The sequence below is a fragment of the Periplaneta americana genome, chromosome 1, assembly GCF_040183065.1.
Source record: "Periplaneta americana isolate PAMFEO1 chromosome 1, P.americana_PAMFEO1_priV1, whole genome shotgun sequence".
Classification (NCBI taxonomy): domain Eukaryota; kingdom Metazoa; phylum Arthropoda; class Insecta; order Blattodea; family Blattidae; genus Periplaneta; species Periplaneta americana.
The window spans coordinates 125399855-125544033 of NC_091117.1; the positions used below are offsets into that span (position 1 = coordinate 125399855).

Here is a 144179-nt window from a genome sequence, read left to right on the forward strand (position 1 = left end):
TGTCGTCTTAGCTCCCTCTCCCCACACCACAACTTGGCACCTGCGCATCAAAGTCTAGGTCAATGGTCCTTTGTCTACTGATTGCTAATGTTATGTTTTGCTAGCTGCTATAACTGCATCAAATCTTATATGATTTTGTGTTGCTCAACTTTCCGGGATGGCCTCAGTACAGAACTTAACTTAAATATATTGTGGCTGTAGGCCGGAATACTCTGGCTGCATTGGCGAGTTTTGCGCGCGTCTGGCAGAGAGGGAGGTGTGGAGAAGCGGAACTCGGGCTTCAGTAGACTCTGTGGCGCGGAGCAGAGCAAAGGGGAAAGAAAACTACGAGACGCTAGCCGCAGTGCGGAGGGAGAGGGAAGAAAAGCGACTGAGCGGAAGAAGGAAACGTCTGGAAACCGATTTTTGTGGAGGTCTAGAAGCTACGCGATGCAGAACATTCTAGACAATCGTGGTAAATAAATAACACTGTGAGTGAGTCTTCGGGAGTCAGTCAGTCAGTCAGCTGTGAGAGAGAGCTAGTTAGTCTTCAAGTCTTGGATCAAGTGAACCTGAGTTCGACGTGCAGCAAACTTGAGTGAGTCTGTAACTGTGGCAGTATCCAGGCGAGTGCAACGTACCTGGAGGTCTTGGGTTCGACGTGCAAGAAACCGCATCTGGAGGATGGGGTTCGAAGTGCAGGAACCGCATCTGGAAGGCTTGGGTTCGATGCGTAGTGAACTGTATCTGGAATGCTTGGGTTCGAAGTGCAATGAACTGTATCTGGAAGGCTTGTGGTTCAATGTACCGTGAACTTTAGTGAGTGAGCTAGAAGAACTAGCCAAGGCGAATGAAATGTAAACTGACAGTTTTGTTTTGTACATAGTGCTTTCTGAACATTAGTTGAAATTAAGAGTACATTGTTGTTCTTCTCAATAATACACGTGAATTGTCATTGTCGTTCGGTGGAGTACAATAACGACTACTGTGTTACTGTGTTGAGTGGAATACCCATTGTTGACGGGTGTGTGGTTCAAGTTAGAAATAAAAGGCACATTATTGTTGAATAAAAGTTACAATATATTCACGTTAAAATTCAAAACAGATCAACAACCAAAATAGAATTGGAACCTATAGCTGAGCACAGTTTCAGAGCTAGTCCTACTCTCTACCAAGTGTGCCATTACATCCTTAATCACTCATCAATTAATTTTATTATTTAAAATATATAATGGAAATAATAAGAAATATGTGAAGGTTGGCCATTTCTTTATTGTCAATTGAATGAAAATTTATGCGTTCATTAAGAATGCTACAAATATTTCTCAGAAGTACCATTGATAATAATTATCTTTAAATAACCATTAATACTTTATTTAGAAGTCATTCATACCCATAAAATTGATTTCAATAATGAACAATCAAACATCATGCTGTTCCTATAACCAGGCTGCTAGCTGTTACCGGTGAGAAATTTTTGGGAGCCAATAATTTTCTGGATTTGTTTTTAAAAGGAAAAAGAATGAGAACTATTAATTGAGATTTTTTAAATAAAAGATTATCTATTGCAAGAATGGACAATATCAAGAAATTAAGAAAATTTTTCGAATGTATAAAGAACTACCAGTAATGGATTAGACACATCATTACTTATTTACAAATGACTTTTAAGGAACCCGGAGGTTCATTGCCGCCCTCACATAAGCCCACCATCAGTCCCTATCCTGAGCAAGATTAATCCAGTCTCTACCATCATATCCCCCCTCCCTCAAATTCATTTTTATATTATCCTCCCATCTAAGTTTAGGCCTCCACAAAGATCTTTTTCCCTCCGGCCTCCCAACTAACACAATATATGCATTTCTGGATTCGCCCATACATGCTACATACCCTGCCCATCTCAAACGTCTGGAGTTAATATTCCTAATTATGTCAGGTAAAGAATACAATGCATGCAGTGCTATCCCTCTTAGCCCCAAATATTTTTCTAAGCACCTTATTCTCGAACATTCTTAACCTCTATTCCTCTCTCAATGATAGTCCAAGTTTCACAACCATACAGAACAACCGGTAACTTTCAGGATTTTTGAGAGCAAACTGGATGACAAAATCTTCTCAACTGAATAATAACAGGCATTTCCCATATTTATTGTGTGTTTAATTTCCTCCTGAGAGTCATTTATATTTGTTACTGTTGCTCCAAGATATTTGAACTTTTCCACCTTTTCAAAGGATAAATTTCCAATTGTTATATTTCCATTTCGTACTATATTCTGGTCACAAGACATAATCATATATTTTTTTTTTTCGGAATTTACTTCCAAACCTATTTCTTTACTTGCTTCAAGTAAAATTCCCGTGTTTTACCTAATAGTTTGTGGATTTTTCCTAACATATTCACGTCATCAGCATAGACAAGCAGCTGATGTAGCCCGTTCAATTCCAAACCCCCTCTGTTATCCTGGACTTTCCTAATGGATATTCTAGAGTAACGTTAAAAAGGTGATAGCGCATCTCCTTGCTTTAGCCCACAGTGAATTGGAAAAGCATCAAATAGAAACTGGCCTATACGGACTCTGCTGTATGTTTCACTGAGACATATTTTAATTAATCGAATTAGTTTCTTGGGAATACTAAATTCAATAAGAAAATTATATAAAACTTCTCTCTTAACTGAGTCATATGCCATTTTGAAATCTATGAATAACTGATGTACTGTACTCCCATTTTTCTCCAATATCTGTCGAATACAAAAAAATTATACATCATTAAGGCATCAAAAGAAGGGCAGTATAGTAAATTCGACTACAAGGTTTGAGGATAAAAGCACAATAGGTTGAAGGAAATGTGTAAATATTGTCTCCAGAAAGTGGCTCATTTTTGATTGGGAAACAATGGGCGGCAATCACACAAACACAGATGTATCAGAAATCATGGACGATCTGATATGGAAAGAGGAATAAAACACTGAGAGTCAATATGAGAATTTTGTGAACTTTTCAATTGAGAAGGGGCGTAATGTAAAAGATTCATTAGCAAAGTCTGCAGGATGTAAGAGTGCACTCTTTGCTGCTAGTTTCCTGAAGGAAAATTCAAAGGAATAATGTGTCCATATCCGTTTTTATCATACTATATTGAGGATATTCTGCTGAAGTTAGAAAAAATAGAGGCGAATCCATTGTTGACAGTGCAATGATTTAAATCAGTTGATATTTCAAATTTAAATAATTTTTCTAATCATTACTTAATATTAATTCTTAATCTAACCACTTAAAAATCCATCAGCTTTGTTAACACTCAGGATACCGGTCCCATTGCTATTCAAGATCAATAATAATTCAGAGAGTAAATCAATATAGTTTGCTTGTAACTTTTTGTTGCCAAAAAACAAACAGGTGTTTGTATCTGATATATTGATTTTATCTAATTATTATTACTGACATTATTTTAAAGTGTCTAATGTAGGAAAAAAACTTGATCCAAAATGGGGTTTGGAAATGCATGGTTTGTTACCAGAATAAAGTTACGTTTTCAGAAATGTAACAGCACAAAAAAACCTTCAGAAAACAATGAGAATGTTCCAAAAATTGATCATTCAAGGTTAAAAACCATGGCTCAGTGACAATTCCAGTAGCTCACCTTCAGCACCAAAGCAAGAGAAATGGTTAGTTGTGGATCAGGAGGTGACTGAGAGAAAAATCTCTAAAAATTAAGCAAACCCAGCTGGGTTCTTTTGCCATCTGAACAAGTGAACAACAGATGGAGGATTTAGATAAAGAAGTTGCAAACTTCTGTTTTGCTACGAACAGATCCTTCCACAGCATAAAGCAACCTTGTCAGACTACAGTGCATGTCTAGGAAGTCACGAACACTATAATGTTACCATGGGTACCTAGCCTGGTGTAGGAGAGAAGAGCATCCAGCACAAAGGGAAGGGTTGTACATAACGTAAATATCACTACAAACTACGTAATATTTGAACTAAGAAGAATAATATTTATATATCCATGTAACTGGTAATATTGTCTCCTGGGGGGGGGAACATTTACTGACAACATAAACTTTAACTTTTTTTTTTAACGACGCTCACAACTGCAGAGGTTATATCAGCGTCGCCGGATGTGCCGGAATTTTGTCCCGCAGGAGTTCTTTTACATGCCAGTAAATCTAATGACATGAGCCTGTCGCATTTAAGCACACTTAAATGCCATCGACCTGGCCCGGAATCGAACCCGCAACCTTGGGCATAGAAGGCCAGCGCTATACCAACTCGCCAACCAGGTCGACTACAACATAAACAGATTTTGATCTTTGTGCAATAGTTCCAGAAATAAATCATTAGCTTTCCTTCTGAACAATAAAACGTTTTAATAAACTTGATGATAATGATACATGAACTGACCTATCTATAGTCATTACACAATTTTATCGTTATTTAAGGCATTAATTCTTATGCACTCTTCCTACTTAAACAAATCCATTTAGAGCACAAATTAAAGAAATTAACTTAGGAGTGCACTATTCAGTGCTATTTTTTTTACGTTAGGAAATTTCTAAGTAGAAATGAAGGACATTGTCAAACAATTTAAATTCGTGTTGCTTCAGAGAGTGGTGTTTGTTTGCGATAATGATGTCTGTCCTGGGTTTAATACTTTTAGCAAGTCTCAATATGGGCATGAGATGTTTGGCTGTCAAACGAGATGTCTGTTTAGTTTTTATTAAGATTCATTCTGAAAAAAAGAAACTGTTTGTACCTATGCTTCCAAATATTCAAATGATCTCTGGAGAAAACTTAGGGAAGCACAAGCGAATAAGTGATTGTTACTAGTAAATGGAAAATATATCATTCTCTTTGTATTGTTGTTTCAGTTTTCTGTCACACAAAAGACGAATGAGTCCTAACAGCATGTTTGGTTAGGCATCTTCTGGTTTGACATTGAAAGGCATGTGTAGCATACTCACCCCTGCTATACAATATCCTGTTACCCCTCTTACAGCCGTGGGAGGGAAAGCAAAGTATGTACCTATGAGTAAGGACTGGCTAGAGTGAGCAAATTCCTATAGCGAGTACACATTGACATGGCTGGCATCAAGCACCCAGATTTCAGTAGATTAGTGAGCATGTTGCGACCTGGCTACAGCCCCCCCTCCATCTGCTATAGCAGCTGGACTCTTATCTTAAAGTTTACGAAATTGAAAAAGATCAGTATTCTATGAATCTGAATAGAAAAACAGTTTGTATGAGATTAGATAGTTGATGAAATGTTCATAATAAACTTGCTGTGTTATAGTGATAGTGAAAATTGCAATGTGCATTTATTTAACATTGTTAAAATGCAGATATGCCTTGACATACTCACACATGAATATCTAATAAATTCATAAAAATTGAGCGAATTTAAGCTAGCTCTCACACCAGAGCAATTGATAACTAGCAATAAGCAATACTGCTGATTTTGGTCTGTTTACATTGTAATAGGTGCAGAGTCTCACACTGGAACAATGTGATATTGTCTTTGCAAAGAGGTTGCTGTCTTTGAGCAATACGTGTGGCCAGTGATACAGCATGCATGTTGAAAAGCGATATATATCACTCCATTAAAGCAACATCTCTAGTGGTGTTGACCTGTGAAAAGTTGAGCTTCAGACTCCGAAAACATCTGCTGCAACAATCGAGAAATGTCTTACGATTCTGCTAACAAGATGAAAATTTAAATTCTATAGAATTGGTATATATTTATGATAGATCTACATATTCCGAAACTGCAGTTGGGACTATCAGACAAGATAGGAAAGAGGAAGATGAAGCACCAACTAACTTTGTGAAAAAAGAAACCTTCGAAAAGCATGGGAAATGAAAGATATAAATGTATCATTGATTACAGAAAGGCTTCTACATTGCCCCCCCCCCCCAAAAAAAAAACATTCTATCCCAATTCCGATATTGATTCTTTAAAAAGTTTCAGACTATCAGACCTAGCAAAACTGAAAGACTATATATAAAAAAAAAAGGGCAATATTATTGATGTAATTTATTCCATTTTATGTGACAGTCCTTCACAAGATATCCATGTACATTAGCTCTATCTAGTCCTGATATGTCCAATTATTTCTTTAACTCAAACTTACTTACTGTTACATACTGCATATATTTAATATACAATATGCCTTAATACATGTTCAAATTGAGCCCCATTAACATTTTGGCAAGCATAACATTGGCACAACAAGTTCTCTCAAAGATTCCAGTACTAATCTGAATGATTTCTGCTGCAGCCATAATGCTGAATTAATGTTTCTTCATCACTGAATGGTCTGTTCCAAGGATCATTGAAATTACATCAAATTCAAATTCTGTTAATAATGTTTCTTATATACTGCAAGTTCCAATTAGAATGATGTTAATTGAATTTTTTACTGCAATATCAATCAATCAATCAATCAATCAATCAATCAATCAATCAATCAAAGGACAATATGGAGCATGTCGACTCCATGTCGATTTCACAAAATGCTTCCCCTCCATTCTGTCTTTTGCTAGTTCCTCCCAGTTGATAATTCCCATTTCCATGAATTCCTTCTGAATTTCATCTATCTACTTTGAAGTCTTCCTAGTGGCCTTGTGTTGTTAAAAGTGTTCAAATATATATTCGTTTTGCACTGCTGGAGTCATTCATATGTATAACATGTCCTGCCCAATTTAATCTTCTGGTCTGTATCACGTCTAAAATTGATGGTTGATTATAAAGTTTGTGAATATCATTATTATGTTGAATTTTCGATTTGTTTTCAAGTGGATCAAAAATTGGACTAAAAATTTTCCTCGACACTTTGTTTTCAAAAACCATTAATTTGTGTTTTTTCCTTTTTAGTTAAGCTCCATGTTTCCGATCCATATAATATTACAGATTAGATTAGTGTTTTGTACAAAATGATTTTTTTAATTTCTGGTTACTGCTGCAATATGAAGCTTTAAAATGCAGTTAGGTATCTGAAAACTGTGCATTTTGAGTTGTTTGCATTTGGAACTGGCCCATTGATTTTTCCTCACCATATTCTGTAAAAACTGATTCTGATCCTTCATAGAATTACAACTAGAACTCATTGACCTGCCGTGTGACAGTGAAATGAAAGACAAATTCAGAAGTACGTCACATCTGATGGACTTTTATTAGCACTTCCTTCATTTGAGATTTTCCCGACTTCAATATTATGCCGAAAAAATATTGGCTTCACGTACCTATGTGAACAATTATTCTCAGTAATGCAAATACTTAAGCATAATCATAGAAGTAGTGTATCAGACGTAAATTTAAAATGTGCTCTGCATTTACATTCAGCTCAAAACTTCACTCCAAATACAGACAACTTGATCCATGTAAAAATACAAAACTGCAAAAGATCAACATCAGATGAGCGAGATATTCAGAGGGCCACACCTGAACTGATATTATTAGTATTTCATGATAATGCAATAGATTACGATTTGCACAATATTCTGAAGAAGTGTACATTATAAATATCAATGACTTAATAGTAAAACCTGGTGATTCCTTTCTGATAATTTAAAATCAATCAATGTATCCAGCTGTTTGCCAACAACATAAAGTCCACTATAGTCCATTGTAGTCTATTCAGTTGTTGTTTTTCACGAGAAATGAGGGGTATTTTGATTGGTGTTCATTATAGATGCCTGTTGCTAGTAGCCAGAGTTGGGATGTAGTCAATATATACTGCAGGACTGTGTCTTCTGCAACTGGTACTGATGATTTTAATTTACTTCTTTTGTGGTTTATGGATGGACAGTATAGAAGAATGTGTTCCAGATCTTCATCATGGTTATTACACCACAGACAAGTAGGATTATCAGAAATGTGAAATTGGTGTAGGTACAACTGAGTGACAATGTGACCTGTTCTGGCTCTTGTTAAAAATGTTTGAACATGTCTGGGCAAGTTTTTGTACATGGATACCTAGTCATTGTGGTATACCTGGAAACGAGAAAGTCGATAATATTGCAAAACAGGCAACATACGAGGGGGATCCAGGAAATAACGACCGTTTGCGCATACCCGCCGCGCAGCTGACTATCCTTCCTTGTTTGAAGGTCAACTGGCTTCCTTAACATGTGTTCTCATAATGTTGTAGTACTGGTTGCAACAAGTCGCCATTGTGCATTTTGTGTTACTTCAAAATGAACGATGTGATTGATAATCCCGCTGACTGTGAGGAGTGTGATTCGATTTTTGAATGCCCGACATTTGAAACCTGCAGAAATTTACTGGCAATTGAAAAAAGTGTATGTAATGAATGAAAGAAATGTGAGAAAATGGTGCGAAATGTTCAACAATGGGCGAACAAATGTCCACGATGAAACTCGACCCGGATGCCCATCACTCATCACAGAAGACCTGAAGACTAAAGTGAACGACAGAATCTTGCAAGACAGGCGCACATCACTCAACGAATTGCATATTGCCTTTCCTGACATTTCTCGTTCTTTGCTTGGTGAAAATGTGTAGCAACATCTTGGCTACCACAAAATCTGTCACGATGGGTTCCACGGCAACTGAGTGACCAACACAAAACTCAGAATGGCCTCAGCATTGACATTCTTGATGCGATATCACACAGATGGAGATGCCTTTCTTGATCAAATTGTGACTGGTGATGAGACCTGGGTGTCTCACAACACCCCAGAGACCAAGCGCCAATCACGTCAGTGGCATCATCCCTCATCACCCAAGAAACCGAGAAAATTCAAACAGACTCTCTCAACACAAAAAGTCATGGCTACTGTCTTTTGGGATCACAAAGGTGTTCTTTTGCTGGATTTCATGCCAAAAGGCACTACGATCAATGCAAATCGTTATTGTGAGAATTTACGAAAACTACGGCGAGCCATCCAAAACAAGAGGCGAGGAATGCTTTCGAGAGGAGTTGTGCTTCTTCACGACAATGCCCGCCCGCACACTGCTGCTTCAACTCGAGAATTGCTGGATCAATTCGGCTGGGAAATCTTTGATCATCCGCCCTATAGTCCAGACCTTGCTCCTAGCGATTTTCACCTTTTCACTAAGCTGAAAGACTTTCTGGGTGGTACGCATTTTTGGAAGTGATGAAGAGTTGAAGAAGACAGTGAACACCTGGCTTAATGAACTGGCGGCAGAGGAGTATAACACAGGAATTCTAAAGCTAGTGAACAGATACGACAAATGTTTAAATGTAGGTGGTGATTATGTAGAGAAGTAAAGAAAGCTTCAGTTATGTAACAGACTTTGTTTTTTCAAATAAATATATATTTTTTTAATTATTACAACAAAACGGTCCTTATTTCCTGGATCCCCCTCATATATGCAGCCAAGACCTCTCCAAGTGATATTTCTATCCAGTGCTTTTGCTTCAGTAAAATCTCATTTTACAAACCTATGGATCAACAATTGGCTCTCTTCTGACAAAGGAAAAATTTTACAGTCTGTACAAAAGAAACCAAATGACCTGATAATTTAAAATAAAAACAAGAAAATATGTTATTTTTCATGTTTGCATATGTGAATATAGATGAATGATTATAGTTCAGAGAATTGTATTTGTTTATTTATATGTGATTTAAATAATGGAGTTACTTTATGCGATGTTCATTATTATTGGAGTCGCATGATTTTATTATTAAACTACCGATATGTATGTACTTTATAGTGCCGTTCGGTATTTGTTAAAACAATGTTAGTCATGAAATCCAGACTTATAGGAAATTTAAAAAAAACTTGTTTAAGCAAAATTAAAGTATTTTAGGTCTCGTAGATTCATTATGAATACATAAATCACATAATTTTAACACCAAACCAGATGTTGAACTATAAATATTGCGAAATAACGACAAACTTGAACATCACAAAAATTGTAATGTTGTTTTAAGAAATACCGACTCAGTTGTAATTATGAACAGCATAAACAATATATTTATATTAGAAAATAGAACAATTTAATATCACAGTCTGATTACTACAGTGGTAGCTTATATGCCTCTGATGCTGCATTCATGCCCTTCATTACTCAAGCGACCTTCATCACTTTTGCTTCGTCAGGAGCAAGAGTACGATTGTATGGGCAAAACCTGGTTTATTGAAAGAAAAATCGTTCTGCAATATGGCATAACTCTGCATGAAGAGTATAGAGAAGAATGAATGGGAATTTCTGTTCCATTTGCCACAGTTTGGATCTGTTTGGTTTTCTGAAGGTTAACTGCAATCTCTACATAGAGTACATATGCTGTGGAATTGAGTTTTACAAGGAAAATTGTATACTCCTGGAAAAAGGACAAAAAAATGCATTTTTCAGAATGACAATTTCGTGGAAAAGCAGAGAAAAATAAGATGTTTTATCACGAAAAAGTATGTTCCAAAGAACGTCTTTATTTATTCGTGACACTGGTATCATGAAATAATATTGTCCAGACCACTAATTACCAGGGCCCGAATTTTGATGATCTAATTAATAATATCTAAAAAGATTATCTATAAAATGATCCCAAAAAAAAATCAATAAAATGGTCTAAAAATTACTTAAACATTTTTGTCTTAATTTTAGGGTTTGGCAGTACAGCACAGTTCTTACGTTAGAACGTTCTGTAACATTAGAACTGAAATTAAAAACTAATATTAATTTAAACTTGCGAGTTTGTATGTTCCAGAAAGAGCACATATAAAAAATATTACTTTATTCAGAATTATTGCAGTAGGTAACCACCAGCATGCGCAGGTTCTCGAAAGTTAGGGAACACCTGTTGTCAGAAAGCAAGTTTTTGTACTGTGAGAAACTCCTTTCCACATCCGCTGATACAACTGAAGCATAACTGAAATGCGCTAAATCGCTGACAGTGAGATCTTCTTCAATGCAGAAAGTATCTAATGCTTCACAAAAGTCTCTGCAAAAATCTGATGATTTATTCTCCCTCATGGATACACTTTGTTGCAGTAAAATTGCGTGGATTTCTTCTTACTTGCGAGTTGCACTGCCCATATATGTTTATTGTGACTCACATGTTGTTGAACAGTGAATTTTCTTCCGGTTGATACCTTCGTTTTGCACAACTTACAAAATAATACTTCACCGACCGTAGAGAAAACATCTTCAAATTTAGATACAATCTGTTTTAAATGACAAGATTTAGATGGCTTTATTTTAGGCATGGCTGAATGAAACTGTGAAAACTGAACACCCAACATTTCTCTCTGAAAATCTGTAATTAACTAAATCTGTGATAGTGAAGTGACTTAAAAAAAAAAATTACGAAAAAATGCACAATAGAATTAATATTTTTATAACCAGAGGTTTGTGTTCAGGATTTTAATACTTGAGAGCAATGCATACTGCATGAGGAAAAAAAAAATGACATGTCATCAAAATCCGGGCTGTGCTAAATACTATTTTGAAGTAAAAGTGAAGTTTCATTTAAGAGACAATAGTATATTATGTAACGATGTACAAAGGTGGAGCTTTATTACCGAGTGCGTCAAGTTAGATCACAACCGGACAGAGTGATCAAAGACACATGAGTTACCGAAGCTACTTTTGTACGAGTTGTATACAATACTTTATATCTACATTGTTCGTTATTTACCAAAAATTAGAAGAAAATAAATCTATAAATTTTATTAGGCATATTAAATCTGTTATATCAATGAAGAATTTTATTCTTTATGATTCACGACGTCAGCTGTATTGTTGCTATGGTATAACTGTTATAAGATGCTTCATAAGTTCATAACATGTTGCTAAGTAAAATAACATAGTAACGTGTTTTCCATTTCAATTAACTATAAAGGCAAACTTTTGCAGTACAAAAGTGTCAACTAATGGGCTACTTTTGCAACGAAAGTAAATGAAGGAAATTTGTACTTTCATTAAGATACTGCAGTAAAAGGATCAATTTTTACAATCTCTCTATGTTTCAAAGCCATCTACCTTTTCAACTCTCCTGCAATGAATAAACTTTACAGCTGTTAATAAGATACTTAAAATTAATCTTGTTATAATAAATTTATTTTTTGCAATTCATTACTTTAATACATACAAATCAAGTCAATGTGCAGATAAGCCACTTTGTGGCTTTTTTTTTTTTCATTCTTCAATAAATGGGACTGCATGAATAAGGTGAATCAAAGAACTTGAAGATATGTTAGATATAAAATGTATTGCTTAATTATGCAACAAACCCAGTAAAAATAATACTCTGAAATTAATTTTGGAGTTCCACTATAAAACCCACAGAACAATGGATACATCTGATACATTCTGTTGTGACAATATTTTAATGTTCAATCAACATAAAATGTGATTACCAAGGATTGTATGAAAGTTAATGTATATATTGATACACATACTGCACACATGTCTTCTGCAGCTGCCTTAAGTTCATCTCCTTCTCCTGCTTTTCCTTGTTCTGAAATCATTAAAAATATTCTTTATTATTTATAAACATGGGATATAGTAGGAAGTTATGCTATTACAAGTAATTCAAATTTCTTTTACATTCTATTTTTACCACCATTAGGGTGGGATTTACCATTATTTACTAAATTTCTCTATACGTATATTATAAGTTCAATGCAATGTAGAAAAACTGTTCTCAAAGAAAAGGAATATAGTTAGTCCATCAGCTAAATCAATAAGTAAATCAAATTTCCCAAATATAAGAACAAAAATATATACATCCAAAACAAGAGCAATGACTATGTGTGAGTTTGTGTAAGAAAAAAACACAGAGAGTAAAAATTGAAATTGAAAAGAAAATAATAGATCAAGTGCACATTTTCACATATTTACGTACCTACCTTATTTTGAAAATATATTTCTAATACTGATGCAAAAAAGTACAACAAAATAAGTGGAATTATGAAATGTTAAAACAAATATCGACCAATACAAAATTATTATTTCATCTCCAGTAACTTCAAAATATAGGAAAGAATTAAATGTACTTCTTAGATCACCTTTAGGATTAACACGAACATGGGAAAAAATTGTAAACTGAAATATATCAGAAGATATACAAAACTCAAATCGTCGTATGATTCCCTCTGCCTTTCTTTTCCTGAAGACTTTACTAAAGCTATAATTCGAAATTTTCAAGAAGAATTGTGGTGTCGTGAATATGAATCTTGGAAGACCCTTTCAGGATGGGGAAAAGCTGTTGAGATGTACAGCGAAGTAACAGCCGCCAACAATTGGATTGCTAATAAGAAAGGGCTTTCAACTAGTGAATAGATATCCAACCTGAAAATGACAGCAAATTTAGCAGCTGTTCGGTCCGTTCATGACAGATCTCTTGATGGTACCCGGTGCAGACATGGCTGCTCAGAGATTGAAACTTTAGCACACGTCTTGGGATTCTGTGAATAGGGATTGCTCTTGAGGAACTCTAGACACCTTATAAGATTCAAAATTGCTGCCGCATTAAGAAATAAGGGCTGGATAGGAGAAGAAGAAATCTCGGAGAAACTGCAGTTAGTGTCCCGCAAGAAATTTTTCAAAGTCCAATGATGGGACACTGCGCATGCGCAAGACACAGACAAGTAAAGGAGCTACCACACCATAGATAAAGCTGGTGCTCCTACAGTAACATGTACTTAAACCGTTTTAGCAGGTACGTTTCACAATAGCTGAGACTCAACATAACAAATGGCGGCAGTTATATTGCATCGTTTAGGGCCGTTTTCTCCAAAGATAGTTAAACTTGGGATAAATTAAACCTGTTCAACTTTACTATTCAGTTTAAACATGCTTCCATTTTCTCCATAAATATCTGACAGCCCACCCGTTTAAATTAATGTTGGCACTAGATGCCCATGGCTTCTCATGTGTTGGCTACACTGAATAACTAGCCAATCAGAGCCAAGATTACTGATGGCACGTCAGATTTTCAATATGTCAGCCACAAGTCACGATGTCAGTTGTTTACAGAGAATTAATGCTATAATCAAATCAACGCGAATAAAGAAGGAATGCATCTACTAGTTTCACAAATAAATAAATCATTTATACCCATGTGAAGTGTTGTGTATCATTTAATCAGCTGTTTTCTTGAATTTATTGGAAAGTGTTCTCGATTCCACTTTTCTCTGATAGGCAAGATCGTACAATAATGTGTGTCTTGTGTTAATGTGCATTATCTGGTGGCATGTGTGGATCCATTTTAATATAAAAATTATTTTCCTTTAGTTTATTCCTTTCCCTCCGAAAATCACGATCTTAATTAATTTCAAGAAGACAACTTCCAGCTTTTTAAAGTGTTCGGTAACCCACTAAATTAGGCCTACCTAATGTACCCAGGATCTTGATAATTCTAAGGGAAATAGCTTTTATTTTTAACATTGTAGTATGTGACCTTATCTATTTATGTAATATTCACAGGCCCTAATTTATAATTGGCTAGAATGGGCAAATACCCAGAGCAAGGGAGCAAGAGAAAGTATTTTAAAGTAGGATGTTGAAATAATTGTTAAATACATGCTCAATAAAAATGAATATTTATAAATAGTGTAATAAAAGCAGCTTTTTGTTTGGTGAATTGGCACAATTATTGTTAAAATTTTTGTTTGGTAATGGAGGGATAAAGTTAAAGAAAGAGGTTAGGGTGCCAACATTTGCTCTGTCCTGTTTTCCAGTGACCTAAACCCAGGGCCTAAATATTCATAATAGGTGTCATCCTCTTGCATTATTTTTATTTCAGTAAACGGTTGGTTGTACTGTATGATTGCTCCATCGTCCATTATGAATTTTGATCAGATTATCATAAGCTGATTAACGTACACTGTAAGGTCCTGTGTTTAGACATGGAGAATTCAGGGAAAAAAGTAAGAATTTTAGTCCAGTAGAAATTGATTTACTGCTCTCTTTACTTAGTACAAAGAAAGATATATTAGTGTAAGAAAACCGATAGTGTATCTTTAAAAGACAAAGAAGAAGCTTGGCAAGAGCTAGCAGAAAGTTTCAATGAAATTAGTGGAACTGTAGTACTGGTAAGAGATTAAAGGGGAAGTGTGAAAACCTCAAAAAGACCTGTAAAAGGAGATTTTCCGAAGATAAAAAAATACACATCAGGTACAGGTGGAGGTCCGAATCAACCAAACTTAATAATAACTTATATTAAAATAAAAGAGATTATTGGCACAATACAACTTGAGGGGCTACCATCTGTATGTGACTCAGATTGTCCTGGCCAGTCATCACTATTCGCATCTGTGGAGCATCCATCTGCAAACATTGGAAAAGCACAATTTCCTCCTCAAATCCAATCAATTCAAAATTCCAATGTAATTCCCTTTTCATCTGTGAATCTGTACAAGTCTGTAGCTTCTGAATCCCAAGCATTTGTCGCAGGTGACGATTCAAATCCCACTGATCAGGTAATTGAAGATATATACCAATAGTATCTCAGGATAATATACAAATTAATGAAGTAGAAGCCATTCCATGTAGCAGTCAATTCAGTATTAGGGACCTGAGGAAACCTACTTCCACTCCACTCCTAGTAAAGAAGAAAAGACTATCACTAGACAGTTCATTGACAGGAAAGAAAGTTATGGCATTATGGCAAGAAAAACAAGTTCTGCAGTTACAAAAACAAGCAACAGAGGATCAAATTCAGTTCCAAAGGATGGAGCATGAATTTAAAGTACCGGTAACATAAATATGAAAGAAGAACATAGAGTGAAGATGAAACTCGCAGAACTTCATATAAAAAAATAAGGAGTTTGATCATGAGATGAAAAGAAGAATTCTTGAACTTGATGTTAGGAATAGGGAATTGGACCTTAAAACAAACAGCTAACTGAAATCACAAGATTTTGAAGTACTTATGGTGTTTATTTTGTTCAAGTCTATATGTTCTTTTTTATTTAAATTAAAAAAATTAATGTAACATATTAAATCACATTAGGTAACTTATATACTGATAACTTCAGTTTTGTAGTGGTTGTGATATGTTATGATGTCATTTTGATATTTTCATAATGTCATTCGGTTTATATCATTCACTGTATTAATAATACCATATTCAACATATCACATCAGGTTATCATGCTACTTAAAACAGAAGATATTTAAATTTATGTAGCTTCTTAAATAATTGAATAACAAGTTAATCAGTAGGTAGTGTAACTTAATTCCAATTGAAAAACGAAATTTATTGCATGTTATCACCTATCACATAATTTATATATGGCTTATTTATAATATAGTAATAATACATGAGAAAAAACTGTAGGCTAGGCCTAATTATAACATGACATCAAAATGTTCATAAATCAATTGTTAGTTTCATTTCTAATTATTTTAATAGACATGAACATAATATGACAGTATATTCCCTTCAGCTAATTTCTTATATGTTATAAAATAAACACACTGGATATTTCAAGTAATTAGTTACTTTCTTTCATTGAAATCCGACATTAATATAATTTTGATACAAATGCAGATTTATTTCAACTTGTAACATCACTGCGTAATTAAAATGAAGTGGGATTTTTACATAAATTGTGACTACACTATAATGTGTTAAAATATTTGTGTATCAGTAGTAATATTTTATACAACACAGTTACAGTTAAGTCATGTCATCATTAGATTCTATATTATGGCGGTTGTGTTGCATCTAAAGCTACACCACACAAGATAATATGTCAGATTTAAAAAAAATAACAATTTTAGGCTTAATAATTTATGGTGTAAGTTACTGGTACAGGGTACTGCTTAATTTTCAGTGAAGTAAAGTTATAATACTTTTGAAAATATCCAAGTTTAACATGAATAATAAACAATGTTACATGTACTACAGTGAATGAAACTTACTTTATGTTAATTTCGTCCCTTTGTTTCACTGATTCACAAACAAATTTTAGTCATGAACGTACTGATGGATAAGGTGCTGGTAATGCTTAATTTCCAGTGAAGTAAAGTTATAATATACTTTTGAAAATATGCAATTTTAACATGAATAATAAACAATGTTACATATACTGCAGTGAATGAAACTTATTTTATGTTAATTTAATCTCTTCCTTCACTGGTTCACCAACAAATCATGGAAGTACTGATGGATAAGATGGTTTCGCCTGACATTATTTTCTGTTACATTTGCGTGGTTGTTAGCTGCTTGAGGGAAGTTATGCACAGCGTTAATGGTATCCAGCTGGTCATCAGTAACAGGAGGTATATTTTTATTCTCATTGCAAGCTATATTGTGTAAAATAGCTGTTGCCACAATTACACTTTGAATTCTGTCCAATTTTAGTCTGATTCCAGTAGTTAAAACAGGAAATCTTTTCTATACCCCATAGCTCCTATCTACTCGACTTCCAGTCCTTATGATGGCCTCCTGAAAAAGTTGTTCCTCTGGCGTGTGTGTAATTGTCAGTGGTGTAATAAGATAATTTTGTACAGCATATCCACTATCTCCAACTAGAATGGCTGCACCAAATTCTCCATCTTCAAATCGCCTCTTAATTCTTGAAGAATTAAAAATATGTGAGTCATCAGATGAACCTGGCCACCTAGCCACAATGTCTCGAATCAACAAGGAAGAATCAGACAGTTTGCACATTAATTGAAACAAATTCCTTGCGATTTCTGAAGATTTCTGCATTTCCTCCACCTGGTGATTGTATTTTCACATGTGTTCAGTCAATTGCACTTATATAGTAAGGAAAACGCGAAATCGTATAAATTCCGTGCTTAACCCTTGCCGTTACTTTAGGTGTTGTTGGCATGTTGATACAACGCTGTGACAAATGTCCTATAGCTGTAGAAACTTTTGCAAAGACTGAGAGAACAGAGACTGGAATTAGAGTACAGAGAGTGGACTGAGAGGACAGAGAGGAGCCTGGGAGGATAGATAGAGCACTGAGGGATATGGAGTAAGCTAAGAGAACAGAGACTGAACTGAGTGGCAAGAAGGTGGAGAGCGAGGATGGTGAGTAGACTGAGAGACCAGAGAGTGGACGGAGGGGACAGAGAGTAGACTGAGAGGAAAGGAAATGGACAGAGATTACAGAGAGTGAATTGAGAGTACAGAGAGTAAACTGAGGGGCAGAGAATGGAATGAAGGGACAGAGTGGACTGAGACGACAGGGAGAGGACTCAGACAACAGTATGTAGCCTGAGAGGATAGGGAGTGGACTGAGAGGATAAGGAATGAGCAAGAGGAGTGGGAATGAGCTAAGAGAACAGCGAGTGAACTGAGAGAAAAGAGAGTGGACACAGAGAATGTTGAGTATATTGAGAGAACAGAGAGTGGACTGAGAGGACAGAGAAGGGGCAGAGATTACAGAGAGTGAATTGAGAGTACATTGTGTGGATTGAAAGGACGGAAAGTGATACAAAGAAAACTGAGAGGCTGGAGTGGGCTGAGGAGAAAAAGAGTGAACTGAGAAGACGCAGATTGAACTGAGAGGAGAGAGAGAGAGAGAGAGAGAGAGAGAGAGAGAGAGGACTGAGGTAGTAGAACAGGGAAAGGAAACAGAGTGGACCGATATCAAAGAGAGAGTACTGAAATTACAGTGAGTGAGCACAGAGAGGACTGAGAGGAAAGAATTCTGAATCGCAGTTTCCCCAGTTCACTCTCAGTCCACTCTCTATCCTCTCAGTTCACTCTCTGTACACTCAATCCACTCTCAGTTTTTCACCCCACTCTGTCCTCTCTGTCACCTGAGTCCATATTCTCTACTCTCTGTCCTCTCAGACTACTCTCTGTCCTCTCGATCCACACTGTCTCTCCTCTCTGTTCTCTCAGTCCACTTTCTGTCACCTCAGTCTACTCTCTGTCCCTTCCCTGTTGTCTCAGTCACTCTCTGTCCTATCAGTCCACTCTTTGCCTTCTCAGTCCACTCTCTGTCTTCACTCAGTCCTCTGAGTCCACACTCTGTCCTCTCAGTCAACTCTATCCTCTTTGTCCACTCTCTCTTCTCTCAATTCACCCTCTGGTCCCTCTCTATTCTTTTAGTTCCCTCGCTATCCCCACAGTGCTCCATCTATTCTCTCAGTCTACTCTCTGTCCTCTCAGTCCACTGCTTGTCCTTTCATTCCACTCTCTGTAGGCCTACTCACAGTCCACTCTCTGTATTTTAGTCCACTCTATGTACACTCAGTTCACTCTGTCACTTTTGTGCCTTCTCTGCCCTTTGCTTTCCCTCTGTCCACTCTCTCTCATCTCAAAGTTCAGTTCATGAAGGAAAGAGAAGACTGAGAATAAAACAATGACTGAGAAGACAGTGATGACTGAAATTTAGTGGAAGGGGTTCAATATGTAAGGTTTTTTTAGATTTAGATTTTCCAGCAAATCCTTCATACCCACATTAATGAATTTTAATTTTAAGGGGCTCGAACTAAGGAGATAACACGCTCACTAGGTTCAAACTACAGTCCGATATTTAACGGAGGGGATTCATTATGTATACAAGTTTAGGTTTTTCCTGCAATTCTTTATTCCTACAATAAGCAATTATACATTTTCAGGGCTCGAACTCAGGACCCATCATTGGGTTAAAACTACAGACTGTAATGAGGTGGAAGATTTGCATTGTGTATACCAGTTTTTAGTTTTTCCTGAAATGTTTTATTCCTTTAATAAAAAATTATAAATTTTCGAGGCTCGAACTCAGAGAATAATACTGTCATTGGGTTCAAACTACAGGCTGTAATTTGGCGGAAGATGTGCATTGTGTATACAAGTTTTAAATTTTTCCTGCAATTTTTATGTCTTTAATGAAGAATTATAAGTTTACGGGGCTCAAACCCAGGAAATAATGCTGTCACTGGATCCAAACTACAGACTGTAATTTGGCGGAAGTCGAGCAGTGTGTATACAAGTTTTTAGATTTTTCCTGGAAATTTTTATGCCTCTAATAAACAATTATAGCCTACACTTTCGGTATTCGAACTCAGAAAATATTGCCGTCACTTTGTCCAAACAAGAGACTGTAATTTGGCGGAAGATGTGCATTGTCTATACAAGTTTTCAGATTTTTCCTGAAATTTTTTATGTCTCTAATAAAGAATTATAAATTTTCGGAGCTCAAACCCAGGATATAATGCCGTCATTGAATCCAGACTACAGACTGTAATTTCGCGGAAGTGGAGCATTGCATGTACATGTTTTTGGACTTTTCCTGTAATTTTTAATATCTATAATGATGAATTATATATTTTCGGGGCTCGAATTCGGCCTTAATTGGTTCCTATGTTGGCGATTCCATAGATGAACTGTTCCTACCTACTACAAACATAATCTTTGTAATAAGACAACAGTATTTTACACTCTTTGCGCATCTTGTACTCTCTGCTCGACCTGCATTAGGTTTTTATCGGGAGGAAGATTGGCATAAGTAACAATTTTCGTTACAGTGGAGGCAGATGAGTTAAGGTTGGTAGCGCAAAAAGCGCTAGAAATATGTTGGCACTCCTTCAGATGTTACAGCATAGGGGGACAAATACTGCAGTAGAGCCGAAATCTCCTGTCTAGCTGAAAATGGGTCAACAAGACGAGTCAATATTTTAACGTACAATACTGACACTAAACAGGGCATCATTGTGGACTCCACGATACATTTTCAAATAGGATGTCATCAGTCAGCTGAGGTTCACCATGAGAAGAAGTCAATCTATGAGTCTACAGTCAACTATTTCAAGCTGAAATATGCCTTAATTCACGTTGAGGTATTCAGCTAGCTCATAGGTGCTTGAGATATTATACCACCTTTTTTTTTTAAATTTCGACGCCAATTTGCTGTGCTAGCATCTCTGAGGGATGACACTGTGATAACAGTGTTAAAAAAGTCCTGTCAAATCCTGATTAACATTAATAGTAACTGCAATTTTTCATGTCCTTTTCTTTGTTTCTTTTTTTTTTCTTTAATTTCATTATCTATGTTTATATATGTATATATATTTTTTGAGAATATATTGAGTCCGTAACGGGTACCCTCAATGGGGAGCAGTTTGTGTATGTGTGTGTGTGTGTGTGTGTATATATATATATATATATATATATATATATATATATATATATATATATATATGCTTAATGCAATTAGCTCCAGCATGCTGACAGAATGAACAATGAACAATTCTCCAAAATCGTTCTACACAACAGACCTAATGAATTACGAGATCAAAAGGCAATAGAAGGAACAAAAAACATTTGAGATGAGTCCTAAAACCACGTCTCATGACAACAATGTAGTAGGGGGTAGCAAGTTAAATGTCTTCAGCACCTCAAGAGAGAGGTGAAATTTATTACAAAGAGGGCAAATGAAGCAACAAACAAAGTTTAGTGTCATAAAGATGACCTCATTATCATCTATATCGTTCACAATTCATTTCTTTATACTGTTACTAATGATAATTTTGTTTGTAGGTATTTTTTTATACACTGCATTACAGACAATGGTCCGCAGAGAACTAGTAGCTTAATAACTGTCTTCAATAATCTTCCTACAATTTCAATTGAGGGCTCAGAATAATAACAGCACATCCCAACCAAAGTTCATTAAAAAAAAAAAAAAAAAAAAAAAAAAAAAAAAAAAAAAAAAAAAAAAAAAAAAAAAGCATTTTATGTTTGTTTTCACAGTTCTGCGAATTTTTAATATTAAGACTTTAATTTTTCAGGATTTGTTCAATACGATGTTTAAAGTTTACATGCAAATTTTTTTGCCTTTACATTAGTAGTTCGACTGTTTTTGTGCTGTTTAGTTAAACAAAATACATGGAAATTAAAAAAAAATGGGATAATGATGAGTTTTCCTTTATTTTTATATCAAATTAACTTAATTCTATTTTCATATTTCTCTGCAACAGTAACACCATAATGAACAAGAAATTTATAAAAATCATGATGGAAGGTATATATTTTTTTGATTTTCATCAGATCATTGAAATTAACTTTTTTCAGTCTTTCTTTGCTCACTGTACTTCACCTGCAACTTAAACAATGAAACATCCAAACTTTTACCTCTGTTCCTAAAATAAAAAATTTGATACATGTTAATGCTGGAATGATGTGAATGAATTTTACAATATCAGGATTATTATATTTTACAATGATATAAATAGCCTTACATAAAGGCAGAGGAACATAGTCAACATATGGTATTTCTTTTCTGAATACAAATTTGGAACTAATACTTCTTTTTAATATCAACAAAATCTTCTCTGTTCATTTTATAAAGTGTGAAAGGGGTTTTTACTCTTGCAGCTTTAATGACATCTCACCATTGGTCGGTACTGTACAGACAGTGCACCTTCCTTTTCTCTTCTGAATAGCTGCAATAGGTGCCATGGGTGAGTGTCCTAATACGAAAAATCTAGGTATGATTGAATAGAAAACTTTAATTTTTACTAAGTAAATCTAAAGAACAATAATATGAACATTTTTGTTTTGTCCAATAAAAGCGTTAGTGGGTGCCATCATATTGACTACAATGCCAAGAACTTGTGGATGCAAATGGATTAGCCATTTATTCACCGAGAAAGTTTTCCTTCCCACTAAGGACTAATTTTCAATGTGGAATATGAGAGCTTTGGCATATCCCAATTAATTTGATACTTCACCACATGAAAGCTAAATGGTAGAAGTATATAGTCATACACCTATCTCCAATGAAATCGGTTGGAATCTGTCATTATTATCTGAAACACCTCAATTCAGAATGATTCTTCTGGCTATTAAATTAATTACAGTGAGAAAAAAAAAACAGATTCTTGGAATGCACTTGCGACTTTGTCAACAGGAAAATAGTTTCCACAGAAAAATATTCCTTCTTTTTATTATTATCATATTTTGCTCTATTTCCACAATGAGTAGAATTATGTTAATTTGACAAAGTAATTCGTTTAGCTGTCTTTAAGCTCTAATATTTTCGTCTAAATAAGTTGTCAATTATGAGCATGATTCTGCAGAAAGTAACTGTAAAAGAAAAATGAAGTTTTTTTCAGTTTTATTTTTATAATGGTTAGAGTTACATTTATCTTCTAAAGTGATTTGTATAGGTATCTTTGAGCTCTAAAATTTTTATCTGAAGAAGTTTTACAGCACAAAGACAGACAGATGACATGCCAGAAAGCACTTTTGTGGTATTGGGGTATTAAAAAGGAATATTTCTAAGAAAATATCGAAACAAAATTGTTGCAGTATCATTTTTCCTGAATATAATTTGTATAATGAAACTAAAAACGATTGTCAATATCTGTCAGTTGAATCAATCACTAACAAATCATTTGAAATCAGGTCAGGTTACTTAAGATTATCCTAAAAACTGTCCCTGAGATTTCGACAAGTGAACTAAACAACACTTTCCCCCTACTTAGTGTGAATAAAAGCATGTTGTGATGGAAAGTGCAGGAAGTGACATTATTCTTCATACATATTATGCTGTTCCATATAATGTCAAAGAAACTCATTATGTATACATAAAATTTCGTTGTTGTCTAGTGCCTTGCATTTGGCAATGAAGCCATTAGCAGACATAAAATTTTGTTGAGAGTAGGAATTTCTTTTCTGAAATAGGAATGGTGATCTATAGATTGAATTTAGCTAGATCATTGGCTAAGAAGAAACTCCTTACTGAAGGATGCACTGGAAGGACTTGTGAATGAGACAAAAGTTCGAGACAGAAGAAGATATCATATGATAGACAACATTAAGATAATGGACTGTATGCGGAGACTAAGGCTGGTATTCATAGTCGACACTTTCGATTAAAGTGTCCTTTGGAAGACGCAAAATATCACTTTTCCGTTGCACAGTCGACACTTTGGTCCAAAGGAACACTTTGGATGAAAGTGTAGTTCCGACCACACTTTGAGCCGAAAGTGACACTTTGTAGAAAAATGGCCGACGTCTTGGAAGTTGTCGATTATTAGAACGTGCGGAAGAGATGGCACAATGTGGACAATGTACAAAAGCACTACATTAGAGATAGGCCTAAAGACAATCCCGTGGAATTTTATAATGATATACAATGTAAAAAAACGGCTCCAATCCGATAAAGAAACTTATTGAGATTGCTTATATTTTCGATGACTGGTTGACAAAAACGAATAATAGAGGTTTGCCAGTGCCTCCAATAATACAGTTATTGACTGCATTAAAATTCTATGCTACAGATATGTACCATACATTGATATATATAATCGTATAGTTCAGATATTAATGTAGTAACATTCGTATATTTATAACCTCACTTCGATGACGTGATATGTAGGTAGATATGCCTATATAACCTATTTTTTATTACTGAAACGAATTTTTTAACTTAAATAATATTAAACTAACTTCAATCTAATGTAGGCATAACAATCTTAAATTAGCATTGAGAGACCTCACGTGCCTGCCTTATAAGCAGATTCTATAATTATATTGGGTTTAAAATGATTTTGATTTTTGTTGACTACCTGTATTTTGAGATAAGATTTATCTTGATGTTGATATAATCATTACTGTTTTGATACCGGTAATATATATTTTCACGCCGGTAAGCAATACATCTACTGTCTCTAGTTCACGTGCAGTCATAACCTCACCATGAAAAGAGATCTCATACTATTAAACCTATTTTGTTATGCATTGTAGAAACATTTAGCATTCAAAATATTCCTGAAGAGCAGGCAGTAATGGAAACGAGAGAGAGAAAATATTAATAATAATAGTAATAATAATAATAATAATAATAATAATAATAATAATAATAATAATAATAATAATAGCAGTAGTAATATGTTTATTTCATTCTTTTTTTACTTGTATTCACTATTCACGAAAAAGATAAAAATGAAAATAAAGGAAATAACACGATATATCAATAAAGGAGATACGTATAAAATCACACAAACGCGCGCGCGCACGCACGCACGCACACACACACACACAAAACTTAACCTACTCAATCCAACTTAACCTAACTATATAAACTAATAGAAGAGATATGTACAAAATCTAACCGAACTATATAAATCAGTGGAACGGATACATACAAAATTAAACTTAGTGACATAAATCAATGAAAAAGATATGTACACCTTGGAGATTTAGTGAAGTGAATTTTTTAATGGCAGGCAGAGTAACTATCTCATGCCCCCATGTTTTAGATTGCTACCTGTGCACTTCATTAGAACCAGGTACCCAGCTTCGAAGCCGTTAGCCCTGTGCAGAACCTAATCTAACTATATAAATTAATGGATCAGTTATGTACTGTACAAAACCTAACCTAATTTCACCAGCAGTATCACTAACTATTTAATAAAATGTTATATATCTGAACTGACTGAAATAATCTAAACTATCGTCAACAAAAACTAGAAACTGAAATAAAACAACTTTAAATATATATTTTCTTTCTCGCGCGATCAATTAGGCTCCCAATTCAAATCACAAGCATTGTAATTTGTAGGTTATACGTCATTAATTTGTTATTGTTTGTTCACTTGTTTTGAAAGGCATTGTGGGACTTCTGTTACCAACCAAATTGTAACTCTACACTTTGCTGGCGTAAAGTGACACTTTGTGAAGTGCACTTCTTCAATCGTCTATGAATACCACTAATATGAAAGAGCCACTTTCGTCAAAAGTGTCACTTTGCAAAGTGGTGATATAAAGTGTCGATTATGAATACCAGCCTAAGATGAGGATGGAAAATAAGGAAGATTGGAAAATGCTGGATTTTCAGTGAAATACCTGCCCTATGCAGGAAACTATGAATGTAAATGAATGAGATCGAATTGCACATTTAATGATTAAATATTTAACCCATTATTTTGTGTGATACACTTTTTTGAAGTGGATAATACTTCATCCTTTCTTAGCTTAATCTGATTCTATAAGTTGTTTTTCTAACATACCTGTAGCTTCAATTGTAATCTTGGTTACTTCTTCTAGAATTATGTCTAGATTACTTGTTCCAATTATATATATATAAAAAAAAGATTGAGGATGGATGCAAATCTGCTTACACTTTGTATGGGTTTTCTTTCGACATTTCTTTGTATCATGCTGAACTACGATATTCTCGTACATTTCTGTATTATGGGAATATATTATGAATCATAACCTATTCAAGTCATATACTATTAATTACCTTATTTCATCACGTAATAGTCGCCATCGCAAAATGGTCGCATCCTTATTTATAGACAAACTGATCAGGATTTTAAAATTTCACTGCATAATTATCACATGGATATTTATGTTTATCACCATCAAGAATTATGTAATGTGCCGCCACTGCAATACAAAGTATCTCTATGCTCAAAGTTAAATGTGCGAGAAACAGTAGTGGCAGCTCACGAAAGTGAAGGGAGTGCAAGATGTTAGCCAATAGCCATAAATGCCTTTAGTTCAGAGCAATTCTTGATTCTGGGTGGTGGTTGTTTACGATTGTTAAAATACTTTTTTTTTTATGCTTAGACCAATCATCTTTTCGCAGACTGGTCCAGTAGTCAAATGATATTGACTTCAGTGTATCAGAGGTACCAATAAATGTGATTCAAAAATACTGTGAATGTTTTTAGTCAATAAAAAATTATTTAATTTAATAACACCACAGTAATATTAATTTTTTAAATATATTATTCAGGTTACAGTTCCAGTGTCACACACAAATAACAGTTCCCCTCCTTCGCCTCTTCTGCTATGAATCATGCAACTTGTCCTTGCTTGCTTGCACATGCCCTCGTTATATGGAAGCTAATCACTGAAAGTTTATGCAACCAGTTGTTACCATTTTAATTTATTCATCACATGATGGTCGCACCATATATTTTCACGCCAAAAAAAGTAATAAAAAATGCGACGATTATATGATGAAATAAGGTTGACGATTTACCTTATTAATACACAAAATAACTATAATTATTTAAAGAATTCTAAACACTTAGCAACAAATATTGCAATAATAAGTCATGTGTTGGTCATTCTTAATAGTATTAACACCTCCAACCTCCACTGATGTAAAGGAATGTATTATTACCCTTACTGGCAGGCATCATTAATAAAATTTATACTATATTTTAAAACACCAAATCCTGCCTTCTCTAAAATAAAGTCAACAGATTTATATATTCTTTGCTAATATAAAATTAATATTTTACTGAACGTGTAATCAAACATGATCCTCCTTCCTTTCTACTCACCTTACTTCTTTACCTATTTAAAACTCCTGCCAAAAACTTTAGGACAGAGTAAAGATTTATTTAGTACAGTTTAACTTAACTGGAAAATGTTTGTTCATGTTAATTTCAAATGAAACATTATAAATTCTGTGAAATTTTGCTGGTATATAACCAGCATTATATGACTGTTTGAAAAGCAGTTAATTACTTCTATTAAGTTACAGCAGTAAATCTATATGGTACTCACTTCTTTGGTCCCTTAACGAAACACCAGTCAACACCAATGGCCTGCCCCAAAACTTCAGCTCCATTTAAAGCTTCTCGTGCTTGCTGTGCTTCTTTGAATGTTTCATATTCCACTAAAGCATAGCCCTTTAGAAATCCAGTACGTCTATCAAGGTTCAGGTGAATATTTTTTATTTCACCATACTCTGAGAATTTCTCATGGATGTCGTCTTCCTGAGCTTCTTCATGAACAGATGTGACAAACAAAATCCATCCCTCAACAGCTAAAATTAACAGAAGAGAAGTTGGAATCAGTAATTGTATAATTTAAAGATTAAAGGAATTTTCTAAATCACTTCGGCCAGCATTTATTTTTAACCAGTAATCACTAATCACTGTTTTCTTTAATGACTTAGTTTGTAAAGTATAATTCTTATAGGTCTATACTGCATACCAAAACATGAAATATTCTTCGCTCCATGGCAAAAAAGCCTTTGTTTATTATAAATGTCCCCTTTCTATTGGTTTTTATAATCACTTTGCTTATTACTTCCAATAACAAATCCTTTTGCAGCTTTTGGGATGATACAGTCAAGGAATCTTTGTGATATGTTATTTGAAAAGTTTCTTTACCACTTCTGCTTTGTTCTGTATGTCTAACAGACCAGTCTTCAAAATACTGTGTATGGATAAGGTATAGTTCCTTATAAGCCTACATTGTAATAATTTTATTTTAATCACCTAAATTTATTGGCCTCATATACTTCAAGCATAAAATCAAAACGTGGCAATACTGGTTGTTATTGTGTTGAGACACGTGACAATAATTGTTATGTACTGTATAGGGAAAGGTGAGAGGTTGTCATTATGTTCCAAAAGTAAATTTTATATGAATTACTAATACATAATCATTGAGGCAGCTTATGAATTTAAGTTAAGTATAATCAATCTAGTACAGTAATTTTGTTTTTGTTTCTACTATTAATCCATTTGTTTTTTCATAGTTTATCTTGAGCAGTTACGTAATTTGAAAGTAGAGTTAAGGGGTAAATCCACGGATTAATCCATTGGGAGTTACTGAGTGTATGCTTGCATTCACATGGATAATGGAGGGCAGCCGACTTCAAGTATAACAACAGGAGCTAATTTAACGTTACTGACGACACAATGTCAATGTAACACTAGTATGAAAGTTTATACTCACATTACACCTAAACAAACACAAAACACTGAGTTTAAAAAGCAGAGAGAGCCAAGAAATTGTCCTTATGTAAAGATGCAGTCCTGCATTTTTGTATATTACCACAAAACGATGATCAACTACAGTGTATGCATCCCTTGAAACTAGGCAAATTATTGTTTGAATCTCATTTTGGGAATATCAATTTAGATAAGCCATTAGATAAAAATAAGTTTGAAATCCAACTTCACAACTATTTGAAGGCAAAGCCTTTCAGCAATCTAACTTTGAAGAATTACACAAATGCACCACTTATATTCCTTTTAGTCATATCTACTGGAAAGGAACTGTACATAATACAGACTCCGATATTAGTACAGAAGAAATAATACAGATAGGATCATGCATGGAATGCTGCAAGATTACAAAATACCGGTAATGCTTACAGATTTAATAAAAAAACAAAATCAAAACTGGGCAAATAAATGGATGCCCACAGATACAGTGCTTTTGACTTTTCGTGCTCAAAAGTTTGTAAAAAAATCAAACTACACTATACAATTCATAAGGTTCACAAATAAAATGCTAGACCTCTACAATGCAGAAACTGCCAAAAATTTGGACATCTGGCAAAGTTATGTAAAAATCACGTAACATGTTTAAATTGCACAGGACATCACCCAGGTAATGAATGCAAGCCAGAATCAATCAAACGTGCAAATTGCTCACTTAAACATGAAGCAAATCTGAATCAATGCTCAACATATTTGTGAGAAGTTAATATCTTGAATAAAATGGATGAACTCAAGGTTTCTAATACAATGTGATCACTATGATAAAGGGTAAAACCACTTATTATGCAGAAATTACAGCACAGTTACACGCTAAACAAAAAACCATAGGCGAACATTTTCCAGCATTAAAACAAAAACACATGGATACTGGGGTTAAGGAAAAAAGACAGTGGGTCATGAAAACAGGACAAATTGACATACCTTAAACTAGTAACAGGGTCAAGAAAAACAAATACAGAAGAATTATATCCAGATAACAATTTATCCAAAAGCAAGAAAGAACAGGTAATAAATCTATAACATACAAATCATACCAAAACTTGTTAGTCTCAAATTAAAAAAAGCAAGAACCTGTAATCTTTGGTAGACAACATAGGCCCAAATCTTCTGATACAATATTAGAATTTGAGTCCCAATATACGGAGAAAAACCCAAACACTAATATCCTATAAATTAATAGATGTGATTATGAAGAAAGTCTTGACATCACTAAATAGTTTAGCCAAGTGTCTGCCACCTCAAAATCAATCAGCTTTATTCCAAATTAATCAGACTTTAAAAAATCTTATTGATGGTAACTCTCAAGATTCTTCAATGGAATATTAGCAGCATTAACAATAAGTTAGAAGAATTAAAACAAATTGTGAACCAACATCAAGCAGATATCATTTTGTTATGTGGTGAAACATGGCTTAAGCTAACTCAAAAATTCAAATATAACCCGTACAAAATTATTCAGTTAGATCACATCCAAAATGGGGGGAGGGGGGGTGAACAATTAGCCATCAAAACACCGAACAACTTCATAACACAACTTATTGGCTAAACCATTTTGTTCTTGATCCTATGAAGATACCTAATTTGTGGAGATTTTAATTTGGATGTATCCCTAAACTCCTTCAACACCAACACTCAGTGTTTCCACTTTTCTAAATGTGGTATTTAAACCTGATATTTCTATGTTAAATGATAACTGTCCAACCCATTTAGGATATGCAGGACAAGATAATATCTCTCCCAATATTACTCGTACTATAATGTCAAACTGTTGTAAGTAACATGCAAGCTGGAACATATTATGGGATACACACGGAAGCAACCATTTCCCCATCTATATTACGTTAAATATGAATTAGCACCTTAGTTTTAGATAAGAAAGACTAGTTAGAAGAGGAACAATTCAATGGGAAAAATTCCAGGATTTTATGAATAAGCATAGTACAAAGCATAACGAATTGAAGATCTACAAGATGATATTCAATTATATCTGGATAGATATCACCTGATACATGCTATTCATTGCAATAAAACAAATAAGCAGCCTAAATGGTGAAAAACTGAAGTAAAATTAGCTACAGCAAGAAGAAGACTATACCTACATTAGAAAATTCAAATAAAACTCTACAATTAATAATTGCTTATTAAAAAACCAATATGCGACGGTGGTATATCTGATTAAAAGGAAGAAAAGATCGAGTTGGAGAAGTTATATATCTCAGATATCTTTTCACATACTCACTTCAAATATTTGGCAAAATATACATTGGTTCTCTGCAAAACAAAATATGAATTTCACACCTATGCAGTTTGACATTTCATTACAAGATGCCTTCCTAAAACCCCTCTCACCAGATGTACCTGAACCTGATCTACAGATGGATAACATTCCTATTATTCCTCATACTATCACAGGACCCATTTCAGTGGTTGAAGTAAAAAATGTGTTGAAAAAATGCAACTCCAAATCAGCACCTGGTCCAGACAGTATCTTATATGCTATGAACAAACATTTATCTCATCCTCAAGTACAAATCATAGAAATAGTTTTACCAACATCATATACTCTACTGATATCCTAAAAAGTTAGAACCACTTTTATGTAGTACGCATTCTTAAATCTGGTAAACAAGGGAAAGAGACTCAAGAATAGACTAATAGACCAATTGTACTTGGCAATGTTTGTAGAAAAATCTTTGAAAAATTTTAGCTACTAGACTGTCTTTTCACTTAGAAAGATACAGTGTGTGGTCAATGAATCAAAATGGTTTCAGAAAGGGATTTTGTGGGATGACTCACCTTAATAATTTAAGCACATGTAGCTATGTTACAAAAGAAGAAACTATCAGCACTTGTTATGGACCTCTCACAAGCACATGATGTTAACTTGCAATTACTAATAAATAAACTACAGCAGATGGCTATCCCATCTCTGTTTATCAACAAAGTATATAAATGATGTCTGAATTATATACAGTTATATATACGAGATTTAATAGTAGCAGCACTAGAATTACAAGAAAAGGCATTCTCCAAGGCTCCTGCTTAGTTTCCAACATACAGTAGACTCTTGATTTAATGGACTAATAGGGGCTAAGGGATGTCCATTAAATCCGAAAGTCCGTTAAATCGCAATTTTTTAAAGGATAATATTTTATAATATAACAATGAAATTTTAACACTTTTCAGTACAGTAGAATGTATTACTATTTCAATATAGTATTTGGATCCGATTATAAAGTACAGTACAATAATAAAAAAAAACCACTTTACAAACTGTTTTAGTCACTGATGGTTCAAAAGAATATGCAAGCACTTATTTACCGGTAGAAGGTTGCTGTGAACTAGTAGGCTGAATGAAGAAAGCATCAATCTTCAGTTGCTTTCCAATTGCATGCTGTTTCTTTATTACTAGAGATAGAAACTGCCTAAAATAGTCTAGAAATGGAGATTTTAAAATATATATCTGTTAAATCCGAAGTCTGTTAAATCGATGGTCTGCTGTATATATTTCCTCATTAAAGAAGCTAAATTACATACAGTCTAAAGTCTTAATGTTTACTGATGAAATTGTGATTTATGCAAAATATGCATCTCAACACTTTTTTTTTTTTTTAGTTTATAATCCAAAATACCTAAAAATTTTGCTTGAAGCTGTGTTGGAATAATCTTTCAACCAACATGAATTTGGTCCTACTCTAATGTCTATACAGACTATTAAATAATTTTTAACCAATGGCACTCCTTTTGTTATACAATATACGTATATAATACTATGATTAAGTCCATATCTGAATATGGTATTTTGGTATTGCGTATTCTACTGAAAAAGATACAACTCAGAATTTCATCTGTAATATATAACATATGTAAACAGATTCTTGGTACTCATGGAAAACTAATAAAACAAAAATTTTCCAAGAACTTCATCTTACAATGTACCAATCACAGAAAGTCAGAAGAGCACAAATTCATGATGCATCAACTAATGCTTAACACAAATACATATTTATTTCCTAAATTCACACTTCTGTCAGAAATTGTGAAGCAAATCCTGGCAACTCATGAAATATTCAGATACCTTTAGTGTCCACCTTTACTTCTTATATTAAAATGAAAAATTTAACCATATACCCAATTTTGTGGAAACCAACGAGAAGCTATCGCATTTATCTTCCCCCCCCCCAAAAAAAAAAAACATGGCATGACGAGTCTTTTCATGCTGGGTTTGCAGTGAAAGACCTGCCCTTGGGCAGAGAACTATGAATGAATACCTATTTACTGCACTGAATAGTCCATCCTCCTGCATCAGATTGACATGGATATATTGTACTCCGTGAAAGCTGATAACCACATCTGGCCTTAAAGGAATATTTAGAGATAACCAATAAACACGATCAACCTATTATAGTTTTGAATATTTTCCGGTAACATACATTTGTAGAATTAAAAACGTTTATGTCATTTATGTTTTCCTAGATTGAAGCTTATTTTATGTGACATGATATATCACAAGATTAGAGATTTACAACAATCTTTCATAACTTAAGAATCCATATCCTTTGATGTAACGTTTGTTACATTTTCTAAAATTGTAAGCACAAGAACATACACCATCATAAGATTTTATTTCTGGCACTACCTTCAAACTATCCTCTATTACCAGGTATGTTCCAAAGTACTGTTCTTGTGTGTAGCTGACTGCAGAAAAATTTCAAATGTTGAAAGCCGTGTAAGAATGTAACGTTTGTTACAATGGAATGACCCAGTTGTAGATATTGACTTTAACCCTCCAGAACTGCTATCACTTCTGCTGTAAATATTGAGCATGTTTGATGAAGATTAATAAGCATTGATTGTCCTGAGGATAGCCTATATTAACAAAAGCTGCCCCAGTTCCATTCTTGGTCTTAGAACTATATAGAACTGCCAGAGTTGAGCCATAAATTAAGAATTTCATGATTACATCTATTATTTTTTGTACAACAAATATTACCACATTAATATGTAACATTTGTTACTATATAATGTAACATTTGTCACAAAGAATTTACATAAAATTATTGCTTAGAAAAATCAGAATGTAGCTAGGTCACATTATGAAGTAAGATAATACAGTTTTATTTTAAGATAAAAAAACAGTTGTTTAATTATGAAACAAAATTAATATTTTCTGTAACAAATGTTACACCTAAGACTTCTTTTAAAAGTGGATAATTCTTTTAATAGATTATATCTGCAGTGCTCGCGAAAAGCGACATAAGTCAGTTTCCACAAACCTTTTTTGATAATTTATTGACAACTTACGGAACATCTGCTCGCTTGGAAAAAAATACATAAGTATTTCTCCCATTACAATAATTCACACAGAAAAAATCAAATCGACATAAACCAGTGTAGGTCGTCAATAAATTATCAAAAAAGGTTTGTGGAAACTGACTTATGTCACTTTTCCCAAGCACTGCAGATATTTCCATTCAAAGTTACTATATTCATTCATTTAGTTTTCTGCCCAGGGTAGGTCTTTCACTGAAAACCCAGCTTTCTGCAGGCTTTCCTATTTTCTGACTTCCTCAGTTACTATATAAAGGCACTAAAACAATTACTTTAAAATATAACTTAGTGCTAACTTCATGACATTTGATATTCTGATAACAATATCCTAAAATCAAATGATGTAGGCCTAATCTTACCAGAATGCCTCTGTAGCAGCCATGTTGACTTTTCGCTTGTTGGGAAAAACAGATTTTTAGCACCAAAATTAAAATTATATCTTGCTGTATAAAGTCAATGTACTGAAGAATTGTTTAGGCCTACTGCAAAAAAAAAAAGTTTCTTCGATTAAATATACAATTTTGTCTTTATGTCCCACATCTCGTTGAATGACCCAACTGGAAAAAGGAATATTTTTTTTATGGACTCATTGGAGGCACTAAACAGGATTGTGTCTTCAGACTTCCACACTAATACACCAGATTCAATTGTTAAATGCAAACAAAGAATGTATGAAATGAATAATTAATTCCAGAAAGTACATCTTGTATGGATATCTAGTCGTAGGCTATGGGAATAGAATTTAATGAACAGGTAGACAAATTAGCAATAGAAGTAGCGGCATTACCAGGGACTATAGAAGACATGATCACAGTGGAGAAAATGATACACCACAATATAGTCAGCATATCCAGACAGAAAATCCGAATAAATCCTAATAAAGATAACGCCAGTAGGGGAAGTTATCCCCATCTACATGAAATGTGCATTCGATACAACATTCACCTATCACATAGAATGTCTGGTGAGCTAAGTAGGGGAAAAGTGGATGGGGCGGTGGGCGGAACTTCTACGTTCTGCTTATTGCGATTTTCCCGAAAATCCACAGAGTTTCTTCATAATTCACCAAATAGTTCAGCATCTAGGCATGAAATCTCCTCATTTTACAAAATCAAGTTGTATGTGGCTCTTACGCCGAAATATCTGCACAGAATCAGAACAAAGGATAACCCCAACTGCCAATGTTGAGAATATGGGAATATAAACCATAAGCCTATAGTGCTTGAATGTAAACGACACCAACACTTCACTGATAGGTTCATGAAATAAAGGGCATAGACCCCATGGTAGGCCTATATAGACTCGATTATAACTAGCCAAGAATACATTATAGTAAGTTATGTAGAGATAACGTAAAGTTTGTAGATGTAAAATGAAAATGTAATTACTATACTCATAATCAAAACGTAAATACAGATTAAGAAAGTAGAAGCACGCAAACGTCAATATCCAGATGCTCGTCGTTGGATGGTGGGGTCTATAAATAAAGGAAACAAAAAACAACTTCACAATCTTGGAAGAATATGGACCTCTAGTCACGGGGGAGCCATATTCTATCACAAAACAGGTAAAATCACAAAAATCAATTAAACACGAAACAAAATTTTATTGACCACCAATTCTTAATTATAAATAAAAGCGTTCAAACCGATATTAACTTCGAAAACATGATTTTTATATTTTATTAGCGTTATCGTGACGGGCAACCTAATTACCGTAGCAATGTGCAATGGAGCTTAAAGAGGTTAGTAGGTTACATATTAATATTAAATAGCTTTACACAGACTCAGAATTCAAGACAATCTTGGAAAACTTAAAAAAAAAAAAAAACATAATAATTACATCGCTGTGGACCAGGTTCTTCATCACCATCAACCTCCATAGACTCATATTCTCTTATATCTTCACGAGCAGAATTTTCGGTTCCAAATCCTCTACCCTTCCTCTTCTTTGCCTTCTCCTTCAATCGGGCAATCCCTTCTGTAAAATAATGTTAACTGGGTTACTTTTCAGACGAAGGAATGAACTTGCAAATTCAAAAACAATAGTAAACAGAACCAACTACCATTTCGTCGCGTCTCTTAACCTTCGTTCAGACATATGTACTTACGATCGCCTTCTTCATCTACTTCAAATTCTTCTGCATTATCTATATCCAAAACATCAGCCATGTTCGGCTAATTATTTTCGAAAAATATAAAGAATGGGCTCCTAAACACTTGCCAATAATAAACACTATAATCCGCACCAGAATACGGATAAATATAACCCTTCTACTCCTCCACAAACGAAAGCGGGTAATTACACCGGTAATCAGTGTTGCCAAATAGACCAAGAATTTCCTTTAATGCGGTTGACGTTTCCTGTTCCTTCCTGTAATGATAGCTGTGTAGCGGATTTAACCCTGCGATGTTGGCAGGACTGGTTAGTGTGTAGGTACAGAGCGTACTTTATATGTTTAGTTACATCTGATGTAATGTTACTTTCTGTTTTGAAATGGTAAATATGTAACTGTTATTATATTAGTGTGTGTACTGAAAGTTTTAATGCACATTCTAGTAATAAGTCTTAATTGTGTCTCTCCCATAACCTAATAACCTAACCTTTTTGTCTTTCATTACAGCTATAGCAATAGTCTCCGTTTGACCGACTATCCTCCACATTATAGTGAATAAAAATAAATGTTAGAAAGAGAATAAGGTAATTTGCTAGGAGACGTCGTTGCATATAGACCACTTTTACACTAAACCTAAAATTTGTTTTTGCAAGATATACTAAAACCCTAAACTGACCTGACCTAACCTAACCTTTTCCTAAATCTGTGATAGGTTAGGTTAGTGTTTTAATATACGTTGTAGACACTAAGGTTAGGTTTAATGTAAAAGTGGTCTATATGCAACGACGTCTCTAGCAAATTACCGAATCTCTTACCAATGAAATTTTATTTTAACCATGCATTGACATTAAATTTATTTTTAATTACTATATAAGTACAGCCAAGAGGGCTGTTCTAGCCCTATTGAGTACAGCCCTCATATGTAGCCTATGCTAGAACTAGATATTTTTTCCTAATGGTCAGTTGTGAATTCATTGATTTTTGCAGGCTACACTAATGAAAGATGTTGTACTGACTGCAAGTCATCCTAAGGAATTAATGCTACAAAAACATGCCGATTATATTGCATCTTATGGAATCAATAAGGATGAATATGTAAGTTGGTTTTGTAAACTAAGTATGTAGCCTAGGCCTACTATTTAACGAAGTTACTAGGCCTATGTTTTAGGGCTACTTCATTTATGACATCAATAAGCTAAGCTTATGAAAAACGTAGCTCGAAAGCTACATGGTATGGGTAGTCCAATTATCTTAACATCTAAAAGCATGTAACCTAGGCCATGTTTATCTTTTGAATCTGGCCACTTGAATTTTAAATTTTCCTCCCACAGCTGGATGCATAGCATGTAGACTTCAATGTTCCATTCAAATATCTTGTTAGCTTTTTAATGCCGTTGTGGGATATTAAATCTCTTCTACCAGGGCAGATTGAGGAATTGCTATCATTTTCAAGAAACATAATAATCTTATTCTTCATTAATGCCACTTTGCCACTGCTTTTCCATTCATACAATAGTTCTCCATATTGTTTAAAATTGGATTAATATATAGATCTTGCAAAAAACGATTTAGTTTGTTTGAGCATCCTATTATCCTTACTGGGGTTGCCAGATTTTGAGATGGGCAATAAGGAACACTTTTCATCCACATTCGATTTCTTAGAAAAAAAAAAACATTGAGTGTATAAGAAGAGAATTCATTCATTCATTCATTCATAGTTTTCTGCCCAAATGCAGATCTTTGCTGCAAACCCAGCATTCTCCAATCTTTCCTATTTTCTGCTTTCCTCTTTGTCTCCTCATATGATCCATAGCCTATATCTTAATGTCGTCTATCATCTGATATCTTCTTCTGCACCGAACTCTTCTCCTGTTCACCATTCCTTCCAGTGCATCCTTCACATAATATATATATATATTTTTTTTCAAGTTTTAAAATACCTCCCTCCCACCTCTCCAATCGATTCTCCTTGGCTTAAAACTAATGTGGGTGAAATTCTGGTCCAATAGGTTAATATTTAAGGTATGCTCAAGCCAATTGAAATTTTCCCTTAATGAGCGGTTGTTTTGTGTATTACGTGAGATCTGTTGGGACCATGTTTTAATTACTAAATCAATTAATTAATCAATCGATGTATTATGCTTTTATTATTGTGGGTAACAACATGGAACAATTGGAACAGTGACATTTTTACATAGAAAGCTGGAGGTCTATATTGGAAGTATACAAGAACACTATGAGCTGTCGAGCCCGTTCATTAGTAACAGAAGAAACTGTAATATTGTTGTTAGAAAGGAAAACTATTTAGTCCACATTCCAGCACAATACATCTGGTGTTTATTCGATAACAGAGGGTGAAGAAAGACCCTGGAGGAGTGTAGACTTCTTTCAATCGGGATACCACTTCCAGTGTTGCTGGACGATGAACTGAGTCTGTACCTCGTCTTCTGTTAGCAAAGCATTGTATTCCTGCATGAGGGCGACCTCTCATTCCATGGTATGGTTGGCAACGCGAAGCTCTAGAATGACTTGTTCTGCTTGGGCTGTAAACCAAGTGTTATGATCCACTTCCAAAAATGAATATGGGATGGATAGAATTTGGAAGAACCTCCAGGTGTTCTTTGTTATAAAACCCAGAATCTGCTGTCAGGCATCATAGCCAATTCCAGATTAATTCTTTTTGGAGGATCGTCATCTGCCTCATGACAGTCTTTTCACCATCGCCCTCTTCTCTGATGAGTCAACGTCTCTGTCAAAGAATTTGACCTGCTACCAGCTTTTTGCTTAGAGCACCTTTGTCCAGAAAAGAATTTAAGTATTTAAATCAATTATTTCTCTCTTGGTCAACTATCACATACATAATTACGGAAATGGCTAAGGACGTTGAAGATCAGCACTGATACAAAAGACACTGCGCAATTAGACATTTTTTCAAGGGTATGGATTTCGAGATTTTCTTTATTTTGTACCTTTGTGAGGCAATACAAGGAGAAATGATATTTTCGAAGCTACCCCAGCAATGATAGAGATATAACGGCTTCGTAGCTATATTACAACGATTTCTAAAATCCATTAATGAATCATCAGATGAATTAGTTGCAATTCACTGCATAATACATAGAAAGGCATTATGTGCTAAAGCAGGATGCCTAGATAATGTCATGCAGATAGTCATAAAAACCGTAACAATGAGTATTATTTTATGTTTTGTAATAAGAGTATTATTTTTATGTTATGGCATAATAAAATAGTATTATTTTCATGTTCTGTAATAAAAGAATATTACTTTGGTTACATTTAATGAAATATAATATATTTATGTGTAGTTTTGCAGTACCTTATTGATTTGAATAATAATAGATCGAAATAGTTATAATCCGAACTGTGAAGTGAAAGTACAAAAGAATTCACAAGGTGAAAGAACGACCTTGCAGATACACTGAACTCAAAGACTCCCTCCTCTGCCCTGTACAAAGGATTACATGATTTTAGAAATTATATTACACGTAATTGGCAATGCAAAGAACACGTTTGCCTAAGAAAGAGTCCTTGAATTATTTATAGATTGACAATTCAGAGCACTCACCACAAAATCTGCACCTGGGACATCCATGCTAATGATGTTTTACATTTTATACAATATACAGCAAAACAAACGACACTGAAATGTTATTTAATTGCGTTGGTACAGTACTTATGTGTTCAAAACGTGTACCATAATGTGCCACACATTGTTCATAACGTTTTTGAAGATTATTGAACATGTTGATGAACAAAGGTTGCTGTAAGGATACAAAAAATGACGTTATCTTCTCGCGTAATTCGTAGGTGGGTCACCTTTCTTGAAAACTGATTCCTCCAAAAGAAGTCTTATTCACCTGAAAACTGAACACCTGTAGGAATCTGGAGCTGTGAGATTAGGGGAGCAGGAAGGATATGGGAATGGAGTTCCACGAGAAATTAGGCAATCTCCAAAATGTCGTTACAGAAGGGCAAGTGACTCCCTCGCAGTGTGGGCTGTACCTCTATCTTGCTGTATCCATTGTCGATGGAGGGTTAAGTTTCTGGCACGACAAAAACTGCGCAAGAATAGGGTAATAATGAGGTCTACATGTTTATTGTTTTTGGATTCTGTGCAGCATCCTCGACGAAATAAGGGCTCAGTATTTCATAACTTGACACGGCGTACCAAATCAGAACCTGCTCACCAAACCCTAAAAAATGAGTTGTTTGTTAGTTGATGTAGCCATCAAGGTGAATATGGCTTTCATCTGAAAACCATATATTGCAGAAGAAATCTGGATCCTGATACTTCATGCTTGGCCGCAATACTATAATCGGGCTTGGTCATCTCTTTCCGTCATACACTGAGCAACTTGAATGCTGTATGCAACTCAGCTCTTTAAATATCCGCCAAATAGACCTAGTGCTCAAACAAAGTTTTAGCGATGTTCGTCGTAGACTACGCTTTGGAGAATGTAACACCTTTTGGAGAAATTGTCCATGATTCTCGTCCTCCTCACATTTTTCTTCTTTTGAAAGTAAATACCAAATAAAATATATGCCTTGAACTTCGAGGAAGATTCGATAATTTTTAAGTTCACAGTTATAAGAAAAACCTTGGTTGATCAAGCTTTAAACGAGGAGACTAATAGGCCTATAGTTGCTTGGATTAGTCTTATCCTTCCGGGCTTTGGAAAGAGAACTACGTGAGCCTCTTTCCAGGGAATGGGATAGTGACTGGAAGCCAAGATGTTATTAATTATCTCCGACGCGCGCTCACATGCTGCTAGAAAACTGTGAGAAAGATGCGAGATTGTTTGTGTGGAGGAAAGTCAATCCATTTCTCCTTTACTGCAGTTAACAGACATAAACAGTGCACTAGCAGCCAGAGAAAGAAGCAGAGTTTTAAAGCAAATAAATGAATGGATAGGGAGGAGATCATCATCATCATCCTCTGAATCAGCGCATGGGCGGGAAATAGAAACTGACTGGTCATGCAGCAAGCTTGCTACTGCTGCCATCTAATGTTGTTGCATTCAACCAGACTATAACACATCTAGGAGGAGGCACAATAAAAACAGTTTTAACGCAAAGCTGTGAAAGACACCATAAATATAAACTTTTTGAAAAATTATAAATCAAAATATATTATTTATTGCACTTTGTGTAGGCTACTATTCATGGTTTGAAACTTTCGAGGATGTCTTGAGAGTTGAAGTTGGGTTTATATAAGTTGGGTTTATATAAAACAAAGAGGAAGTAGTTCTACATTAGTATCACAGATTTGTTTGGCCCCTGAAATTCACTTCCATTCATTGTCTACTAGACAGGGAAACAGCCAAGTTGTCAGTTTTGTACTAATATATTTGAAATTGAAAGTACTCCAAACTACATTATTTTCAACATAAAAAAATTAATCGGCCACTGGCAGCTTTGAACAATAATGGTAGTATGACTTTACAAGAACTGACATTCTTCAAAAGCATGTGATACTGAACTTGTAAAATATACATTTGGCAATGTACATGTGGCAACAAAGACCACGTGGGTGGGTGCAGTGTTCTCGCCTTTCTAACAGATTATTTCCCATTTCCGTAAAATGGTTCCTGTTACGTATTAGTAGCTAGTCTCTTCTAACATGCGTGATGCTGTAGTGTGCGCGAAAAATGTTGCGAGGTTGTGAATTTCTTTGTAATTGTTAATTTGTGCAATTATTCAACAATGAATGGAAGTGAAAACATATTATATTTTGGACAATTTAGAAAACTTAGTTTACAGGAACAGATTATTGCTATAAAAAAAGGAAAGGCCAACCCCAACACTACCTGGTTTTACATACATGCATGTAAGCCAATTTGTAGCATGTTTCGTTCAAGAAGGTTCATTTTATGTCATAACTTCTTTCTTCCTCTTAAGAAATATGCAGGAGCCGCCACTGCTAAAAATGTATCAGTTTTGACAAACTCGCACTAAACAGCTGAAATGCTGGTCTGGCGTTCATTTGTTGGAAGGAATTATGGCCAATCTAACTAGACAATTTTGGACATTCAGGTGTGGAGTAATGACACATACATGGATACAAGCACACGATTAGCCAAGATGTTCTTCTGATTTTCGAGTGTCATGTCCAATTCTTTTTTTACTTGATTATTTAATGATGCTGTATCAACTACTGGGTTATTTAGCATCAATGGAATTTGTCATAGCCAGATATTTGGTAAGGGTACACTGTTATCAGAAAGGATTGATGTTCTCTTGGTTGGAGATTTTCTCTTTTCATTTTTTAAGGTGTCGAGGCAAGTTTGGGAAAATATGTGGTATGGCATCGGTTTTGGTCGCCAGTTCTTCCGTGGAAGTCCTACCTCTTTACCATAAATAATAAATTTATCGGCTCTTACTACCAAAACTGCAGAAAATTGGATATCACAGATATAAGAACAAGCATAAAGTTTTGCTGTTTTCTTGGAATTGCTCTACACCACTTCTGAAAAAATAGCCTAGTCTTAGGGTGGGAAAAAGAAACGTCTTATTCCTTACAGATTGTATTACCGGATTTACACCAAGAACAAAACAATTAGGCATATTACTACTCACTCACATAAATGGCACAATAAAAAATCACCTGAACACCACAAGAAATATCTCCTTAATTCCATAGTGGAGCTAGTTCTACCTGCTCTATCCACAGTATGAAGAGGAAAACTGCAGTCTTAAAATGATCGTAACACCAATGTATCGCTCAGTAGCTGTGGTGACACCAGGGGGTTTAAAAGTCCCATTAGACTCTTGCCGAGTTATCGCACTTTCTATTCTAAATCCTCTGATGTTACATTCACTTTGTTAAAAGTACCAATGCATGTTGCGGAAAAATGGTACGAGATAGAGAAAATCTGAGCTCAGTTTTGGAATTTTCGATTCAGCACCCCAAGAAACCATAAATGTAGCATAAATTATTAGGAACATTTTTATAACCCTTAATTTGGAGACCTATGTAATTTCAGTGTCGTTTGTTTTGCCGCATACCGTATAATAAAATAAAAATATTATTTGTAATAAAAAACTGTGTGTTTTTGGTATTATTATATGAAGACAGATGTAAATAAAAGCACATAAATAAATTGGAAGGATATACGAATTTGGTGCATGCTATTTGTGTAGCGACTTAAAAATGCAGCCTATTTTTAAAATCCTCCTTCTACATTATTTTTCTATGAGCTAAACTTTCAGGTTGAAATTGGAAACTTTCATGTTTAAATTTTTCCACTGAATGCTAAATTAATGTCAAGAAACCTTTCCAGGTCCATGATACTTTTTATAGTTTGCTGACTGTTTAGAGTTGGACTGTGTCATCCTAAATTTTAATTTCCAACTTCTTTTATGCTGAATGCAAACTGAAGATTTTTACAGCCAACTGGACACTGAATTTATGTTGAGAATGCATTAGTTGAATCGCTGTCGACCTCAAATACACAGCACTATAGTCAGGTCGTTGTTATTTCCAGCGTGACTACTCTTCTTTGCTTATGCCTTAGGAAGTAAAGGCTCTATAAAGTCTAGGTAGGCAGTATTGTTCGCCATTTTTATTCTTTCGTTGCAGAGCTACCAGATGAATCTATTTGCCACACCTTTAAACATTATGTTGTAGCTCCTATGATAATAAATCAAATGCACTGTAATTGAGCAAATAATTGAGTGGCAAATAACGTCCTCATGTGCTTTCTGTGAATGCCAATGAAAGAACCAAAATGGCAGGCGATTATATTAAGTATTTATCGAGCCTTAGGAAATACATAACGTCATCAGCAGCGAATGTCAAGACACACACATTTAAATGTAGCCAACCTGCAACGTGATTGGGTCCCGGAAATAAGAGCGAAGGATCATAACAGCAACAACAGTACTCACTTGTCATTGCTGCAAAGGTGGCAAATGAGCTGTCATCAGAATTTGCAATGCGGAACATAATGGCTCCACCTGTCTGATTGTCTGTTTGGTGACACAGGAATTGGCACACCTCACTGGAATGGATGCAAACGAAATTATATTGCTGTTGATTGCAGAAAGCTTTGAACAAATCACTGCTCAGAAAAGTAACAATTAAAAGAATATAATGAAGGATGTGTAATATCTTTGTTTGTGTCACTAGCAACTAGTTAAAACATACAAGAATATACAAGATATTCATCACAATTTCACTAGATGATACAGTACAATTTAAACATAGAATCCACCAGCTTGTTTATTGACTCACTAGGTTACTATAAGTACATAGCAACAGCACATAGCAACGTCATGAACAATATAATATACAATTCCTGCAACTTGGAAAAAAGCAATCATTGTACCAATTCACAAAAAAGGGAAACCTGCTCATGATGTTAATAGTTATCGACCAATAGCACTATTAAGCATGATAGCAAAAACCATGGAGTCCATGATCTCCAACAGATTAACTTGGTATTTAGAATCCCAAAATCTTTTATCACCAAGACAAGCCGGTTTTCGACAACTACACTCTACCAATGAACAAGTCATATGCCTCAGCCAAGCAATAAAAGACAGTTTTAACAAGAAAGAAGATACCTTGGCAATATTTATTGACTTTCAGTTAGCATATGACTCTGGAGAAATAAATTATTACTAAAGCTCAGAAATTAGGTATCTCCAGCAATATGTTCAGATGGATATCAGAATTCCTTAGTCAAAGGTTCATTGCCACTAAATTCAGTAACTCACTTCCTAGTTACAGACAAACATATCGAGGTCTACCTCAGGGTGCTGTCCTCATCACAACTTTATTCAATACCGTATTTTTATAAATGACTTACCCTCCCTATTAGAGGAATCAAACATGAAAACAGCACTATTTACAGATCATATAGTTTTGTGGACTTCCAGATCTTACAGACATAGAGACAAAATTCAAAAGTCTGCTCTTAAAGCTCTAAATCAACTACATGAATGGAATACATCAAATTTGATGACACTCAATTTAAGCAAACGTAACTACCAAATATTTTCACTTGGTAAAAAAGAAAAAGAATTCAATATCCAATACAATGGCCAACACCTTCCTAGGACTTATGAATCCAAATATCTTGGAGTTATTTTCGATAGTAAGTTAACATGGAGCAACCATTTGAAATACATTTCTGAAAAAGCTCGTAAAAGATTCTCCCTTCTAAAAAGACTAGCAGGAAAGAAATGGGGATGCTCTAGGAATACTTTGAACACTACATACAAAATATTTATACATCCAGTGCTGACATACTGCGGAGAAATTTTAATTACTTCACCTTTCATAAACGACATAAAATATTTTCAAAACCAAGCTCTCAGGCTCATTACTGGTGGAATCAAAACAACTCCAATGGATTCTATGAGATTCCTCACTAATATTAACAGCATCAAAATGACAATAGAAGAAAAAGCACTGATTCAATATGAAAAACTTATCAGATTACCAGGAAACAATTGGCATTCATACAGTCCTCTCTGTAGATTGAAAACTCAAAAAAGTTTCATATCCATGGTTCAAGAATTAAAACAGAAAATCAATATCCCGAATTTAAAAGAAAACTTACAAATTAAACCAACCCCTTTAACTCTATTAAATATAGAATATAATCTAAATTTAACAGAAGAAATACTGAAATCAGAAGGAAATACTGAAATCAGAAGGAAATACTGAAACAATTATCTTTACAAATGTAATTTTCATCTTACGATGTTTGGTGACGTATACACGTCCGTTGATATGACAGGAAGTCGCAGGTTCGATTCCCGCTCGAGGTTGTGAAATTTTTCTTTCATACCATGGCATGATTGTGACTATAATAGTATTTAAATTCAATTATCTTTAGAGACAATTAATATTAGGTACCCTCCACAAAACTGGGTTCATTTATACACCGACGGATCCTTGATCTCCAGAGAACAAGGTGCCGGTGCAGGTGTTACGTGCTGTCTCTTCTCACTTTATAGATCTCTTGAATATGGAACAACAAGTTTTGATGGAGAAATCATTGCAATAAGTGAAAGTCTCAGGAATTTTCTATGCCACATCAATAAATTTAAGAATGCAGTTATATTGTCAGACTCCAAAGCAGCTATTCTATCAATAGTCTCTAAACACACACCTTCATCTCAAACAGCAGAAATAACTAAAATGCTCTCTCAATTAATATCACTCAATAAAAAAATTGTATTCCAATGGATACCATCCCATTGTGGAATCCTGGGGAACGAGAATGCAGATGCTTTAGCAAAGAAGGGCAGCATTGCTACTTACAGACCTGTTACTAAATCTATGTATTACTCTGTGAAAAGATTTATTAAATTTACATACTTAGACTTCAACAAACAAAATTTGATAACACAATCTTAAGGAAAAAAATGGAATTCTGCATCATAATCCACAGTTAATTCCCGATTTACCACGAAAATCGTCTGTAGCTGCATTTAGATTGGCAACAGGCCAAGATTGTTTGGCCAACACCTGCATAGAATTTGAATATATCAGTCCCCTAACTGCCCATTGTGCAACTCAAACCAAGAAATGGATTCGGAACACCTCAAAATCTGTGCTTCAGTGGCTGACCATGATAATATCTTTGAAAAATATTGGTGTGTAAGAGGTCAAATGACTTTATTGTCAAACGCCTGGCATTAGGAAACAACAACATATAATATCATACTTATTATACAGAGGTCATGGTAAAAGTGGTGGTAACCAAATCAGAAATTGCCAGTGTTAATAACTATCGACGAACTATTAAATCATAATGACACAATGAATTATTTCATTTCAGCTGATTATTTTCATTATTTGGCCTATATTACATGTCTTCAGTTGACCAACCAGTGCATTAGGATTTCTCTTAAGTTTAAAATTTGTGGTTCCAACAGCTGTTTAGAGGAGGGGTTTCATTTGTGTAGTAGAAATACAGTAGAAACAGATATAGAGCAGAAAATTATGCCTGGTGACTCCAGTATGACTGTGTATCTCTTTAATGAGATGGGCAGAATTAATTCAACAGCCCTTGATCAGTTCCTGAAGCTTCTTTATAAAACTCCTTTTTGATGAATTTAACTAGCAGCTGATACAGCACTTTATGATACCGTACGTAATTGATCACATTAATAAATAACATACCAAATAATCCCTTCTCAGCAGTTGGGGTTTCCATTGTACAGTCCATTCTGTGCATGTATGTTTTATGAGGGTATCCTCATTAGTAAATCCATCGCAATTTTCTCAGTCCTTTACATGACCAAGAACTGCTTAGTGACAGCCTTAAAGAATCTTTCAGTCATCGTCTATATTTGAGAACCACACAGGATGGCTAGGTTTGCTTTGCTTTCAGCCACTTCTTCACTAAATATTACACTTGATACCCTAGAATTCTAGTTTTGTGGTAGATAGACATTTAAAAGACTGTATGGGAAAAATCAATTTTAATAGCAATATGTAACATAAAGATGAAGTACAAGGAATAATTTTATAATTGTCAGAAATACTGGGAGATTAGCTGAGGCTGGATCTGCAGCATGGTGTCTTTGCTCCTGGCATGCAGGTTCGTTTCCGTGCACTATTAGTCATCTGTTATTGGTATTCATGGTATGTTTAGTCAACAGTCCAAAGACTGGTTGAAACTTCATAAGTAACACCAATAAGGAAGGCATCACTCATGAGGCAACTAACCCAGGAGATACTGGGGTAGGGTGGCCAGTTCCTTTCTCCGTCCATTGCATACATCATTCCCTGTAACATATTTCGAAAGTTACTACAGTTAGTCTTTTCCCCCTTTTTAAAGGTGGGAACGATTATGGACTCCTTCCATTGTTCTGGTACAATTTCATTTTCCCAAATAGCAAATAGAAGCTTATAAATTTCACTAGATAATGCTTTTCCACCCTCTGGTATTAATTCTGCTGGAATTTGATCAATATCTGGAGACTTGTACTTTTTCAGAATTTTATCGCAATTTCGACTTTAAAAAATGTGAGTTCGGGTATAAATGGCTCAGCAATATGTATTTTAATATCATCCCGATCATTTATATTTGCTCAAAATAGTTTTTCCATCTGTTCAGGATGTAATGAGTATCTGTAAGCAAGTCACCATTTACCCTTGCCTTATATTCTTTCTTAAATTCCTTTATGCTCTTATTAAATCTCTGAAGTTATTATTCTTACTATTTGTTTCTACCTCATTCAGTTTTACCTTCAAGTAATCTCTTTTTGTTCCGAAGTGTATGACTTGCTTCCTGTCTTTGATTGAAATAATTATCTCTATTCACCTGGACTGGATCCTGTAAGAATTTTAATTTTACCTGTTTTCTTCTTTCTTCTACCATGGAGTAATCTTCATCAAACCACGGTTTCTTTTTCTTAGTTTCATAAAAACCTATGCTCTGTTCACCTACAGTTTTGATATCTCTGATATTTTCCCATACGCTATTAATATCTAACTCCTTCTCAATTTCGTTGGAACCTATTTGAAATTTCGACCTGATAATGTTGTATAGTTTCCTCGTCTTTTAATTTCTAAATATTGAATAACTTGTTGCTCTACACACTTGGCTTTTGATAGTCTTTCTGTTAATTCTCCAATTACCAAATAATGGTCAGAATTACAGTCTGCCTCCTGAAGATTCGAATGTTTACTATACTAGTATGTCTTCCTTTATCTATCAAGATGTGATCTATTTGATTCTGTGTCAATTCATCTGAAGAAATTCAAGTATATTTATGTATATCGTTATGGGGAATGTTGTACTTTTGACAATTACATTTTTTGATATGGCAGAGTTGACTAACATAACTTCATTATCATTACTAGCTCTCTTTTCCAATAGTCGGTATAAAAATGTCCTCCCATCCTACTTTAGCATTGAAATCTCACAATAAAATTTTCATGTGAAATCTGGATAACTGATCAAAAGTGTATTGCAATTCCTCATAGAAGCTATCCTTTATATGGTCATCTTTCTCTTCTGTAGGGGCGTGAGCATTTATAACTATGATATCACACCATGTACCCTTAAGTACTAAATACGATAAGCTCTCACATAAATTCGACCTTTTTTTACTGCTGATTTTATTCTGTTATGAATAAAAATCCTGTTCCTAATTGGCGATTTTTGTTTCCTTTTTCATAGTACAACACTGCCCAGAATTGATACATGCGGCATTTGTGTCGTTAAATTCAGAATTGTATTTCTGAAATGTTCAGTCACAAATCACAAATTGAAAATCTTAAATTAATATACAACATACTGATATGGGTACACAGTACAGTAACCTTCAAGTAATGAAACAGTTCTGTTATGCATTTGTCTTGAAATATCTGACTACTATGCCAGCTGACGTGAATACAAAAGATGACAGCAATAACAGCATTTTCTTTTGTTTACTCACAGAGAGATTAATAATGAACTGAGGATTTTAAAATAATGTTTCACTGTAAGATTGAACGTTTAGTTATTTAATTCCTGTGTTGATTGTTGTTGTTTAGTCAACTGTCCAAAGACAAGTCTGGACCCCACAAGTGACACCAATAAGGCATCACTCGTGAGGCAACTAGGCCAGGAGATAATGGGATAGGGTGGCCAGTTCCTTTCCCCCTCCATTACATACATCACTGATTGGTTACATATTACACAAATCGGACTTCAGATGTACACAAACAGGTTGTTCTTCCTCTGTCATATACTGTCAAATGAGATGTACTGCCTGATAAGCGGGTTTCGAAACTTGGGACCCGATACAATAAGTTTACTGTGCATGTACTATAGGTTGTTGACTCGCTGCAGGTAGTGAAAGGTAGAGATGTGTTGAGGTAACAACGTTGCTATTTAGAATAGAGTACGGTAGTATGGGGAAACACACACATAAGTACATTTTGAAAGTAAATATACATTACACAATGACAATGTCAAAAGAATGTGAAAAGCATTTATTCTCCTGTCTTTTATAAGCATTTGTGTTTAATTATACACAGTGTTAATGGTAGAAATAAACATGTAGCATTTTAATTTCTTCATTTATCCTATTGGTCGTCTTCAGGAAGTGCAGTTACAGTACCGAATTGCAATGTACTATAAGATACATTTTCAGTGTCTCAAACGTAAATCTTTTTCGCTTATCTGCCAAACACAGTTTGTACTGTGAAAAGCTGCGCTCTACGTCGCATGACGTGATAGGTGCAAAACGAAAAAACCTAACATCATTGCAGTCTCTAAGAGAGAGTCCTTTATTCTTGGGTGACTATATATATATATATATATATATATATATATATATGTATATTATTGGGTTATTTTACGACACTGTGTCAACATCTAGGTTATTTAGTGTCTGAATGATATAAAGGTGATAATGCCGGTGAAATGAGTCCGACCGGGATTCGAACCCGGGCCACCTGGTTTCGCGGCCAGACACGCTGACTGTTACTCCACAAGTGTCCACTAATTTGCTGTTTATATTACACAGTGATCCATATCTGTTATTTTTATATAAAATTGATTTCCACTTCTATTTTACACGTTCAGTAACTGGTGTACTTGGTGTATCATTAATTCTCTGTGTCATTTCCTTAACTAATTTCAGGGCTTCTGGCATCTCTTGCTCTGACTTTTCTAACCGTGTAATAGTTTCAGATACAGTTTAACAATAGATTTGTATGAAAACCAAATTATTCGTCAGAATCTTCAAATCCAGAGCATTTTCCTTTGTGTATTTGTTGGCATTCATTCTACAGTACCCCCACCCACTGTACGCTTTACCACTATACTCAGTATGCCGTTATGCGGATTTCCCACTGAACTGCTCTATCAGGTCCGAAGTCTCGAAGCCTGCTGATAAGATACGAAAATTGATAGTTTTTTATTTCACATTTACACATTATGTAATTCTGTTTACTTTTCTATTGCAGTATTTCATTATTTACCATTATTTAAAGGTGTAACATTGTCAGAATCATAATGAAGCATTACAGTATCGTTTCCACAATAGTGAGTTTCCAATAAATGTTTAATTAACAATTTTGTAAATACTTCACTTTAAAATCGTTTTTACTCAGAACTTTCTTAAATCACCTTGATTGTTATTGCCATGTAACTTTTCATTTTTGTACCATTGATTAATGAAATGCTATTCACTTTTAATTTACTCTTTTTTGTTTACAGGAATACTGTATGACAGAGTATCTACGAATGTCTGGTATCTATTGGGGACTGACTGCCATCGAATTGCTAGGCAGTTTGGAGAGAATGAATAAGCAAGAAATTCTTGATTTTATAAAAATGTGTCAAGATGAATGTGGCGGAATAAGTGCGAGCATAGGTCATGATCCTCATCTGCTCTATACTTTGAGTGCAGTACAGGTATAAAGTGTGAATGTTCTTGTGTCACTTAGTACACTCTTGTTTTATCCCAACCGGTATGTAATATGTACTTTCTCAATATAGGATGTATGAATAGGATTACCATGCATCCTCATTTTCCCGGTCATGTTCTCATTTTCGAGGGTTAAATTACCATCTGAAAATAGAATTACTGCCAGTGAAATGAAGTTTATGTGCCGAACAGCAGGATACACTAAATGGGATCATAAAAGAAATTAAGACATTCTATAAGAACTGGTAATGGAACCTGTACTGCAGTATATTCATCAATATCAATACAGCTGGCTTCACCATGTCAAGCGTATGCCCAGAACAAGGATTCCTCGAGTGATCTTGAACTACAGACCAACAGGGAAGAGATCATTGGGTTGCTCTGTGAAGAGATGACGGGAAAACTTCTGTAGACTGGAACAGTCATTCTAGGACTATCACCTGTTAAGGAGATGATGATGATGATGATGATGGTGATGATGATGATGAAATTACCGTCTGGGAGGAATGTTCAAAATCACAGTGTATGTTCGGAAATTGGATCTGTGGATTTAATTAAAAAAAATGCTTGGCTTTTAAATAATGGAAGTCAAGCTTCTAAACATTCCTAGGCCCTAGCATCTTTGTGTTATTCATGAGTAAGGAGCTCAGAACGAACTCGACACTTCTTGGAGATTTGAAGTACAGAGCCCATTTCAATTCCTTATTCTTCACATATAGTTCTGTTTGTCCTGTTACCCCACCTCAATTTGTCTATGTCATTGGTTCACACGATTTCAGGCAAGGATCCCGAGTTCTTTGTCATGATCTCTGAGCATTTTGCCATTTCTTTAATTCAATTGCAGTGGTTTAAGGAGAGGAATCACCTTATTTTGGAGTCAATGAAAGGGCTAGCTATAGTGAAATACAACTTTCGTCATTTCAGTTGCATAGCGTTTCATTTGTACTTGTTAAAAATTCCTGACATATTAAAGAAAAACAGATAAACACAGAAATATTCATGGACTGTTTAAATGAAGTTACCCTGTACTGGGACATGAGTGACTGAAATTTGATTGAACAGTGAAATTCATTCTTGTAATTTTTATGTATTTCTATATGCATACTCAGATTATACTAATATAGAAATTAAGTATAAAAACATGCAACATTTTCAACATTTGACTTCATTTTAAGTAACGTTTGGAATTGAGCAATTTTGCCACATTGTGTGAATTTGTTTCTGTATTATGTTATTTAGGCATTGAAAGTGTCCGACTGATATGGTATTCTCATTTTTACGTTTAAAGATATGGTAACACTATGTATGAAGAGGGTATTGTGGTGTTGCAAATTATAGATTTCGAGATTTTCACGGGAATACATATTATCAATAAATTACATTCAGCATGCTTTCAGTGTATGAATAAAGCAATTTATGCCAAACTCTTCAACAGATTATGTTCATATTCAGTATTTACAGATGAGTTCAACTGGGAATGATGCACCTGAAATATAATAATTTTTCGAAAATATTTATGAGTCTTTCTTTGAAGAAAGAACACAAAATAGCATTTTAGTCGAAATCATCTATAACGATGTTTTTTTCTTTTCTTTTTTTTTTTTTTTTTTTGTTATAATCGAAATATTACGAGTATAGGCAGTACATTCTTCCACCTTCTTGTTTCAGAGAAATTATTCACATAATTATACCTACAGTACCTCCAAATGAAAAGTTCTTCAGACAAAAATTTAGGACTATTATTTTCAGAGAAAAATTCCTTCTAGGACCCTACAACTTGGCGCACTGAATGCTCTTTGCTAACTGAACTCTGCTGAGACCCAATCCACAATGCCAGCCCGAACTCTCCTCTTTTAGCATCTTCTATGGCTTATTCGTATATTTAGATAGCATATCATTTTTACAGGAGGACATATTTAAATAACTTTGTGGCCATTTCAACAACAGTTTTATACTGTTAACACCAGTGTCGTTATAGTTACTTATCTAGATGCACAGCGAGTGCTGCTGTGCTGTACAAAATTGAATCCGTTTGTGCATCATCATCATCATTGTGGCAAGTGTGACATTTAGCAGCTGGTTCTGATAGGGATATCCAGTGTGTATTTGATGAATCTATCATAATGATGCATTCTTGTAAGGCTTATAACTGTACAAATCACTTCAGGAAAGGCTCCAGCATCACTTTTCATGCCTAAGTACCGATATTTAAATGTATCTAATAGTTTAACGTTCAGTTAATCTGGACACTAAATAGCACTTCCATGTATGTTGAAATATTCTCTCAGCATATGGCAAGAAAAATTAACACTAAAACTCTCAGGCACCTAATTATTCAGCCTTTTCACTCAAACTTCAAACACAATCTTTGAGCACACATTTTTGTTGATTAACCTTTGTATTGACGCATTTTTAATAACATTCTTTATTTTGTTTTAATTGCAGATCCTGAGTATGTATGATGCCTTGGAAGTAGTTAATGTGGACCGAATTGTACAGTATGTTAAAAGTCTACAACAACCAGATGGAAGTTTCTGTGGGGACAAATGGGGCGAAGTGGATACACGATTTTCTTTTTGTGCTGTTGCCTGCCTTTCGTTACTGGTAAATAACAATTACTCCTCTTTTATCATCATCCTCGTCGTCATCGTGATCATGGAGTATGGGGTAAGCAGTTTAGCCTGTACTGTTTCCAGTGGCCTAGTCCATATATAGATTGATAGGAAAGAGAATGAACTCAAGAGAAGGCGACATATAAGCACAGCTTAGTGCTAAGAAAGATCTGTCAACAGACTGTTAAAGTAAATAACTTATACAGTCAACACACTAACTATTCCTATTGGATTCCCACTGCATAGTGCCCCTGTAGTCTTGTTTTGTACAAACCCAGAAACAAAATATGAGCATGAGCAGTAGCCTATGTTATAACTGGAACTTGGAAAATTCAGGTGGCCCAAATTTTGTTTGTAAGCACTGAGCATGAGCATTATGTTATAACTGGAACTTGAAAATTTTGTTTGTAAGCACTGAGCATGAGCATTATGTTATAATTGGAACTTGGAAAATTCATATGGCCCAAATTTTGTTTGTAAGCACTGAGCATGAGCACTATGTTATAACTGGAACTTGAAAATTCAGATGGCCCAAATTTTGTTTGTAAGCACTGAGCATGAGCATTATGTTATAACTGCAACTTGGAAAATTCAGATGGCCCAAATTTTGTTTTGTAAGCACTGAGCATGAGCATTATGTTATAACTGGAACTTGGAAAATTCATTTGGCCCAAATTTTGTTTGTAAGCACTGAGCATGAGCATTATGTTATAACTGGAACTTGGAAAATTCAGATGGCCCAAATTTTGTTTGTAAGCACTGAGCATGAGCATTATGTTATAACTGGAACATGAAAATTCAGATGGCCCAAATTTTGTTTGTAAGCACTGAGCATGAGCATTATGTTATAACTGGAACTTGAAAATTCAGGTGGCCCAAATTTTGTTTGTAAGCACTGAGTATGAGCACTATGTTATAACTGGAACTTGGAAAATTCAGATGGCCCAAATTTTGTTTGTAAGCACTGAGCATGAGCATTATGTTATAACTGGAACTTGGAAAATTCAGATGGCCCAAATTTTGTTTGTAAGCACTGAGCATGAGCATCATGTTATAACTGGAACTTGGAAAATTCATATGGCCCAAATTTTGTTTGTAAGCACTGAGCATGAGCATCATGTTATAACTGGAACTTGGAAAATTCATATGGCCCAAATTTTGTTTGTAAGCACTGAGCATGAGCATTATGTTATAACTGGAACTTGGAAAATTCATATGGCCCAAATTTTGTTTGTAAGCACTGAGCATGAGCATTATGTTATAACTGGAACTTGGAAAATTCATATGGCCCAAATTTTGTTTGTAAGCACTGAGCATGAGCATTATGTTATAACTGGAACTTGAAAATTCATATGGCCCAAATTTTGTTTGTAAGCACTGAGCATGAGCATTATGTTATAACTGGAACTTGGAAAATTCAGATGGCCCAAATTTTGTTTGTAAGCACTGAGCATGAGCATTATGTTATAACTGGAACTTGAAAATTCAGATGGCCCAAATTTTGTTTGTAAGCACTGAACATGAGCATTATGTTATAATTGGAATTTGGAAAATTCATATGGCCCAAATTTTGTTTGTAAGCACTGAGCATGAGCATTATGTTATAACTGGAACTTGGAAAAATCGTGTGGCCCAAATTTTGTTTTGTAAGCACTGAGTATGAGCACTATGTTATAACTGGAACTTGGAAAATTCAGATGGCCCAAATTTTGTTTTGTAAGCACTGAGTATGAGCAGTATGTTATAACTGGAATTTGGAAAATTCAGATAGCCTAAACTTTGTTTCTGGATCTGTACATCACTAGTCATGAACCTATGTGATACTTCTAATGATTTCCTACTATATTCTAATAAATGGAAAATTGTTGCCTATATTATTATTGTTATAATAATAATAATAATAATAATAATAATAATAATAATAATAATAATAATAATATTATTATTATTATTATTATTAATTGATTTAAATATCAATAAATAATAATAATAATAATAATTATTATTATTATCATTATTATTATTATTATTACTACTACTACTACCGGTACTACTACTACTATTACTGTTGTTGTTGTTGTTATTGTCATTGTCATTGTCATCTTTGATGAGTTAATTTCAGTAAGGAAACCATTTTACTGTATAATGTTGATTTGTAATGGATAATATTGTTTAATCTTAACACATAAAGACACTGCAAGGATAGAATTTCCAATTCCCTATCAGAATCAGTGCAGCTATCCTCCACATTGACATCAGTATCTGTGTCGATGGGAAAATTAGGGTCTGATGAATCTACTGTGATTATGAACTGATCTGTGAAATCCTCTACCAAACCAATTTTTTCCCAATAGTGTTTCTAAAGCTGTAAGTATGACATGTCCCAGTCTTCTTTTGTCATGGACTGTACTTCCCTTTTGTCAATTTTTCTAATAACTTGAACGACAATACAGTCAGTACATTATTTTCTCGTGCAAAACATTACAATGACTGCACTCAAGAATGAATTGAGATGATTTCACTGTTTTGTTATGGGAGCACACTTGATTGAACAACACTTCCCCCTTACCTTGGACCAAAAATTTAGTCTTTTCCTTGTCAGTCTTTATATATGAAAGAATACTTTACAAGTTGTGTTCCACAGAACCTTACTAGAAACTGGTATTCTATTAATTCATCTTTATTAATTACTACTGGCGTTTATGCTCTGTTTCACCAAAGGCTTACCATTAGCAGCACTTTAGTTTCTTATATATATTTTTCTACCATTGAAAGGAAGTTTAAGTATTAATTAATTCATTTAGTGTTCTGCCCAAGGGCGGGTCTTTCACTGCAAACCCAGCTTTCTCCAATCTTTCCTATTTTCTGCCTTCCTCTTTGTTTCCTCATATGATCCATATATCTTAATGTCGTCTATCATCTGATATCTTCTTCTATCCCGAACTCTTCTCATGATCACCATTCCTTCCAGTGCATCCTTCAGTAGGCAGTTTCTTCTCAGCCAGTGACGTAACCAATTTCTTTTTCTTTACTTAATAAGATTGGTGTGTACTTCAAAACAATTGTCATTTGCCTAAACTCGAGAATGTTGAGAACCCAAGAGTGAAATATTTCGGAAGTAAACTAGTCTCCCAATTGGATCTCTGGATGGGGACTACTCTAGGGGATAATTAAAGTTAAAAAAATAGATATTATTTTTAAGATATCACAGTTGAATGCTGGCGGATTGACTCAAGCCAAGAGAACAGAACTAGACAACAACTTAGTTTTTAATAACATTGATGTGTTCATGATTCCAGAAGCAAACTTTATAGAAGACCATTTAACATATTTCAACTTCAAAGGCTATAAATTACATCTTCTTCCCAAAGCTAGACAAATGAATAGTGAAATTATAATAGGGACTAAAAGCACACTCACATCAACTTTCCATATTATAAAGAAAATGAAGAATGATGATAAAATGAAATAGTCAAAATTGATGTCTGGCAGAACAAGCAACAGTACAAAACCTATAGGGCCGTATTCATAGACATTTTTAGCACGGGCTTTCGGTGGATTATCAGCATTTTTCGTATTCATAAACCAGTGTTAGCGATAGGATATGATTTGAATTCTGTACTAGTAACCAGTGGATAGCCGGGGCTAGCTTAGTACGCTCATAGTGCGTGCTGCAAAATGTCTATGAATACCACCCACAGTGCCTACAATTCATCAAAAAATATATCAAATATTGACCTGTTAAAAATGGAACAAAAATTGTTATGAGAGATTTAAATTCTCATGCTAAAAGATGGGAATACGAGAAGTCCAATAAATCTAGTAGAAAAATAGAGGACCTCTTAAACATCACCATTTTGAAACTTGTATATAATGAAGATGATCCTCCCACCTTTATACATTATACTGGGTCAAGTACCAATAATATAATGTTGATAATTCCTTACGGGCCAGAAGAGGATGCCAATGTAGAAAATAGATTTACTTTTATAAACAACTCCAAAATATAATAGATAATGGTACAAGAGAATAGGTGACTTAAGAAATGCATATAGAGTGTTAGGTGAAATCCTGAGGAAAAAGACTTTTGGAAGCCAAGACGTAGATGGGAGGGTAATATTAAAATGGAATTGAGGGAGGTGGAATATGATGCTAGAGACAGGATTAATCTTGCTCAGGATAGGGATTGATGGCAGGCTTGTGTGAGGATGGCAATGAATCTCTGGGTTCCTTAAAACACTGGTTCTCAACCTTTCAGAGACTGCGGCTCATTAATTTTTTTTCTACAAGACGAGGGCCTGATCCCAACAAATTCACTCATAAATACCTTTTCAATTTTTTTTAAGTTTATATATTTAACTAACGCAGGTATTATTAATTAAGTATGGCGTACATAATCTTAAAACTTGAACAATAACAGTTTTGAAGCTTAGGAAATAATTTTCTTTTCTATTTTAAGTGCATCTCTTTTACGCATGAAGAATTCAATGGGTTTGTTAACTAAACCAGAATGTTTTGTGTTGAGATTTCGAAAAAGTTGCGATAGTTTCATAGCTCTTTTTCCCAGAACAGTAGCACACATGATTCATTGAGGTCTTGGCAATTGGTTGTGTCAGGGCATTGTATGAAACCAAATTTTAAGTAGTTGTCCATGTATTTACGAGTAAATTCAGACTTTTTATTCTGTGTGCTGGTAGTTTTCCCCTCATTTTACTTATCCAGGAGATCATTCTGTAGACTTGAGGCAGATGCATCACTAGTTGTTGAATCACAAATTTCTTAATACCAACATTAAGCAAGTTCCTCGTCTTTTATTCATATTAATATTTAAATCTGTAAGCCTATTACTTTTACAAAATCACGATGTTCGGCTTTTGAAACAAGAATTTACATACAGCAATGCGAACTTGCGAAGAGACAGTATTCACTATGACTGTTCAATATCGAGAACTCGATACAGACTGTCTTAATCTTCAATTTAAGTGAACAAATTTTGTTCATACTTCCCAACTAATTGGTCACTGACATCTACAACACAGATGTTATTTCGTTCAGGTTTGAGAATGGGATTCGTTGCCCATTGTTGTAATTGGCTTGCAGGCAATTTGACCAGTCATAAACAGCTATATTGCCTTTCCCTAATGTCGAAAGATTCTAAATCTGAAAAATTCCCAATCATTAAAATTAAGTGGCTTGGTCACTGACATTTGCTACACAGATGCTATTTAATTATATTTCAGAATTTAAAGTTTAGAGACTATCTCGATCTGCGTTTTTCGACACAATTAAGTAAATTGTTCTCCTAAGAATATTTCCACTATAAAAATATTGTAAAATAATACTTAGAAGAGTCAATTGACAAATTCCTGAATATCTCGCGACACAGTATAATTGATGTCAGAGGCCAAATGTTGAGAAACACTGCCTTAAAAGCCATTTGTAAGTAATGCTAGAAGAGAAGCAGTAATTTTATTAGATAATCTCAATACACAAGTAGCCAATAAATCAGGGGAATTGTTATTGTCCAATGTATCGAAGATATACAGTGCTTTAGTAAAGTATAACACCCCATATAAACTTTTTATTTTTTCCTGTCCTTATATTTATCTAAAATCAACCAATTTAATAAGTATATATTATTATAATGTACCGAAGTACATATGATATTTCCATGCAGATATTCTGCGTCATCATACGATGAAAGAGTAATGGAACGGAGAAAAATTCTCTCCGGCGCCGGGATTTGAACCCGGGTTTTCAGCTCTACGTGCTGACGCTTTATCCACTAAACCACACCGGATTCCACCCTGGCGTCGGAAGAATCGTCTCAGTTTTAAGCTCCAACTCTTGGGTTCCCTCTGGTAGCCGCCCTCTGCACTACGTCATAGATATTTATGAACCTAGGACCGAAGTCCACACATGTGCTGAGGTGCACTCGTATTGAGTGACTAGTTGGCCGGGATCCGATGGAATAAGCGCCGTCTTAAATCACGAAGTGATTTACGCATATCACATATATTATTATAATGTACCGAAGTACATATATTTCCATGCAGATATTCTGCATCATCATACGATGAAAGAGTAATGGAACGGAGAAAAATTCTCTCCGGCGCCGGGATTTGAACCCAGGTTTTCAGCTCTACATGCTGACGCTTTATCCACTAAGCCACACCGGATTCCACCCCGGCATCGGAAGAATCGTCTCAGTTTTAAGTTCCAACTCTTGGGTTCCCTCTGGTAGCCGCCCTCTGCACTACGTCATAGATATTTATGAACCTAGGACCGAAGTCCACACATGTGCTGAGGTGCACTCGTATTGAGTGTGGCTTAGTGGATAAAGCGTCAGCATGTAGAGCTGAAAACCCGGGTTCAAATCCCGGCGCCGGAGAGAATTTTTCTCCGTTCCATTACTCTTTCATCGTATGATGACGCAGAATATCTGCATGGAAATATCATATGTACTTCAGTACATTATAATAATATATATGATATGCGTAAATCACTTCGTGATTTAAGACGGCGCTTATTCCGTCGGATCCCGGCCAACTAGTCACTCAATACGAGTGCACCTCAGCACATGTGTGGACTTCGGTCCTAGGTTCATAAATATCTATGACGTAGTGCAGAGGGCGGCTACCAGAGGGAACCCAAGAGTTGGAACGTAAAACTGAGACGATTCTTCCGACGCCGGAGTGGAATCCGGTGTGGCTTAGTGGATAAAGTGTCAGCACGTAGAGCTGAAAACCCGGGTTCAAATCCCGGCACCGGAGAGAATTTTTCTCCGTTCCATTACTCTTTCATCGTATCAATTTAATAAGTATTACTTACTTGTTATTGAAAATGCATTCTTTCGGTGAAACCCAAAGGTCTCTAACTCTTTTAGATAAAAAGACTATTCTCTTATTTGTATAATTTATTAATATATATTCATAAAATAATCATACTTTTCAACCACTTTAAGCGTAATTTTTAATTATGGTAAAAATACTGCCTTGCCCATGAGCTTTCAATATTAGGAATCAGATTTATTCTAAAAAATGTTTTGCTTCACCTAAGCCAGTCAAGCAGAACATTTTTTATAATAAATTTGGTTTCCAATATTAAAACTTCTCGGACAAGGCAGAATTTTTACCAAATTAAAAAATTCTGCTTGAAGTGGTTGAAAAGTATGATTTCATGTTTAAAATAAATTAATAAATTTTATGCTTACAGTAGAAAATAAAATAATTAATAGCTTTTTATCTAAAATATCTAGAAGCTTCTGGTTTTCACCGAAAGAATTAATTTTCAATAACAATTAAGTAATGCTGATTAATGGGTCGATTTAGACAAATATGATGGGAGAAAATAAAACAGTTTATATGGGGCATCCTTGTATTTTTTAAAAGTACTGTTTACACCAAGACTGGAGATATATTAATTAACTTTTGCATTCCAAATACCTAATTTCATAATTACCAACACAGTATCTCATAAGAAAGTACACCTTTACACACGAGTTGAATATTCCAAAAATGAAAGGTCAGTAATAACTAGGAAAGAAGCAAGAAAATTAGACACATTAGAATTGGAAGAGGCCAAGAAATAAGTAGTGACCATCACTTACTCATAATACTCACAGTGGATATTGTCATAAGGATTCCAAGCAGGCTCGTCTTAAGCAGTAAAGTGAACCTGAGCTAGGTATCATTTGGCACTGCCCTTGTTCTTATTAGATTATATTTTATTTAACGACGCTCACAACTGCTGAAGTTATATCAGCGTTGCTGTTGTGCCGGAATTTTGTTCCTCAGGAGTTCTTTTACATGCCAGTAAATCTATTGATATGGGCCTGTCATATTTAAGCACACTTAAATGCCATCGATGAACCCGTGGGATTGAACCTGCAATCTCGGGCACAAAAAGCCAATACTCTACCAACTGCACCACCCAGGCCGATCCTTTGTTGTTCTTCTAATGGTTTGTCATTCCTTTGTAATTTGTATGAGTGTGTCACACATTCAGTTACTTCTCTCTACTTATTTAAGGATGTAAGCAAGAACCCACAAATGAATTTACGAACACCATTTGGATGTGAATGTCATATCCATTGCAGTAACTTTTTAAGTCTTTAATTAAACCTGTTGACAATCATTATCTAAGAGGAACATATATGTTTGGCATTAATAAAATCTAAGTAATTCACATTTTGTTCAAGGAAAATGTTTCTGATAATTAAATTATTTACTTGGTTAGTTAATTGGGGCCCTTTCTGAGGGGTCTGAAAACTCTAAAAGTTCTGACTTTTTCAAGCTAAGGCAATTCAAACACAGTTTCGGCTTGATCTCGTCTCTGTTATTTTCTCATTACAACTCATTTGACTTCTCACTCGGAATGTCACAGTAATCTGAAGCAAGTGGGGAATGGCAACGAGATATACCTGGTAAAGAAGGCTTGGAAAAACTGTTCAACTTCGGCACATGACTTAAAACTTCAGTTAAATGCTTCTCTTTTTCTTTGGTTAGTTTACGAAGTTGCATCCGACTTAATTTAATTAAACTCATTTTACTTAGCAATAAATATGTAGGAATATACCCCTTAATTACTTCACATAGCAGTTTGAAATATAACACATGTTTTAAATTGTATTATTTCACTAAGTAATGTGCTGGCTGATTTGTATGCAGAAAAATTTAAAACACTACCTGTGACATTTTGTAGGTTACACTATTAATCGTCCACAATTAAATGAAATAAATGTACGGTTTTATTATTATAAAATTGCTGCTCAGCCATGCAACAATTGACTAAAATACATAGAACTTAGAACTGACTTAAATTGTTTCAAGTACAGCTGTCAAAAAAAAAAGTGGCCGCACTCGTGAACAGCGAATATTTTCAAAGTCCACTTCGGGTCACGGCGATGTTACACGATGCATGTGCTTGTACAAGCAGTTCCGGAACTATGAAAGTGTTCCATATCTACGCCTCGTAGACCAGCGGTAGAGTGCTTGTTTAATGATTCAAAGGTCGTGGGTTCGGGCCTTCTTCAAGTTTTCATTTTATTTTTTAATCTTTCTTTAGCGATGTAAATGATATTCAAATTATCATTTATATCCAGTTATCGTTCTTTATGGATATCACGTTATTTATATTTTGTTATCGTTCTTGAGAGATATGAATAAAATTCAGGTCATCATTTGTATTCTGTTATCGTATTATAACGATATGAATAATAATTATTATTGTATTTCCAATGGGGGTTAGCCGTATTTTACATATGTATGTTAGGGCTATAGTTTTATACACAAAAAAGATAAGCATAAAGAGAAATGGAAAAGAAAATTAAATTAGCTTACGCGATGTAAACAAAACATAAACAATCCGTAAATTAGGCATTGCGATTGCAAAACAAATATCAGGTATCAATTTGTAACATACAAAAACATTAACAACACACATACGTAACACTTCTATAACACAAATATGCAGCTTTCCGTACCATACATCATAAATTAATACACAATAGTCACACAAACACAATCAAACCATAATTACGACATTGCGATGACATCAAGCATCACATAACTGACTCACATACATAACACATCAAGCATCCGTTACAACACATACACTTCAACATAGTAACCACACTTTTAAAAGTTACAAATTTGGCTCCAAGAAGAATAAATAGGACACTGTTACTAATTACTATTCTTCTACAATTTCTTAAATACATCTGTAATAAATCTGTGAAATTCCGATATGAATAATATTCACGTTTTTTATATTGTTATCGTTCTTTAGCGATTTAAATAATATTCAAGTTATCATTGATATTCTGTTTTCCTTCATTAGCATTATAAAACAATATTCAAGTTATTTATATTGTTATTGTTCTTTCGCAATATATTAATTAAACAAACCGATATTTATCATTTATATTCTGTTATCGTTCTTTAGTGAGACTGTATAAATAATATTCAAGTTATTTATATTGTAATCGTTCTTTAGCGATATAAATAACATAAATTTAATATTAGGTTTGGAAAAATCCAGTTGCATAATACTGGTATTAGTTTTTCTTTTTGTATTATTACATTATACTATCTTGAACCACAATAAAATGAAAAGGAGTAACGAGGAATTGAACCTGAGACGTTGACATCTAAATTCCGACGTTCGTCCGCTGAGCTACGAGAGCAAAAGTGTGGAAACATTTTTGGAAAAATTGGCCCAATCACACTCTAAGATCTTCTGATGATTCGTAGAAGCTAGTCCAGGATGCGGGGGGCAAAGGCTAATTGAGATTTCCCGGTCTCTGACCGGGTCAAACATCCTGATAGAATTAATATTTAACCCTTGCCGTGACTTTCGGTGAAGTCCGGAGGGCCCAATTAGTCAAATCCACTCTCCTCATCTCCACGCTTGGGCCCCTTGGAATTTAATAAAATGCGAAAGAGATTGTGGTGTGCGGAAAGCAACGGGATGTTACCGCATTTAGGCCTATCCTTCCTAAGAAAACTGCAAACATGAACAAAGGAAGCTTTTAATAGAAGAAGGATCTTCTGCGGACCTCTGGAAAAATAACTAAGGAAGAGACTAGTTAAGTGCTTTGTGTGGAGTGTGGCATTGTATGGGGAAAGAACATGGACATTACGACGAAATGAAGAGAAACGAATTGAAGCATTTGAAATGTGGATGTGGAGAAGAACGGTGCGTGTAAAGTGGACAGGCAGAATAAGAAATAAAATTGTGTTTGAAAAAGTGAGTGAAGAAAGAATGATGCTGAAACTGATTAGAAAGAGAAAAAGGAATTGGTTGGGTCTCTGGTTGAAAAGAATAATAGACGACATTAGGATATGTGGCTCATATGCGGAGACTAAGAGGAAGGCAGAAAATAGGAAAGATTGGAGATTGCTGGGTTTGCAATGTAAGACCTGCCCATGGACAGAACATTTATGTGTGTATGTTCAGAATGCCTGGAATATCGTGTCTAAGAACAGTTGCTATTTGCAAAGACTAGTCAATTCCATGCCGATTCGACTGCAAGATGATCGAGATAAGAGGAAGATAGACTAAATATTGAATTGTGGCCTTTTGTTTTGTTTTTTGAACGATTAATTGTTTTAATGTTTTAAGGCCGACGCCAGTAAATTTGTTATGTTTATGCCACGAAAGATATTTTATTGAGAATAAAATCTTTTTTCTTTCCATTTGCAGCCACAATATCATAATGATAATGATAAAGTCATGGCATAATATATTAATGAACCTGATGTTAATTACTAAAATAATCATAAAAGAGAAAGGAGCCATTATGTCTAGTTTGTCTCTCTCAAAAACAGAACAAAAAAGGACATAAAAAGCACGAGGTTGTAGTCGAACGCAGGACCTCATGAATAAGACGCCTGAACGCTACCATTATGCTATCGAATAACACACAGTATACTTCAATTATAACTGTAGATATCAGGCAACGTGGTCCAACAACATGTAACATCGCCTGTCTCCGAATTGTAGCGAAGATACCCGAAGGGAACTTTGATACAGGAGAGCGGCCACTTTTTCTTTTGACAGCTGTACATATAGGGAATTTTATTTGAAGAAAGTAGAGAGATGGATTTGAAAGTAAATCCCGAAAAGACAAAGTTTATAATTATGTCTCGTGACCAGAACATAGTACGAAATGGAAATATAAAAATTGGAAATTTATTCTTTGAAAAAGTGGAAAAAATTCAAAGATCTTGGAGCAACAGTACACTCAGGAGGAAATTAAACGCAGAATAAATATGAGAAATGCTTGTTATTATTCGGTTGAGAAGCTTTTTTCATCCAGTCTGGTCTCAAAAAAAACTGAAAGCTAGAATTTATATTACCAGTTGCTCTGTATAGTTGTGAAACATGGACTCTCACTTTGAGAGAGGAAAAGAGGTTAAGAGTTTTGAGAATAAGGTGCTAAGAAAAATATTTGGGGCTAAGAGAGATGAAGTTACAGGGGATTGGAGAAAGTTACATAACACAGAACTGCACGCATTGTATTTTTCATCTAACATAATTAGGAACATTAAATCCAGACGTTTGAGATGGGCAGGGCATGTAGCACATAAGGGCAAATCCAGAAATACATATAGAGTGTTAGTTGGGAGGCCGGAGGGAAAAAAACCTTTGGGGAGGCCGAGACGTAGATGGGAGGATAATATAAAAATGGATTTGAGGGAGATGGGATATGATGGTAGAGACTGGATTAATCTTGCTCAGGATAGGGACTGATGGCAGGCTTATGTGATGATGGCAATAAACCTCTGAGTTCTCTAAACGCCTAAGTAAGTAAATACATATGATTAAAAAAAATATATTGTTAGGCCTACATTTTCTATTTTCTTGAATTATTATTGTCCCTACTCCACTCCCTGTTCTTAGTGCAGTATCATAATTTTTAAGTTATTTGAGAAGATAGAAATGAATTATGCACGATATTAGTTTCTGAAAGCAAGTACAAGTAGCAAAATCTCTCAAAATTTCTCACTTTTACTCTGGCCCAATACCCCTTCTTACATGGCGCCCCTGGCCTGTAGTCCATGTGGTTAGGACAGCCTTGATACCAAGTAAAACACGAAATCCAAAAGATAAGCAAGAATAAAGTCTCAATTATTAAAAATCAGTGGCAAGGCATGAAAAAATAAATAAAAATTATGTAGATTAAAGTTGAGAAATTTTTAAGAATGATATTCTAACAGCAGCAAGAGAAATTTTGAAGAAAAGAAGAGTTGGATTAAATGAGAAACGAAGATCAGGGTGGTCAGAAGAGATAAAATGTGAAATGAATATAAAAAGAATTTATAGAAAAAATATTTGACAACAAAACAACTGAATGATTTTGAAATATATGAAATTCAACGAACAAAACAAAAAGAAAATAATAATCATGGTAGAAAAACAAAATTTCTGAAAAGAATTTGGACATTTTATGGAGAATAACAGCAATGGAAATTTCAGATTATTTTATTAAACTTTTTATGAAATATGCGGGGGGTGAGGGGGGGAGGAGGGGGTGATCATGTTCGTTAAAATTAATAAAGGGTGAAGATAGGATAGATACGAAATTACGGATAGGTGGTGGAAGAAATATTTTAGATATCTTTTAGAAGGAAAGGAGTCAAAACTGGAAACTGGATTGTCGAACGGAAGAAGAAAAATCTGAAATACATCTGAATGAGAAGATATCACAGAAAATGAACTGGATAAAGATAAAAATGGATAAAGCAACAGGTCATGTTAAGATTACTCCGGAGATTGTAAAATACATAGGAAATGAGAGCAGTAGGATGTTTTTAAATGTGATACGACTTGTCTAGAAATACTACAAAATGTAATGGTTATAATTAATAAATTAGGCAGCTTGTCAATGAAAAGAGAGAGGAAAAAAAAGTAGATTACAGTGATAATTGACTAATTAGAAAAAAAAATTAATATATCTGTACTAAAAGTATAAAACTTAGTTTATATGTAATGAATAGTGATGTTTACTCAATCGTACACATATTTCAGATATTAAAATTTACATTACTAAAATGTCTTATTTTTTTTATTGCAAATTATCACGTTGTGACCTTATTATACTGATTATCTAAGTGAAATGTTGTTGATTCCCTGATCTCCCTTATATTTGCAATATATACATATACATATGCTTGACAACTACCTTACTGTACGAGAAAAGACGTAAATTTGTCATTAAAAATCATTCAATGGAAATAAACAGTTTGAAATTTCTGAAACATGTTTCGACAATAATTATATATATATGTGTGAATTTGTGATGGAGTCATGTAATTAAAACAACTCGATTGTTTTAAGAATTTCACTAAGCTCAGAGTTTAAAATTTGCGTTTCTTTACTTAGAATTTACTAATTTTTGGTGTATATGATATATGATATGATATATATTTCTTCACAGCACTTCTTTACATGTAATGGTGAACCTCACATTTCTGTATCCGGTGCCACCATTAACATATTATTACAATAATACATTATTTGCAGTACACGTCTACACAAATACTCCCAATTACACTATGTACCTTTTTTGTTACTTGGTCAATCTCCCCTTCAATATTTCTCCTACATTTCATTTGCTATTCTCTATTTGTTCATTAATCCTAATATATCTAATATTGTATACTCCTTTCACACCCCCCTTTTCCTCTACCTACTATTCACTAAAATCTCAAATTCAATTTTTCTCTATGAATTATTATATTGAATTATTTGTCCTATTTGTTCTTTGACCTTTTATTCAATTACTGTTCCAACGTTCAAATGTTAGTACTAATTTTATGCTGTCACTTGTTCCTTTCTCTTAACCCTTTCTCACTATTTTCACTCATTCCTATTTGCGCTCACTTCCACTTTCTCACTATTCTGCTTACACCTAATCCATTGTCACTATTCCCACTTCCTATAAATACTTACATTTTATTCTACACATCTGCTTATACACTTTCTCTCTCCCCTATACTTCTCGATCTTTTCCAGTTTCACTTTACTTGCACTTTTTGATCACATCCCCAATTTGTTTTTACACATATCAAATATCTCTGCTAAATCCTCAACTGTCGCAAGTTCTGACCTTTCATTACTGTTCGTCTCTGCCTTATTTCTGTCTTTGTCTTTCTTTCTATTTATTTCTTCTTCTATTCCTCTTTTATTTCCCCCCCCACACTTTCACTTTCACATACTAGCTTTCCACTTACACTTGCACCCTTATTCTTTACACTATTTCCTTCCCTATCACTTCCCGACTCTTGGTTTCTCTTTTTATCACCCCTCGCCTTTTTTCTAGCGCCCGTGTTGTTAGTTCCGTTATTGTCAGCATTGCTTCTGGAGTGCGCTAACCTTACCGCCATCGTATGGAGATTAGGAATCCGCTTATGCTGCACGATCACGTTACTGTTTTCTTCTCCTTGCTGTGTCACCATCTTTACTTTTGGTGTGTATGAAAGATGATTACATAATGGACTCTTTACCACTGAGCCTGAAGTTTGTGTTGTATTTTCAGCATTAATTTTTATCTAGTGTAAACAAATATTTGAAAGTCAATTAATACAGTTTATCTATTATTTTTTGGTGAATGTATATCAATGTTAAATAAATGTTATTTCTTTATACAGGGAAAACTGGACGCAATTGATGTTGAAAAGGCTGTGGAATTTGTCATTTCATGTATGAATTTTGACGGTGGGTTTGGCTCCCGGCCTGGTTCAGAGTCCCATGCTGGTCTTATCTATTGCTGTCTAGGAATGTTGTCCATAACAGGTCAGTTTCATTGTATAACTTATGCTTTATACACTCTTCAGTAATATTACACAAGGAATTCATAATTGTGGCATAAAGTAGGATACTTCTCTCAGAGATTTAATTGTCTTTTACTTTAATCATTGTAATATAAAAGATTTCTCTTGCAGTTAGAATTGTGAGAAAAAAATTCTGAGCCTGCATTCCCACCTGAAAACAAAAGCTGTGTCACATTTATGTTTCTATAGTAGCTGGTAGTGCTATTGACACCTCTTGTGAGGAATAGTCCAGAATAATACATATATATGTACTTATACTGTAACTGCACTGAGGATATTACAGCAACTCTTATGGTTTTGCTTGGTGGAGTAGCCATAAGGTATATTGCAGCATACAACTGTTAACTTTAGTGGTGGTTCACTGCTGTGGAATAATAGTTAGCCTTCCAGACCATGAAATGAGCGGACCGGGGTTCAAATCCTGGTTGGGACAAGTTACCTGGTTGAGGTTTTTCGAGGTTTTCCCTAAATCACTTGAAGCAGAATTGTTGGATAACTTTCGGTGTTGGACCTCGAACTCATTTCACCTTCATCATCATCATTCCATTCGCTCTGCCATGCCCTATCCATCTTCTAGGGAAATGTCTACCTAGAATATCCCGAACATCATTGGACCAATGTGGAGGTGCTCTACCTTATAGGAAAATTATGGATGACTGCAACTCTTCCACTTGTGGGAGTAGGCACTGTTCAAGCATGTCACAGTAAATTATCCTTGTAATGCTATCCTCAGTAAAGAAAATTTGCTCTATATCTTATTGTGCATTGGACCACTAGGGATACCATGAATGTGTTCACAGGTGGCATGGAGTTTCAGAATCTAAATGTCATGATGGTTGATGTTGATATATTGCAGCGTGTTGGGTAGAAATGAAATATCGCCTTGACATCCTGAGGGCAACTTTAGAAGCACGTGTTGAGGTGCACTGAATGTAAACAGAACTTTGAGATACTTATTATTGGAGAAAAATTCGTTCCAACACCAGGAATCGAATCTAGGACCTCTCAGCTTTGCATGGTTAACACTCTTTCCATCTGCACTATGCCAGGATCTCATTCATGGTGCCGGCTGAACTCTCCTCCTTTGTAACATCAATGGCCTACTACCTGCATTTTAGACATTGTCATATATGCACTGCTGGTCCGTATCTCCACCCCTGATTATATATATGCATTAAATAAACGGGAGATAATGTGGAATTTCTTTCTGCTTGATGTTTAAATCATTCACTTGTACCACTTGAATAGTCCGGACACAATTAATTGATAAGGGTTTTTAATAAATTTAACTCAATACTAGAAATAGGAGAGCCAATAAAATAATAATAAAATGACCTGGGTTTTCAGGCTAGCCACACGCTCACTCTTTCCTGATCATTTCAATCATGACAAGGTCTATAACACCATTTATAGTGTCCAAAGTCTGTTCTGTAAATATGTTGTTATTGTTGTTTTCTAATGCCAGGCGTTTGACAATAAAGTCATTTGACCTCTTGCACTCCAATATATTTTTTTTCTTGCTGTTATTTATACTCACTTTAACATCTTTGGTCATATCGCGAGTTAATCTTCTGTGTGAAATCCGAAGGCCTGTGTACTATTGTTGAGACTGGTTCTATTGTTGTGAACTAGATGGCGACTGTATATGTATTACTGATTTGTTATGGATATGATTTCGGTGATGAATGAGGCCAGTGATATTCAGGGATGTTGTGGCCCGAATTTTCTGGCATTTGCCTTACGGTTGAGGGAAAATCCTGAAAAACCTCAACCAGGAAATTCAACCCTACCTGGAATCGAACCCGGGCCCTTTGCGTAAGAGATTGGCATAATGACTCCTATACCACAGAGGTAGTCACACTCCAATATTCTTATGTAAATATAAATATTTGTACTTTCAGGACATCTACATTATGTAGACGCAGATCTTCTGGGATGGTGGTTGTGTGAGCGTCAGTTGCCCTCAGGTGGTCTTAATGGCAGACCAGAGAAACTACCCGATGTGTGCTACTCTTGGTGGGTGTTAGCATCATTGTGTATTCTAGGTCGGTTACACTGGATCCACCGTGAAGCTTTAGTTACATTTGTATTAGCTTGCCAAGACTCTGAAACAGGTGGCTTCAGTGACCGTCCAGGTGATTTGCCTGATCCTTTTCACACATTGTTTGGATTAGCTGCCTTGTCTCTCCTGGGAGACCCAGCTGTTAAACCCGTGAATCCTACATACTGCATGCCTCAACATGTTATAGATAGACTAGGCCTCAGGCCTCAGAAACTGTCTATCTGAATAATATGATTACTATTTTTTTAATTTCAGTATTTTCTTTACATGTCATCAGGGAAAATAATGGGTAATAGTGAGAATAGTAATTTACCGACTTTATATTGTATACTTTGCACTGCGAGAGATTTTTATTTATAGTATAATTTGTTAATTATGTTTCATGTACATATACAAATATAATATATACATACATACACTGTATATCTTGTGCTAATTACACGACATGAGTGATACGCAAAATAATGTGCAAATTATATTTTATGTCTTTATAAAGCTTGTAATTTTCGTGGTATTAAACTGCTAAGCTTCTAGTTATTTTCTGTGTGTTTGATTAAATTAAAAACTCTGTGATATATAAGAACTGATTCGATATGCTGATCTTTTAGAGTGTAATATCTAAGAGGAAACATGAATTAGATTTGTTCTGTGGTCGAGATAACAAAAAGAAACTTTTGTTTTCTGGAACATATACTTTAATGCTATTGAAAATCATACCTACAAGAAGTATGTTGATTCCACGATTATATAACATTATTTTACAATTTAATTAATACATTTAGAATGTTTTTCAATTGCAAACATCCATCACAAGCTTTACAACTCACTAATCTCCTTGACAAACTTAGACGACCTTAGTCTGAGTATGGAGGGCAGATTATCTTGCCGCAAATGTTTATATTTATACAGGTTGCAGTGTATTAATGGCTCTAGTATAATAAGTACGATGTTGCCACAACTTTCTTGTATACTTGTGAAAAGGCACCAACACCAACAAAGAAAAAGACAAAACTCATAATTAGGAGGTACAAGGTGCGACAAAGGTGTTGGATGATTTTAGAAGGCCATTTACTGAGCAACATGGGGGGTTATGAATATCAATCGACTGTCGTTTGTTAGCATTTTCGATACCATTTTGTGTAATCATGGAATGTAGAGTATCGGAGCCATTCCTAGTCGCCATACCATATTGAGATGGATAAAAAAACTTTTGATTACATCAGGTTCCAATAAGAAACCACCAGGCCATATTCGAAGTGTATGGACACCATGCATTTATGAGGAGTCCACATTGATGAGCTAGATGGCAGGCTATAGTGCTACAACTTGCAGATCGTTCTGTGCGGCGAATTTTACATTTAGATCTCAGGTTTCATCCTTATAAACTCATAATTGTTCAGCAATTAAATGAGAGAAACTATGGCCAACATAAGAGATTCGCCGAGATAATGCTCAACATTTTGACAGACGAAATGGTTATGTTCATGTGTGATGAGGTAGATTTACATTTGAATTATTATGTAAACAAACAAAACAAGAACTACACAAGCGGCTGTTTCACAGTGCAAAGGTTACAGTTTGGTGTGTTGTGTCTAGATTCTATATCAATGGCTCTTAATGTTTTTAGGAGAATGGGAACAATGTGACAGTGAATAGTGAACGCTACATCGAAATGCTGACAGAAGCAGAAGTTCTACACGATCTTCGTAGACTACTGCAAAGCGTTCGACAGTGTAAACAGGCAGCAGCTAATGGACAAGCTGAACAACATGCAAGGTCTGGACAAACACGTCCTCAACCTGATCCATAATATATTAGCGCAAAACTTCATTAAAGTAGACGATACAGTCCAGAAGTCCAAGGAAATCTGCCAAACTAGAGGGGTACCACAGGGAGACCCTCTAAGCCCGCTCCTTTTCAACATCATGACAGCGGACGTAATACAGACACAGGCTCCCTCAACAGTGATGTATATGTACGCAGACGACATAGTGCTTGGGTCTACCAACATAAGAGAGTTACATGTCTCCATGAAAAATCTCTCAGCTTGGGCTGACGAAAACGGTCTGCTCATAAACCAGTCAAAAACTGTACAAATGGTGTTCAGAAAGGGAAGAAGAATAGCAAAAAGGGACACAATCTGGCTACAAAATCGACCCCTGCAAATTACAAAGGCTTTTAAATACCTTGGTGTAACGATACAGACGACAGCAAAATCCTTTAGAATCCACACTCAAGAATGAGCAACGGCCACAGTAATAGCTATCCACGACATAACAAACATTACCCAACTAGCACTCTCAACAGCCATGCAGCTTTTTTCTATGCCAAGGTACTCCCTATATTATCATATGGACTGGACATCACATGGACCCTGCTAAACTACAATGACCTCAAGACCATGGAGAACGTCAAAGCAAGGTTCTTAAAAGCAGCACTGGGAATCTCAAAATATGCACCCTCGAGAATGGCATACGAACTCGCGTGAGAACCCTTCCTGATAGAGGAATTACGAAGCAGACTCATGCTGCCATCTACCACAGCAGAACTTCGACTACGCATGGTCATGCATGAGAAGAAGGCGGAAATATAAAGTGTATTCTATGGAACGGATGCGATGATCAACCACAACTGGACAGGGCCGAACAACAAGTTACGAAGCGCCATAACAAGGCTGGCAGTTCACGGTTTTCACCACAAATTGTGCAGAAGATCAGATTTACCACGAACCTTCTCCCGAATGCTTGTGCAAACTGTGCAACGAAGCGTGTCTAAAATGCCATTTTAGTAAATGTGTGAATAGAACGAAGTCATTGGTGGAATATAGTAAAGAGAAGTAACTCATACCAAACTAATTGCACGTTTGTGCGCACTTCTTTCTTATTTAAAATGCTGACGAGATTTCTTGAACCACAACTGCATAGACTCTTTGTGAGATTAATAGGCAGATGGTATGGTTTCAGCAAGATAGTGCCACAGAGAAAGTTCCATAACAGTTCTGTGCCACATGTTCCTAGGGTACATCATTTCCTGGCCTCCCCGTTCACCTGACCTTATCATCTGCAACTATTTTCTGTGGGGTTACCTGAAGTCAAAATTGTATGTAAATAGGCCCCAAACAATCGATGACCTGAAGATTGCCCAGCAAATCGCCAACATTGGTGATGAAATGTTGGAAAGAGCAACACGTAACTTCAGGGAAAGACTTGAACGCATGGTGAGGAACGGACAACATTTGAGGGACGTAATTTTGAAGACAGTCTAAATGTATATACGAATATTCAGATGGTACACATAGCCAGATATTTTTCGGCATTAATAAATTTGTTCTGATACACATAACGATAATGTTATTTCCATTTGAAAATAATCCAACTCCTTTGCTCCACCTTGTATAAAAAATGCGAAAATGTACAACAGAACAAAAAAGTTTCTTACTCAGTTAATACAAGGAAATGGAATTTTACCCTTAAAAATATCAACAGATTGATATCAATTACTACAGTGACTTGGCTAACAACTGTGAAAAAAAACTCTCAAATTGATTACACAGACAGATATAAACACGTAAAAATAACGAATCACCCATATATAAAACAGACTATCTTTCAAGAGACTTATGTGGCAATCAGTGAATGAATTTTACCATAAAAGAGAGACATCCGCAAAGACAAACTTATTAAGACCATGTGTGACGAAACACAAGGGACAAATTTAATGATTAGTCTTCAGTAATAAGAGGTACAAAACAATTTAAATTAAAACCTTACAAGAATCGTGTAGTTCAGAGGTGGACAACCCAATTATCAGAGCAGACTTAGATTTTGCATGTGGTTCAAACAGTCGGTGTATGATGGACTATTTGACCCCACCTTAATTTTTTATAGTGACGAAGCATGGTTCCACCTCAGTGGTTATGTTAACACTCAAAACAGTCGTTTACTAGGGCAGTGAAAATCCACACCATTTTCACAAACAATTGCTACATGACATAAAATAGGGATATGGTGTGCAATGGGCAGACGAAGACTGATTGGCCCCATTTTCTTTAAGGAAACAGTCAATGTACAAAGATATATACAATTCATACTCCGTCCATTTTTTAATGAGCTGAGTGAGGACGAAAAGTTGTACAGTTATTTCATGCAAGATAATGCTACAACTCACACTGCTCACGTATCAATGACTGCCATTTAGAAAGTGTTTGATGACAGTAAGTCGTGGATTATGGCCAGCTCAATCGCAAGATTTAAATTTCTGCGATTTTTATTTATGGGGCACACTGAAAAGTGAAGTGTACGTGAATAACTCACATTCACTTGAGGAACTCAAAATATCCAGCACGAAATTCGAGCCATTTCGGAGAACGAACTGCGGTGAGTTGCTAGACATGTCTTCAGGAGATGTCTTGCCTGCCAGATATCACAAAGACATCATTTCGAACGTAAATTGTGAATTCAGTAAGTACATCATTACGCAATACAAACCGCAAAAGTGCGGAATGAATCTTCTGCATATGGTAGTGTCGTTCCATTTATCAAATTAAATAGTTCCCAACCATATCTTTAACATAAATAAAAAACGGAGAATTTTGCAGCTAATGTGGTGCCTCATTGTTTGGAAACTTGAAAGGATTGTTAAAAAGTCGTAATTTCCATTACATTTTATTTAGTTCTACTTCTGACTTTACTCTCCCCTTTAACACCAGTGGTGAAGCTGAAGTGTAAATACTGGATAGGCTGAAAAAATCTGCTTACCTTCTTTCTATCTTTTTATACATCAGATGTTTCTCAGCTTTTCTATCAAATTTTTTTTTGTCACACTGACCCCACAAGGAGATGATGGATGACTACTTCTTTTCACCCCAAACAGAATACAGGTAGGCTATAACAATGTAACTTATTTGTCTCAGAGTACTCTGTTAGCCAAGAATATTTCTTATATCATGAAAATTGAAATGTTCTATTTTGTCTTCCTCCATCCGCTATTTTAATACACTAATATTTGTGAAAATTGCAAGACCAAGAAGGATGCATGTGAAATTGATACCACAGATTAGGTACATGACAATACACAAATGATTAGAATTACAGAACTGTACCTGATCTGTGACCGTGAGATTTCAGTATGATGTGAAGCCTCCATGCACTGTACTCAGAGCCTCTAAGTATCGTGGCATGGAATCAAAGAAGGCCTGGATATGTTCCTGGGGAATCTCCCTCCACGCAGTTTGTATGCGAGTCCACAAAGGTTCAAGAGTGGTGCTGGAGGACTACGACGAACAAGTTGCCAACCAACCATATCCCAGACATGTTCGATGGGCGACATGCAGGCCAGGGAACATTGATACCCGTTGTTCTTCGAGGAAGGCTTGCACAATCCTCGCCACATGTAGTCAGGCATTGTCCTGCTGAAATATGGCATGTGGAGTTGTAAAGAGGGGCAGTATCTCGGGCTCTAAAACCTCCCTAATGTAGCTGTTGCTGTTCAGATTGCCCTGAATACGCAGGATGCGAGATCGCATATTGTTTCCAATGGCACTCCAAACCATCACACTAGGCATTTGTCCGCTATGCCACTCAACAACGCAGGCTCTCAGATTGCATTCACCATGGTAGCGTTGAACACATATGAGGCCATTATTGTAGGACAAGTTGAAGCGGGACTCGTCCAAAAACACTACATTTTGCCACTCAGCACGCCAATGATGGGTGCCAGTTGCAGTCTGAGGCATTGATGTTTTCTGGACAATGAAAGCCGACGCAACAGCATGCGAGCCACTAGTCCAGCCCTCAAAAGACGGCGACGAACCGTTGACGCAGACAGGTCCACACCCGTTGCAGTACTCCAATGTCAACTCAACACTGTGGATGAAGCTGTACAGTCCGTCAAGATGGCGGTCATCCCGTGCTGTGGTCACATTATGTGGTCCAGTACCCGCTCGTCTCTGTGTACGATCCTCTTCTATACACTGGTTCCACACACATGCATCACTGTCGTAGCAGCATGCCCTGTACGAGCCGAAATGTCATGCTATGACAAACATGCTTCCTGGAAATCAACCATTCTGCCCTATTCGAACTCACTCAGTGCTGATATTGCGTCCTTCCACGACGACGAGGCATACCTGCATTAGCTTTCACGTTTCCACTTCTTTGGAAGCTCTGCACTGACTGAGCAAGGTATAACACTGACCTTGCTGGTGACACAAGAGACGTCACTATTGGGCCTATGTGTACGCCATCGCTCTGGAAACGTAATCAATTATTGGTGGTACACTGTTCTACACATATCCCGAGTTTGGAGTCGTTCGGACCATTCTTTCTGGGTATTGCACTTTTCACAAACAGTAGTGTATGTAAAAAAATGTTATGTTTTATTTAGCGACGCTCGCAACTGCCAAGGTTATATCAGCGTCGCCAGTGTGCCAGAATTTTGTCGCGCAGGAGTTATTTTACATGCCAGTATATCTACTGACATGAGCCTGTCGCATTTAAGCACACTTAAATGGCATCGATCTGGCCTGGGATTGAATCCGCAACCTCGGGCATAGAAGGCCAGCGCTATACCAACTGCGCCAACCAGGCCGACTAGTGTATGTAAATGTAATGTCGATCTCCTGTCTTTGTAAGCTCATTGTTTCATACACCCGATTTGAAAACGGTTTCTCTTTCAATTCTGCAAATAATGACCTCAGTGTTCTCTGAGTATGATCCATTCTACACAAAATTAATAATATGTAACATAACTTTTGACTAAATTAATACTCAACAGTCCACACCTGTGGAGTAACGGTCAGCGCGTCTGGCCGCGAAACCAGGTGGCCCGGGTTCGATTCCCGGTAGGGGCAAGTTACTTGGTTGAGGTTTTTTCCGGGGCTTTCCCTCAACCCGAGATGAGCAAATGCTGGGTAACTTTCTGTGCTGGACCCCGGACTCATTTCACCGGCATTGTCACCATCTCATTCAGATGCTAAATAACCTAAGTTGTTGATAAAGCGTCGTAAAATAACCTACTAAAATAATAAAAAAAAATAAATACTCAACAATGCAACGCATTCACAGAACACCAATATAGCGCGCCGTATTATATTGCAACCGTTGAGACTAGCCACGATTCCTGCTACTGAGTCGTAGCGAATCGATACTCCCTCCTCCCCAGTCTTCCCTCAAGCTTGCGAGTGCCACTGCCTATGAGAGAGGCGTCGCTAAGAGGCTTCTGCCACAAGCCTCTCGCACTGAATTGTCTATCCTGGAATGACAGCCAACAGTGAACTTAATATACGGAAGGATCGGAGTGAAACCAAGTGCTACGATACATCGTTATTACGAACTTAAAGGCCTTTTGTTACTAGGTATAATAACTCAAATTTTTTGGGCAGGTTAAACTTCAAAAGGCTCAAGACCTTCGCCACTGTTTGACAGGGAAAAATTGTTTCTCCCACTCATTGTGAAAATACCACAGTGAAGTACTATGAATAATACAGTCCTAATTTAACCCTAAACAGTAGCCCAAGAGGGTTCAGAGATCTACAGACTTTCGAAAGAAACTACTTATGAAAAGGGAGTAGTTGGGAATGCCTGATAAATATTTTTAATTGATTTATTTACGACACTCCATTAACTGCTATGGTTATTTAGCGCCTGGATGAAATAAGGGTGATAATGTCGGCAAATTGAGTTCAGGGGCCAGCGTTGGAAATTATCCAGCATTCTACCTTTCCAACCTTAGATTATTTCCTAAGTGAGAATGATTTTTTTTTTACCTTCTGATTTTTGTGAGTCTGTAGTATCCCATCTCTCTGCTCTCAATAATGAGACTGAAAGTTATTTTCCAGAAAATTACAGTGAATTCAAATGGATTCGAGACCCATTCCTATATTTAAAAAGTTCAAACTTGTCAGTGAAACTAAGAGAACAGTTTTATGATAGTGATTTTGCTCTTTATGAGTTGAGGGAAAACCCTGGAAGAAACCTCAACCAGGTAACTTGTTCCAACTAGGATTGAACCTGGACCCGCCCGTTTCATGGTCAGGCGGTGAACCTGATAAATATTATCAGTGTTATGAATACCGCATATAGCCTAGTTTCTCATTAAGGGTACATAATTAAGGTTTAACGAGATTTCAGTTTTTTTTCCTAGATTTCAGCATTTTTTAAAATTATAGACTTTTTGTCGTTAAAATATTGAAGATAGTCGATGTAAAATAATATTCATATATTATATTTCTTACTATTTAATTTTCATTTTTACGTTTACGTCTTGTATTTATCTCTTTTCCATGTCTTTTACATACACTTTTTCATATTCATGACATAAATTTCTATAATTTTGTAGGGTGCTATTCATAGATATTTCGCAGCACGCGCTACGAGCGTACTAAGCTAGCCCCGGCTATCCACTGGTTACTTGTACAGAATTCAAATCGTATCCTATCGCTAACACTGGTTTATGAATACGAAAAACGCTGATCATCCACCGGAAGCCCGCGCTAAAAATGTCTATGAATACGGCCCGTAATGTCTATTGTAATTGGGTGTTTGGCCCGCTATAAATAAATAAACAAAGCAATCAAGCGAATAAGGAAGCAAATAAATAAACTGACGGAGGAAAGACAGACAGACGTACAATCAAACACAAAAATAAACGATCTAGTGATGTAAGTAGCCTAACTGAAAAGCGGAAAAAATTGAGTTATAGTACTGGACTTGCAACGTAATATTTATTCGTTTATATGGATCGCTTCTAATATTATTTTATTTACGAAAATGAGTTGTAAGTGGTATAAATACGTATTACTTACTTACAAATGGCTTTTAAGGAACCCGAAGGTTCATTGCCGCCCTCACATAACCCCGCCATCGGTCCCTATCCTGTGCAAGATTAATCCAGTCTCTATCATCACATCCCACCTCCCTTAAATCCATTTTAATATTATTACGTCTCAGCCTCCCCAAAGGTCTTTTTCCCTCCGGTCTCCCAACTAACACTCTACTGGGTGTTCAGTTCAAAGTGTGTCATGGCTCGCTGTATGTCGTCATGTGGCTAGCCGATGAGCCTAGAGAATTCAATCTTCCTATATCTCCGCAAAGGCGTATTACCTATATGCAAGAGAAGTTGCCTACCAAGTACGGCGTTAATTCTGAAGAGTACTTACCGATACGTACGGTAACGCCTGCAGTGGCAGGAATGTGAACTGTTTGGAAACACGTACTGAGGTGAGTTTTTTTCTTACTGTCGGAATATGGGGAGAGGGTTAAGACAATTACTTACGTACAGTATTTGTTGACATTAACTTCGACGGTCAACATGGACACGGAGCATTTGATTTGTATTTTGGAATGTTGCCGTACGCAACCGATGATAACAAATACCCTGGGTACGACTTGCCCGCGCAAAAAACAGTTCGAAAAAGGTTATAGTAGCACACAGACCGTACAGACCGCCATCTGTTGCTACGACGTTCAAGTTATACCGTACATGTTCTTAAGTTCAGATTGAAAGCCTTGATTAATAGGCAACTTCTCTGACATAAAAGCTGAAACTCGCTTCAAATCGCTGACTCACCAACAGTGACGTCATGACACACTTTGAAATGAACACCCAGTATATGCATTTCTGGATTCGCCCATACGTGCTACACGCCCTGCCCATCTCAAACGTCTGGATTTAATGTTCCTAATTATGTCAGATGAAGAATACAATGCGTGCAGTTCTGCGTTGTGTAACTTTCTCCATTCTCCTGTAACTTCATCCCGCTTAGCCCCAAATATTTTCCTAAGCACCTTATTCTCAAACACCCTTAACCTATGTTCCTCTCTCAGAGTGGTCGCTTTAAAATGAGATTATAAGGTACCTATGCTACTTACACGTAAGTAATTAGCAATGCTTTGAAAGCACATCATTGTTGTCTGGAACCCACACTACTGCTATCTACCAACGTTTGGATAAACCACGAGGAACACCTGCCACGGCGATGGTCGTTGCGACACCGACCAAATACAGGTAGATGTCCTGTTTTTCGAAACGGAGATGTTAATGAAACAGAAATTTTTAAGAGTTTCGATGGAATGAAGAGGGGAAAAATGGAAGAACTTCGAGAAAACTCCTGAAAACCTTGGCTTTGTTCATTACAAATACACTCCGCCATCGCCAGGATTTGAGCGCGAGTCCGTGGTTGTTCATATGCCAGCACTCTGTTAACTGGCCTACCAAGGCGACGACTTTGATAAGAATGTAAAAGAAGTGGCCACTGTTTTAAAATGTGTGTAGAAAAAATCATCCAAACGATAGAATTCTTGAAGTCTGACCAAGATTCAGTCATTTCTAAATGTTCTTGAAGTTATAAATGCTTATTAACTCCACTAGAAGTAGAATTTATACGTGCCTGGATAACCGTCAGAACAGATAGGAACGTTGGTTTGTGCCAGTGAGGAACAGAGAAAAAATGCTTCCAATTCTGACATGATTCGCTGTAAATACGGTATATACAGTATATTCATTTTATTCAGTTTGTAGAAGTAGCTATTGTAGTTCAGAAGTGAGCGTGTACTTACAATGTTTTCTCTTATACAAGTCCCAGCAGGTCCCGAGGCTATCCCTAGCAGCACTGAAAGCCTATCATTTTATAACGTAGCACATGCTCTCAGATATTCTGCGGCAACTGTACGTGCAGTTATGTGTGCGTCTCTTTTAGAGTGAACATGAAATTCCTTAGCCATAAAAATAGATCTGGCACTATCGCTGTCGTCTCGTGTAAAGGAAGGTATACTTGGTCCTTCTCGTGCTCTTTACCGTGGTCCTTGTAGAGATCTATGTCGTGAACTTCATCAAGGTAATTGTCTTGTGTTTGTTGTCTTTGTCAGGGTTCTATCGCGATACTTTTTATCTTTGTCGTGATCCTGATTTTCTTTATCATGATCTTTAACGTAATCAATCTTGTTTTTGTGATTATCGTGGTCCTTATTATCCTTGTCAAACTGCTTATCGCGACTCTTGTCTTTATCGTGATCCTTATGACACTTATCGTGATACTTCTTGCCTTTGTCATAGTCCTTATCATGGTCTTGGTCCTTGTCGTACTCCGTATCGTGGTTCATGTCTAGCCCTTATGTGATTCTTGTCGTGTTTTTATAGTGGACCTTGTCTTTGTCACGACCCTTATCGTAATACAGGTCTTTGTCGCGGTCGTTATTTTCTATGTCATGGTCCTCACCATGATCCTTCTTGTCTTTTTCGTGGTAGGCCTACTTATTGCAATCCTTGTTGTTTTTATGTGGTCCTCATCAGGATCTTTAGCTTTGTCATGGCCCCTATCGTGGTCATTGTCGTGGTCCTTGTCTTTGTCATGATACTTATCATTATACTTGTCTTTGTTATGGTGTTTTTCGTATATTTTATCTTCTTTGCCATGTTTCTTATCGCAGTCCTCTTTGTCTTTGTCATGGTCCTCATCGTTACCTCGGTGCTTGTCGTGATCCCTGTCGTGTCCTCGGTGCTTATTGTGATCTTTATCGTGGTGCTTGTTGTGACCCATGTCATGATGATTCTTATTGTCATTGTCTTATTGTCTTTGTTTTTCCTTGATCTTTTCTGGTCCTTGTCAACCTTATCGTGGTAGACATTGTGGTCCTTATCGTGATCCTTGTCGTGATCCTTATCGTGATCGTTGTCTTTGTCGTAGTCCTTACAATGTTCCTTGTTGTCTTTGTCATAGTCCTTATTGTGATTCTTAGAAACTTAAAATGTGTTCTCCTGTTACTATCTCACTGGAAAAATGTCATACCTTAACTTAGTTATCTCATTAATATAATGATGAAAGAGTAATGGAACGGAGAAAAATTCTCTCCGGCGCTGAGATTTGAACCCGAGTTTTCAGCTCTACGTGCTGATGCTTTATCTACTAAGCCACACCGGATACCCACCCCGGCGTCCGTTCCATTACTCTTTCATCGTATGATGACGCAGAATATCTGCATGGAAATATCATATGTACTTCGGTACATTAAAATAATATGATATGCGTAAATCATTTCGTGATTTAAGACGGCGCTTATTCCGTCGGATCCACGCCAACTAGTCACTCATAACGAGTGCACCTCAGCACATGTGTGGACTTCGGTCCTACGTTCATAGACATCTATGACGTAGTGCAGAGGGCGGCCACTAGAGGGAACCCAAGAGTTGGAACTTAATCTGAGACGATTCTGTCCGACGCCGGAGTGGGTATCCGGTGTGGCTTAGTGGATAAAGCATCAGCACGTAGAGCTGAAAACCCGGGTTCAAATCCCGGCGCCGGAGAGAATTTTTCTGCGTTCCATTACTCTTTCATCGTATGATGGCGCAGAATATCTGCATGGAAATATCATATGTACTTCGGTACATTAAAATAAAATCATTAATATAAGCCTAAATTAATTTGTGCAATAATTGTGAATTGTTTCAACAACAATGAATCTTCATCATTTTTCCAGCAATTAATAAAATTTCACCGTTTTTTCCGCTTCCAAATGTACATCAGATGTAAAAGAAAAGTGTGCATTATTGTTATTGTTATATACTACTAATTAAAAAGGAATCAATACAATGTCTAATATACATACCTATGTTCAGCACAACTAAATTTGAACTAATAAACAAACGTTTCCAAAAAAGGGTTTCAAAGTTTTAAAATTGTTTTTCTCAGTAATGGTGAAAAGTGACATTCATAGTTTCCCCTCCTCCCATGTCTTCATTTTGGCTGTTCTGTACTTTGGAGTATGGTGAAAATACGCATGCACGGCCAGATGTCTTCCTGCGAGGCTACGTCGATTTCGTGTGAACCGTGCTATAGAACTTGGATTTTCGCATCACCAAGAGTCGTCCCTTTTTTTTTTTTTTTTTTTTTTTTTTTTTTTTTTTTTTTTTTTTTTTTTTTTTTTGAAGACTGTACGTTAATAAGGTGTCTTTGGTTTATTTTGTGAATCACCTCGCGAACCCTCTCAGCTCTATACACGACCCTACTTTGGGAACCACTGCTCTAGAAAGTGACTCGATTCCCAGAAGAAGGATCCAGTAGACCCTAAAGGATATAAATAGTTTCAGTTCACCTATTCATATTTTGGGATATGCGTTACCGTCACGGTAAGGGTTGTTGTGCTACAAGCCGGAAGGTTTTCGATTCGATTCCCGATGAAATCATGGATTTTTCTCATTGATCTAATCCTTGTGAATGCACTATGGCCCTGATGTTCAGTCAACCTTAATAGAAATGAGTACCAATGTGTTTCTTTGGGGACAAAGGCGGTCAGGACGCAGGACTACTTCCCTGTTACCGATTATCTTGTGAGATGAGTCTTAATATTCCGGGCACCCTCAGGGTCTTTCGGGGGCTGTAATGGGTACCTCTTTTATTCATATTTTATTTTTATCTCTTATCAACTTTTTCACAGTCATATTTTGATGTCCGTGTTAGAGCTTGTATAAGTGGGACTATCCCGACTTTTAGCATAAAAAATCTGCTGACTGAACTTATTATGCGTTGTTAAATTTGAAAATAATAACAAGTAACGAGATGATTTACAAAACAAAACCAAAGACATCTTATTAACGTGCAGTTCCCCTCAAAAAGAATGAGATGACTCTTGGTGTTAGGAAAGTGTTCTACAGCGCTGTTCATAATAACATTAATATAAAATGAATAAAATCAAATCTAATTAAGAAAATATAGATGCAGAATATGAAAGAAATTAATATCAGTTATATTAAAAGCACAAATTTAGATTGGAACTATTTGTTTAATTAGATTTTACTACAGACACTATTAATGGGTAGGCCATGACCTAAGCAAGGCTAGGAGGAGAACACGGGTGCAATGCGACAACGGGCGGTCAAGAGCGTCATATTATGATACGAGTAGAAAGACAACAATTGAGAAAACATGCCTGAAATATGTCATACAGGCGGAGAGAGGATTCTTGACATTCATTATTCAATTACACAACATAGTAGAGTTTCAATATAATTCAATTTATCTTTCTCCTAAATATTCTCATAAAATTTTTATCTCTCCAAACATCCCCTAAAAAAGTGTTTTGAACCCAAATTCGGGGGAACTATATTAAGCCACACACTTCTAAGAAAATTGCTACACTAAAGGCCTATCAAAAGTGCTGGATACTTGTATCAGATGGAACAACGGACATCGTCACCAAAGAATAATACAATTTAGCATTTGCGTAAGATTCGTTCACACTTCACTGGGGTTAGAAGAAGGTTTGTTTAGGATTATATGTTACAGAAATTACCAAGACTCTATTTGTTATTAATATAGATATTTTAAGAAGATTTGATTTCCTTGTATCAAATTTCAAATGTGTTCTGGTAAAAAATATATGGAAAAGACCTAGAAAATAATTATTGAAAATAAAGAGATAAAAATGAATGAGGCTCCTTTATTCATATTTTTGTTCCAAGTAATGTTTTGAATTCTGTATGTAAATTTGTTAATAATTTATTTCATAAAATATAATGTCGTGATGGAAAGAATCAAAATCTTCAGATGGTGCAGCCAACATGGCTGGAATATTTAATGGTGTGCAGAGAAAGTTAACTGAAACAGAAATTAAAGTTGTATATGAGCACTGTCTTGCACGCTCTTCAAATTTAACACTGCAAGACGCTGTGAAAGCGATCTCGGAATGTCGAAATGTATTGAGTGTTATGGAAAATATCTGAGCTGTAGGTATAAGACTTTTCTCCTATCTTTTAATGCTGTTTTCTTTACATCAACTCCACTAATCTTAAAACTGTTGACTAGATATGGATAGGTCTATTCTCTTGCTTTAGGTAATGGAAACTTAGAAAATGATTTAGTTAGTGACTGAGTACACAAGTGGAATATAAATATTGTCCTGTTTATTGTAAGTGAAGTGCTGTATGTGTGTGTATCCAATGTCTACCCACTTCACTTATGTGATTCGGGTTCCACATATTGCGGATAGATGGTAGGACTGTGACCCATTTTCAAGTTGCACACCACTTCAGTGGGTCACTAGGGTAAGTGTATGTGTAAATGTTCATGTAAATGTAGTGTAGGGAATGGGTGAGGATGATGATGATGAAGATGAGGAAGGGAAAAGAGGAAATCCGGTGTCGGCACGTGGCCTACTCCTGTCGAATAGCACCAAGGGGACCGCCAGGCATTACTTCCTCGTCCGACGAAGGAATCACTATCAATAGTGACATATGCCTTATCTTCATATGCACTGCGGAGAGATTTGGAATTTAATCCAGGCATATTGGTGCACAATCTAGAGATTAGAAGTTGTGCACTGCCACCTCTCCTAGTCCAGAGTTAGAAATTTTATACGAAAATCTCTGACCCCCCCCCCCCGGGAATCGAAGCCGGGTCGGCTAGTCTGGTGGCAGAACGCTACCACGGAACTAACTCGCCGGACTGTGCTCTATTTATATTTTTCGAAACAATTTTATGATCATTATTTTGAATGTTTTGCTAAATATTTTAGGAATTATCGTTAATCTGAAAAAACCTTTTCTTCTTCCTCTTACACTTTAGGGCTCACGACATGTTTCATTATATTCTTTGGATGTATGTGATAATTTTTGCCTGTTGGTCTAAGATTTCCATTTAATTTTGGTATTCTTCCTGTATCCATTCTATGTGAAGTTCCTCTTACCCCCAGTTTCTTCTGTATTTTTTATTAAATACTAGCTGAAAGTACCCGGCGTTGCCCGGGTTTTCCTTTCTGCTTCTATTTTTAATTAAACTGGTTAATACATTTTCGGAAATCTCGGAAACCTAACTATGCACAACCAAAATGAATTGTCTTTACTAAGCTTTCCTCGCCCATAAAGATGAATCTTTACTTAACGTCACTTACATGAATTAATAAACTCCTTAGCCAAATGCCTGCCAGGGTTAACTCTATTTAAAACAGATGAGCCGTGCCTACTACCACGGCCGTTCATCTAGTACGTCACTTCATCCGTCAGAGCGCTCTCACACGTCACAGTATAGATAGCGCTATCAATCCCTTCATTTGTTCTTTCCCAAATAACCCTATTGGCCGGTTCATTACGTCTCACGAGGATAGAGGGGGAGAGAGTTTACCTGTTTTTAACGGAGATACACGGAACGACACTTGGGTTCCGGTACACGGCAGATACACTTAACAAGACTTAAGTTCTCGTACGCGACATAAACATTTAATAAGACTTAGCATTTTTGTACGCGGCAGATATAGACAACGTGATTCGCGCTTTGTACGTGCTGGAGATAGATCAGTGGAGTAGTTAAATTGCGTCGTGTGTGTGTGGGATTTTAGTGGATCGTAGTTTGAAACATCTCTTGCTAGTGATACGTCTTGGGGGCAAGTTTTGTATTTGCATCGAGTAATATATTTGTGAGATATATATGTGTTTGAGGTAAATTGTATTTGGGGATTATGAAAGGAGATTTGATTTGAAACGTGAGTTCATGTTCCGAGACGGTTAGAGTGATAAAGCAGCGGTTACGGACTCACATTTTGGTTTTAGTGTAATCCCTGCTCCATTTGATTATTGGTTTCCTTCGCCGCTATTTTGTTATATGCGTCGAGTTTGTTGCTATTTATATGATCGTTGAGGTTGGAATTATCGTCCGTTTACTTATTACGTGTATCTGTCTCCATCCCTCTCTCTCTCCGTTGGGTATTCATTTTGTGCAGAGATTTGTGTTAGTGCAATGGCACAGGTTATGTGAGCAATGTGTGCTATGGGTAATGTATAGTGATCAGTTATGTGATGCCTTATGCTGGGTACAGTTTGTCTGTTATTGAGTTTACATGTACCTTTTGTTTGCTTAGATAGATTGAGCGGTATCTAGGGTCGAATGGACCTTGTATTAAGTTAATGTGCTGGCTGGGTGTTCTGTTTAGATTCATACTCAGATAGTTAAAATGTATATATTTAGAGAGTGGTTCATGAACATATGGTTTATAGGTCAGTTACTGATTATCGAGAGACGGCCATATTAGATGTTTATCACTTATAAGTGTGTTGGCCCCAGCCTTGTGATACTTTCATGATTTACATTATTCTGGGGATACCATTTCAGATTAGTTGGTCCTACTTTCATTCACCTATTTCATATTATTGTTATTTCATTTTCCATTTATGTACATTGTTAATTATTATTGTTAATTATATTTGTTTTACAAATCCACACTATTCATTTCTAAAAGTCTTCCACTGCGCACATCCAATCCTTTCCAATGTGCCCTCCACATGGCGAAAGCAGCCAATATAAGAAGGGTAAAGAGGAGGAGTGGATGATCGTACCACCGCCTCACAGATCAGGCACCGAAAAGAAAACATGTCATCATGTGCCTGACGTTAAACAGTTGTTTTAAATTTATTTATTTACTTGTTTTTATTTTTTTATGTATTTATTTATTTATTTATTTATTCTGGTGTAGTTAAGGCCATTATGCCTTCTCTTCCACACCGCCAGAAATACAAATAAAGTAATAGAAAAATGAAACTATAAACAAAGTAAAACCCAACGAAAATATAATTCCTTCTCCTCTTTCTGATCAGTTTCAGCATCGAATCAATATACAGTATACATATATAATTTAATTTATATTGGAAGATTTTTTTTACCTCTTGACCGCTGTACACCCACTTATAACATACGCAGTTTTTTTAATATAACTTGAAACTATATCCCATAAATTCAGAACATATTATATTTGTTCTAATTTTATACAAAGAATACAGATACAATATATACTCACAATAAGTCATTTTTTAACATAAAGACTAATATTCTGAGAAACGTATAGGCCTACCGGTATTTTAGAAATTAAGAGATTTTTATTTCCACAACGCTTAACATACTAAATGTGCAACGTGAACAACAATATTTTTAGAATTATTACAATGTTATTTTCAGTGGGATTATGTATATTCACATACTACATTAGCAACATGACAAAAGTATCATTGAATTGCTTATTGATATGTGTAAAATCTTTTTTTTTCACTTCTTTGAATAAAATATAGTTGAGGATGTGAAAAACACTCTGTTTTTAAGTTAATGTCTGCAACTTTGAGCGACTGTCCTTGAGCTTCATTTTAATATGGCTATTACAAATGCTAGTGGCATTGAAATTGCAGTTGCTTAAAATTGAATGAGTATCCTAGCAATACGTGGAATAAAAACATCTCCTTTTATTTTTGCAGTTAATATTGCCAATTCTATTACGTTTCGTATGAGTTTTTCACACCAATTCTTATTCGTGCATAATTTTGGTGGGTCAATATTTCGCAATAGTACTATTGGTTATTCATTATTAAGTAAATTATGTGGTAGCAATCCTTGTAGTTTCAAAGAATTCTAGAATTCAGTTGTATAAAACAGTTTGCTCACTATCTACAAAACTGCATCGAGGAATCATAATACGGTCCTGGACTGCGTAAAGATACTTATTGCATGAATTATCTTGTTTTAGCCTTCATGATGTGTAACAACAATGTAATTTAATTTCGTGTTAAAATTTCCAAGGCCTCGTGAAAGTCGATGTTGAATACAACAGACAATAATAAAAAAACAATTGACTGTAGATGATTTTGTATTTTAATATTATACATGAAGATTTCATCTATTAATTTTTATTTTTTATAATTTTAATTAATTTAACTTCCATTTGCACAATTTTAATGTAGCCTATGTTCTTCTCCTGGTTATGAAGGTTAAATGTGCAAACTTTGGCACATATTGGTCAAAGCGTGTAGATTTGTATAGAGAACATACATACATACATACCCACATTCAATTTTATATATTAAGATATATCTATGATTCATAATTGTATAACAAAATAGTACAATCGTGCCTTATAAATACTGTTTATTTGTTTCTGTTGACCTTCGATATGAGGGAGGTTCATGGAGTAAAGTCATGTAGAGGCTCAGACTATGTTTTGTGATAATACAATACATTAAAGAGTAGTTTACGAAAAGTGTTATGCGGGAAGTTGCGGATTAAAGTTCATTGCTCTGTTCCTGCACTCTTAGTAGCGTTTTCCTTTCAATGAAATGAGTTTTCGAGACATTACTTTCTCTCTTTTGAACAGTAAACATAGGTAAATCCTGAAGATGCTGCATAAGTTGTTACGTTGCTAGAGGATGGGCGCAGCATGCATTATGTTGCACGAACTACACCTTCACGATGTCCAGAACTGTACAAAGGTACAGGAGAACTGGAGCCTTCTCAAGAAAATCGGGTACAGGCTCGGGAAGAGTTAGGGATAATCATTTCCTACTACCACAATTTCTCCATGACTGCTACGCAACCGCCATTGAAATCGACTCCAGCAAGTTCTAAAGGTCAAAATAAGCGAGAGAACTGTTTGAAGAAGGTTTGAAGAGGCCAATATTCTCTCCAAAAGAACTGCCATGGGTTCACAACTCACAGCGTCGTGCAACTCGACTGCATTATGCAAGAGAATATTGTGGCTGACAATGCAACAGTGGAAGCAAGTATTCTTCACTGATGTCGCGATTTTTGTTTCCAATCGCGAAACGGTAGAGAAAGAGTGTGGAGGACTGGGGAGAGGTATTTCCTTGAAAATTTTCGTTCGGATTATAATTTTCTAGTAGGTTATTTTACGACGCTTTATCAACATCTTAGGTTATTTAGCGTCTGAGTGAGATGAAGGTGATAATGCCGGTGAAATGAGTCCGGGGTCCAGCACCGATAGTTACTTAGTATTTGCTCATATTGAACCATGGTCGGCCTATCTAGTCTTGTTGGTTGTAATAAAGTACAGAATAACCCTGCCATGAAACGTTATGATCGGGATGGAAATCTGCTTGTCAAGGTAGTTGAGTAACAACACACACTCTCTCAATAAAACATTTATTGAGAATATACACACCAAAGAACAACGCTGCTGCTTCTTCACAGTAAAATGTTCGTAACTGAAAAATAACATCAATAAAGGAAATAGTTTGTTACCTTACATTCGTAAAGACTGCACATTGTAGCCATCTTACTCGTAGAAATAACTCACACAAAACCCACAATGCTCCAAGTTTCCAGTTGGTTCAAAAGTCACATCACAGCTAGAACCAGAACACAAATCTAATATCGCCGTTATTTAGTCCAAGTTGGCTGCACTCTTCCCTGAAAGATTCTCGAACCCAATTCGATGTTTATACAATTACGACGCTCGCGATTTTTAAATATACTTTCTCGCGAACCAATCACGATAATTAGCAACCGATAACTACGGTTACCACACTCTAACTATCTCCAGATCTGGCGTCACTCTCACACAGTCGGTTCCCGTATACGACACGTCCTTCCTCAATGATACTAACTGTTTGTAGACCCGGCTTTACTTCCACATAGTAAACCTCGCTGCTACACTTCTTTCCTGAACGAGTCGTACTTCCAGACTTCACTCGTCTACACCCTTCCTCAACGAAAGTCCGACGCCAACTCAAGCTACTACAAAAATATTAACTGACCCCTCGAAAAATAATAACTGGACCCTCGGTCTTAACCAATCAACGGACGCTATTACAAAATAATAACTGGCCCCCGTAAAAATATTAACTGCTTCCCGATCAATAATAAATCAAAACGCAATCACGTGATAAATGAAAGAAAAGAAAACAACTAAACTAGAGGAGAAGATAAGACAGAAAATGGAGAAGAAGTAAGTCATCTATGAAGAATAAGAAGAACTAGAACAAATGGAAAATATATAAGCCATCTATGAGGAGTAAGAAGAATTAAAACAAAAGTGGAAAGGTAACGAGGATAGAAAGAAAAAAGAGAAAATGGAAATAAATGGTAGTGTGCCGAAAAGAAACGGCACAATATTGGGTTGAGGGAAAACCTCGAAAAAATCTCAACCAGGTTACTTGCCCCGACCGGGAATCGAACCCGGGCCACCTGGTTCGCGGCTAGACGCGCTAACCGTTACTCCATAGGTGTGGACTTCAGAACTATATTCCAGGACAGTTCTGTGATGGTGTAGATAGAAATAAGCCTGAGACAAGGACGGAACTCCTCTTCATGAAGCATACGCTGCTCATTGATATATTGAAGAAATCCTACATAAGCACGTTGTGCCTTTTGTTCCACTTATTGGGTGATGGCTTCATGCTAACACCACAGTGCATGGCCATATGCGGCCCGATGTGTGCAACAGTGCCTGGATTATGTGGAAATTCATGCCACGTTGTGGCTTACTTAAAGCCCAGCTTTCAATCCCATCAGGCATCTGTTGGACTAACTGGGAAGAAGAATCCACCAGCATTATCCAAACAAGACAGACTACAGGACCTGAGGAAAGCCATTTAAGAAGAATGAGAGATGATTCCTCAGGAGGAGATTGCAACATCAATCAGGAGTATACTTCAAAGGTTGGAAGACGAGGTAAATGCAAGAGGTCTGAAGGTAACCTGAAGGTAAAAGAAAAGTGTCAGTGGAGTGCTGTAAACCAAACAGAAAAGTTAGAGTGAATAAACATTAATCAGTTTAATAAAAAAAGGGCGAAGTATAAGTACCAATTATATGTTATTAGGTTGATACATAAGTTCGTAGCGTTTTTGTTTCGCGTGTTGGTACTTCGGTTGCTATGGGTTTATTTATCGATTGTCATTTTTTATTTGAAGTTCAGTTGTTGTGCTAACAAACAAACAAACAAACAAACAAACAAACAAACAAACAAACAAACCAAACAAAGTAAACAAGTAAATAAGTAAATAAATAAATAATAATTATGGTTTATTTAAAGACGCTCGCAACTGAAGACGTTATATCAGCGTCTCCGGTGTGCCGGGATTTTTGTCCCGCATGAGTTCTTTTACATGCCAGTAAATCTACTGACGTGAGCCTGTCGCATTTAAACACACTTAAATGCCATCGACCTCGGCCGGGATCGAACCCGCAACCTCGAGCATAGAAAGTCAGCACTATACCAACTACGCTACCGAGGGCGACTTTACATATTGAAGTTTTCATTTTTGCAGATAGTGAGTGGAGGCGTGGACGCTAGAAAATGGAGTGTCAAGTGGAGAAAGTGAAACATTTCCGACATTTTCTTCTTTTTTCAGTTCAATAGAAGGGTGAAAGCAGCGGAGGCGGCCAGAAACATTTGCGCCGTGTATGGGGACAATGCTATCGGAGAGAGCATGGCAAGAAAATTGTTTTATCATTTTAAGGAGGGTCGTTTTGACATTAGTGACACTTCACGTTCAGGATGACTTTCGGGCTTGATGAAGACCGTTTAAATACATTAATCCACAATGATCCACGTCAGTGTACCCGAGAACTGGCAAATGTGATGAACTGTGACCATTCCTCCATCGTGCGACATTTGTATTCAATGGGCAAGGTTAAAAAATCAGATGTATGAGTATTACATGCTCTAAGCCAAAACCACAAAAATCAGCGGGTGGCCAATTGTGCATCCTTGCTTGTTCGTCATCGATTTTCTCGTGAACAACATCGATCATTCCTATCAAATATCGTTACTGGTGACGAGGAATGAAGTCTTTATACTAACATAAGGAAAATAAAGGAATGGTTGAGCCCGAACAAAAAAGAAACTCCCCGTACAAAGGTCAGCACGCATTCACAAAAGATAATGTTATGCATCTGGTGGAACTGTGAGGGCGTGCTGTACTACGAATTGCTTCCCCACGGTGTAACCATCACTGTCGACATTTATTGCTACCAAGTGAGACGTCTTGCACAAGCAATCCAAGAAAAACGATTAACAAGACTGCGTGAAGTGATGTTACTCCACGATAACGCCGGTCTGCACTCACTCTGCTAACCTGACACAAAACAATATCCAGGAGTTGGGTAGGGAAGTCATTCCGCATCCACCTTATTCACCTGATCTTACGCCCTCAGATTTTCACCTTTTCCGCTCTCTATCGAACAACTTTCAAGGAACTTTCTTTCCGGATGAAAATGTGCTCCGAACATGGCTTGACGACTTCTTTAACTCAAAACCACGCGATTTCTACAGACATGGAATCGAAAAACTATTCCAGCATTGGAAGACTGTTGTAAATAGTGAAGGAGAATATATTATTGATGATTAACTTCTCTCTTATTTGTATCTGATGTGTTTAATAAACTTATGAAAAATCGATACAGAATTATGCACCAACCTAATATTTGTGTCATTCTTGCACAATTACATCAAACTCTTATAAAAATTGCCCCTTTGAAAGAAAAATTATTATAAAACCTTCAAAGCTTAATATTAAACGATTAAATAATATAGTACCCTTCATGAAATTCACAGAAACGTAAACTAAATCGTATTTTTTTTAAATTTGAAGTGTTTCCCTTCTTTCTCGTCGGTCAGTGTACAAATTATTAAAGAGGATCATCTTTTAAGTCGTGTTGTATCTCTTGAAAACAAACTAATATTTTTGTGTTTATTTAGCATGTTTGGTACTGTTGCAGAACACCTCGTAGCAAATGGAATCATTATGAGTGAGCCAGAGGACAAGAGATTGTTCCATCAGATCGTGGCAGCCGTGAGTTACTCCCATAAGCACAACGTTGTGCATAGGGATCTCAAGGCAGAGAACCTGCTCCACTCCAACATGGACATTAAGCTGGCTGATTTCAGGTTCAGCAATCATTACCAACCTGGACAGATGCTGTCAACATAGTGTGGAAACCCTCCGTATGCAGCCCCAGAGCACTTCAAGGGTAGAGAATATGATGGACCCAGAACCGACATTTGAGTACGTGAGAGATGTGTTGCATTTGTTATTTTACAGTGAGCCTTTTACTATAATGAGATTGATTTTTAGCAACCTGCAAAAGAATGAACGAAATAGTAGGGGAGACTGGGGAAAAGTGGTCACCTTAAGAGAAAATAAGCTACAGAACGTAAATTAGCTTTGTTTTCCTCTCACAATCTTTGCTACTAAAAAGACGTTTCCTTCCCCTTTTTAATGCAATCATTACGAATTGTTTACTAATTCAATTTTTTATACAATCAAGAATTTTTTGTTTGTCTGCAGATTGACCACTTTACCCCAGGCCCTGGGTAATGTGGTCCCCCAAAAATAAAGATACTTCTAAATGAATGATTACAGTTATATTATGAATTCTTTCGACCAAAAAATGTATATTAAGCGTTTTTATCGAATAGTGCACCATTAATTCACATTGCAAAAAGACAAAAACAAAATATAGTAGTGACAGTAGAACATAGCACAATGGAAAAAGGAACGCTGTCAACATTCATACACAAAACCTGTGTTAGTTAAAAAAAATAAAACAGCATTGAAAGTAGAATTAGGATAATAAAGAAGTTATTGTAAACATTTTTAAACACAAGCTAGTCTTTGTGCGAGATATTTTTATTTTTTATTTTTTAAGTTTATTTACACAGAAATCACATTTGAAATCGTCGCTGCCATCATCTTTAAACACAGCACATTCCTCGTGAGCCCATTCTAAGCATGATGAACAACGTATCCATCCTTCACCTCCGGTTGACCTGAGATAGCCTATGTGTCCTTACAGAAAATGCACTCCGCATCATCATTATCACTTCCTTCCTCGCTGCTTGTTTCTTCACGAAGAGCGACCTTCGTCGTTTTCTGTTGCTGTTTCTTAGTTTCTATGTGATTATTTTTCATAATATTTCTCCGCACTCCTTTTATTGTGGACTGTTTGTTGTTCCTAGTTTTATCTTTGGCTCCTTTGTCCTCCCTCTCTTGAGCCAATTGATTTTTATACGGACTACTGGTCAGGATTTCAGCTGAACCTGTTTTTCTCTTTTGGGAACGGGCAATAGTGGATTTGGGTGGAGAACTGATATCTTCCAGATTTACTGTGAAGGATGATCTAGGCTGGGGAGAAATTTCTGCAGGAAGAATGATAATGGAACCATCATTAGGCGTATCTGAGGATGTGGATGGAACTGGGTCAACAGGCAAGGTTTCTGAATCGTTAGAAGATTCTACATGATTGAAAGGCCTGTCAGTAGGCAACGATGGAGCAAAATCCGTATCATCAAAAACATCTTGTTCAAGAGGATATAGTCCACATTTTTTGAAGCCATTTATTGCATCTGTAGGTGTTGCTGCTCGTAGATAAGCCTCTCCAAAAGTTTACTGACCTAAAACTGTGTGTTGGTTCGAGTTCATTACTCTTCTCTTAAGAGTCATTCTTGGAATTCCGAATAATTTGCTGGCTTTTTTTGCAGCCCATTTCACCCTTCCTAACACACCTGATAGCCTCGCGCATTTTTGTTGGACTCCAGCTCTATTGGGAAGCTTTGGGGGTTCGATTTCTAGACATTTTATCTGTATTCTGCAACAACAAAGAAATAGTCACGAATTTAACAATTTCTGGGGCAAAATGGTCCCCTAGAAAAAAATGGGGACCACGTTACCCCGACCGCTCTATTTTAAACAAAGTCATTGCTACGGACGGATACCATCTTGTATAGTTTCGATAAACATTGAAATATGTAGTAGAACTGGGTCTTACTTGAGCAATAACTTTATATAGTAACTCTCCTAATGACAGAACGTACAGTGGTATGAAACAGGAAGCTTACCTTACATCAGATCTTCAAAAAATGGAATTTTCTCTGTATCTTATCATTTAACACGTCCAAACACTTCAGCAGACATGTACGTAATAGCTGGATAGAGAAGGAAGTACTACGAAACTCTAAACGGAGATGGCAGCACCAACTGGAGAGATAAGTAGAGGGTACCACTTTACCCCGGGGGACCACTATAGACAGGTCTCCCCTACATAGTTATGAACTTATGAGTTATGAGTGTTATGATCAGTACAGAAAACAGTGCTAATGTGTGTGTGCGTATGTAAATGCTTGTGCGCGCTCAAGTGTGCGTGTGTAATGTTAGTGGTAATTTTATTGCCAAAAAAGTAAGTGTGTGTTGAATGAATTCAGAGGAGTTCCTCATTGATCATGAGTTTGACACATTCAAATTATTATAGTTCAGTTTCAAGTATTTATTCTAAGTTAAATATAAAATGCTGAATAAAAATTTAAAAAATCCCTTGTTTTCAGTTATAGTTTTTTTTTTTTTTTGGGATAAGAATGCCTTTGAAACTACACTCCTCAAGTATTCCCTCTCTTGTCGAAGTTAATTATGTATCTTTTGAGTCAATGCCATTCTAATGCTACAGTGGAGCGAGTGTTTTCGTCTGTGAACTTCATGAAAATAAAAACAAGAAACAGACCCGTCCGTTGTAAATTTATCAGTGTTGGTTCCACGAACTAGCAGAGTGGGTCACCCCTCTCCACGAATGCTTCGATCCACTCAATACCCCGCTCACCGTAATCGCCTACGCCCTACGATATCTTGTATACAATGACAGTGGCGACATCAAAGCTCAGCGGTCATGTAACATTAAACGCGTAGTACATGCAAAAACATTGTACTGGTGGTCAAGAGACTTGTGTCAAATCCTAATGCCATTAATTTAATGTAACACGTTCGCTATTGAAAAGGGCTAAAACTGACTTGTATGAGACTGAATTGAGACTGGCTGTAATTACCAGCTGTGTTTTATTACGGAAATTTTAAAATTGTAATTTGAAATTTCTACTGCAACTTACTGTTTTTTCATGTTTGAATCTCCTGCTTTTATAACTGGTAGGGCTGGCAACACTGTAATAGAGAAGTCTGTGATGAGAGAGGTTTGTCAGTTTGAGTTCCATGTTATTTTAATGTTTAGTGAAACTATTTAAAGTGTGTTGCAATCAGTATACATGATTAATTGATTACTACTTACTCCAGTTAGGTTTCATTTCTTGTACTCATGAATAAATTTATTAGAAGGAAAATAGGCCTACCGTTCATCTCAAAGCATTAACTACAGTTTGAGTGAATCCGGTTCATGAGAGTTCGTCAACTTGTGCTTCGGTTACTGAGAAGAGTAATAGTAGTATTACCACAGTCTAGTATATACAGTCACGAAGCTTGAGTTGTTGAGGGTACTAGGAACAATAGACTGTGCTGGCACTGTTTCGCTTTGTCTGTAATGAGGCGATAATAGCGATCCTAGTGGTTAGCAACTATCTATGCATGCATATTCCCTACGTATTGAGCTTCGTGACTACCGGAAGAACCGAGGTTAAAACGAAAAAAAAAAGTCGGCTAGTAGTCGAAAATATGACATAAAATGGACACATTGAGTTCTGCATCGTGAAACATTGAGTTAAAAACAAATATCAGCTGAACTTAACAAAGCTCTTACTCAAGTTGTTAAAATTGTTAATTACATCAAAGCCTATGCACTGAAGTCAAATTTGATATAATTATGTTCGGAAATGGGGTCCTTTGTTTTTACATATAGAAATTCCTGGCTTTCTAGGGGAAAATACCTGCGGTGAGTTTTTTAATTATGTCATGAAATGCTTCAAATGTTGAACAGTAAAGCTTTACCATATGCAAGTACTTTGATGACTCAAAATGACTGCTAATGTTAGCTTATTTGTGTCATATATTTAACTTAATGGATTAAATTTGTCGATGCAAGGTGACCATTATTTTTGTTTTTCATCTTACCAAAAAGAAGATTGAATCGTTTAAGAACAAGGTCAGCCTTATGACAGCCAGGTTAAGCAAGGGAAATACCGACATATTTACGAATGAAAGTGAATTTCTAGAAGAAGATACATCAGTTAATTTGGAAGACACTGCAAGTGTAGCTGAACATCACTTGGGAAGCTACAAAAAGCTTTCCAATCGTATGTTCCAACAAATATGAGAAATAGTAGCAAATGGGATGAAAATCTCTTTTCTGTAGATACTTGTGATGAACGTATCCCTTAATAATTGTAAACTGTAAGAGCAATAAAATTGATTGAGCTTTCATGCGTCAGTGGACTAAAATCAGTTTTCCATTAAACATCATTTTATTTTATTTTTTTATTATTTAAATTTAAATATACATAATGCAGAATATAATTACAACAATAGGAATATAAATAAAATAATATAATCAATATAAAGAGATACAGTAATATTAACAAAATTTGAGGACTGAATGAGTAGCGCTCGTGTTCGGTCGCAGTTCAGTTCATTAGAAATGTTTTGGTCAAAATTAAATAATCCAGGCATTGATTACAAATAAGCATAACTATAAGATGGAGCCATTTCAATTTTATTAACATTCCCAACTACTTATGCGGAAAAGTATTTTCAACAATGTAAATCTTGGAAACAAATCAAAGAATAAACTTCAAGTGAATGACGACTTGCGCATGGCTTTGTGCTAGCTTCTGCTGCTGATGTGGGATCATCTCTGTGACCGGACCCAAGCACAGGTGTCTCATAAACTTTTAAGGTATGTCAATACATTTTCTTTTAACATATTTTATTTATTTATTTTATTGTTTTGTTTGCAAGTGGGCTTGATGCTGGGTCGCGGAAAAAATCATAGTTTAAGTTGGTCGCGGGTTGAGAAAGGTTGAAGATCACTGTCTACAGCAATTTCTCCTAACCTATTGCCTAGTGGCTATTTTTGTGTGGATTTAGTGTACACTTACAAAATTGTCAGGGAAAAACGCACGTGGAATATGAGACCTACTTGTTAATAATTGCACTTGGTCTTCTTCTTAAATCTAAAATATATAATAATGTTTCAATCCAAATAAAATGCAATTCCTTTGAGTTACCTACGTAGAATAAACTGACAAATGAAGCGGTACAGTTCGTATTCAAGGGAAATTTTGTGTTAAGATATAATTAGTCCTATTATTTACAAAATTGTTGCCATATCAGCCTAGGTTTGTACTCCTCTGGTCAAATTACTTCACAGATAACGAAGTGGCCTTCTTTTTTAAAGGTTAACGGTCACTAGTTGCAAATCTTTGGTTATTATGTGTGATTTTCTGGAAAAGCAATTAGAGCTACAAACGTCTGTCGGAATGACAGTATTGCAGAATATGAAGGGAAATGAGTATGCTTAGAAACTCAGCTTAAACCATTAATATTAATATTAAATTTTTTGGTATTATTATCACTTTTAAGTAGCCTTTTGATTTAGTGGAATTTGAAACTAATGTTAGATATTATATATTAGCTAAAAGTATATTATTTTATGTGAATTTATGAAAAATTAACGACATGCCGTATTCTACTTAAACAGAACAATTTATAAATTCAGCCAAGTGCCTCACTTTTATAGAATACAGAGTGTTAAAAAAGTATTCAATATTTTAGGAGTGATAGTATACATCAAAATAAGAAAACAATGTCTAACAAACATGGGTCCTACAACACACATACTTTCTGAGATCTGAACATTTGTTCACAGGAAGTGCTCAATGTGACGTCCATTTATGGCAGTGCATTTTTCTGCCCTACAATACAGCAGGCTACCAGATAATCATACCGTAGTTGACACCCCTGGCATGGAATACTGATATGTCGCAAGGAATACTGAAAACAAAAGTTTGGTTGCGGATATGAGCGGGGTTCAGCAGAGATGGTGTTGTGAATTTTTGTAATCAGCATGTGTGGGCTGATGAAAATTCCCATGCCGTTGAAGAAACAAGGCATCGACACCAATTCTCAATCAACGTATGGGCAGGCGTTCTTGGTGATAGATTAAGGGCCAAACGTGCTACCACAGAGATTAACTGGGGCTCGTTATCAGGGATTTCTTATTAACGAATTGCCTACCTTGCTGGAGTATGTGCCATGTCAGCAAAGACTACAGATGTGGTTCATGTATGATGGCACACCAGCACATTTTTTCCGCAATGAGGATGAACACCTGACGCTCACATTTCAGGACCGCTGGATTTATTGGGGAGTCCCCACACCTTGGTCTGCTCGGTCCTCAAATCTAAATCCCCTAGACTTTTGGTTATCAAGAACAATCAGGTCAATTTCAAAAAGTGCGTGATTCCTTACGCCGAAGGGCAGAGGAATGCATTGCCATGAATGGACGTCACGTTGAGCACCTCATATGAAGAAGTATTCAGATCTTAGAAAGTATGTGTTGTAGGACCCATGTTTATTAGACATTTTTTTCTTATTTTGATGCATACTAACACCTCCTAAAATATTAAATACTTTGTTAACACCCTGTATATTGACTGCCTTTTGTGTGTAATCGAGGAAACAAAAGTGTGTCTTCTTATTTAGGTGCATAATAAATTATTATATGTGTACAGACTATATAATAGTTGAAGAAAATGACAACGAATAATAATAGACTATCATTCGCAACATTATGAAGAAACTTAATTGTTAAAAAAGGCGTAAACGTACACTGACAGAAAGAATGTGTACTCTCGATACTATTTTTTTGTTATTTTAATATTATTTCCATTACAAAATTTTGCTCAAGTTATGTCAAATTTCTTTATAGAATTAGAGAAGGAAAGATAATTTGTTTATCTGTATTTCTCTAAATGAGGCTACCTAAGCTCTAAATTCATTTGTACGTAATCTTACAAGAAAGAAAATAACAAACGTATTTTCCTATCAATATAAAATTAAATTTGAGAAGAAGTGTTGATGACGATAAGATGAACAGAAGTTCTGATACTGATATGAGTACATTTTAAGATTTAACAGCGGCTGTGTTGTTTTGCAGACATTGGTTACATGTTTTTACTTGCATTTTGTTAGAAAAAGTACCAGTGTAAAGTAAAATTAAGACAGAAGTGATATGTTTGTCACAGAAGGGGAACAGTGTTTACATCTCTCTGTCATTCAATCGAAAATGCAAATTTGTCTCCCACGAATTAAAATACATTCATACCAAATTTAACAATGATTTAGCAAGTGAAGAATGGGTTACATTATTTAATGCACGTGACAATTCTGAACATTATTTAGAATTGTTGAAGCTTGCAAAAAATTATTTCTGTTTATCTCGTCAGAGTTTTACTACAGGAAGAATTTGCCTACGGACCAAGCATCGTCTAGATAGAAGACATGACTTACATGAAGTGAATTTTAATGCTACAATATAATTTCAAGAATTTGTAAGTTGTATGGGATTCCATGAGTGGGTCTATATAATGAAAATAATATTTTGTTGCAGAACATTTCTCGATGAGGCAAATATGACTGATTTTGTAAAAAATTAATAATAGTGTAAAGAATTTATTCTTCTTGAGGTTCGGTTTAACACTTATTATTTTTATTTTTATCCAATGCCACCAGGTTGTCTTTTCGACATTTCTGGTCTTCTCTTCTGGCCGTGGCTTGGTTGTAACCCACTTCTGAGTTAAAATAATGTTTAATACTTTTAAAAATTGTGTAAGCTTGAAAAGATTTATATTGTAAATAATTATATCAAGCAAAGACGAGTGTGTGTAGGCTATGTGCAAGAAAATTCTGCGGAATCCTAATTTACTGTGTTACGTTAAAAATATTTCCAAATGTTCTCTATAAATTTTAGAATATGTGATAGACCATATGAAAAACTATACATGATGTAAAAGGCAATATCTTGTAATTTTAGTTACTTTAATTACAATCCCACTTTAATTGAATATGTCTTAATGACTACCGGCACTCACTTATCAATTAAAAAACTACAAGGACTCCACTGGATTAATCATTGGTCAAAGAGTACTACTTTCTCTTATTGACCTCACACCATCAGATTCTTCTTTGCCATTTTCGTTCAAAAGAAGGCAATTTTTTTAGAGCCTCGCATAGTAAGGGCGAAATTAACAAAGTGACCGAACCTTTGAAGTGGAAATTTGAATAATAATTAATATGGAATTTAACAAGAAATAAACTTGCAACACGTTTGAAATCTTTTGCTTGTGCCGTAGATATGATAAACATAATTTATACAGAGTTCGCTCGTCATAGGCACATTTGTTAATTAGAATGAGCTCTGAATGTCATTCTTTTTTGTAGGCGGTCGGCTAGTGCTACACTTGAAATTTACTGGGATCTCTATAAAATCATTTATGACACTCGTTCACGATTTTATCACCTCTTCATTTCGATGTGTTAGTGTTGTCCCGAGACTATAATTCACAGGCGCGGTAAAAAAATGAGGAATGTAATGTTCTGACAGTAGAGGGGTTTAAAAAGCTAATTTGTTTTACATTTTTCCTTTTCTTTTGGGAGCAACAATAGAAACTGGTTACGGATCATCAGGTCTTGATCTGACAGGGCCTCTGGCGGCGTCTTTCTGAACTGCAAGACACCTGGGAAGAATCGACCATTGTGTGCGGCCTCGAAATGAGGTGTCATTCCTCGGCTGATTTGTGTGTTTTACGTTGGCCGTGGGCAGCATTGGTTAGGCCCAGGTGTGGTCGCTCTGTTGTACAATAAACCATGCAAAAACTCTCATCACAAGCATCCACCAAAGACAGTTATGCTCTGAGCGTGATAAAATGACTTACCGTAGGGGTGGGGGTGAAGCGATAAAAGATTTAACCATTTCTCGATGAAAATTCGTCCCTGTTGCTGATTCGTAGCTGTGCCTGATTTTTATACTCGTCACGGTCTGTCCTTTCCGTTCTTTTCAAGCAGACAACCTCACACATTCCAGCCATTGTGGGTATGAAGAGGGGACTTCCTTCAAATATCTGAAGTAGACCTACAAATAATTATATCGCGTTCCAAATCTTATAGAACATACATAAAAATAAAGTATACCATAACCATAGCACACCATAATCACTATATTTCATTATACTATATACTGCATGTATACTCTATCACACAATACATACTTACTTATGGCTTTTAAGGAACCAGGAGGTTCATTGCCGCCCTCACAAAGCCCTCCATCGGTCCCTATCCTGAGCAAGAGTAATCAAATCTCTACCAGCAATAGTTTTGTAATTTAGGCCTATGTCTATTTGTGATATTATCTACCAAAATAGAAGTACCAAAAAAATGAGTCCAATAATATATATTGGAAATAGAGGGGGGGGGGGGAAGAATTTCAGAATTAATTCTCAAATATAAGTACTATCACACCATAGCATGGCATATAATTAGACTATCCTATACCATATCATAATTGCGACAGTATACTATAACAGCATAACTACTGCATTTTGCCATGAGTATAACATGGTCACCATAACGTACCATACCACATCGCCGACCGGCTACAAAATCCTTAACAAGAAAAACAAAGCTATGGGTTCCGTATCGTAGATTTACGGTAAATAATTTTTTGTAGATTATGTAATGACGCTGTATCAACTACAGTCAGCTCTGGATATAGTAAACTCTGTTATAGTGAACATTCGGTTATAGTGAACCTAAATCGTTGGTCCAGATCCGCATAGGCCTATACAGTATTAAAAAGCATTTTAATATTTCCGTTTATAGTGAACCTAGAATTATAACTTCCCCAAGGAATTTTAAAATGGCCAAAATGGTAATTTAGGAAAGCCTTTCTTCTATAAACTTCCAAGAATATGTTCTGAACAAAATCTCGAACCTTATACCCTTAAGTACATTGAAAGATAAAGGATTTGTTCAGCTTCCTGGACAGCTTGAAACATGTTAAAGAGAATAGTGTATGTAGTGAAGGATAAAGGAAGGATTAGTTCTGACTCCTTTAAAAGAGATTATTAAAAAAGAATAAGAAGAGAAGGTGTTTTCTTTTGTTAAAGGGAGTAGAGTGATGACCAAAGGGTAAATACAAGGAGGATTACAGTATAATGGTCCTCAACCCTTCCTCCCGTATCTTTGTAAAAGTGAGCCGGGGAAATTCCAAGGCCGAGTGCACAGTAGCATACCTCTAGTGGGAAGATGTGCGAAATCGGTCAGTGCCTACTACCTACATGGCCAGATTAGATTCAAGTTTCCAACTGTGAACATCAGGATGTCAAAGTGTGAAGTGCTTAAGTTAGAAGATACAGCGAACATTAGTACTCATATTGAACGTGATCTGTCCTAAAGGGCATTAATACTGTATGTATAGCAACGTCAGTAGTATAAAAACAGACACTTCGGTTTTAGTGAACCTCGGATATAGTGAACGAAATATGCTGGTCCGCAGAGGTTCACTATAACTGGAGTTGACTGTACTAGGTTATTTAGCGTGGATGAAATTAGTAGTAACGATATGGTATTCGGCGAGATGAGGCCTAGGATTCGCTATAGATTACCTGATATTTGTCTTATACTCGTAGTCGGGGAAATCCTAAGAAAAAAGCACAACCAGATAATCAGTCCAAGCTGGAATCAAACCCGCGCCCGAGCGCAGCTCCGGATGAGAAGACAAACGCGATTGTCGACTGCGCTACGCCTGCGGCTTACAGCGAATAAAAGAACCTATACTGGTAGGGAGCTCCAGGCAATATTTGTAGACTATTTTGAATTTCAACACTGAATAACCGCTGCACGTTGAATGAACAAGAATAAAAACAACCACGACAACGACGATCACAACTACTACAATCACAACAACTATTATAATCACAATTTTAAAACTATTCCAATCACAACAATTACTAGAACACAAAAACAACAACAACAACAACCACCACCACCACCACCATCACCACTAGACTACCACTGCTAACATACCATACTAGGCCTGTACCATAAATACAATAACATACCATACACAAAGAATTAAAAACAGAACTCATTAAAAAAATAGAAATACCAAACACAGGAAAGAAGTGATCAAGGGCGTTCTCCGAAGAGAATTCTGGATGACTGAGGCAGAAAGGGTCACACGGCCCTAATCCATGATATGTTGATGATGATGATGATGATGATGATGATGTATCATATAATAAGCGCAATACTTGTACCATACCTTATCTTACTATCATCACTACATCACAGCATACTATAGGCTATTTACTGTATTATATAAAACCGTACAGTACTATAGCAAACTATAATTACTACACTGTACCATATCACACAATATCGATGGCTTAGAGCATAAATATTGTATGTCCATTTCTGGTCAAAATTGAGATATGGTGATACACTGATAACATGAGGTTAAATATTCAATATGCACAAGTATTGTATTGTATTGTATTATATTGTATTGTATTCATGAGACATTAATATAACAATTAACTTATATTTTGATGATGATGATGATAATAATAATAATAATAATAATAATAATAATAATGGCTTTATTTAACCTGGCAGAATTAAGGCCGTAAGGCCTTCTCTGACACTCAACCAGGATTAAAACTTGCTTACATAGTTGAACATACAAATGGATCGGATTTAAATAATTACATACAGATACAATTTAGGTACATAATGAGATCTAAAGAGATAGTTATATAAAAATTTACCTCATAAAATAAAAATAAACATAGTGGAATACATATTAATGTTGTTATAGAATCAAATACGAATCGCACAAAAACAGAAGCCGATAATTCAATAAACACTGTACACAGTAAAAATAAAAATAATACATATTAGTATTAGATTACGAGTAAGTAGGATTCACATAAGGATTCACGTAAGTAGGATTCACATATTTTGATGCATTATATCTATAAAATGTATGCAACAGGAAACACTTCTAGTGAATATGCAGTGCTCAAGCTACCGATATAAATACTACTAAGCTTGTAGTATAACTTATGTTAGCTATAATCGTTATAGTATACTACTATGATAAGTACATTATTATTATATCATCGTTGCCGACCATTTTTCTTAATTCGTTTTTAAAAAACTATTATTCCTAACGACTGTTTTTCATAATAGTAAATTCTTAAAATCACTTTTTCCGAAATAGTTATTCCTAATCTACATTTTTTCCACAAGGAAATTTTTTTGTTAACCATTATTTCCGCATGAAAATTCAAGAAACTGTAATACTACTTTGGAGTTGCTAAGTAATGCTTACATTACATTATATTACGAGGTACAAATTTTTGTGTTTTGTTTACCTGTTACGTTATAAAGAAAAAATGCACAACGGTTACATGTGGAAGGAGAGGAATGAAATTGCTAACAAATAGATTCGTATATTATATTATAGATCTGGAAGGTAGGGACAAATATATTGGGGATTCAAACGACTTCGAACAAAGGAATGTTCTGCAAGTGCCATCATCATCGGCAATGGATGACTTCTTCGAGTGCTTAAGGATGATGAATTGCCATGCCATTCTAAAATTCCAAACAGAGAAGAGACAGAGCAAGTAAAACAAAATATGAAGGGTGCAATTCAAGACCATTCGGAACATCTTCCGCCACAAATATTGCTTAATCAACTACGACGAGGTTCTTTCGGTATCGAAAGTTTTCTGCCCGAAAGGGAAAATTTAATGAAGTCAATTCGAAACAAGAGGAGACGTGATTAGCACTAAAATTCAACGTCGCTGCTAGAAGATCTGTTTCAGATTCCCAACAGGTATTAAAAACTGTTTAGGATGAGAGATTTCCGTTATTTGACTAGGGGTATTGTTTAATTTTGAAATTTTCATACTGGTGTTTGTGGCACAGCAAATAGTGATGTATCCACCCCAAGTCCACAGAGAGATCCCCAGAGTAAGCAGAAGAAGGGAAAAACTACCAACATATAGAAGAAAAAGACTGCGTTTACTGTTTATGAAATTTCTTAAACCAAAATTAAGCAAAGTCCCTAGTCTTTTATCCATGTTAATATTTATATCTGTATACCTATTACTTTTAAAAAATCACGGCACTCGGGTTTTGAAACAAGCACTTATACCTACACTGCAATGCGAACGTGCGAAGAGGCAGCATTCAGTATCGAGAACCGGATAGGGGAGAGGGAGGCAGGTTGACTCAAATTTTACGTTTCATTTTTTTTTTCTGTAATTTGCATAGCATTTTATGAAATCCTCAAAGATGGTCCTTCTACGTGGTTCTTTGGCTATGTGGAGAGATATTTGAATTCAGATTTCACCACGATTTAAATTTTAAATTTTGTGTTATTTTGAAACGTACAGATTGAGTCAACTTACCCTGCCCTGGAGGCAGATTCACACATTGTATGGGGAAAATTGGCTACATGTTAAATAAGAGCAAACTGCATATAAGACTAGATTTTTTTTTTTAATTTGGAATTCATTTCTTTACACAGGCAAATGCTTCAATATGATGAACGCACATAAATATATAACCATGTAGTGAAACACTCAGATAAAAGAAGAACTGAATCCTAGAAAAACAAAGTATAAAAATTAATTTTGAACTTGTAATTGACTATATATCATATTGTCTTATTAAAAATATCTGAGAAGGAGTTTATGCATACAAAATTTCTGTTTCCACTCCAGGCATTGTCACCTGGTGCACATTATGAGTACGATTTAACACATTACAGGCAATATGTCTCTCTATCTTCTTCGTTACCTTCCCTTCTTGAATTATTCTTTGTCTTTCAACTGGTCTTAAGATTATTTTTCTCACTACTAAAGTCTCCTCTTATATTTTTGTTGAACAAATTCATTATCCTTTTTGGATATCCTCTCCTCTAGTGCTTTCTTAACTGGAGAGTCAGTAAATATCGCAGAAGACAATTTTCCCCTTATGTCCTCAACCGTAGCTTACCTACAATACCGAGTGGGATTGTGGAATTGGATATTAAAATCCTTGGCCCCATGGCCACACTTCTGTTTTCTAACTTCACAGCACTGACAGCTCGTAACATCATATTATCAGTAGAAGTAGTTGCTCTGTCAGTTTTTTAAAGTCCTCATTTTCTCATTCACTGCAATGAACATATTTTTTTATATTTACAATCGATTAAATTGAACTTATATAATAACAAATCGTATGAATAAGTAAATTATCTATTGCATAATTTAAGTAATCATTTAAAGTAACACCGCAGGATAGGTTAAACACCGTGCCAATCTGCCCCCTAACAACTGTGCCAACTTGCCTCTGGTGGAGGTATTTGATTTGGGTTAAAATTACGAATTAGAGTAATGAATGATCAAAATGAAATTAACACGAAACAGAGCCAATTAAATGTACTTTCCAACGATGTATTTAAAGTTCACCTAATATTACATATGTAACCTATAAAAAAACAATCACGAGACGGTGAAAATTTACTTATCTTGCTGCAAAAACAACTTTATGGCTTCCTTCTTCTACCGCTTGTCACAAAAGTCTGAAGCTTCCGTGGAGCATGCTTTATAAAGCAGGGATCATATTTTCTGCGTGGTGCTGCAATCTATCGCATAACTACCTAAATAAAATTGGTGTGCCAATGTGCCTCTGTAGCCAACCTGTCTCCATCTCCCCTACAGACCGCCTTAATTTTCAATTTAAGTGAATAAATTTTGTTTGTACTTCTCAGCTAATTGGTCACTCACATCTGCAACACAGATATTATTTCGTTCAGTTTTGGGAACAGAGGATTCGTCGCCCATCGTTGTAATCGACTTGCAGAAAAATTTTATCACTGGTGATAAATATTGGTTTTCTCTTTCCCGAATGTTGAAATATTTATAAATCCGAAAAAATTTCCGACAATTAAAAAATAAGTGGCTTGCTCACAGACATTTGCTACACAGATGTTATTTAGTTAGATTTTAGAATTTAGAGTTCAGAAACGATCTGGACCTGCACTTTTCGACACAGTCACAAAATTATTCTCATAATATTTCCACTATAAAATACTCATTTGTCAAAAATGCCTAGAAAAGTAAAATGACAAATTTCGGGAGAATATTTCGCGGCCTGATATAATTGATGCCAGGGCCCGGTACCAGACCAGCGCACAGTGTGGGAAAAACGCAAACTAGAAGGAAAAAATTAATAACTTCTCTGGATTTCAACGGATTCTTATGAAACTTTATATGGATCTTATAGGTAGCACATATTTTTTTGTGTACAAACTCCGATTGCGTTTGAGTAAGAGGATCTACCCCTTTATAGGGTTGATTTTAGACAAAATTAATAACTCCTCTCCTATGTAATAGATTTTTGTGAAACATTGTACGGAAGTTACAGGTAGCATATATGTTTTGTGTACAAATATAGGCTATTTACGGTTCCATAAGGCGAACTACCCCTTTACACGAATTTACACAAAATTAACTTCTCTCCTACTCAACAGATTTTTATGAAACTTTGTACATGAGTTATAGGTACCTATATCCTTGCTCTCTAGCTTCTCAAAGATATTAGAAAAATGTTTAAAAAACAGATTAGTAAATTACTTAGAGAAAAATGAAATTCTCTCCAAACATCAGTATGGCTTCAGAAATAAATTATCTACGGATGACGCAATTATTGAAGTCACTGGTAAAATTATGCAGGAGTTGGATAACGGTTCTAAATGTTTAGGGATTTTCTTAGATTTAAGGAAAGCTTTTGACACGGTGAACCATCGTTTACTTCTGGACAAATTATTTGATATAGGAGTCAGGGGTATTGCGCATAAGTTATTTCAATCATACTTAAACAAAAGAACTCAGGTAACCAAAATTGATGATAATATCAGTGAAAATGTAAATATTGATATAGGTGTCCCTCAGGGAACAATTTTAGGTCCTATTCTATTTTTAATATATATTAATGATTTATTAAACATTGATTTGAAAGTACATAATGGCTCCTGTTATTCTTACGCTGATGATACGGTGGTGATTTTCAGTGGTTTAACTTGGGAGGACACTTATAAACATGCCAATGTAGGTATAAATTTTATCAAAAACTGGCTTGATGCAAATTTGCTATCTCTAAATATAACTAAAACTACTTTGGTGCCATTTTCTTTAACAGTCTCTGGATTGAACAAATTGAAATCACTTTCTCATTTAAAATTAATAATCCACAACTCATTTTGTAAACTCTCTACAACCTGTAAATGCCCTTGCCTGAAAGAATCTGTAGATGTGAAATACCTGGGAATTATTGTTGATCAGCACTTGAAATGGGATAGACAAATCACCTTTTTATGTAACAGAATACGTAAAACAATTTACAAATTTGTAAACCTTCGCCATTACTTGCCTACTCACGTATTACGTTTGGTTTATTTGGCTCTAGTTGAATCTGTTATCCAATATGGTATAATTGGATGGGGAGGCATTACAAAAACTGCTCTTTTTCCTCTAATTATGTTGCAAAAACGTATAATCAAAATTTGTTTGAAAAGGCGACTGGATTATCCAACAAATTTGATCCATTCTGAATTGAATGTTTTTAGAATTGACCAAATTTATGAATACTCTTTAATGAAATTCTATCATAAAAATAGAAAGAAATTTGTAGCTCAGCCACATGCTCATAATACGAGACGAAATGAAATTCTTAAATTAGTTGAACCTAAATATTTCACATCTGCTGCTTTACTACACAGTACAAATTATGGTCCACGGCTATATAATTCGATAATAAAATTTCATCCAGAATTGACTACTTTAAGCAATGAAATTTTCAGATCCAGAATTAAAAAATTTATATGACAGACTTCCCTGTATATATATTATGTACCATGTATTGTAAAACAAGTTTATTTCTATCCTAAGTGTATTTTTCTATTTTATCTTGGTTACTATGTCAACATGACCTGCACTAATTATACTACTAATAATAATTTAATATTAATCCATCAATCTAAACATCGTCTCTTTTTTCACTCAGTTATTATTAGTATTATTATTTACTAATTTTATTACAATCTTTATGTGAGCTTTTTTCTTAAGTATTTTGTCTACAAAGTATGTGTATCTATGTAACGGAACTGTCCCCGAACACGAGCTTTGCTCTTTCGGGGTATTTTAATGTAACGTTTTTATGTATATGTTATTATTAAATAAATAAATAAAATAAAAATAAATAAATAAAAATATATTTTTTGTGTACAAACTCTGATACATTTATATGCTATCTGTAGGCCTAAGGTTCATAAATATACGTACAAAGTTTCATAAATATATATTATATGGGAGCAAAGTTATTAATTTTGTCTAAATTCACCACTATAAAGGGGCAGTTCCTCTTATAGAAACGTAATCAGACTTTGTAGACTAAAAATATATGCTACCTCTAACTTTTGTATAAAGTTTCATAAAAATTTGTTGGATAGGAGAGAAGTTATTAATTGTCTAAATGCACCCGCTATAAAGGGGTAGTTTTTCTTGTGCAAACGTAATCAGAGTTTGAACACAAAAAAGCGCCACCTGTAAGGCTCTACAAAGTATTATAAAAATCTGTTAAAATGCAGAAAAGTTATTAATTTTGTTCAACTACTAGATTTGCATTCTGATCCACGGTGAATTTGTTAAGGTTAGATAAAAATATGTCCAATGTATTTTCAACCTGAAGTTCGATGTTATGTGAATAATTTTGCAGGCCTAAACACTCACATAGTGATTGAAAACGTCCTTATTCCATTATTCTTTTCTGCTGTTAAGTCAAACGTGAAATAGTTGCCGCCGCTTTACCGTATGCCTCACCACTGAAAAAAATTAATTATTGAAAAATGCGCAAGAACGCGCAAACTTTTAAACAAGAATTCAACATGTTGCTGTATTAAATGGAAAAAAAGTGGTTGTAACCGGACGTGACCGATTATACTAAAACACTTATTACATTTGGACAACCTTAAAAAATATATTTTTCAATTGTAATATTTAAACCGTACTATAAGAAGAAAAATACTTCGCAAAATTGAAATTGAAGTTACATTAATAAGAACGTACCTATCTGAACAGGCTACATGTCTCACAACACAATAAATCACTAACAATTGGCACTTATTCACCCACATAGTAAGCCTCTCTCTCTACGAGTGAACTGGAGCGAGATGTGCAGAAAGTAATCGTTGTTCATACCCTTCTAAATATAGCTTTCTGCTGATAAAATAGTAAAAGCTACTTCTCACAGCATTCTCTAAATGTTAAAGAACTAAAATTCATATTCATCTATGCCTAACTTAACAAGTCAAAAGTTGATTTTTGTCACCTAGATTGGAAAAATTGCACACTGTCGACACTGGTTTAGACCATCAGCCTCTCAAGCAAACGGTCTGTGTTTGAATGTAGAACAGGCCTGGAATATTTTATTGAACAATCCAGAGATAACATTTGTGGCGGACTAGGTAGCGAACTGGGGCTTTTCTCGGGATTCTGCAGTTTCTCCAAGTAAGACATCAGCATCATGCCGTCCGGGCTCCATTCCAGAGCATTTCCCGATCTTATGAAGGACCCTGGACTAGGGACGAGCGAGGTTGCCTGCTTTGAAACCCGGATACACAGCGGATCTTAGCGTAGTCAGCCTTGCACAGAAGATCTATCAAGGTCACAGTGCTGAGTCGTAATGATCTCCATTTTAATAGGCTCTAGTATCAGTAATGTGGTGACAAGACTACGGCTGTAGTGTTGAGAACCTTGAACTGTTTGGTGGCTGGCCGACAACCAACCACAACGTTCTATTTTAACACAAGTGTTAAATGAATTTACTACTGTACCGCAACATAAAGATACATTTAGCTCTATCTTTAGTGTTCTCCTAATGTTCCTCTAATGTTTGCGATAATCAATGTGGATGCAGCTTCAAAAGAAGTTTAAAACGCTATTTATTGCAACAGCGATTCAGAAATAGCTCGGTGAATTCCTTGTAACTTACTGTTCGAATTTTAGTATCGTTAATAACACAACATTAAGTTATATTTGCAACAGTGCTGTAGCTCAAACAATTCTCCAACTTAGCATCTTTCAACTTTTACGAGGATTACAGACGTACTTCAGATCCCTTCATTTTGTTTTCATCTCAAAGAATAATTATGTAAACCAAAATGTTCGCGTGCGTATTACCCATATATATGCTATGAAATTTTTAACAAAAACAATGTTCTTTCTTCTACCAAACATGTCTACTGTATTTCACTTTAATACCACTGTACAGCATATTAGAAGCAGTTTTATACCAATAAATTTGTGTTTATAGTATTAACGTGTAGTTTTCTGCAATATTGCCAGGAACTTAGACCCACTAAATTCCGATATTAATGGTCTGTAACTAAATGGATTTATGATGCACGAGCTGAGATAGAAATAATGCGGCTATTGTAGTTCTAAAAGTGCCATTAAGCTTATGGAGTGAGAGATACATTGCATTGCAACTTTTTCCCGTCATTTGTTCACTGAAGAATTCAACAATTACGAGAATGCTGTAGAATTGCAGATGTCACGTAAGTATTTCCAGGTTGATAAAATGCTGTGTAAAAATTAAAACGTGTTTGCATGAACAGGGCATGACAGTAACATTTAAGCCTTCTGACTTTAGAGTAGAACGTGTATTGTTTTGCTGAAGGACAACTTGACATTTTAAAAATTATGACGCATAATATATCGGAGGTCTACCATGCTAAATGCGTATTTCACATGTTAGAGTCTGAATGAGCTTTTGGCGCTAACATTCCTATTTTGTTATAACATTGAACGAATAATGACGAACACTATCGAATGACAACTATCGAATTATTCGATAGACATTCACTGTTGCTTCTATTGACACAATCTATGAAAATATTCCGTTTCATTCAATTTTAAAGTGACTTTCAACAGAGTGAAAGCTTTGAATTTCTTTCGATTTCACACACTTTCTCGGAAACATGCATCTGTTGCATTCCTCTCAAGCCAGGTCCCCATTTTATTTGTAATGTCAATGGCTACGGGAGAAATGAATAGCGGCGGATTAGTGAGAACCGCTCCGCTGTACAGTACGTAGTAATACTGAAACTCATGAACCCAATCATATTGTCTAGAACGAACCACAATAGCAGTCATCCTGATTAGGTTGCTAATAATTCAGCAATAAAAAACTACTACCAATCTATTATAATCTGCTTCCGGACTTTTTCTTAATAAGTTTTGACACGTGTGTGTGAGCGAGCTTGTAAAATGGTCATAGAAGAATTATTGTTGTACAGTGTGTCCCACTCGCTACCGAACCCGGAATTTATTTTAATAATTCCAATACTAATGAAGATATTGCAATGAAATTTGAAGACTACTTACCTCATTCTGCGAGAAATGCGGTGATATCATAACATACTGGAAGTGCCCGCCATTTGGATCCAGGCAAGATTGAATTCGCGGGACCATATTATCGGATGTCTTCGATAGGATGTCCGCGTTTATTGCCTGGATCTCTTCGATGATGTTTTCTTTCAAAGCATCTATGGTTCGTGGTTTGTTCTTATAAACTGTCCCTTTCAGATGGTCCCACAAAAAAAAAAAAAAAATCAGGTGATGTCAGGTCGGGCGAGCGCGGCGGCCAAAGTCCTTTCGAAATGACGCGGTCATGCTGGCGGTTGATGTGTAGCATGTCGCATCGTCTTGTTGGAAATATCCCATGGTGAGTTCCTGATCGCCCAGTTGATTTACAGACGTATTGAATATTCCAAGGTATTTATTTGTTGCGATGGTTGTATTGAAGAAGAAGGGACCAATTATTCGCCTACGAGATACTGCACAGCAAACACCAATCTTTTCTGAATAGAAGGGCTCTTCGTGCATCATAAGGGGATTTCAACTTGCCAAAAATACGGGAATTTTCATTATTTATGTATCTCGACAGTTGAAACCACGCCTCGTCCGTGAACCAAGTGTAGTCCAGAATGATCGGATTATTTTGAAGAAATGTTTGAAACATTTGACAGTAACGAACTCATTTTACTTTGTCAGTTTCTTTTAATTCGTGTACCAGAGTGAAACGGTAAGCGTGAAGCTTCGCTTTTTTTGCAGCACGCTGGCAAGTGTTTCTTGTGATAGTCGGCGGAGTGATTTAGAGAGAGACGCCAGTAGCCTATCCTTCACATTCTCGATCGTTTCCTGTGTCATTTGTTCTCTACCTCCTGCATGTCTGTCCAGTAAAGTTCCAAGTATTTCAAGTTTCTTCGACAAAGCCCAAATGGTGGACTTAAAACTTAGTGGATGTCGATTGTCTCCAAATCTCTCTACGAACCGCTCTTGACATGTCTGTATTGAGTCTGTCTTCCAATGCACTCGAATAATAAACACACGCTGTTCTAGAATATACCGATTCATTTCAACTGCACTACATGTCTTTCTACGAACTGAACTGTATTGAGTCTGTTTTCCAATACACTCGAATTACGAATAAACACAATCAACAATCAATGATTACACACGCAACGCAACAAACACAAATAAGGCAGCGGACAAGCGTATTGTTGCTACTCCAACAGTGACCAATATCTTCATTAGTATTGGAATCATTAAAATAAATTCCGGGTTCGGTAGAACGTGGAACACACTGTATTAGGTTATCCAATAGTAATGTCTTTTTTATGTTTGATGTTTCGAAAGATTTTAATGGTTTTCTTCAGCAGGGCAATGCAATTTACAGGACGCTATTGTTATTATTGTGTATTGTCAGCATATTATAGCAATCGTCAATTATTTTTTTATTTTTAGTAGGTTATTTTACGACGCTTTATCAACAGCTTAGGTTATTTAGTGTCTGAATGAGATGAAGGTGATAATGCCGGTGAAAATGAGTCCGGGGTCCAGCACCGAAAGTTATACAGCATTTGCTCATATTGGGTTGAGGGAAAACCCCGGAAAAAACCTCAACCAGGTAACTTGCCCCGACCGGGAATCGAACCCGGGCCACCTGGTTTCGCGGCCAGACGCGCTGACCGTTACTCCACAGGTGTGGACTCGTCAATTATTAATACAAAAAATATAAAATGGAGGTGATAAAGTTAGAGATTATAATCCTTCTAAAGCACTGCTGGAAACAAGATTAAACTATAAAGCTGGTAGCGTGGCTCGAAGTTTGAAGGTGTCGTTAGTGAGCGTGTGGAACAACGATGGTTTCAGCGTTTCAATAATTAATGGAGGAGGAGACATAAAAGATTTCCAACATCCTGGAAGACCAAAGGTATGGGATATTGAGAATACACGATAGTTTTGGAACAAAATCCACTAAAATGTACTCGTAGGTTGTTAGAAGAATTTGGTGTTTCCAAAAATACAAGACATCACTACATTAAGGCGCTTAGACAATCATACAGAAGTTGTAGATCTTGCTCATGAATTGGGACCTGAACAGATTCAACACAGATTGGTTATCAGTCGTTAGCTTATTATTAATACCATGGATGATAGTTTTGTTAGGAGAATTGTCACATGTGATGAAAAATGGATATGTATATATATATATATATATATATATATATATATATATATATATTACCGCAGCCTTTATGCCTCAACAGCAGTGGCTGGATCCCCGGCAGCGTGCCAAAAGTCGTCGTTAAACAAGATCGGTTCGACCCTAAAGTAATGTTATGTGTCTGGTGGAATTTTGAACGTGTGATTCACTGGGAGTTTGTTCCAAATGGACGTGCAGTGGACGCAGATATTTATTCTTAACAGCTATAACGAGTTCACGAAGTTTGAGAGAGAGGTACCCGACATTAGTTAATCTAAATAGAATTCTCTTGCAACAGGGCAATGGGAGATCCTATACCGCTCGAACAATCATGGCAAAAATCCAGAAATTGAGAGGAATCGAAATGCTGTTACATCCAGTATATAGTCCTGATCCTGTACCTTCAGATTACCATCTGTTTCGATCCATGGTCCACTTCCTGAACGGAAGAAATTGAAAAATCTTGGAAACCATTGAAATTGGTATTACCGAATTTTTCGCATCAAAAACCAGAAACTATTGCCGTCGCGGGATAACAAACCTGTCTGAATGGTGGCTCAAGAACATAGAATGTAATTATTTACTTTGAAGATTAGATTAATTTCTATTCACAGCACATTCTAACTAAAATTTTGCTCCAAAACCGACATTACTTGTGTGACAGTTTTTTGTACTTACTTTAAATGTTATGCCAAAATAATGTACAAAATAAATGTAATATAAAAATCGATGGACAGACTGAATAAGAAATGATGCAGCGGATGAAGAAAGAGCAATTCTGGAACCGACCAGGAAAAGAAGGAGGAATTGACTGGGTCACTGCTTAAGAAGAAATTACATACTGAAGGATGCACGGGAAGGAATGGTAAATGTAAGCGGAAGAAAAGTTCGGGGCAGAAGAATATACAGATGATACACAACATTAAGATATATGGATCATATGCGGAGACTAAGAGGAAAGCAGAAAATAGGAAAGATTGGAGAATGCTGGGTTTGCAATGAAACTCCTGTCCTTAGGTAGAACATTATGAATGAATGAATAACAATCGAATGAAGCTATAAATCACTCTTCAGTTATTACTTATTATATAATCGATTAGCATTCGACGTAGTGCGACAACAATACTACTGCGGCGTAGCTTTTTTCTTATCGTTGGATGCAATGTATTTTTTCAGTGTATTTATTTTTATTTTTTTGTTTCTTATTTTTATTGTGTAATTATGTAAATCGTGTTTATTTATCACTTAACGCCAATATGTATCCCACTCTATTGTTTTTTATTATTTTTTTATTATTCGTCTTATTTTTTATTGTGTACATTTTATTCAATTGTCGGTTTCTGGTTTAATAATTATGTGAATCCTACTTACTTGTAATCTAATACTAGTATGTATTCCAATGTGTTTATTTTTATTCTTATTGTGTACATTTTTTATTGAATTATCGGCAACTGTTTTTGTGTGATTCGTATTTCATTCTAACAACATTAATATGTATTCCACTATGTTTTTTTTTTTATTTTATGAGGAAAATTTTCATGTAACTACCTCTTTTGATCTCATTATGTACCTAAATCGTATCAGTATGTAATCCGATCCAGTTGTACGAGTATGTTCAACTATGTAAGCAAGTTTTAATCCTGGTTGAGTGTAAGAGAAGACCTTACAGCCTTTACATTGCCAGGTTAAATAAAGCCATTATTATTATTATTATTATTATTATTATTATTATTATTATTATTATTATTATTATCATCATCATCATCAACATCATCAACATTGCTTCCTGTTATAATATAATGTAATTTTTTTCCGTTTGTATCTCCAATAAAAACTCCCGTCACGTCAAAAAAGTAGCATGTCTATTTTAGACGATGAAACGGTAACGTCTTCTGGTAATAAAGAGAAGTTAGATGAAAGTAGAAAACACTTTTCTGGCCTGGCACTGTAGGATTTGTAGCCTATGTACTTCATAAGAACCGAAAATATAGGCCTATGCATATTTAGAATAGAAGTCTCTCTCATAAAGCTCTAAGAACTCTGTGTAAATTAGATTTTTAAGAAAGTGGCAGTTACGAATATGTCTAGCGGCTAGCTGCAGACAGAGAACATTTTCAGCAACTGCTATGGAATGGTTGACTACTATTGTTAATATACGAAGGTGTTTAAAAAAATGAGGTAACAAGAGCTCTCATGGACAAACTTTGTTTGTTTGATATACTGATACACAGCAGTAGGGCACTGATATGCATTAACTTTCAATATAGTCACCATGCTTGTCCAAACACTTGTTCCAACGGTAGACCAAGGCATCAATGCCAACATGGAAGAAATCTGCGTCAAGCTCCTGAAGCCACGTGATGATGGCTTGCTGGACGGCCGTATTGGTGTTGAATGCTTATCACTCAGGTGCTTGTTCAACGGTTCGAAGAGATGGAAATCACTGGGTACCAGGTCAGGACTGTAGGAAAGATAGTCCAGCACCTCCCATCGGAAGCGCCGTTTCGCACCGTGCACCTCAACAAGTTAACGATGGATTTCTGCTGGGGAGGTGCCCTTCAGACGCAAAAACCGGATCACACTACGCACTTGACCATGTTTCCGTGCGTGCAGCCATCTTATAACTGATATTGCAAGAGTCTGAAGCAACATATGCGCCATCTCAAGGCTACATGATAAAACTGTTGTCTGCTTCTGCGGCCCTGGCGGAAAATTCGAACAAGAGGGGGAATATGTTACCCGTGTTACCCATGTTACCTTACTTTTTGAATCACCCTAGTATTAATACAAATTCAATTTAGGCTGTTTTTTACGAAGAGTTATACCATCATGTTTCTCAGGCTTGCAAACTATTGCATAGCTTAAACTTATAATGGGAAACAGGATGATACATTAAAAATTAAATTATGATTTATTTAATGACGCTCGCAACTGCCGAGGTTATATCCATGACGCCGGTGTACAGGAATTTTGTCCCGCAGGAGTTCTTTTATATGCCAGTAAACCTACTGACATGAGCCTGCCGCATTTAAGCACACTTAAATGCCATTAACCTGGGCTGGGATCGAACCCGCAACCTCGAGCACAGAAGGCCAGCGCCATATCAACTACGCTATTCAGGCCGACTGAAAGATATATTATGAACATACAAAATCATTACTCGGTTTTCCAGAAATCAAGATCATTTTAAATCTGAGAATAGAGCAAGAATTTTGTCAATTAGTCAAAATTTGGGAATTATAGATATTGGGTGTCGTTTAAATGTTGCCAATATGATTTATAATAATAATAATAATAATAATAATAATAATAATAATAATAATAATAATAATAATAATAATAATTTATCTAATATTCAATATTTCAACGTTTCGTATGTTATTTAGAACTTCCGATTTCTGTTTCGGAAAGTAATATTAAGTAGTTGTTCTAATGAATCTGTTACAACCAGTCAGGTAAGGTCCAGAAACTGAAGCTGTTTGCATCTGGCTTGTTGACGTCATTGCCTGGATCTCAGTTATTATTATACTATGCCACAAAACTCGCAAATAAACTACATCTATTAACTGGTTATTTACTGGAATACTTAATGTAAGGTCATACGTGTCAATTTATTAGCTTTTTATTCGATTGATATGGTAGATGTGCATCATGTAGGGTTATGATTATTTCCAAAGGTTGGAATTTTATGTAACGATATATAGGGACATCATTTTATTTTTACTAACATTTTTAATATTAACCTGGCTATACCTTTAGAGAACCGGAAACACAGATTGCTACCCCTTTCCACGACTGTAGTTCGATGATACGTGCGTAAAACACAAACAAATCACTCTACTAGATATAGGAGGGAAGAAAAGTAGTTCATCCATTTACGTAAACTAGGAAATATCGCGATTTTGAATTCGATAATTTTCATTAGGTTTTTGTTTAATCTTAATACAGTACTGTATTAAGAATAAGTGCTTTTACTCACGAACTGAGCTATCCATTCGGACGTATTCATTATGCAGTGTATATTGTACTGTCTACAACACATTAGCGTACAATTTAGAGAATGAAGTTAAATTGAAAAATAATCATAATATGGATATTTAAACACATTTTTGAAAATGGTGGCCGTTCATTTCGATACAGGCTTCAGTTCTTTTGTGCATATTATCGCACTATAGACTATTGCATCTAATTCCAATTACTAGTTTCGTCATTCGTACTAGTAACTCATGTTGAAATAATTTTGTACCTAGTCTATAAAAGAGTGCCTTAGGCACTGTAAATTCAATCTTCACTTCTGCCCGACCCGCACAGATAAAATTACTCAGACATACTATCTACTGTCCGTCCAAGTGGTTATGCCGCAGGATTGTAAAAAGGAGGGAAATCACGTGACAGTTAATTACTTAACGAGGCCCTTTTATTTAAGTTATTTTAAACAGTTGTATAATATTACGTAAACGTGCAATTCCTAACAGAAATTAATGTTTTCAGAAAAGAGCTGAGACAGCCTTGCTTTTACAGAGGGGCGAACAGAAGCAGGTGGAGGAAATAGGGATGCGACGTAGGCAAACGGACAGTACCTGTGCGAAAATATGATTCAATATTGAAAGCTCTTTCGTCACTGGAAAACGCGAACATATTTCTGGAACGTACTATACTCACTAACTCAGTGCTGTTTACTATTTGCGGTCTTGGATCTGTGTGTAGAGGACAGTTTGAACTTCATTAGCAGAAGAGGGTGGGAGTTAAGTACATTAAAAAACTCAGGTACAATAAAAATAAAATGATGTCCCTGTAGAATGCACTTGAAATGCTGCTGACAAGTCTCGGAAATAATTCCAAGTATTAGGGACACACCAGGACTCCTATATTACCGGACCTGACACTGGCATCCAAGATGGCGGCCGGAAGAGGGATTTCGTAGATTGCAATGAGTTAAAATAAATACAGCATCGATGAGATTATTTTAACAAAATTCTTAATGAAACAAATAATAATAAAGTTCCTTACCTACATAAATGAACATAGTACACTCAGTAACATAAAAATATCCCTACATATACACCAATAATAAAAGAAAACATCTGATTAAAAGCTTCAATACGTTATTATATTTAGCCTAGGCCTATATGTTTTTATATATGAATATTGGCAATTGCCTAATTAACTCCTGTAAAATTCAGATTTGTGAGGAAATAGAAGACAGTAATACAATACTGAATAGCTGCTACTTCAGGATTTAGGAAATCTTACCTGGATTATACAGATAGATTTCATCAGCAACTGGAAATTATATAATATGGAGTCCTGTCTTCCTAGTCACTAAACTTTGTCACTGTATTCACTGAGATTGGTTAAAAATAAAACTAGATATTCACTACGTGCAGTTTAACACTGTGCCCACTGATGTTTATTTAGAATGAAATGGCACTATCCACTATATCCACTGATGCTGATTCAGAATGAAATGACACTATTCACTGTAGTTTCTCACTATATCCACTGATGCTGATTCAGAATGAAATGACACTATTCACTGTAGTTTCTCACTATATCCACTGATGCTGATTCAGAATGAAATGACACTATTCACTGTAGTTTCTCACTATATCCACTGATGTTGATTCAGAATGAAATGACACTATTCACTGTAGTTTCTCACTATATCCACTGATGCTGATTCAGAATGAAATGACACTATTCACTGTAGTTTCTCACTATATCCACTGATGTTGATTCAGAATGAAATGACACTATTCACTGTAGTTTCTCACTATATCCACTGATGCTGATTCAGAATGAAATGACACTATTCACTGTAGTTTCTCACTATATCCACTGATGTTGATTCAGAATGAAATGACACTATTCACTGTAGTTTCTCACTATATCCACTGATGCTGATTCAGAATGAAATGACACTATTCACTGTAGTTTCTCACTATATCCACTGATGTTGATTCAGAATGAAATGACACTATTCACTGTAGTTTCTCACTATATCCACTGATGCTGATTCAGAATGAAATGACACTATTCACTGTAGTTTCTCACTATATCCACTGATGTTGATTCAGAATGAAATGACACTATTCACTGTAGTTTCTCACTATATCCACTGATGCTGATTCAGAATGAAATGACACTATTCACTGTAGTTTCTCACTATATCCACTGATGTTGATTCAGAATGAAATGACACTATTCACTGTAGTTTCTCACTATATCCACTGATGCTGATTCAGAATGAAATGACACTATTCACTGTAGTTTCTCACTATATCCACTGATGCTGATTCAGAATGAAATGACACTATTCACTGTAGTTTCTCACTATATCCACTGATGCTGATTCAGAATGAAATGACACTATTCACTGTAGTTTCTCACTATATCCACTGATGTTGATTCAGAATGAAATGACACTATTCACTGTAGTTTCACACTATATCCACTGATGCTGATTCAGAATGAAATGACACTATTGACTGTAGTTTCTCACTATATCCACTGATGCTGATTCAGAATGAAATGACACTATTCACTGTAGTTTCTCACTATATCCACTGATGCTGATTCAGAATGAAATGACACTATTCACTGTAGTTTCTCACTATATCCACTGATGTCGATTCAGAATGAAATGACACTATTCATTGTAATTTCTCACTATATATCCACTGATGTTGATTCAGAATGAAATGATACTATTCACTGTAGTTTCTCACTGTATCCACTGATGCTGATTCAGAATGAAATGACACTATTCACTGTAGTTTCTCACTATATCCACTGATGTTGATTGAGAGTGAAATGACACTATTCACTATAGCTTATCACTGTAATATCCACTTATACATAGGCCTACACAAGGGATTAGATAGGCTGTAAACTAAAAACGATGAAGAATTCACAACTTGGAGAGCACAGCACTGTAATTTCTCACTATATCCACTAATGTTGATTCAGAATGAAATGACACTATTCACTATAGCTTATCACTGTAATATCCACTTATACATACACAAAGGATTAGATAGGCTGTACAACAAAAACGATGAAGAATTCACAGCTTGGAGAGCACAGCAACCTATTTTTTTGAACTTGGGACACTTTCGGTGGGTTTTATTTTTGTCTTTCAATGCCTGCTTTTCATTTCGGACCTTGCAGTAATTATCACTAGCCTGCGAATTTCAACTTTGTGTTTGTTGCCTATACTAAGTAATGTCATTTTATATAATGTCGATGTGCTGAATCCGAATTTTCAATCCGTTTGCTTCTATCACGTCAGGTTTGTTTGCAAAATCACTTTAAATGTATTTTATAATTACGTCAACTTCATCACCAACTTTTTCCTTTCACTTTTTTATTTCAAATTCAAAAACAATATTTAAAAGACACAACTTGCTGAAATTATGTGTATGGTTGTTCATACATGTCACTAGAGTGTTTTTGCTTTGTTTTGTCTTGTTTACTTTACTATTGGATGTATAAATTAGCACAATGTATCACACAAAAAATTACACCACTTGCTTCTTAGTTGAGAAAGTCCTCCTGTTCCTCTCTCTCTCTCTTATGTTTGTCTTCAGGTATTTCACGCTTTAACATTCAACAATAATCACCAAGCATACTGCCGAGTCCGTGGTACCTTCTTTCGAACTCCTGCAGATCCTTGTGAAATCGTTCATCTTACTCTTAGCTGAAAAATCCTAGATTTTCGGCGAAATAATCTAGCTGAGAAAACAGAAAATTTTGATACTCACGTTACAACCAAATTCCTTGTATGCTTCAAGCATGTTAGACACAATGTTTCGGTAATTAGGATCCTTGTTGCCAAGAAATTTTAAAACAACTTCACAAAAAAAATCCATGCTGATTTCTCCTTTTCATTCACACTGTTTTTAAATGCTGCACCAGACGTGTACTTAAAACAGCCTCCTTACTTATTTAAAGCTTTTACAAGCTGTTTCATTAAGCCACGCTTGATGTGGAGAGATGGCAGCACAACTTTAGAAGAACTCACAAGGCTTTGGCGCACAACATTCTTACAACCGACTTCCAAATTTTTTCGAGGTGGCCAGTCTTTCATAGTCTAGTGATCAACTCGTACCCTACTATCCTATAGGCAAAGAATGGATGGAAATTTGGTAAAACTAGATTGTTGATCCAGGAATATAGTAAGAACTTTGTAATCATCACAAACTTGCCACTAGTGTTCTTATAGTCTAGTCGCAACAACAGTAAGTTCTTAGTTGCAAATTTGTGTATGATTTTTTTAGGATCACTGAATAGGCAACGGACACTGAACCAAAAATGTTTCCGTTATGAAGGAGGGAATCCTTTAAACTTCGCTTGGAAGCATCAATGAACAGTCTCCATTCACTTAGGTCATAGTTTGGAAGTCCAAGTTTTAGCATAAATTCTTTCACATTACGGCAATATACAAGATTATCATCTTCGGAGAAAAAGTATGTAAACCTATTTCACGTTGTCAGTACCAATAGAATGATGTTTGTTTAAGATTTTCTGGTCGCACAGGGATTGGTACATTAGGCACAGGTAAAATGCCTGACCGAACAACTGAATACCCGATTTGATTTTTATGTTTAGAATCGTACCCCTTCACATCACACGAACAGAAGTAGCAGTCATTACTATGGTTCGACTGCTCTCTCCAAACCATAGGTACCCCAAAAGATCAAATGACGAAATTCTTCAGTGCATACTCTACATACTTTTTGTGGTGCCCAAGCTTTACTTTGGTCTCCAAGTTTGATTCCAAAATAGGCATGGTATGACTTTTTCACAAAATCTGTAATAATACACATCTGCTTAGGCAATGTGTATCTCCTACATAAGTTATATAACAAAAGTGGTCTGGATTATTTAGACACCCTCGATGCAACATGGTAAATACTTTCTTACTGAACTAAAAACATTCAACATTCTACTCCACAATAAAGCCGCAAACTGATTTCGTTTCGTTTCCAGATGAAACGCAGACTAATGAAATGTGAGAGAAACGAGACAAGCTGAGTTCAGTCTCTCACCAAGGAGTGGCTGACATTTCTATCTTCCACAAATAAAAATAATGACAAGGCTGCACGTTATTTCGCCCTAACTTCCTTATGTGCTTGCACCCCCTATCTGCTAAGAAACATCCAGTGTCCTTGGTTTTCAATATAAACACCTTAAAAATATGTTGAATACATATGGTTTTCATATCCTAACATACTAAACCTATATATGTTAAAATATTACAGTTTAAATAATTATGCTATAAATTGTCGTAATATATTATAAGAAAATAAAAATAACAAAAAAATGGTACGTGATAGGAACTTTTTGGCTTTGAATTTGATTTCAGCATGCTAAAAATACCCTAAAACATAAAAACTTTGGAGGCAGGAATTTCATCGCAGACTAGTGTTATTAATAAATAAGTTGGCCAAAATCTTGCTGCACTTCACTGCTAGTTTTCTTACCACTGAGTTGTTGGGTTGGGGTAAAATGTTCTTGTCCACTTATCCCTTAAATCTATATCTTTTGGAAACAAAAATACATGTACAAACGGACTTTCTTTATTGTAATTCGATTTGCAACCTGGGACACTACACGTGTGAGGCGTTTTAAGATTAACAACATAAAACTTTCAAGCTTTGATCTCTACGAAAACAATGTATATTAATTATAATGTCACAATTCTATTATTATATACTAACTTATAAACCCTTCAACGATTATACTAGAGGCAAATGATACAAGAAACACAATAAACATTCACATGAAGTACGTATACTTTCACAGTTGCGTTAACCACTCTATTGTCCACCATGTTTGTTTACTTCCGTTTACAGTGTCAGGTCCGGTAATATAGGAGGTCCTGGACACACTAATGGGCGTGATGTATGACAGAAGTTGGCCTACAAGTACTGGTTCACTTTGTAATGTCATCAGTAACTAGCAATGTGAGAAAGACGTTATTTTATTGGAATACGGTTATAATTCTCTACTTTGAAAAAAAAATTCCTTAAAACATTCCACCATTTTATTACATTTTATTAGAAGGATTTTTATAGAGGAACAAATATAGGCTATGTGGTACATTTGGTTGAATACTTAGAACTCGAGAGTTTGTATAATTTCTGTTAATTACACTGGTCAACAATGAAAATGTTTCTTGCTCAAAAATAGCTAATTATTATGTATTTCCACCTGCTGAATTCAAAAATCACCATAAAAATAACAGATTAGCTCTTGCTTTGTAGATAAAGTGAAATTTCATTTTTTAGAGTCAACATTTTCAGTTTGGGGGAAATTTGGGGGAAATTTTGTTTTGGGAGTTGGCACACCTGTCAAATAACAAAACACAAATGTTCTTCAGCTGTTTGTAAGTTACAAACATAGGTATTGTTGCTCTCACTGTGAATTTCATATTGTTTCTGCTGTAATTAATGCAGAATTTCTTATTTGGAAGTGTTTTTAAAGAGTAAAATTTGTAAAAATGCCACGAAAATTGTGTGTTTGAAGTAGAAAATGAAGACAGTGTGGAACAAGAAGAAGAACCCAACAAGCCTTCCACATCCCAGGACTCTGATTTTGAGGAAAAAAGGTGATAAACAGCACAGACTGAGTCAAGCGGAATTGAATGATCTCATTAGAGACCTTGACCTGTCAAAGGAGAAGGCAGAAATTCTAGGGTCTAGACTAGAGCAATGGAATCTTCTCTAACGTGATGTCAGGGTCTCACAGAACATACAACGTCACAGGGATCTGCTTCCTTTTTTTTTTTTTTTTTTTTTTTTTTTTTTTTTTTTTTTTTTTTTTTTAGAAGAAAAACAATCTTGTTTGCTGCGACATTAATGGCTTGATGAAATGTTTGAATTTGAACCATGATCCAATTGAATGGAGGCTATTCATAGACTCCTCCAAGCTTAGTTTGAAAGCTGTATTACTTCACAATGGCAACCGTCTTCCTTCTATTCCTGTTGGTCATGGAGTTCACATGAAGGAGATTTATGCAAATATGACAGCCTTCTTCGACTGAATCGAATATCATGAACACAAGTGGAAAAATCTGTGGTGATCTAAAAGTCATTGCTGTACTCTTAGGAATGCAACTGGGGTACACAAAATATTGCTGATTTTTATGTATGTGGGACAGCAGGGATAGGAAATCACATTATATTCAGGCAGACTGGCCTGCAAGAAATCATAACCCTAGCGAGAAAAATGTTGTTACCGAGGCTCTCGTGGACCCAAAAGATGTTCTTCTTCCACCCCTGCATATTAAGCTGGGTTTGATAAAATATTTTGTCATAAGTATGAACCAAGAAGGACCGGCCTTTAAGTACGTAAGAGAGAAATTTCCGAAATTAAGTGATGCCAAAGTCAAGGAAGGTATTTTTGTCGGGCAACAAATTCGAGAACTTGTAAAGGATCCTGCATTTGACCAAGTTTTGGCGGGGAAAGGAAAGTAAGTTTGGGAAGCCTTCAAGGGAGTTATTCATGGATTTTTAGGCAACAAAAGAGATGATAACTACACTCAGTTAGTGACAGTGCTCCTGCAAAAATACCATCAACTCGGATGCAAAATGTCCCTTAAAATCCATTTTCTCCACTCCCACCTAGACTTTTTCCCTCCTAGTTGTGGAGCTTTCAGTGATGAACACGGAGGAAGGTTCCATCACGATATTTCTGTTATGGAACAAAGATATCAGGGCCGCTGGAATGAAACAATGCTTGCGGATTACTGCTGTCTTTGCGTAGGGATGCTCCGGAACTCACTTACAAGAGTTAAGCTAAAAGACGACGATCTCATGAAGCCACACATGATTCTCTTCAGACCCAACCATCTGCCAGTTATTCTTCCATAAATTTAGAACTCTTAGAATGTAACTGCCATTTAAAAAAATTAAATGCACTTTCAATTTTGTTGGCATATGTAATTAAAATGTATCGTTTTCTCTTAATCCGTTAAACTGAAATACTTCCACCTATTGTGTATCACAGAAACTAGAGCTAAGAAAAATTTTTCATTGTCATATTCGTTTTTCTCAACCCAAAATTAGTAAGAATTGACTCATGAAGTGCAAGAAACATTCAAAAAAAATTTTTTGTTGGCCAGTGTTATTTAACTGCCTAATATCTAATCGAATTACTTATAATCCAATATTCACAGCTCATTAATCTCCGATTCTTTATTTACGGACTAATAGGTAGTCTTCCACCAGTCCGTACTTCACATAGGCCTACATGGTATTTTCACTTTCATTTCCCCATCATCACCATGAGTATGAACATCTTAACTCACGTTATCGTTGTCACCATCATTGTTATAGTTATCATTAGAGTTAGGAAGTTCAAACTCTTTAAAAACTAATTTTAATATGTATATATCTATGTCATAATGTGCAAAATATGTCCAAAACATGCACTAAAAATTTGTAAAATATGGCACCATTACTGCCGACATCATTATGCAAATCAATTAGGCCCATGTATGTTAAACGACACTGCGAATAAGCCTATCTAATCGTTATAAATCATACATTACAATCAGGAGAGATTGAGTCAACATCAAACTGTTATTTTATTTATCGAGTAGACTACAATATGCAGATTTAAATTACTTTTCAGACAAGATTTTAGAGACTTTGACACAAAAAAGTATCGAGCTACGAATTTCTATTAGCCATTAAAGAGTTGGAATTATGATGTTCACAAACTTAAGTCGAAACATCATGTTCCTGAATAAAACGATGCCGCTCCTACAAACAAGGCAAGGCAAGCAATCAACGAATAAAAGTAAACAAAATAATGAGTGAAAATAAATTTTCGTCTAGGTACACCAAGAGATAAGTACGGTAACCATTATGTGAAATTAACTAAATATATAGAGCAGAACCTCGATAGTTCGAACCAAAATGATTCGAACGTCTACTAATCCGAACGCACTACCAAATGTAGGCTGCGTACAACAAAGGAAAGAACAGAAAACGGATTTTTTCGATAAACTTTCTTGTACTGAAGTTATGTAAGTGCGTAGAACTGTTCGTAATGTTTATATTCTTTAGTTTACAATATTATAATAAATTTAGTTTGTTCATCCTGTTTTGTACATTTTATTTGTTTAATTATTGTAGAGCCTATTTTATAAAATACTTTGAGTTTTACAAACATTTTTATATTTATAGTGCTGTACAATGTTTATTTTTTGGAGGCGCGCGGTAGCGTCGCGATTAAGGCGTAACGCTGCAAGGCGGAAGGTCGCGGGTTCAATTCTCGATGGGGTCATGGATTTTTCCATTGATCTAATCCTTCCAGCCACACTATAGTCCTGGAATCTATACACCCTATAATAGAAATGAGTACCAGACACAATTCCTCTCCGATAAATGCGGTGGGAACGTAGGACTGACACGTCGGTTTACAAGAAAGTAAAAAATACTACTTCTGAGAAAAAGGCGTTTATATTCTAATAGAATTCAATCTTCAAAATATTATTTTTAGTAAGTTGTTTCTCTTTATGTGTTTTTCATTTTCTAATTCTAAGTTTATACACATACATTATATGTAGCCTACGCCTTTTTCTCAGAAGTAGTATTTTTGACTTAATGTGTTTTGCTTGTAAACCGACGAGACATCCCTACTGCCATTAAATGCCAGTTGTCTGTAAAGGTGGGAGCCTTAACCTCTCGCCACCCTTTTGGCCAATTTGGCCTGTCATGGGATTGACTTTACCTTTACAATTTTTATTTTCTTCATTTTTCTTTTCTTTTTTAAGGTTTTTTCTACTTGGTTTTTTAACGACGCTGTATGAACTACGAGGTTATTTAGCATCGATGAAATTAGTGATAGCGAGGTGAGGCCGAGGATTCGCCATAGATTACCTGCCATTTGCCTTACGGTTAGGGAAAACCTAGGAAAAACTCAACCAAGTAATCAGCCCAGGCGGGAATCGAACTCGCGCCCGAGTTTTTGATGTTCATACGTTTGTGAATCTATAATCAAAACTATTCCCGGTCCAAATTAGTTCGGATTATCGAGGTTTTACTATACATAAATATTTATTTAAATATAAAGAATCAAATACGGAAGAAAGAGAAAAAGAAAAGAGAAATAAGGAAGCGGGAAGTGAAGGAGAAGACATTAATAAAGAAGTTAAAAAGAAATTAAAAGGAAAAAGGAAGAGGAAAAAGAAAAGAGAGAGAGAGAGAGTGAGAAAAAGTGAAGAAAAAGAGGGAGGCCGAAAGCAAGCAGGAATGAATGCAAGAAAAGAACATAAAGAAACAAACAAAAGGTTGGATGACAGTCAAGGATATAAATAAAGTGAATTTTTTTAAGTATATCCTTATCTTGTCGCATTAGCCAGCAGCCAACAACTTGCCTAATGTTTTTGATACGATGCTTATCCACACCATAAAATAAAACGACTTTATGAGTATTTGTCTTCGGGCGAATCAAGCATTAAACTCGTATTACATATTCATATCGTGATGCGATTCGAGCTACAGTCAGGTTGCAGTTAACATCACTCTGAGGCTACTGAGCCATTTATTTCTTTTGTCGCGGTTTGCGGCAATTATGATTCAGTTATAGTGCTGTAATATTGGCTGTTATTGCTGCTCTTGCCCATATAGAGCTTATATTATATCCTCAGTTTCTCTCTGTCTCTAGCTTTTGTTTCTCAGCCATGATGTGTAATTCACCTGCATTTTCTCTCATAGATTCCTGCCATCTCCTCCTTGAGTTTCTTACTACTTTTCACCGTGTTAAAAATCTTTTTTAGAATACAGTTTTATACTGGTTATAAAGGTTGTGACCTTAATATTTTTATAACTCGTGTAGATTCCATGATTGCACAAGGGATTCCAGAAGTCATTTAGCCTAAGTTCACTATTACAATTTTTTTTACGTCATACTACTTTGGACGCGACGTCACGTTCTTAGTCATAACATGGCCAACATTGAACGAATTTATATATAAATGCACATTTAACATGAGTTTAATATAGCAATTCCTTTGTTTTTTAGAACTTTGAACATGTATTTATATTAGGCGATTGTCAATATGGCCAAGACTGGACCATGATAATCACGTGACTCCAATTCGTGCAGAAGCCTTATTTCTCATTAGTCGCGACTTTTGAACAATAAAACGGTACGAAAGGATGTCTTCAACCAATCATGGCCGCTTATCGTACAATTTTATTGCTCTCTAGCGTTTGTTTCATTTTATCGCTTCCCTAGCATTTGTTTGTTTTTATCACTTCCCTAGCATTTGTTTGTTTGTTTGCCAACATTTCAAACTGCAAATTCTTTACGGTACTATAAGACATGCTTTGCGATCATAATTTGTTTCCCGCATAGATAGTCGACTGAAAATGGCTGCTCCGTTCAAATATTTTGCTGAAGGTAACATTAGTGAAATAGAATTTTAGTAAGTCAATTAATATCTATTTTATTGTATTAGAGTACTTTACTTTCTCAAATCTTTATATACTTTATTCTGTTTTTATCACCTCCCTACCATTTGTTTATTTGTTTGCCAACATTTTAAACTGCAAATTCTTTAGGTACCGGTAGGGCCTACTATAAAACATCGTCATTTGATCGTCATTTGTTTACAGCATAGACAGCCAACTGAAAATGGCGGCTCCGTTCAAACTTTTTGGTGAAGCTAACATTAGTGAAATAGAATTTCATGAATTTTATTGTATTAGAGTACTTTATTTTTCTAATCTTTATATACTTTCTTTTAATCGTGTAACAGTCAATTAAATCCTACTCGAGTTTTGATTTTCTCTAGATAAATCAAAACCTCTAATGAGATTACTGTTGATAATATTTTTGCTGATTTTCATGCATTCGGTTACTTAACAACGGTTACTTAACAACGCTATATGAACTATGCAATTATATCTGGCATCGATGGAATGGTGATAGTGTTGTGATATTCTGGCGAAATAAATCTAAGGATCCGTTATTAAACGGTTTTGTACCTACAATGTTTTAAATTTAGTCCATGATTACTTTCAAGATGACTGTACAAAAATGATAAGAAACCTGTTAAAGTTTCAGCTGCAAAAATACCAGGAAGAGTTTCCGTGGCAACAGATATTATAATTCCTGAAGTTTTACACGAAGCGCAGAATTTATATGATGAGGGATAACAGAGAATAATTTATTCCGTCTCCATTAGAAATAATATTAAATCTAAAACGAGTTACAGACGTAAAACAATTTAATTTACAAATGTAGATTAATATAAAATCGGCTCAATTAAAGTAATAGCAAATTATGGTACAAGGGAGTAAAGTAGGATTTTATTCACGAGTGGAAAGCGATGTTAATATCCATAAGAGAATAAAAGTGATTTAATAACGCGTTGCTTTAAAAATTTTATGCATTACTCATATCTGAACAAGAGTAGGCCTATAATAATAAATTATAAGAACATTTTCACTTTAAGTTGTAGCCCTATTCTTGGTAATCTGTCTGTGTAAAGAATAAAGAAAAAAAGAAATGTTCACTAAAATAAATAAGTAAGTAAGAAAGTGAATAAGTAAGATAGTAAGTAAGTAAGTAAGTAAGTAAGTAAGTAAGTAAGTAAGTAAGTAAGCAAGCAAATAAATACTCAAATAAACAAATACACAAATACATAGACAGATAAATAAATAAATAAATAAATAAATAAATAAATAAATAAATAAATAAATAAATAAATAAATAAATAAATAAATAAATAAGTAAATAAGTAAACAAGTAAACATGCAAACAAGCAAACAAACAAGCAAACAAACAAACAAATAAATAAGTAAATAAATAAATAAATAAATAAATAAATAAATAAATAAATAAATAAATAAATAAATAAATAAATAAGCATGGAAGCAAATAAATAAATCATAAATAAAAAAGGCATATGTCCAGCTAATTTAAGTACTCCTATTAAGGGCATGATTGGTTATATTTCGAAATACTATTCTCACGCAAGTGAGTTAAGTATAACTTCTTAATTTGAATGATTCAGAAAATTAATTACTGAAATGATTAAGCAGGAAATAGTTTTTTGTTCCTCCTGTAAAATTTGTCTTTCTGAACTTCGGCACTTTTAACAATAATAATTCTAGCGTATACTTAGTCATATTTCTTAAAAAAAACTGTGCCCTAAGTCAGGGATAATCCGCACGTGTAGGTCGGTCTAAAGGAGCTCGAAATCTGAGCTGATTAATACCATAACTTTAATACTTCAATTTATTTATTTCAAATATACAGAATAAAGAAATATAATTACAAAACAAACAAAGAGAAATACAAATAAAATAATACAAGCAATATAAAAAGAAGATACAGTAGTATTAACAAAATTTGAGACCGAATGAGCAGCGCTCGTGCTCGGTCGCAGTTCAGATATAATATTAAAATAAAAAATAATAATATAAATAAATAAGTAAAATAAAATAGGAACTAAAATATAATTACAGCGGCAATGGAATTATATAATATAATATTAACACTATAGAAGAATAATATCGCACGTGAAAAGTAGGACTAATATATATTTCAAAATTATAGAATACAAATATAATATAGGTTGATTAATTCATACATATAGGCTATAAATTTATTTAATCAAATTGAAGATATTAACACGTTTCTAATTTTCTTGTTATATGTTAGTGGGTTACATATTAGAAGTTCTGGGTGTAATTTAGTTAAAGCATTGTACAACCGAGGGCCAAAATTTATGCTATGCTTTAGACCAGCAGATGTGAGACATTTAGGTTCTACTAATTTTGAATTAATATTTCGTCTTGTGTCATAATTGTGTGTCTGTAATACAGACTTATTACGATTTTTATGATGAAATTTTAACAGCGTATACTTATAAATTTGTTCAATATTAAATACATTAAATTCAGAATAAATTAATTTAGTTGGATAATCGAAACGTTTCTTCAAACAAATTTTAATTATTCGTTTTTGTAGTAAATTTAACGGACTAAGATTAATTTCTGTACTTCCACCCCAAAAAATTGTACCATATTGAATGATAGACTGAATAATGGCCAAATATTCAGTATTACAAATTCTATTTCTTTTTAAGTGTTTCCTGTTATGATAACAGGATACACTTTTAAACAGTTATTAAACCCCACCATGGACAGACATTTGTTTATGAATTGATTAATAGGCACATTAATTAATATACCAAAGCATCAATTTATAAATTAATTCACTCATTGTTCATTTTCGCTCGTTAATTAATTGAACGCAGTAAATAATTTACTCAATTAGCTTTTAAAATTAAACAAACTTTATTGTGCATAAATAAATACTTTATAGTTGTGAATAACAGAAACAGAAAAAAAAGAAAATAACTTGACACTCGCTCAATTAATTGATAAGACAATTATACGAGGGTTAATCCTATCAATAAATAATATGCTCATTAATACTTTAATTTCTTCATTATTTCTCTTTTCCTACATTCCACTCACTCACTCACTCACTCACTCACTCACTCACTCACTCACTCACTCACTCACTCACTCACTCACTCACTCACTCACTCACTCACTCACTCACTCACTCACTCACTCACTCACTCACTCACTCACTCACTCACTCACTCACTCACTCACTCACTCACTCACTCACTCACCAGAATTCTTCCACACATTCACAACGGTATAGGCCTAATCGTATATCCCGGAAGGATGGACGTCAAGTTATGTGAGACTGGGCATGCCAACGTCCGAGCTGATACGATGTCGATACTGTAAGGCCTTATGGATTTAAAGTCGGTCTGTGCTCTGCAGGTTCCTTTGAGATGTTAATTAGCATTGTAAGAAACGAAGCGTGGTCAATCAGAGACGGTGCTCGCTCTAAGCTGCATACAAATTTCACACGTTTCGTTTTAACTCTTGTTGCGCATTATAATTATTTAGGTGCGGTGCGGGGTGAATTTACATGTGGCTGCGAGCTCTTCCAATATGTTACGTGGCTTAAGTAGGCTGCGTGGGCCGGCATTTCAAATATCTTCCACATCCAGTACCTGTTTTGTTTGTCATGTGTGATTCTAGTCCTTGTTTATAGACTCACGCATTCTTACGATGAAATAGTTACTTCATAGACTTATGAGGCTCATGTTTGGAGGAAAGAACTACATGCGACTTCAGCGAGCCCGTGAAACTTTTCTTCAGTCTTACAGCGACAAATGAACACAATGTATCAAGCAAGAGAATCAGGATAAATTTAGCAGGGGAATTATATTGATGCAAATTTTGACGTGAAACATCTACCTTCGAGGTACAGATAACAAAAATTGTGACTTCTAATATGAAAGGTTTACGCTGATGTCACTCGTGGTACCATAGAAATATCAGTGTACTCGTAGAATAATATCCATGCCTATAATCGCGCTCAAACCTGCTGACGTTTGCAGGTGGTCCGCTTATCGGCGATAGCCAATAGCGGCAGTGCTGCGTTGCAACATATGGGCACGCAGACTCGTTGCATACTTGCCGCTTACAACGTCTCAAAATCAAATAACAAGTGCGCTCGGAAAATTGGTATGTTGTAGAAACCCTGCATGTATGCATGACGAATTTTAATGTTTTCTGAACACACAAAAACAAAAATCACATTTCTACTCCCAGTGGTTCCAATTTTATGAGTTAGTACAGTAAAATCCCAATAAGACGCTGTTCAAGGAACCGCGTGTAAACCTCGTATTAACCGGGCCGGCGTATTAGGCGGGTATACTAATTTTGACTTATATACAGTATCTATTAGCATTTTTCTTTATTGAAATACATGATTCATGAAAGGTAATACAGTATTACTCCATTATGTAATTACTGTACTGTACGTCAAGGACATTGACAATATGTACTGTAGGCTATTTAATTCTTTCGAAAAAAGTTATTTATAGTTGTTTGCCGTGTACGTGTTCTCCAAGTCCTCATGTTTACCAAACTTCACTTTCCTGCGCTTACATCCGACGTTGATTGAGTCGCGATTTTTTATTATTGTCCTTAATGTCGATGATGGGATTCCTAATGAATCAGAGAGTTGTTTCTGATGAAGAGTATTGTTTTCATCGTACTTTTGTAAGATTTCCAAATTTTTCCGACACAGAAAGCGCTTTTCGTATAACACTCATTGTAATCACACAGACACTTCAATACATTAAAAGACAACAAACTGACCAGCAAAAATTTCCATTCAATGGCCAAAATGTTTCATTGCTGTTACAGTACATTGCTGAAAATTACATCAAACACATTCCACAAAAATAGCATATTATGCGGGACTTGAGCGCAACAAACGGGGTATTTTGTAAAGGCGTTATGTATTAAATGTGCAGACATATTATAACCTCTATTTTTGCAAGAATATGCTTTCACAGGATGGACATAATGCTATTTAGGGCCGTGTCAATTAATTTGTACAGATTTTTCTATTCCAAATTAAGCCTATCATTCAATTTATTTTTATCACACTGCGCCTTTGTGTTTTTCGACAACTTTATTAACCCTAATAAAAATAAAACTATTACAAAAGCTGATGTAAACTCAGCGAGTATGATTATTTACGTCTGACTCAACTAATTTTTCTATATTTTGTGACTTTTAATGTCCTTCGATGCAATCTGCTGATATTTATTACTATTATTATTATTAACTTATTATTATTATTATTATTATTATTATTATTATTATTATTATTAAGACGCCTTCTGCATCTCCCTATCAGGTAAAGGATCGCGCTCCACAGTTTTAAAATTATTGCCGCTGAGAGGCAGAGACGAAGAGAGTAGTCGTGACAACGTCGCGCTCGCGAAACGTCAGGAGGTTTGAGCGCGACTGTAGTGGTTTTCCACACAACAGTCATGAAAATATTGGAATATGGATTATAAGCCTATATGCACATGAATATCAAATAAAATTACTTCAATTCGAGTACAGACGTTCCACACAATCATTGGGATTTGCTTAGGTTAAATCCCCTGTCTCTCCCCCTCTTTTCTCTTTTTTTTACTTAAATGAACACGTTTCTCTACTGAAGACTGCTGTCTAGTTTCAGAATCAGAATGTTTCTCTCGCCAAACTGTCATAAAGTATGATGATACTGTTGAGTTAGAAATTTTGGATAGGCCTATAGCTATCTGTAAATTAGCCGTTCAGAGAAGAAGAGGTGTAAGTCAAAATTGGGTAATGAGGTTTAAAGTAAAAAGTGTGTAAAATATAGCGCAAAGTAGCAGAGATGAATAGTCTCCGAGTCAACCAGCCTCACGGTCTAGTGGTCAAAGCTTCATGAGATCCCGGGTTCGATTCTCGGTATGAGCATATAACTTTTTTCCTTAAATTAAATTGTTCTTTTGTTCATTTATGGTTAAGTTTAAAGTTAAGACCTAGGCTATCGTCAGGATAACGTAACTCCGCCTTCCTGGCGATCCAACCTCAGAAGTAAGTCACTGTCAGGAAAGAAGACCAGAAATGCCGAAAGATAACATGGTGGCATTAGGAAAGTTTCTGAATCACTGTTCCTAAGAAAAACAAAGAATTCAATACCATAACTTTAGAACTTTCCTAAAAGAATATCTCATTATTCTGCTATTCTAGTAAAAGAAAGTTAATACCTATAGGCTATACGTTTAGGTAAATTATGCCTGAATAATAACAGTGATAGTGTTGCAGTATTCAGATTTCGATTAGTCCGAGATGAATGGAATTTGTCTGTTAAGTCATTGTTGAAGAAGTTCCTTCGGTTGATAAAGATATCCTTTTTACACGTTATGAAGATGCATGGTGGACGTAAATGGGGTAGTCGTAAATAAAATAGGTTAACTACCAGTGCGCTTCGCGAAAAGTTTATTATTATTATTATTATTATTATTATTATTATTATTATTATTAATTAGTAATTCCGCAGCTATTATGAACACTACTAATCCATATTTATAAAATAAACATAGAACACAGAACACACTACATAACATCTTAATACACAGACAAGACACGCAAATAAATACAAGGTAACAGGAGCACCTATACAAACCGTCATGCAACAGTTGCAACGACTTCTACATTGAACAGACTGGAAGACCATTTCAAACACGTTACAAGGAACATATCACAGCCATAACCAAACTACACAACAATTTAACCTACGCAGAACACATCACAAACTCCAATGACAACTACAGTAGCATAGACACCGAAATGAAAATACTAGGCCTACATATACAGCAAAAAAAAAACCCAGAAACTTGACACCAATATGAAATTTACAGACATACAAAAACACACCTCCAGCACATCCTGAACACTCAACTCAATTTCAAAACACATACCCTTTTGGATACAATTATGAACATATCCCACCATAATAGGAAATCAGAAGATAGAGCGAGACCTTCACTAGGCGTTGGACAATGAAGGATAACACTTCGAAACTAGTGAGCCAGGTAATTTCCTAAAATGTTAACACAGTAAAGAAATTGTGAAGTTAATCAGTGATTATAAAATAAAGTTGAGTAAGAAGCAATTAAAACAATGATCATTTTAAAAAGTTGAAATAAAGAAGCAGGGCTCTTCCATGTTGCAGAAAAAAGTACCGGGGCGACGCCCAGGCCTGCCCTTGCACGACTACACCCCTGCACAGAAGTAGAGTTCCATGCATTGATGACTCGGCACAGCTCTCCAACCGCCTTTTATCCCCGGGAAAGACTCGATGTTCAATTTACCAGGTGGCGGAATGGAACTGTGGGGCCGCTCTGGAAGTTTTGGCAACGGAAAAATTCCCGCTTCCACCTGAGACTGAACCCGGAATATTCCAACCCACAGTCAGTTGCTCTACGTACCAACTTAGCTATCCAGCCACCTTCCTTCGGTTGGAGAGAAATAACTTCTGGTCCCATGTCGCGCATTAGGTAGCACGTTAAAGATCTCGCAGCCATGGAAGAAGTACGTTATGTGAAATGTTCATTAATCTCAGAGCCAACCAAATAAATAATACATTTTTATGTTCATTCGGATATTTAAGGCTAAGTTATTTAGCGTCCATGGAATTGGTGATAGCGATATGTCGTTTGGTGAGATGAGCCCTAGGATTTACCGTCCGATTACCTGATATTCACCTTACATTTGGGGAAAACCTCTAAAAAAACCCAACCAGATAATCAGCCCAAACGGGAATCGAACCATGCCAGAGTGCAGCTCAGAATCGGTAGGAAAACGCGCCTACCGCCTAAGCTACCCGGCATCTAGGCCTATAAATAATGTGATTAAATGAAAGTAACAAGCACTAAAGTAAGGAGTAAATTTGTTTGAAAGTGATTTAAAGTAAGCTTTATCTCCACTGTCAATATTTTTATGAAGTGGAGGGTTAAAAATGGGCACGTGGTAGCCTACCTTTCAGTAGCACCCAAAGGCTCCTCACTGATGCTTGACACCAGAGACACGATGATTCTTAAAATTGCCACAATAAATGAAACACGATTTAAAGAAATATGTGTGTGTTTCTAATGCCTACCCAATTCACTTTTGCGTAATTTTGGTTCAGCATACTGCGGATAGATGACAGAACTGTGACCCATTTTCAAATTGCACAACACTTCGGCGGGCCATATTATGCATGATGTGTATCTGTAAAGAGTTATGTCGTGTACTAGGGTGAAAGCATATTATGTGTTCGTGTAAATGTAGAATAGGGAATGTGTGAGAATGATGATGAAAGTGAAGAAGGGAGAATGGAAAATCCGGTGCCGGCACGTAGCCTACTGCTGTCGAATAGCACCAAGAGGGCCGCCAGCTTAACGTCCCCATCCGACAGACGAATCACTATCAACAGTAGCATATGCCTTCCCTTCATATGCATTGTGGAGAGATTTGGGATTTAACCCAAGCATATTCGTGCACAATTTAGTGATAAGAAGTTGCGCACCGCCATCTCTCCTAGTTCCAAGGTAGAAATTTCGCAAGGAAATATCTGACCCTGCCGGGAATCAAACCCGGGTCGGCTAGTCTGGAGGAAGACATGCTACCACAGAGCTAATTCGGCGGACCTATATAAAGAAATATAAGAATAGAGGCAATTTTTTCCCTAACGGCTATTTTTTAAATAATAAAGTTTGCATTCAGTCATTTAATGCTAGCAAATAATAGATATTCAGACTGACCTGTTGCCTCTCATAAGACGGTGGCAGTAGCAGTGCACTCACAGCATACACAGATGGTGGTAATGACGAGAGGTGTGAAGTTTTCTTTGTTTTCTGGTTTGTTTTGCAATTACTATTTAAATTTTGTAGCATTTGATTCAATTAGCGTGACATAAAAACTCGAATTAGTTCGAACCTGCTCGAACAGATCACAACCAATCAGATGTTACATGCCCCACTTATATAATTGTTCGATCAATACTCATTCCCACTCATAAGCCAGCTATAAAATAAAAAACAAATAAGAAGACAATTAAATTATAAACACGAGCACTCTGCTATATTTTAACGAATTTTAATGATTGCGCTTTTAATTTCCATTCCATCGCCGCGGCCAGTTGAAGAAATTTGAAATGTTCCATTTATTATTATGTACCACATCTCTATTGTGTAAGTGGGAATTACTGTATTACAAATGAAGCTCATCGCTTTCCAGCCAGACGGATGTCCTCACGCTGTACTTTATCGCAGGGTCTAATTGACACCTGTCGTTTAGGTCCATAAAACCTGGAAGAACATGCCTCGAAGGTTACAATGCATCACGCATACATTTTTTTATTCCATTAGGTCACTGCGGTTCATCCAACTTAAATAGCTTTGAGCTGACCATGGGGCAGAATGGATCTGAAGCGATACATAAAATATTAGAGCCTATAATTTGCATCACATTGGAAACAATTTAATTCATCTTGTGACCAGTAATAGCGTTATTTACATGTTACTTTCGTTAACTGGATCCGCGCGGCGTCGCTCAGCGTTGTTTGAAGCTGCAAGTTGTGGCACGGCGAGCCTTGCATAAGTTAATCCCATTTTGTATTCATTATTAATAGAAGTATTAAAATATTCTGCTTCAAACTTATAATTAAGTGCGGTGGCTCGGGGCGTCCTTTTGATTCACGAGCTCGATTGTCTAGTTAAGTTGAACACACTTGCTAGTAAAACTTCCATATTTGGTGCCAGAGAGATCACGTAAATTACGCAGGGTGGTTTTTCTCTTAAAAGCTGTTAATACAGGTTAACATGATAGATTATGAAACAAGCTTCTTCACGCTGCCCATGGTCTCTTCCACCGTGTAATAAAGCACGGTTTTCAAGATGATAATGATATATAATAAACTCGCGGTTTGAATTGCGATTAATTCTCTTTGCCGAGATTCAACAGGCTGTTTCAGACTTTAATGATGGGCCAGCGGAACTCTTAATGAGGCTTTACAAACCTTAAAACCTGTGGTAATAGTTCAGTAGGAGAAAGCATCGCGAATCGATGGAACTACACCACGCTGTCGGTCAACATAACATCGGCGGCCTCCGGGCTCTTCTGTGGACGTAACCTGGCGATTTGTAAGGTCAAATCAAGTGCTTATTCTCGGGCAAATGCATTACTTAAGCGTTTACATAACGGGTTTTGGAAAGGCTAAAGAGTTATGTGAAAATTCAGGTAGAAAATTCCATCACAACAGAGTCAAATCAGTGATTCAGCTGTCTGATGGATGTGTACTCTGCAATTTGGTGTATGTCAGTGACTCACAAACGTATGTTTTCAGCTATGATTGTAAGAGCTAATTCAAGAGTGCTTCTTAGAAATATTTTATCATACGTATCTAACTGCTTAGTATGCGGCTGTCCTCTTGCCTTACTTTTATGCCGAAGCTTACAAAATTCTTATTACGCAACCTGTCTAAATTTTAGACTATAACAATCCAAATTAAAATAGAATTTGGGCATTCGACAAAACGCAAGCATAAGGAAGTTGAAGTGGTGACTTTAGTGAAACATAAACAAACAAACAAACAAACAAACAAGAAAATAAATAAATAAATAAATAAATAAATAAATAAATAAATAAATAAATAAATAAATAAATAAATAAATAAATAAATACATAAATAAATAAATAAATAAATAAATAAATAAATAAATATTAGTGTAGACGAAAAATAAGAGTAGGCCTAGACGAAAAGGTAATCGACGAACTCATGTGGACAACACATCTGGGAAGCATGAATATAATTATATTATTATACTAGCCGTACCCGTGCGCTCCGCTGCACCTGTTAGAAATAAATATAAAGTAATTACATAACTAAAATAGGACGTTTGATCCAGGGAACATTCGTGTTTGATAGAAGAATAAATCATTTAATATATTACTTAATTTAAATTGTATTTAAATGATTAAAATGCGATCATTTTGGTACAGAGAGCAATCATTTGGTGCAATGACAGTTCCTTTAACATGTTTCTTAATTGTTATTACATGCAACCATAGTTTAATGAAGATTGACATATTATTTAGTTTTAATTTGTATACTTTATATTATTT

The 144179-nt window shown here is 35.6% G+C and overlaps 2 protein-coding genes across 2 annotated transcripts; one reads left to right on the forward strand and one right to left on the reverse strand.

Moving 5' to 3' along the window:
- Positions 1–12006: 12006 nt before the first annotated feature.
- Positions 12007–36271, reverse strand: tsu (40S ribosomal protein S12 homolog tsunagi). The gene is made up of 4 exons (XM_069827101.1): positions 36065–36271; positions 35797–35934; positions 27392–27653; positions 12007–12424 (listed from the first exon to the last, which is right to left on the reverse strand). Exons 1-4 carry the CDS (start codon positions 36123–36125, stop codon positions 12397–12399), a joined length of 489 nt encoding a protein of 162 aa, XP_069683202.1. The 5' UTR covers positions 36126–36271; the 3' UTR covers positions 12007–12396.
- Positions 36272–36346: 75 nt separating this feature from the next.
- On the forward strand, positions 36347–72025 carry RabGGTb (geranylgeranyl transferase type-2 subunit beta). The gene is made up of 6 exons (XM_069827090.1): positions 36347–36453; positions 37058–37165; positions 51265–51462; positions 53921–54079; positions 69243–69387; positions 71327–72025. The coding sequence occupies exons 1-6, from the start codon at positions 36451–36453 to the stop codon at positions 71710–71712; spliced, it is 999 nt and encodes a 332-aa protein (XP_069683191.1). The 5' UTR covers positions 36347–36450; the 3' UTR covers positions 71713–72025.
- Positions 72026–144179: the final 72154 nt, after the last annotated feature.

Coding starts and splice junctions, on each gene's coding strand:
- tsu (XM_069827101.1), bottom strand. CDS start 36,125: ATGGCTGATGTTTTGGATATAGATAATGCAGAAGAATTTGAAGTAGAT. Junction 35,935..36,064: donor AGTAGATGAAGAAGGCGATC/GTAAGTACATAT, acceptor ATTATTTTACAG/AAGGGATTGCCCGATTGAAG. Junction 12,425..27,391: donor TTCGTTAAGGGACCAAAGAA/GTGAGTACCATA, acceptor TAATGATTTCAG/AACAAGGAAAAGCAGGAGAA.
- RabGGTb (XM_069827090.1), top strand. Junction 37,166..51,264: donor GAATCAATAAGGATGAATAT/GTAAGTTGGTTT, acceptor TTTTGTTTACAG/GAATACTGTATGACAGAGTA. Junction 54,080..69,242: donor TTGCCTGCCTTTCGTTACTG/GTAAATAACAAT, acceptor TTCTTTATACAG/GGAAAACTGGACGCAATTGA.